The sequence below is a fragment of the Leptodactylus fuscus genome, chromosome 5 (assembly GCF_031893055.1).
Source record: "Leptodactylus fuscus isolate aLepFus1 chromosome 5, aLepFus1.hap2, whole genome shotgun sequence".
NCBI lineage: Eukaryota > Metazoa > Chordata > Amphibia > Anura > Leptodactylidae > Leptodactylus > Leptodactylus fuscus.
In genome coordinates this window covers 152,304,988-152,439,898 of record NC_134269.1, presented here as the reverse complement: position 1 = coordinate 152,439,898, position 134,911 = coordinate 152,304,988, and the positions used below count along the sequence as shown (strand labels likewise).

The window sequence follows — 134,911 nt, the reverse complement described above, 5'->3', positions numbered from 1 at the left end:
GTGGCGTCTTCCGGCTCTGAATTCACTCTGCTAGGCATCGGGCCTGGGCAGAGCCGACTGCGCATGCCCGCACTACAAGAAAATGGCTGCTTACAGTCAAAGCAGCCATTTTCTTGTAGCGCCAGCATGCGCAGTCGGCTCTGCTCAGGCCCGATGCCTGGCAGAGTGAATTCAGAGCCGGAAGACATGGCGGGGAAGCTGCGCGGAGAAGACTTCTAAAGGTAGGAGAAGAACCAGCATTGATTGGCCGACTGTATAGCATTCGGCCAATCAACGCTGGTTCTGCATCGAATTTTTCCATTCAAATAGCGAGTGGTACTCGATCGAGTACGAGTATTTTGAATACCGTAGTATTCGATCAAATACCTACTCAATTGAATACTACTCGCTCATCTCTAATGACTACCTATGAGTTCCCTCTTTCATTCACAAAATTTTCCCCTAAGCATCATATTGCTGTTGGAGGTCTGCAGCTGATCGAGCCGCAATGCTGCACATCTGCTGGAGATGCCCCTTGATAAGTTCTTTTTGGAACGAAATACACAGAATAATCAAACTGGTTACTGGAGTTGAGTGGAAGGATGACCCAGTTTCCTTTTATACTATAATTTCCCCCCCCCCCTGTAAACTTCCTAAACATACACACAAATTGATCGGCTTTCTACTAGTGGCAGTCAGGTCCATCATACCCAGGTTGTGGAAATCCACCTTTCCTCTGACACACTCAGCATGATTCCAAGAGATCCTGTACATATGGCATATAGAGAACCTTGTCGGGGAACTCAGATCAGACGACAGCGCTCAACAAAAAGTGTGGCTTCTTTTCTATTACTCTGTAGCCTCCAAACCCCCTTCCATTCTCCTTCTGCTTAAGCTCCCCTTTCCCCCCCATTTTAGACTACCTCCTCCTCACCACGCTCTGCCACCTGCTGACCCAGGTCCCCATGTGTACCCCACTCCCACACCAGACTCTCTGTTGCACTTGTTTTTCTGAGTGGAGGTACACTCTTTTAGAATTTCACTACCACCTTGTGACCTCTCCTCCATTATCTTGCATTGTATTCAAATTTTATTGCTCTACTGAGCCAGAACTTTTTGCATCCTCCACCCTCCTATTGTGTCACATCCACTCCCCATATAAAGTCATACAACTTTCCCTGCTCCCTCCATCCCCAACCTTGTCGTGAAGCACTTTTTCCTAGTTTTGCTTCTGAATTTTATTGATTGTAAAACATTCAATAAAATTTTTTAATTAACCCATGGACAAGAGCGGTACTATGTCAATACAAAAGTGCACCTTTTTTTTCGGATCCTTTACAACCCCTATATAATTATGACAACCAATTTTGAAATTTTACTTCTGTGTTAAGATTTAATTGCTGAAAGTATAGGTCCAAAGTATTAGAATGCAATACTGTCATAACAATCTTCCATATTTTACATGGTCCCTAGTTCTAAGCAGCCATATTTGTTAAGAAACATTTGTTAATGGTTGACAAGAATTAGCATGTTTAGGCAATCATGTCACAAAATGAATATATGTGTCTTATAAGCTATAAGTATGTAAAAGCTAAATGAAAAGCCATAATAGTTAGGGGGTAGTCACACGGAAGAATTTGGAGTGGCATTAGCTTAATAATATCTGTAAATGAAGAGATAAAGATTTATCCAGCAAAAAAAAAAAAAAAGAAAAAAAGACAGGGAGTGGTTCATCTGCATCTGTCATTTCATGTCCATTGCTCTCCTCCTATGACAGATGACAACAGACATTAAATAACAGGAGTGTGCAACCACCCTTATACTACACTAGCAGTATCCGCGACTCTGTCCGTGGCACCTTCACTCCCTGCGCGACACCTCCCACACGGCCCCACCCTCCCCCGCGCACCCGTCCCCTCCCCCCACATGCGCAGCATATCCGAGCTCGTTTCCCCACAGTGCCGCACCCAAGGCTGCCACTTCTGTCCATGCACAAATGTAAAGCACCATGGAATTAATGGTGCTATATAAATAAACTATAATCATAATAATAATAAATAAACAATAATAATGCACAGTAGCCAGACCCGTCTGTGACACGAAACAACGGCTCCCGCAAGTGCTACATATACAAACTCACCCGGGGGCCCCCCACTACCCAATCCACAAACATCCAAACACACAAACTTTCACATTTATAATATTAGTAAGGAATCACACTTGTGCCTGGTATCCGTCCGCTTGCAAAATATTTAAAAATAAAAAACTGTTTTGGTACATAAAAGGATTCCAAAGAGTTACACAGTGGATACCCAAATTTGTCTTTTCAGACAGATAGTCAATGGGTGTTTGTCAAAAAAATTGGACCATTTGTATCAGTTTGCTGACTCAAATTGAACTTGAATTTGGGGGAAAAAAAATATGAAAAGTGGACAGTAAATTGGAAATGGCTGATTTGGAGCGATGAGCTGAAAGTCAATAGACTGGGCTCTGATGGGTGCAAATGGGTCTGGAAGAAACAAGGGAAAAGTCGCTGATGGTTGGAAAATTGAATCAACTGTCAAGATTGGTGGAGGAAGCTTTATGATATGAGCATGCCCAGAAAGATTCAGGCAGCATTGAATACCAAAGGTGGATTTACAAAATACTAAAAAATTTAATTTAGATTTTTAGGAACAAAACAGAAACAATGCAAGAATATGCATAACTAATCATATGCTCAATGGTTGCAAATCAAATTTAAGTAGGAGATAGCCAAAATGATTATCTATAAAATAATGGTAGTCTCACATTGGAAGCTGGAGTGGATGGTGATATGGAGCCCAAAAGTCAAAAGTTCAAAACATGGTTACCCTTGCTCATGAGTGTAGATCATCAATAAAAGATCAGGGCTCCACTGAGAAGCCTTTTGAAGAGATGCAGGGCCTGTGCATGTTCTATGACCTCTGCTCTGGTTACACTCTATTTGTTTAACTCTTTTCCGACATCCACTGTAATAGTCTGGTGAATGTCTGGTATTTAAAGGGATGCTATCATTCACACACTATTTTTTCTAGGTACCACGTCGGAAAAGCCTTAAGAAAGGCTATTCGTCTCCTACCTTTCGTTGTCTTCTCCATGCTGCCGTTCGCCTAAAATCCTGGTTCTTGTCGGTATGCAAATTAGCTCTCTCGCAGCACTGAAGGCGGGCCCCAGGGCTCAGACAGCACTTCAGCAGCGTCCTTTTCAGCCTCTTCTTCCGGCGGTGACTTGTAACTTCTAGGCCTCAGGCAGAGCAGACTTCGCATATCCACAGGCCACGAGAAAATGGCCGCTTACAATACTGTGCAAGTGGCCATTTTACTCGTGGCCTGTGGGCATGCGCAGTTTGCTCTTCCCAAGGCCCGAAGCCTAGAAGTTACAAGCCACCACCGGAAGAAGAGGCTGAAGATGATGTTGCTGAAGAAGATGGAGGTGGCACTGGAGAGAGTTCTCTCGCAGCATTGGGGCTGCCTCCAGTGCTGTCTGTGCGCTGGGGCATGCCCCCAGTGCTGCGAGAGAGCTAATTTGCATACCAACAAGAACAGGGATTGTAGGTGAACGGCAGTGTGGAGAAGACAATGAAAGGTAGGAGACGAATAGCCTTTCTTAAGGTTATTCCGACGTGGTACCTAGAAAAAAATAGTATGTGAATGGTAGGATCCCTTTAAATATTGTGGCTGCTCAGCAGAGACCCCCCTTTGCATCTTAGTCAAAGAAGATAAGTGATCAGAATCCCACTTTTCCTAGAACACATATAAAAGTACATAAATAAAGTAAAACACATACACATTAGGTATCCTTGTATCCGAAAACACCTGCTCTACACATTTTTAAAAACATCTTTCTCATATGGTGAAGAGCCAAGCCATTTTTTTTCACTGTTTCACCTCCTGTAGAAATTTGGAAAAAAAGTGATCAAAGCAATAGACATTCCTAAAATTGCTATAAATAAAAAGTTCAACTTGCTCCACAAAATAAAAGATTATGCATCCCTGTGCGAAAATGAAAAAGTTATGGCTTTTGGAAAGTGGGAGCCAAAAATGAAAATAGAAAAATGCCAGTGAATGGAAGGGGTTAAAAGCAGCTATGACATATAACTACAGCCTGCTCTAATTCACTTCTATAGGATCAGAATGTAATTACTTAATTACATAATTACTAGAGATGAGCGAACAGTAAAATGTTCGATATTCGATATTTGTTTCGAATAGCCGCTCAATATTCGACTATCGAACCCCATTATAGTCTATGGGAGAAAAATGCTTCGCTACCATTCGACTCAGGAGGGTCACCAAGTCACACCCCAGGAAGTGATGCCAACACCCTGGAAAGCAACTGGGACATCAGGGGAAGCATGTCTGGGGGCATCAAGTACCTTTATTATGTCGAGATCCCTGTCAGCTTGCGATATGCCGGAGCTGACTTTTTCGCATAGGAATGCATTGACCAGCGTTGATTGGCCAGTCTACGGGATTCAGCCGTAAAAATTCAAATCACCCCCCTTTCCCTAGAACACATATAAAAGTAGTTAAATACTGTGAAACACATACATGTTAGGTATCCCCGTGTCCGAAATCGCCCGCTCTACAAATCTATAAAAATATTTTTCCTGTTCGGTAAACGCCGTAGCGGGAAAAATAATCAAAAGTGCCAAACCGCTGTTTTTTCACTTTTGTTTCTGATAAAAATTTGAATAAAAAGTGATCAAAGCAATAACATTTCCTGAAAATGGTAGAACTAAAAATTACACTTGGTCCCGCAAAAATAGACGCCCTATGCATCCCCGTACACGGACGTATAAAAAAGTTACGGCTGTCAGAATATGGTGACTTATGGCTTCTTCTCTTGAAATCCCGCGCCTGCATAGTAGCTTCCCTTCCCTCCCTCATTTTACTTGGCAGTTTGCGAGTGAGCCTGCGCAGTAGCGCTTTGGAGGGAAGCGCTACTACGCAGTCGCGGGATTTGAAGAGAAGAGGCCGGAAGACACGGAACCAGAGGGCGTTACTCCAAGAAGACAGAAGAGGCAGGCGTGCCCGAAGCTGACGTCGCATCGTTTATCCCCGCCCATGGTGCACGTTCGGTAAGATTTGCATATATGTTTTAATGCTTTTATTTAAAAAAGGGACCGGGATTTAATATAAGTTTTACGGTGCCTGAATAGCCTTTTTAAAGGCTATTCACACATATGTGGGGCTCTATTAGCATAATTTTGCTGATAGAGCCCCTTTAAAAATGACCTATCATATGTTATAACTTATAATACACCACTTATAAGTGACATTTTATAAATGCTATATTATATAAGTGACAAAGAGTTATATTATATTACAAATTGCATATTATAAGCTGTAACCATATGTGGTAAAGTGTATAGTAAAATGGTGGACGGGGTGTACAGGTATATCTCACCTGACTTCCTCAGTAGCACAGTAGTAGCACAGTAGTAGCACAGAAGTAGCACAGTAGTAGTAGTAGTAGTAGTAGTAGTAGTAGTAGTAGTAGCAGCAGCACAGTAGCAGAAATTCAGAAGGATATATGTTGCTTTAGCAGTGCGTAGTCTGCTAGGGCTCTTTATTTCAGTTACATGGGCTGGATTTCCTGGACTGGAGGACAGGTTGGTAGCAGAAGCCTTCCAGTCCACACCCCTAATCCACTATGGGTTTACTATGTTTTTTTGCCCCTAGTCTCAGGTGTTCCTGATATTCATTACTAAGGAAGGAAGCCCGAAAACTGCTGACAGTTTTGCAGCCTGATGGAGAGAGCGCCCCTGCGGCAGTTAAAGGGGTATTCCCACCTCACATACTCATCAGTCTTTACTGCTGTAAAATCTTCTTTCTTCCTGGTTTCTTGCATCATTTGGTAGGCGGGGTTTCACATGCAACCTGCCGTTTAGCTCCGCCCCCAAATTTGAGTGTAGCTCCGCCCACCCATATTGGACTATGAAGTACAGGCAGCAGCAACTCCATTCTGTGTTACATACAGAGACTGCCTGTCTCTGCCATAATGAACACAATTGAATTAGCTAGCCTGATAACTGGGAGAACAGAAGAAATGAAAGCAGCTCCTCTCCCCTATCTGCTAACAGGAAGCTAGGTCATATGGTGTAAACACAGGAATAGCTAGATACACAGGCTCGCTCCCTGCACTTAGCCCCTCCTCCCTCCCCCCTGAGGGATACAGCAGATACATCACTTGACTTATGACCAGAGAAGTCAAGGGATGTGCAAAAAAAAAATGAATAAAGTAAGATAGTGGACAAACAAAGCAGTTTTACTGAAGCAATGTATTTAGGAAAAGTCTTACATCCACATTAACCCCTTCCCGACATGCGCCGTAATAGTACGGCGCATGTCGGGTCTGTAACTATGGCGACCGCCCGGGAGCTTTAAGCAGTAGACAACCGGCTCTAATGGCGCCGGAGGCGCCATTTTCCCGGCGGCGCATGGGCGCCGCCATTTTGGCCGGGATCACCGGCTCTTGGAGCATGCTCCAGGGCTGACGTCCCGTTGCCATGACAGCCGGGAGCCTTGTACAGGCTCCCAGGCTTGTCTGCAAAGCCTCTCTTTTGCAGGCTGGTCTATGCAGCGTGCAAAAGAAAGGATGCTTTTTTGCAATGCATTGCAATGCATTAGCATTTTAATGCATTGCATTAGTGATCAGACCCCCTGGGGTTCAACACCCCTAGGAGGTCTAATAAATGCAAAAAAAAAAAATTAAAAAAAAAGTTTAAAAAAAAATATAAAAAAATATAAAAAGAATTAAAAGTTCAAATCACCCCCCTTTCCCTAGAACACATATAAAAGTAGTTAAAAACTGTGAAACATATACATGTTAGGTATCCCCGCGTCCGAAATCGCCCGCTCTACAAATCTATAAAAATATTTTTCCTGTTCGGTAAACGGCGTAGCGGTAAAAATAGTCGAAAGTGCCAAACCGCCGTTTTTTCACTGTTTTGATTCTGATAAAAATTTGAATAAAAAGTGATCAAAGCAATAACATTTCCCAAAAATGGTAGAACTAAAAAGTACACCCGACCCCGCAAAAAAAGATGCCCTATGCATCCCCGTACACTTACGTATAAAAAAGTTACGGCCGTCGGAATATGGCGACTTTTAGAAAAAAAATTTTTTAACACAGTTTTGGAATTTTTTTTAGGGGTCAAAATGTAAATAAAACCATATAAATTTGGTATCCCTGGAACCGTACCGAAACACAGAATATAGGGGACATGTCATTTTGGCTGCACAGTGAACGCCGTAAAACCAAAGCCCGTAAGAAAGTCGCAGAAATGCATTTTTTCTTCAAATCAACCCCATTCTGAATTTTTTTTCCTGCTTCCCAGTACATTATATAGAATAATTAATGGTAGCATCATGAAGAAAAATTTGTCCCGCAAAAATTAAGACCTCATATGGCTCTGGAAGCGGAGAAATAAAAAAGTTATGGGGTTTAGAAGGAGGGGAGTCAAAAACGAAAAACGAAAATAAAAAAATGCCATCGGCGGGAAGGGGTTAAAAAGCAGTATAGATAGGATCCTTGTGATGGGACAACCCCTTTAAGGTCAGTTTTCTACTGTATTTGGTGCCAGTTATTAGACCTGCACTAGATTAGTGAGGCAACCTGCTGTATAGTTAGAACCAGACAGGCTTAGGTTTAGGTTTTATTTTGTTTGCACCGTCTTTTGGGCTGAAGCATCTGAATAAAGCACCCTTGGAGTGCTAACTCACTAACATTATGAACACTGTCATTGTTGACCTTGACCACGTGGGGTGATCCCTACACATATTGCAATTATAATATGCCATAGGTGATCTCTTTTTATACATGTCTGTGACCATGTTTTTAAAAGGTCAGAAATGATGTCATTCTAGCTTTTGAACCAAAGCAGTGCTGTTTAATGTTTCTGTGCAAAAACCATCTCCAAGGAATTTGTATGTTCTCCCCGTGTTTGCATGGATTAGCATCCCATATTCCAAAAAAGACATACTGATAGGGAAAAATGTACATTGTGAGCTCTATGTGGGCTCACAGTCTACATTAAAAAAAAAAAAAAATGTTTCTGTGCAGTACTGCTACTACTAAAAAGTGAATCTAAGGTATCTATATCTAACTAGTCAAAATTGCTAACTATCAGGTATATATTCTGCAATGTCAGAATATCATTTACACTGACCAAAGTTCTTTTTAGAATGGTCCAATGCTACCATCTAGTGGTTATTTATTGGTAATACATTTCTTACGTTTACTTGATTGTACAGATTCATGCTTATTTATGATTTCAGTGTTTCTTTTTTTTTTTATATACTGCTCAAAATTCACAATATATCAGTAGATGTGTCTGCTGTCATAGTGAAAATTACAGTCAAGACAACAGTTACAGTTAAAACAACGGATTGTGGTAGTTGTAATATTTACTGCTGCGTAGATTCATACATACAGGAGGACTGATATTGCGTAGAACAACCATATATATAAAGGAGGAGTGATACTGTGCAGTGTTTGTATATCCATTAGTAGTGATACTATGCAATGGTCATATATACAGAAGAAGTGATACTGTGCGGTTTTGGCAAATCTGGCTGAGTTGTACATCATATTCCATACTGTACTGTTGCTTCCACTGCTGCTGCTAGTACAATCCCTACCTAGCCGGACATCTCCTGTTTTGTCCATCATATTTAATACTTCTTGGCTTCTGGCTTAGGTCTGTTTCACATCTGCGTCGATAATCCGTTTGGGGGAGTCCACTTGGAGGACCCCCTCTCCTGAACGGACTACCGAAAACATTGACAAGCGGTGTGCAGTGAAATCATGTGAACCCTATAGACTATAATGGGGTCCGTGTGCTTTCCGCATGGTCCACGCACGACTCATGTGGACAGGAAACTAGATGGTGAACTACTTTCTTCTCCGCATGACTCGTGCGGAGACTGTGCGAAAAGCACACGGACCCCATTATAGTCTATGGGGTCTGTGTGCTTTCACTGCACACTGCTTGTCAATGCATTTGGTAGTCTGTTCGGGGATCCTTATACCAAGTCCACCTGTAGCAGGAAAATTAAACTAAATACCTTCTTCTCTATGGTGTTTACACAAAAAAATTGCAGAGCTGACCGCGCATGCATCCTGTTTAAAGCCAGAAGAAGCCATCCGAAGAACATTTTGTGAAGAGGGCGTTCCAAAGGAAGAAGAGGCCGTCGCTGGAGATTTCTTTCGCAGCAATGAGGACGCCCCCACTGCTGTTTGAGCTATGGAACAGCGGCGTGGAGAAAACTTCTAAAGATAGGAGAAGAATAGCTTTTCTTAAGGCAATTCCTACATGTTAGTGAGAAAAAAATGCAGTTTTAGTGATAGAATCCCTTTAAGACCAAATTTTAATGTGACTGCTAATAATTCAAAACATATAGCTAATGCAGGGGGTTTTCTGTATCTTTAAGCACAGGGGAAGCATGTTGCCAAAAAACACCACGTTTTGGTCCACAGCATTTTACAGTACCTGCAAAGTGCATGGGATTCTGGATAACCCCTTCCACACATTGCAGAAAAATATCTGCAGCAGAAATGCTGTGATTTAGAAAAAAAAAAGTTGTGCTTTTGTAAATCGCAGCATGTCAATTATGCTTACGGAAATGCTGGGGTTTTCCATATCGGTATAATAGGGACAGATAGTCCACAGAGGAAAACTCTACGAACTTTCTGGGAATAGTGTTGAGAATAAAAACATGATGCATTTCCACCATTGTCTTCTCCTTAGCAGTTTTTGGCTGCAGCTTGCTACATGGGGCCTTAGACTAAAAGGGTTCCCCATCTCTCTGTTTCAGTAGCTTTGCCTCCTTCTCTCTTTCTGTATTCTTCATAGAACGGTCAAAGCCACATCCCTGCAGCTTGCTGAACAGGACAGTATGATGGATCACAACATATTTTGCCTTTACCGTAAGAGAATATTATGATTATTAGAAATCTAATATAAGGCTAAGGCCTCATATTGCAGAAATGCAACTTATTTTGTTGCAGATTTTTTTGTAATTTTTTTTTAACCAAAGCCAAAAGTGGCAACAAAAGGAATGTGAAATGTCTAGGAGGACTCTTTTACTTCTGCCTTTTTCTCAATCCACTCCTGACTTTGGTTAAAAAATCTGGAACAAAAAAAGCTTTGTTTTCACAACGTGGGGTTTATCCTAAATGCAGATCAAATATAAAGCAGGGTAAATGTATATTACATTACACAGGTTTGGAGAGAAAGACAAGCGTATATGTTGCAGAGGAGAGAATGGTGTTATCTTTGTGTTTACACAAAGCGTGTGTGGCTAGTCTTTCCTAATGTCCTGTATGTGACGTAGCAAGGTGTACCTTTACATATCCTGTTTTGGATCTATCATGTGTATACAATGTATGTCTCTTTCTCATTTCCTCCGCACGTGTGTTTTCCATATGACCCTCTGTGATGCCGCAATTCTCTATACTCATATAAAATGGCATCTATCATTCCATACTGACCACCTCTGGACAAAGCTGTTGACGAAATGTGTGTCAAGTGCATCTCCTCTCCATGGTCTGTAAAGGACTATAATGAATAATATTTTTATTTTCCCTTGCTTCTGATTGTATAAAAAAACAATTTGTATTATATCCTTTACTGTTTTATATTCTATCCATCTTGAATAGTTGCTGGTATACTGATATTATTGAAATATATAGCTTTTGTTGGAGTGTTCTTGCACTTGACTGTTTCATATTATTGACTAATGTGACAGCTGCCTAGTTCCTACCACACCTGCCACCACACTGGCAGATAGGTCCGGAAGCCTGATCCACCATTAGTATTTGTTTATGTACATATATATTGTGAGAAGGTGACAGGCAGAGTGCTGGAGTCCTGATATATCAGCCCCAGGTTTCAACATATGTGTGGTCCAGGGCAGCTCTGGAATAGGCCTCAGCCCAGATGTAGATCCTTGGCTCATTACTGACCCATAAAAGGCTGCAGTGCAATTCCATGAAGTGAAAGGAGGTGTAAGGTTCTGTCCTGTAACCCTGAGTCCAGTGAGACAATATTTTGCTTGTTTTGTCTGTGTGGCTGGTAGTAAGCCACACGTATAGTTAGGTTAACAGTTCTGTTTAGTCACTCAGGCGAGCAGGTTTTTTATTACGTTTTTGCCTGAAGTTATGACTGTATTTTGTTTTGCTTATTTTGTTCCTGAAGTCAAGGTTTATTTGTTTTGGAGGTTTTTTTTTTCTAAATCAGCTTGCTGTATATTTTGTGTCCCTGCCTTGACTGTTTGGGTCTATACCACTGCTTCTACAGAGCTAACCTCCCCACAATATGAATCTATTTTTTAAATCATTGTCAGGGTCTGGGGTTGCTAGGTGGGGTGGCATAGACACACAAGTCCAGATTATTAGTCCAAAAAATGGTAGAGTTTTATTTTCACTCTAAGAAAAACAGTGCAGCAACAAAAGAAAACAATACAACAATAAATACCTGCCCGGCTAGGCTCTAACTGAACATAGGATAGGTTACCTCACCTATAATAGCAGAATCAATAACAAGTTGAAATATACAGGACACAGCTCCAATAGTGCGACCTTCCTGCTGGCTCTCCAGCCAAGGTCTGATGCTGGAGCTGACCTCTTAAGCCTCCTTGATAAGGAGAACTCGCAGCAGCTGAGTTGCTGCAGGAACAACCACAAAGTGTGGACTGAAGGGGAGGGGGGGGGGGGCTGGAATTACAGGTACCACTGCCAACCTACCTGCCATTCCTAAAAATCCAGCCCAATACTGAGCATTGTACAAAATGGTCAGCAAGCAAAAGTTGTTTGCCGAGAACAAGTCATTCCTAGACTTTTCTCATCTCGCCTACCTGAGTAGTCTGGGCGAGATGTACACCCCCTCCATTATCTGACCAGCCATCGGCTTACATAATGTATTTTATTGATATGAATTTATTGATTATTTATTTTACATTTTTTCCTGTGGTTTCCTGCAGATCAATGTTATCGGAGAACCAAGTGAACTCGGCAACAACTACAATAAACTAGCAGTGCAGCGCAATTCCACCAAGATGTTTGTACATTGTACAATGATCATGAATATTATATTTTTCATAAACTCTTACTATTGAGTTGCATTCTTTAAAAATATTCAATACCCTAGAAAAGTCATTCTATAACCAAAGAGAGGTTCTTGCTCTACTTTCTCTATGAGAATTTGCAGTCTAAATACAAATCAATCAAATAGGAAAAGGATTCAATTTGACTAATGAATAATAATGTAAAAATGAAACCTTTGTAGAACTGGTTCCTTGATTTAATAGATGCATATTCTGATTAATATTTTAATTATAAATCTTTATGGATAGGACTTCTTTTAAAATATATAAAAATGTGGATTCAAAGAAAGCAATTGCACATGAATGCAATGATCTTGGTCTTTAATCCCTTCCCCACATCCTCTGCACTATTACAGTGGATGTTGGGTATTTAAATATATGGCATTTTGCTCAGATCCTGTGTTGTATAGCAAAGTCCCAACATTGATTTCCACAAACTGTGCCCAGACTGATCATGGGGCTTTAAGGCCCCTGACTCCCTGGACAGTGATGCCAGTCATACAAATTAATGACAAACAAACCTGGGCGCCTTCAATCCGGGCCCAGAGATCCTCCCTAAAATTAGAGGCTCTCATGGTTATCTGGTACTAATTTGTATGACATTTTTTCACTGTTTCGCCTCTGATAAAAATTTGAATAAAAAGTAGTCAAACAATAAACATTTCCTAAAATAGTGTAACTAAAAAGTACACCCGGTCACGTAAAAAAAGACACCCTATTCATCACCTACACATAAATGTAAAAATATTACAAGTGTCAGAATAGCCTTAAGCCTTAAGCCTTAAGAAAGGCTATTCTTCTTTCGTCATCTTCTCCACGCCACCGTTCGCCTGCAATCCCGATTCTTGTCGGTATGCAAATTAGCGCTCTCACAGCACTGGGGGTGTCCCTAATGCTGCGAGAGAACTCTCTCCAGCGACACCGCCTCCATCTTCTTCAGCAGCATCATCTTCAGCTTCTTCTACTGAGGGTGGCTTGTAACTTCTAGGCCTCGGGCCTTGGGCAGAGCAGACTGCGCATGCCCACAGGCCATGAGAAAATGGTGGCTTGCACAGTATTGTAAGCTCTTTTCAGAGCTACACTGCCAGAATAATGTATATACACTGAACCTTCCAAAGTTGCATCAGGGTAGCATAAAGGGATGGGGACGTGGAAATCGAAATCCAGCTGGGGATGCAGGCCACAGTCCAGCTACTGGAGATCCAGGCCACAGTCCAGCTACTGGAGAGGGGCAGCCAGCAGTGCCCCTCGTCATTAGCACAAAGGGACAGAGACGTGGACGTGGAAATCTAGCTGGGGATTCAGGCCGCAGTAGCTTGACTGCGGATCCAATTAGCTACTGGAGAGGGGCAGCCAGCAGTGCCACAATGTCAAGCAGGGTGCAGGGTACCCCGCTGACGAGGCCCAAGCACCAAGAACCTATCTTAGAGTGGATAGCTGATATTGTGGACCCGCATCCAGCATGTCCCGTCAACAGTACTGATGAGACACAATTCCATGTGTCTGTGCCAGGTCACAAGTTCCTCATCCTCCTCCTTGACCACGTCCTCCTCCAACACCACCACCGTTAAAAAAAAATAATTAAAAAAAAACAGTAATGTTTTAGGGCTCACCCCAAGGGCCAAAAACAATGCTGGTCCAAGGCTCTACTCACCCCAAGGGCCAAAAACAATGCTGGTCCAAGGCTTTACTCACCCCAAGGGCCAAAAACACTGCTGGAACAAGGCTCAACTCACCCCAAGGGCCAAAAACACTACTGATACAAGGTTCAACTCACCCCAAGGGCCAAAAGCACTGCTGGTGCAAGGCTCAACCCACCCCAAGGGCCAGAAAATACTGCTGGTACAAAGCTCAACCCACCCCAAGGGCCAAAAACACTTCTGGTACAAGGCTCAACCACCCCAAGGGCCAAAAACACTGTTGATACAAGGTTCAACTCACCCCAAGGGCCAAAAACACTGCTGGTGCAAGGTTCTACTCACCCCAAGGGCCAAAAAACACTGCTGGTACAAGGCTCTACTCACCCCAAGAGCAAAAAACTAAGCTGGTTAGAGGCTAAATCCACCCAAAGGACCAAAAACTAAGCTGGATGGAGGCTCAATCCACCCAAAGGGCATAGCATTCTGCTGGTGCAATGCTCAACTCAATTAAAGGTGCAACATTTAGATGGCTTCTTTCCAAACCAAGGGTGATTCCTTTAGGTAAGATCTGATGGCTGTTTCCTGCCCTGATTATCCTGGTTGATCTCGTTCAGTAATAAGGATCTTGTACGTTAGGTTGTCCATGCCCATTAATGTGCATGAAGACGCGATCACAGTAAATGTTCTTATTTTTCTCCAATTCAATCTCTGAATGAACTGCTCTGAAAGATGGCCTAGGTACTGCTGCAATGACAATCACTGGCTTTTCCTGTTCTGGTTCCAAAGAATCTTGTGTCTTACTTGAAGAAGAGACAATCTTAGACTAACTGCTGGTTGCTTGTGCTGTAGCATTTGGAGTTGGGTCTGTCAGCCTTGTAATGAACTCCTCATTCTGGATCCCATTACTTTCAACAGTCTCAAGTCTTTTGACACTTTGAATTTTGTTCAATTCCAAAGGACTTTAGATTTGGCTCAGTCGCAGCTCCAGGACATGCCTTGGAAGACAAGGTTTCCTTTAGTGGCTCCATCTCAGCAGGATGATGATGATGATGATGATGATGATGAACCTTGGTTAAATCTGGTGTCGGAAGGGAAAGTGCTTTCTGATCTACATCTAAAGTACTGGAGCATGTTGTTTGGACTATAAACATCTGATTAGAACCCTGTAGAGTCCGATATTAGAGGACCATTACCGGTAGTAGTGGTTGCAGCCAATTCTCCACCTTTGTGGTCCTCTAAATAAATGTTACCCCCAGGACTTGATGCCAAAATGTCATCAATGTCACAATCAATATCAAGGTCAATGTCTGGGTCCTCAGTCCAATCCACTGCATCAATCCCATACAATGAGAGTGATGGTTCTGGAACCACCATTTTAGGGGCTAACACTCTGCTGGTGCAAGGCTCAACTCACCTAAAGGGCAAAAAAATCTGCTGGTGCAAGGTGCAACTCACTTAAAGGGCCTAACGCTCCGCTGATGCAAGGCTGAACTAACTTAAAGAGGACCTTCATCAGATTCTGCACAGACAGTTCCATACACTGCTGAAAAGCCGACAGTGCGCTGAATTCAGCGCACTATCGGCTTTTCCGATCTGTGCCCCGGGTAAAGCGCTATCAGTACCGTAGCACTTTACAGTCAGAAGGGCGTTCCTGACAGTCTGTCAAGAACCTCCTTCTCCACAGCAGCACCTATCACACTGTACAGTGTGAGCGGGGAGGAACGCCCCCTCCCTCTGCTCACAGTGCTCGTCTATAGATGAGTATTATCAGGAGGGGAGGGGGCAATCCTCCCTGCTCACACTGTGCTTTGGAGAAGGACATACCTGACAGACTGTCAGGAATGCCCTTCTGACTGTAAAGCGCTACGGTACCGGCACTGATAGCGCTTTACCCGGGGCACAGATCGGGAAAGCCGAATTCAGCGCACTGTCAGATTTTCAGCAGTATATAGAACTGCCTGTGCAGAATCTGATGAAACGTCCTCTTTAAGGGGACTAAAACTATTCTGGTAAAAGGCTCATGTCACTTCAAGGGCCTCAATCTCTGCTGGTAGCTCAGCTTAAGGGACTGTAACTTAATTTGGAAGGGCTCACGTTAAGGGCCAGAAAAGTGAATTTTTGAAGGTCTCACCACATCACACACACACACACAAACACAATGACAGGTAAGGGTGGGGGCTGTTGGAATTCCCATTGCCTATGCAATCTGTGGTTGTCATTGCCAACGTGATTTAAAGGGGTGCATGCTAATGTTTCTTTAGCTTTTAATTTGTGTTTCTGTCCATACTATTGTGGAGGAAAGAAGGTTTCCAAGTATTTTTCAACTTTCATAGAGGTTCTATTGAGTTTGGAAAGTGTCTAGTTGATAGGCTGTGATAGTGGGGTAATCCTGGGACTTGGGCATGTTAGATGCCCCCAGGCATGCTCCCCCTGCTGTCCCAGTTGCATTCCAGAGATGTGGGCATTATTTCCTGGGGTGTTATTGTGGACTTGGTGACTCTCCTTAGTCAAATTGTGGTTTCCCCTGAAACGAGCATTTTTTACCCATAAACGAATATCGAATATTTCACAACTCGCTCATCTCTAGTGACGATCTGTTCCCCGTTTCTGGAAATGGATTGTCACTACAACTCCCCAACCCCTCCAACCCCCCTTCCCCATCCACTCCATCATACTTAACTTCAAAGCTTCTTCCTCTGGGTTGGTTCCTCCTTCCTTTCTGACTGCCGCCACCGCTCTCAGCATTGCTCTGTGGTCTGCTGCTGAAAATCCATCATTACTACGTCTATGCAGTAGAGGTGTATTGTTGTTGCAGAGCAGTGCTGGGAGAAGAGTGTGTGCCTTCAGAATCAGTAAAGAAGGAGTGGCCTTCCCTCAGGAAGAAGCCTGGAGGGAAGAGAGGCAAGTGTATAATGCGGTTTGATAGTAGTAGTGGACGGGATAGCTAGAGAGACAGGGAGGTGATGTATGGGAGGAAGGATAGAGTTAGGAAAGGGGGTCAGTGAGGTGTGAGGGGTTAGTGTGGAAGTTACATAGCAGGAAGCTAAACCATGCACACAAATGAAGGAGATACCAGGAACTCCCAGAGACACCCAGACATCACTTAAAACACGGCTAAAGATATATTGGTGTTTATTAACCCATTCATAGCACTAACAGACACTTAAAAAGCAAAACAATTGCCCGGAAAACCCGTTTTTAAAGTGGTCATCTAGTTTCAGAGCAATATTAAAGGGGCTGTCCCATCTCAAGGATCCTATCTATACTGGTTACTTATGTAAATTGAAGACTTTTCCTAAATCTATTGCTGCCTTGTTTGCCTGTTATGTGACCTTATTCCTACCATTGTTTACAAAAAGTTGCTATAACCATGGACCTGGGAGATAGGACAAGTGAGGTCACTTAATCAGTGTTGGCAGGACAATACATTCAGTTAATTGCAGTTTGCTGAAAAAGCTGAGTCTGTTATCTCTCTATGTAAACACACAGATAACACAGAGTTCTGTACAAGAATCTGTATATTATCTTCTCTTCTTAAGTGTTCTGTGTCCCGTTCAGTAGGAGGGGAGGAGAATACAGGAAGTGAGAAGCAGACACTGCAGGCTGAGATGGGAGAACCCCTTTAAGAGACAAATGTTATTGTTTAATATCCAACAGAGGCCAATAACGAAGCCTATGAGTTAGACGAAATACGCATCATGCATCCACTAGCCCTCTTTACCAAGCCTTAGGATATTTCTGGTACTATGCTGGACTTTCCAAGTCCCATTCCTTTTTTTCTTTCCTTTTTCTTATTTATTCTTTGTTGTGTATATGTTTTATTGCATATTAAGAAATACATTTATACTTTATTAATTTTGTGTGTGTTTCTTCTCTTGTGGTATACTAAATGTTATTAAAAAAATACAATTTCAATACATATATTTTTTTGTATCAATTCCTCATGGTTTTCTAGATATTAACTTGCTGTCATTCTGTTTGGTACCAGTGGTTTAAAAAAAAAAAAAAATCAGTCTGTGGTCATGTGATCTACAGTCCATAGTCTTGTGATGAACAAACAGGTGTCCATCACATGACCTTGGACTGTATATCACATGACCATTGAATTTATATCACATAATCATGGACTGATTTTTATCCATGGAGAGTAAGCAGAATGAATGACAGCAAGCAGAGATCTAAAAAACTGTGAGGAATTCATAGAGAAAGTATTAGAAAATTATCAAACTTTTTATTATGCAAACAATAACATTGGTCTCTCAATATTGGTCTGAAAGTGAACAATTCTTATAAGTATTACATAAGAGTCACCAAAGTATTTTTCTATGTTTTTCACTTGTAACTGCCATTTCATTACAACTGCCCAGTATTGGAATTGCTTAAGGAGTTTCCAGATACACTGAAAAAAAACTGGCAGATCAGAAGAATGAATGTGTCCAAGTTGAGGGTCAAGCCTAGAAGTTCACAGACAAAGCTGCATTATTAAGAAATTAGATAACCAGGAAAACAAGTCAAAGTCCGTCACCAACAATACAACAGATGTGTTCTGAGATAGAAACTTAACTACAATCAATAGCATGCACTTGACAAGGCTCAAGCAAGGTGTAAATCACTTGGCCACCACTCAGAATTGGACAATCAGGTAGAAGAGCACTGAATGTCTGCAGACCAAATCAAAGTTACACTTGTGAGAATAGCAGCCTTAAAGCAACAGTTGTGAGCAGTACTGCACTGAAAAGGATGATGGATGTCATGGTTTTAAAGGATGATATCTTAATGTCTAATATCCTTGGTGGTTTGGGGTAGTGCAAGGCTAATGGTCCTTTAGAATGGTCTCTGTGTTTCTAATACTCGGCTGTAAAGCCTCTATTTATCAGGTAATTGAAGACTTATGTTTGCCTGCAGCTACCACTAGAGGGAGCTCAATGCATAAGAAATATACAGTAACAATTATAGTTAAACTCAGCACAAATACACCACATAAAAAGCAATCCAGGCAAAACTGTAACTGTGTTATACCTAGTGGAGACCATGACTAGTATTCTCTGTTGTTCTTTAAATCATTGTTGAATGCAATGCCCTCTTAGGCCTACATTTAACACAGTACATTCATTTTAGAAAGATTCACTTTTTATATGAGTATTTCTGTATGAGACATGTATGCCATAACAATATTCTGAATATGTAAGATTTACCTCTTTGCAGTTTATTGAAATTGAGGAAAAATTCTATGGAATTTCTAGCACAGTACATTGTAGGAAGACACTTGTAGGGCTGCATTGTCTCTTTCCCATAAGTTAGGAACTAATCTCTAAGTAGGTGGAGGACCCAGTAGTGGACAGACATTTATGGGATATACCTTCCATATAGAATATACTGTATGTCACTGGTAAAAAGTACCCTTTTCAAGTGATTTCCTTAAAAAAAAATAAAAAAAATAAATCTGTTAGAGAGTTAACTGTCAGTGACCGACTGCTTCATCCCAAGTGTGAGAAGGAGCGCTATCGGAGATCCTTCCTCCCAACCACGGTCAGGCTACATAATCTACATCAGGCCAAGTGAAGATCACTTCACAAAGAGAACTAAATGATCCTGAAGTCCTCTTTCTTTTCTTTTTTTTCTTCTTTACCTGCTATGACTCCTTGTATGTTATCTCCTATCTGTTATTATAAGCTTATGTGTGTCTCCTTCTGCAATATATTACTTATAACAGGTGGACCCAGCTTTGCACAGATATATTTCATTTTTTTATGACAAAAAGTGCAAAAAAGTAGAAAAAGGTGGCACTGCTAATTCTCAAACCAAAGGTTCACCATTGTCTGTAATATATCAAACGACAAACCTTAATATGGGACTTGACAATTGTCTTTGCCACTAGTGTGGTGGTGCTCAGCAACCCGAAGTGTAAGTAAACATAGAAAGGAAAAAGAACAAAAATGGAAGGGCACTCATTACATGGCAAAATATCTTCTTAAAAACAAAGTCCTTTATTTAAAGTGCATTAAAAACATCTCCTGGGAGGGAGCGATAGCATTGTAGGCAAAGAGGCAGCAGCCGTTTCAAGCTCTCCAAAGCGCTTTCTCAAGTCTTGTGTGCTTATGTGTCCATAAGTGTCATGTGATCATCAAAGCATCTCCTTTTGTATATCAATGAAAAACCTACGATTGGTTGTTATGGATACCTGGAGTAAAGCTGAGTGAATGTCATCTTGTGTAACAGTGTCATCCTAGGTGCCCTACCCCTTTAAAGCTGACATACCATAGTGAAGAAAAATGGCTGGGTTGCAATGAAATTCTGGAGTAAAGCTCTGAGGTGTGATACTGTGTGCAGAGCCGTTTATCTAATCCTTCTGTGTGTGGTACTGTGTGCTGAGGCGCGTATCTGATCCTCTGGTGTGTGGAACTGTGTGCAGACACGCATATCTATTATTATTATTATTATTATTTATTTATATAGCACCATTAATTCCATGGTGCTTTACATTTGGGGGTTACATACAATACACAGAATATACAGGTAGATATACTCCTAACAATGACCGACTGGCACAGTGGGGTAGAGGGCCCTGCCCGCGAGGGCTTACAATCTATGAGGGAATGCTTCAGTGCATGGTACTATGTGAAGATGCGCATATCTAATCCTCCAGCATGGGGTACTGTGTGCAGAGACATGTATCTAATCCTCCGGCGTGTGGTATTGTATGAAGACGCATGTATATAATCCTCCAGTGTGTGGAACTGCATGCAGATGCACGTATCTAATCTTCCAGCATTTGGTACTGTGTGAAGACGCACATATCGAACTCTCTGACGTGTGATAGTGTGCTTATGCACATATCTAATCTTCTGGCATGTGGAACTGTGTGCAGACACACGTATATCTAATTCTCCGGCGTGTCGTACTATGTGAAGACTCATGTATCTAATCTTTTGGTGTGTGTGGTATTTTGTGAACACGTGCATATCTAATCCTTCATCGTGGTATTGTGTGCAGACGTGCGTATCTAATCCTCCGTCATGTGGAACTAGTGGTGTGCAGACATGAGTATATAATCCTTTTCCACGTGGAACTGTGTGCAGATGCAGATATCTAATCTTCCGGCGTTTGGTACTGTGTGAAGACGCACGTATCCAATCCTCTGGCATGTGATACTGTGTGTTGATCTGCATATCTAATCCTCCGGCTTGTGAAACTAATTGTGTGCAGGTGTAAGTATCTAATCCTCTGCCATGTGGAACTGTGTGTATATGCATGTATCTAATCTTCCAGCATTTGTACTGTGTGAAGATGCACATATCAAACTCTTTGACGTGTGATACAGTGTGCTTATGCACATATCTAATCTTCTGGCATGTGGAACTGTGTGCAGGCACACATATCTAATCCTCCGGCATGTGGAACTGTGTGCAGACGCTCATATCTAATCCTCTGGCCTGTTGAACTGTGTGCAGGTGCGCGTACCTAATCCTCAAGCGTGTGGAACTATGTGCAAATGTGCTTATCTAATCCTTCGGCATGTGGAACAGTGTGCAGATGCACGTATTTAATCATCTGACGTGTGGAACTATGTGCAGACACGCGTATCTAATCCTCCGGCGTGTGGTACTGTGTGTTGAGCCGTGTATCTAATCCTCTGATGCATGTATCTCAGTTTGGATTTCAGTGTTGGATTGTGCATGTGGAGTGACCGTATTAATGGCAGTTGGAATATGAATGATAGACTTGCAGGTTTGCATTTATCAAGAGGGTTCATTGTTTTGGGAATATTGTATCTCAGCAACGTTATGTCTGAGCGAGTTGGGGCTTGGTCTTAAACCTTCCTGGACATCTGAAGCATCTGTGTGCCAAATTTTGGTGAAGATTGGCCAGTCGTTTGTTCGCACATAAAGAACAGACAGACAGACACTAATTTTTATAATATAGAGAGATGGAAGATTTGTGAGAATTAAACTTGTATCTAGAAGAATAGTCAGTACCAGAAGATTATTTCACATGTTAGAAATATGTAGAAAGCTAAAATCAGGCATTCAGAACCAGAAAAGTAACAACCCAGTTCAGCAAATGCACATAATAGGGCAGGTCATAGATCTGTATAAACCTTACTGATCAGGCAACTACTATGTTTTCTAAACATACGTTCTTAATAGGTGCCTCTTTTGCGTCTGATTTCTTTTTTTTTTTTTTTTTTTTTTGAGGTCTTATGCAAATTATGTAAACTATATTTATCATAATTTTACAGTTCCCAGTGAAATCAGATAATGTGATTATATCCGTATTTATATTACTTATTTATATAGCGCCATCATATTCCACAGCACTTTACAAACAGTGTCCACCGCTATGGAGAAAGAGGTATTGTAGATGTGTCTACCTTTAACTTGAATTTAGTTAAGAATTTAAATTTGTCATGAAACCAAATTCAAACAATATTGCAACCAACTAGCAAAGCCCTTGTCAAGGTACAATTCACGGCATAACCATGAAGTGCCTGCACATAGACACATTCATTGTAGCGTATCACTTTATGATATGAGGAACAAAAACAAGGCCTGCACAGTCCTTTCAATGGAAAGATTAAGTTATGACTTTCCAAATATGGTGACACAAAAAAAAGTGTTTTATTGTGAAAAAGTACCTCAACATTTAAAAAAACTTTACATTTGGTATTCCCCATATTACCATATAGAGTCACATTTTAAAGGCAAAAAGTAATTAAGTTATGTTTAGTATTAAGTTATGTTTTCCAAAATGATGCCATTGAAAAATGTAGGTTGTCTTTCAAAAAAAAAAAAAAAAAATCATTCCTTTGGGTAGAGAAGCTGTGCATTATAACACTGTGCAATGTCTCCCTGATCTAAGGAAGATGCATACATAATCTGTATGATGTACTTCCAATATAGGGTTGACATTTAACACAAATTGTACAGCACTGCGGAATATGTTGGCGCTATATAAATAAAATTTATTATTATTATTATTATTATTATTATTATTATAACACATTATTCTGCTGATGTGTATATTAGATATTGAAAGGGAATCTATCATTCAATCACTTTTTTTCCTCCCTAACACGTCGGAATAGCCTTAAGACAGGCTATTCTTCTCCTACCTTTCGTTGTCTTCTCTGTGCCACCATTTGCATAAAATCCCGGTTTTCTCTGTATGTAGATGAGTTCTCTCGCAGCACTGGGGGCATCCCCAATGCTGCCATAGAACTCTCCAGCGCTGCCTCCATCTTCGTCTGGAACAAGGTCTTCACTGCGTCTTCTTCCGGCGGTGTCTTCTAACTTCTAGGCCTCGGGCCTAGGGCAAGCCGACTGTGAATGCCCGTAGGCCATGAGAAAATGGCTGCTTCCAATACTATATAAGCAACCATTTTACTTGTGACCGCGAGCATGCACAGTCGCCTTGCCCTAGGCCTAGAAGTTAGAAGCCGCCACCAGAAGAAGACGCAGCGAAGATCTCGTTCCAGAAGAAGATGGAGGCGGCACTGGAGAGTTCTCTTGCAGCATTGGGGATGCCCCCAGTGCTGTTTGAGCGCTAGGCCCCGACCCCAGTGCTATGAGAGAACTCATTTACATACCAAGAAAAACCAGGATTTTAGGTGAACGGCGGCATGGAGAAGACAATGAAAGGTAGGAGAAGAATAGCCTTTCTGAAGGCTACTCCGACGTGTTAGGGAGAAAAAAAGGGATTGAATGATAGGATCCCTTTAAAGTAGATGCCATGTATTGTGATTTTTTTTTTTTTTTGTATGACTATATTGACTTAAAGATTTTTGGATTTGATTGTGCAAAAAATGAAAGAGGCGGCATCCTTAAGTATCAAACAAGGCTGCATATTTAAGGTGTTAAAAAGTAACATTAAAATGATTCATTGGCTACATATTCCAATAAATAACACACATTAGCATTTCAACCAAAGTTTAATGGATTCAATTGTAACAACTGGTAGTAAAACATAAAATAAAAAGGTTTCATCCACAGTGTTCAATCACAGTGTTTAATCAAGTTTGTCTTGTGCATTAAACTTTTAAGATTATGGTAAAAAATGGGTCAATATAGAAAGAAAATAGAGGTAGTAAAATACTGTACCATAAAGACAAAACAAACATAAATGCAAGACAGATTATAGATGTCCTTCGTGACATTCCCAAAGAGTTAACACATAAAATCTTAAAATAAATAGGCTACAAAAATTACCTTTAGGTTATGGGAAAGTTATGCTTCTGTTTGATATAAAATAGAGGACATTCAAAAACACCAATTGACTTGAATATTGCCTGACAGAAATAGTAAAATAGAAACAGCCTTTTCACATTTAATTTGCCATTTGCATTTCACATATTAGCAAAAAAGAGGAGTCCATAAGTGAAATAGACCAGTTGGCATTCAACTGAAATGTCTTTCTTCCATGAGGAAGGCAGCAAATGAACGTTTCATTGGTTCAATGTCTCAGTAGTCCAGACACTTATGCTTTTAATAATTAGCCATTCGTTTTGATTTTTAGTCACTAAAATCCTAATGCAGTCAATATTAAAAAGAACTTTACGGTCTATATTGTCTATTTCAAAGTTTCCATTTATGAAGTCGCCTAACCTAAGATAAGCCGTACACTTTTTGTTCTTCTTGGTCCCAACTAATTTTTCTCCAACCTCCAGTGTGCCGTGGTGTAGTATATCATTTTGGCGATCTTCCGTTCCTGTGCTGACTTTGATTTTGCTTATTTTTAGGGGTTTCTCAAACACAATGTGATAAAAATCGCCACTAGAAGGCGGTTTGGCCCAGAAATATTCTTCTGCACTACTATAAGCCCTATTAACCTCATAATTTTCAAATGTATTCATATTTGTACTGAGAATGGCAGAGGGGTTATCGGGTATATCAAGAGAGTCCTTTTCAAAGTCATCGTCCTTCAGTTTGTTCTCAGCACCTTTGTACGATGAGTAATATCCCATATGTTGAAAAAGAGATGGCTTAAACCGAATTGCTTCCTTTTGAGCTAACAGGCCTCTAAAATGGATCAGCAACCAATCGCAAGGCATTTCCTGGTAGAACATAAGTAGAAAATGGGCTAGACGTGGTAGGTCATGAGTATGATACAGTTTACCAATATATCCTAGTTTGGAAAACTCCAAGGTTACCCAGTTTGATCCTTTCCGGGAATTGATCACTTTTTTAATCGTTGTTAAGAAATTCTTGGCACATCTAACATCATCTTCAAGCATTAAATAATAATCTGAAAGATTAGCACAAAAATTCAGTAAGAAGGCATAGTCGACATTCTGTTTAGATCTAAATTTCACCCGGGCATCGGGATCATTATAATTTCGTTTCAGGCCTTCTAATACAGGATAGTACTGTACAGGTGTATGAATGATTGCCAGTCTTCCTGCTATAATATGATGGGAGAATTTTCTTGAAATATCTTGTACAATGCTTTCACACCAGGCTAGGTCGAAATCTGCTAAATGGACAACTACAGCTATCTGCTTCAGTTCTTCATAGCTTGACTGTTCAAATACAGACTTGATCGTTTCAAGCAAATAATTTCCTTTCTTCCTTTTCACAGATGATAGGCCAATTGTCAGAAAACCTACACAAAAAAGAAAGTGAGTATTCATACTGTTCTTTTTACTTTTATATGTAACAAAGGAAATCACTGTATTTCACTTGTTATACAAGTGCTTTAGATGGCTGAGACCATGTTCTAAAGATTTAACCTCTTGAGCATGACATATAGTTCATCCAGAGATTCATTATGCACTGCTCTAATTTAATAATCTAGTACTTAGCATCATACGAGGATGGTTTCTAGAGCTGTAATCAGACATGGCAGCCACTAAATCTTAATATTGATTAATTACGATGGACTGTGGGTAGGATTCTAATGTGCTAGTGATATACTGTACTTGCTGGACAGTGGGCAAGGATGAATTGTTCTGTGAGATGAAAATGTTTCTATTTAGTATATCTTTTTAATCTGTTCCCACCTCATTTTTATAGGTTGTGGTTTAGGGAATGGAATTCCCAATTTTTAACTAGGATGCGCGCTTACTTTGCAACATACAAAATTCATTGATAGAAGATGATGCACTTTTCAGGGTTTTTTGGTGCTAAACAGACACCACCCCTTCTCCAAATAGGAGACATCTGTGACTCATTGCTCACATTTCCATCTGAGATGGGAAATGTGAGTGATGAGTCACAGATGTCTCCTATCTGATGAAGGGGTGGTGTCTGTTTAGTACCAAAAAAACACCCGAAACTCAGCATCTTTTACCAATATATTTTGTACGTTGCTATACGTGTATACAATATGTACACTTGTACACTCTTAGGACACAAGAATAATCTATGCGCACATAGGACTTCCACCTTAGAACCAACACTGTTAAAGAGGCATTCATACTTGCGCTTGGTGTCCGCCCTGTGCCATTCCACTGGGTTTCCATTCTCAGCCCAAGAAACTGGACAGGAAATGGCTTCCAGGGGGTCAGTGTTAAAACTCATTCATTTGAATCAGTTTTTAAAGGTAACTGCTGGTGTCTGCCTGCAGTCTCTTCCTGGGGAATTTTTTTTTTCGGCCGGACTTTGTGTCCAGCCGAAAAAAATGGTTTCCCCATGGAGAGGCCGCAGGCACAATGGTACAGGGCAGACATTGAGCGCAAATGTGAACCCACCCTATCTGTGCTTGTAAGTACTGAAAAGACTGAATCACTTACTCAAATGCTGCAGCCTCTTTAAAAAAAACAAACTGATTTGACAGGGATCAGGGTGTTGGACCCCAGATAGTCTATAATTGATGACCTGTCCTAAGAATAGGTCATCAATTATGTTACCTGGAAAACTCCTTTAGCACCCAGAGGAACTGCTACTACTGATGTACGGAGCGATGTAAACCATTAAGAAGCTGCAGTACTCATGGTCCCTTCAATATCGTAATCATGGAAAACCAATTTCAACATAAAATACAAATGGATCAGTAATATCCTGGTCAGAACACATTACTTACGTTTTCTTGCTATTGGTATACCAGCTAATATCTGATATGTGACATTAATAGATGAGGAGAAGTTAGAGAACTCCCTGACTGTATTGCCATATGAATCTGAGCCTAACTGGTGAGTTGAAGCATCTCTAAGTCTTTTATCTTCTTCCTATGACAAAAAAGATAGAATATTGGAAGCCATGTAATCCAAATTATTAGTGATTTATTCAGTGTACAAGTAGTAAATTCAAACATAAATACACAAAACCTTTTTTTAACTCATCATAAAAAATATTACCATGCCTAGGTATCGGCTTTGCATAGAAGTTACAATGTCCCTGGTGTTGTTTTGATTCCCACTCAGAACCTCTAACTGTGGCAATAGCAGTGGTCGCCTATGCTTGGGAAAAATTTTTTTTAGGGGATCTCTGGAATAATTAACCCCCGAGTCCCCCTTCCCCTGAAGACCTCGACCGATCAACCAACTATCTGAACACACTATTATGCCCCATAGTGGCCCCTGAACACAGTGTTATGCCCCTTATGGACCACCCATGTACGTCACTTGAGCCAGGCTTGCATCACAATGCATAAGGACGCAAGCCCCATCCCACGTGATGTCTGGGACATCATCAAGTAGGCCTGAAGCCTTCCAGGAGAGGTAACTGTTTTTTATGTTCTGCATTCCGCTTCAGACACATTTGATTATTGAGGCTTTGATTTCTTTATACAGTTTGTAATTATGCTGGAACTGAGTTCTGGCATGTTCTGGCCCAAGTTAAGCACTGGTCCAAGAGCGCGGATGTACTTCTACACAGTTGATAGTTAGTTTGGCTACTCTGCCTTTGAGCCAATAAGAAAAGAGAGACTAGTAGTGCCTTCTTCTCATCAGTAATTAATACAATGGATGGAAGTTTGCAGCGGGTTTCAAGAGATAATCAGGTAGCCTCATAAGTATATAAGGGCAAGTTCTAAAAAAAAAATATTCAGATTTTACCATATGTAGCAGCTACTAAAATTAATGTCTTAACATATATCCAAACTTATATATGGAACATAGTTGTGTTACAAAGAAGGAGGATTAGTTCACAATGTAATAATATGGTAATACCATACTGTAGTATTGTAATATAGTAATATTCTGTAGTAGTCTATTGTATAGCAATATGGTGATTTTATAAATATCCTTACAAAAGCAAAGCAAACAGCCATTAGCCCTCAACCTCTGAGTTTAAAGATGCTGCCCGAATTGTGATCTCATTGATTTTATACAGTGTTATGTCAACAAGGTTGCTTTATCGCCAAAATCGAAACTCAAGCAGACACAAGAAATCCTTCCCACTGCTACCTAACCTATAGCAACCCACAATATAACAGTGTTTTCAATGTTCTATTTCCAACATACTAACCCTGCTATGCTTTTTCGAAGAGATTAGCTCCACTTCTGACCACCATCTGCGTCTACATGCGGTGGCTTTGTTTAACTACATGTTTCATGGTGCTATACACATCAAATAAGGAGATGTGGTAAGAACAAATCTATCAAAAGGAAATCTACCACGTCCCCTAAGCATATTCATGTCATCCACAGAAGGAAAAAAAAATTCAGAAAAGCTTCTTTCAAAATTGTCTTAACCCCTTCCCGACATGCGCCGTAATAGTACGGCGCGTGTCGGGTCTGTAACTATGGCGACCGCCCGGGAGCCGGGCGGCCGTCATAGCCACCAGGTGTCTACTGCTTTAAGCAGTAGACAACCGGCTCTGATGCCTCCGATCAGTCCCCGGACCGATCGGAGGCATTAACCCCTCCAGCGCTGCTGTCAAAGGCGCCGGAGGCGCCATTTTCCCGGCGGCGCATGGGCGCCGCCATTTTGGCAGGGATCGCCGGCTCCTGGAGCATGCTCCAGGGCCGACCCCCCGTTGCCATGACAGCCGGGAGCCTTGTTAAAGGCTCCCAGCCGGTCTGCAAATTCTCTCTTTTGCAGGCTGGTGTATACAGCCTGCAAAAGAGATGATGATTTTTTGCAATGCATTGCAATGCATTAGCATTGTAATGCATTGCATTAGTGATCAGACCCCCTGGGGTTCAACACCCCTAGGGGGTCTAATAAATGCAAAAAAAAAAAATTAAAAAAAAGTAAAAAAAAATATAAAAAAATATAAAAAGTATTAAAAGTTCAAATCACCCCCCTTTCCCTAGAACAAATATAAAAGTAGTTAAAAACTGTGAAACATATACATGTTAGGTATCCCCGCGTCCGAAATCGCCCGCTCTATAAATCTATACAAATATTTTTCCTGTTCGGTAAACGCCGTAGCAGGAAAAATAGTCAAAAGTGCCAAACCGCCGTTTTTTCACTGTTTTAATTCTGATAAAAATTTGAATAAAAAGTGATCAAAGCAATAACATTTCCCGAAAATGGTAGAACTAAAAAGTACACCCGGCCCCGCAAAAAAAGACGCCCTATACATCCCCGTACACGCACGTATAAAAAAGTTACGGCCGTCGGAATATGGCGACTTTTAGAAAAAAAAAATTTTAACACTGTTTTGGAATTTTTTTTAGGGGTCAAAATGTAAATAAAACCATATAAATTTGGTATCCCTGGAACCGTACCGAAACACAGAATATAGGGGACATGTTATTTTGGCTGCACAGTGAACGCCGTAAAACCAAAGCCCGTAAGAAAGTCGCAGAAATGCATTTTTTCTTCAAATCCACCCCATTCTGAATTTTTTTCCTGCTTCCCAGTACATTATATAGAATAATTAATGGTGGCATCATGAAGAAAAAATTGTCCCGCAAAAATTAAGACCTCATATGACTCTGGGAGCGGAGAAATAAAAAAGTTATGGGGTTTAGAAGGAGGGGAGTCAAAAACGAAAAACAAAAATCAAAAAATGCCATCGGCGGGAAGGGGTTAATATTAGTTGCAGAACCATGAGGTTTTTATTCTCTATGGAAAAAACAAACATGCTTTTACTGTATTACTACATGGGCCATAGCGTTAAACGGAAATAGCTTAATACGATTTGCAAAATTAATTTGTCTTTTTATCTAAGATTAATTGGACTGAAATTGACTGCAAAGGTATTCATTATATTTTACCTAAAATGATAACCAAAATATACAAGTAGGGTCACCCCAATTACAGCAGTTAGAAAAATATGAGCTACATTACTTACCACAACATATTCGTCCTCAATGTACAAGTTCATGAACATCAGGCAAAAGATTAGAACCCCAAGGACTGGTAGTGCTGAGCGTTTTCGAAAACATCTCATTTTATCCAGATATTTGGATTCAGTCCTTGTATGAATAAATACATATATTTCCTAATGAAAGACATGGGAAATGGAAAGTTAGCACATCAATCTGCCATATCACTTGTTATGCTAGTAAGATATGTAATCATTATTGGCAATGGCAAGATGAATTTTCAAGATAAGTGTATCAAGATCGTCATAACGTTAGCGTATATGGTACATGAAGTACTGCATTAGATAGAGTAGGACCGGCATTCTGCACTATATGTGGTACATGACAAACATTATAAAATAGATAATATAGAGGTTTTTTTTTTATTATTATAAAAATATAGAAAATAGCATAAAATCTCCAGATAATTTTTATAACTGGCATAGACTTGGTTATTTATTATATAGTTTGCAAAAAGTTATTTTAAGAAGCAGCCACTCTGCCACCAACCTGCGATCACCATGTCTGATATGTTGTATTGACATGCTCTAAGTGTCTTAGAATACAGAGTGACACACTCGTATGTCTCTCTATCCATGCAGCTGTAACACACTGAATTTCCCCATGGTTGGACTATTAAAAGATTATCTTTAGAGATGAGCGAACACTAAAATGTTCGGGGTTCGAAATCCGATTCGAACAGCCGCTCACTGTTCGACTGTTCGAACGGGTTTCGAACCCCATTATAGTCTATGGGGGGAAATGCTCGTTTCAGGGGTACGCAACATTCGATCAAATTCTACTTACCAAGTCCATGAGTGAGGGTCGGGCTGAGGGTCGGGCTGGATTCTTCTCCCTGCGCAGCGTCCCTGCGTCCTCTTCCGGCCTTGAATTCACTCTGCTAGGCATCGGGCCTGGGCAAAGCCGACTGCACATGCCCGCACTACAAGCGGACATGCGCAGTCTGCTCTGCCCAGGCCCGATGCCTGGCAGAGTGAATTCAGAGCCGGAAGAGGACGCGGGGACGCTGCGCAGGGAGAAGACTTCTAAAGGTAAGAGAAGAACCAGCGTTGATTGGCAATGTATAGCATTCTGCCAATCAATGCTGGTTCTGCATCGAATCTTAACTTCGAACAGCTAGTAGTACTTGATCGAGTACGAGTATTTCGAATACAGTAGTATTCGATCGAACACCTACTCGATCGAGTACCACTCGCTCATCTCTAATTATCTTATCTTATCGACTTCAACCACTGCTACTCCAGTACTTAAAAGGAAGCAAGATGGATTAATACCAGAAATCCTACACTGTCTTTTTCCCCAAACATATAAACTAAAGTTATTCCGATTAAATTATATTAATCTTCTATACTGTAATCTCCCTCATCCCATAATTATCCTACTTTGGCTGATCTCTTAACCATCTGCTCCACTTTAGCTATGTACAACTTATATAGACCAGTGCCCAAAAATATGGTTTGACAGGTGCATCAATTGCGTCTTTTTGAACATAACATTACTAAGTGGAATACAGAAATTTAATCCTGTCCAAAACTATGTAAAAGGATGGTTGAAGCCAGAAGGTCCCATAACATGGTGGCTAAAATCCATCCAAACATCCCTGATATTTATTAGAGATGTGATCAACTGTCTGTTTTTCAGATTTGGTGGGAATGCCTAAAAATGTTCCAAAACTCATACTTGTGAACCTCTCCTCACCAGACTGAGGAATTTGATGGAGAAACCAGATCACTAAGTAGATTATAGAAGCTAAGCTGTTGATCCCCCTTTCAAGGTTTAAAAGAGAAATCTGTAGAACTTTTGCAACCTTGGGTGGACTGGTTGATGCCTCACTCCCTGTAAGCCCCATTTGTCATTGTACGCCATATGTCAGTCTACATTCACACAACAGTGAAAATTGGCTGTTCACCAATACTCTCAAGAGTCTCAGTAGTAGCAACAGTTTATTAAATACATCTTTTTTTTTTTTTTTCTCAACCAATGTGCATAGTATTATATTTATCTACATTACATGTAATTTGCTGCTTTAAAGGGTCTGTCCCATGATGATACATTAAGGCTGGGGCCCCACGTGGCGGAAACACAGTTTTATTATTGCAGATTATGGGTTTTTTTGTTGCCAAAGCCAGGAGTGGATTGAGCAGAAGGTAGAAATATAAAAGCTTCCTATATAGTTCCCATTCCTTTGGCTTTGACTCAAAAAACACAACAACGCATAGTGTCTCAGCCAGAATTAGTTGTCTAGATTTAGCAAATAGGAGTTATTCATTCATTGTTTAATTCCAATGGATAAGTCTCAGTTTATGGTCTATGTGATGGACATAGAAGAACACAAAACAGACACACAATGTACAGTTGTTACCAGACACTTGTCTGTTTACTGTGCTGTGACTGTAATGAGCTGTGTACCTGTGTGTCCATCATGACCATGGACTGTCCATCATATGATCTTGGACAGATTTCAATCCACTGGAAGTAAACAATGGATGACAGTATGCAGAGATATAGAAAACTTTGAGGCATTGATCCAGAAAGTATATTGGAAAATTGTATAATGTTTTATTTTCTAAACAATAACATTTATTTGTTGAAACTGGGCAACCCCTTTAATCTCTGTTATCGTTCAAACAACAATAATAATTCTTCAATTACTTTCAAGTCAATTAGATGCAATTGCACACCTGTTTACAGTTACCCAATTACACGGGTGAAACATAGTGTATCCTATGTTGCATAGGTGATCGGGTTTTCCTAAAATTTGAACCACATCCTGGCATCTGGAAATTAGTAATAAATATTATTGTAAAAATTTATAAACAGGTTAATCATTTACAAAGCTGTTTATATATTTTGTAAATATTCCATCTTATACATTCTTCATTAATTATTAAACTTCATCTCCGCAAAAAAGAAATTCCTCACAATTTAAAAGAAAAGTATATTTTAGAACCACTAGAGGGCACCATACTCAAGCCATTAGAGGATTTGCTTTTAATCTAGTCCTGTTATCAGATTCCAACACACGTTTTAAATATCTAGCTTTAAACTATATAGATTATACAAGTGGTATGAGTATATCTAATTAAAAAAAAAAATAATCAAGCCTGTGATACACACGATGACGTGTTAGGCTGTCTCAGCGTTTTTACTGTTGCAGAAATATCGTGGAAAAAAATGTAAAGTGGATGAGATTCTGGCTAATCTCATCCACATATTGCAGACAAAAATTCCTCCCCGTTCCTCCCCGCTCCACAGCACAGCGCGATTGGCGCCGCGAGGCAGAAGGACGTCTCTGGCTAATGGTCAGAAACGCCCTTCTGACCATAGAGCACTACGGTAAAGGCACCGTAAGCTCTGTACACCGGGCACAGATCGGGAAAGCCGACAGTGCGCTGAATTCAGCGCACTGTCGGCTTTCTGGCAGTATATAACACTGCATGTGCCCAAAAGTGGTGAAAGGTCCTCTTTAAAGTAGCTTAAACTTAGTTAAAAGCGTTGTCAGGTTACAGACAAATATTGAAAGACAAATGTTATTGTTTGTATTATGTACAATTTTCCAATATACTTTCTGTATCAATTCCTTACGGTTTTCGAGATCTCTGCTTGCTGTCATTCATTCTGCTTATTTCCAGGTGATAAAAATCAGTCCATGGTCACATGATGAACACATAGCTTGTTATAGTCATAGCACAGTAATCAGATATCTGCCATGGAATGAATTCTGCATCTGTTTGTCCATCATGTGATTATGGACTCGGAACCTATGCACCCTATGGAACCACTGAGGCCAATCAGCAGCCTCAGTGGTCTCTGGAGAGGGACTGGTGACATAACTAGTCCCTCTCCAAGGAACATCTAATTGACCTCAGCAGTCACATGGGGTGCAGGGGGAGTGAGACACGGTGTGCGATGGAGTGCGCTGCGGTGTCAGACACTGGAATGCTGGGGACAAGTGAATTCAGTTTTTTTTTTCTTAATCTTAATCCACTTTAAGAATTATATCCCATAGTGCACACAGTATAATGTCTCACAGAAGCCCCTGTACACAGTATAATGTCCTATAATGTCCATAGTGGCCATAGCACACACTAAACTGGCCTATTATGGCCCCTCCACTTAGTTTAAAGAGGACCTTTCATGTCCTCAGGTACACACGATATTAGAAAGCCAACAGTGCCCTCAGCGTCATGGCTGGGTGTTAAAGAATGCCCCCTCTGAGAGTAGAGAGCTACAGACAGTTCTGTCAGGGGGGAACGTTCCTCACAAGCTGGCTAGACTGTCAGAAACACCCATTTGACAGTGAAGAGCTATAGTAAAAAGTGCCATAGTGGCCCCTCCAAAACCAAAATTTAGGGGGGTCTGCTACCCATACTCTGTGGTCTTTTCAAACCGCAGTTTATAATGACTGGAAGCCCCTGGGAGATAATTAAAGATGATAAACAGTGTTACTCACCAAACCTGGCTCCAGCACCCATCTTCCAGCGTCTTCATGTCATAGTGAAGTTATGAATGACGTCAAAGCCAGCCTAGTAGTGTCATGTATGACGTACCTAAGACCAGAAGAGGCCAAAAGACCCGCATAGGCACCCAGGAAAGGTGAGGCACACAGTTCATTATGTTTGTCATTTCTCCTGGGCCTCAGCATATTATATTCTGATATTGAAGAGACCCTAGAGTATAATGGCAGCTTTGGTAAGGACCTGTGCAGCCCAAGCAAAGTGGCTGGGCGAACCTCACCCAATGAATCTGAAGGTATAGAACTAGAGTAGCCGGGCTGCACTCTGCAGAGATATACATGGCCAATCTCTCCATGGTATGCAAGACAATGACCCTAAATATACAACCAGAGATACCATGTAATGTTTTAGATCAAAGAATATTCATGTGTAGAGATGAGAGAATAATATTCGATAAAATACTAAGGTATTCAAGATATTTGAATGAAATCGAATACCACGCGGTAAACGCAGTAAAATTTGATTCACCTCCCACCCTCCCTGGCCCTTTTTTGCACCAATCACTGTGAAAAAAAAAATAGGAAAAAGTCATTGGCTGGCTAAATCAGGTGACCTCCACTTTATAAGAATAGTGTCTGTCAGATTCGTGTTAGATGCAGCTTGGATTTAGAGAGGGAGAGACGTCTGCTCAGGGTTAGCTAGCAATTAGCTTCTGTTAGGCAGGAAATATCAAACCAACAGCTCTTTTAAGAGCTAAACTGCTCGAGGAGTGTATATACACCTCCAGTATATACACTCATCCTGCAAAAAAATTTCACAAAAGCCCTTTTTAGGGCTCAAATTCCCTACCACCTTTAATCCTATATGAGTGTATACTTCCCACAGAGTATATACCTCATTTGCTCTGCGCACTAACTATATACCGTCTGTGTATACTTGCAAAACTCTAGTCTTGTATACATCTCGAAATGCGTAAGCATAGCGCAATGGTGCAAGGATGAGGACGAGAGCGTGGAAATCCAGCTGGGGGCCCAGGCTGCTGTCAAGCTACTGCGGATCCAACTACTGGTGAGGGGCAGCCAGCACTGTGCTCATCCACAATCCCTGGCTCGATGGTAATGTTAAGCAGGGTGCAGAGTACAACGCTGACGAGGCCTGAGCACCAGGACCAGGTGATACAATGGCTAGTGGGTAATGCTTCCAGCGACATTTGCACCAGCCAGTCAGCCACTACCTCAGTCGTGTTCCTAACCAAGAGTCTGCCTCTCCTGGCGATTTAGTGTTTGTGGATCCTCAACCAGCATGTCCCATCCTCAGTGATGCTGTCGAGACACAGTTCCAGGTTTCTGTTCCAGCTCACAAGTTCATCCTCTTTCTCCACCACCATCACCGTTAAAAACCACATTTAAAACCACCCCATTAAGGCTTACCTCAAGGGCCTAATATTATGCTCCTAAAAGGCTCAATTCATCCCGTAGGGGCCTAACACTCTGCTCCTACAATTCTCAATTCATTCCAAGAGCCTAACACGCTGCTCCTACAAGTCTTGATTCATTTAAAGGGCCTAACACTCTACTGGTACAAGGCTCAACTCACGTCAATGGCCTAATAATCTGCTGGTGCAAGGCTCAACTCACAAAGCCAAAAACTCTGCTGGTACTAGGCTCAACTCACGTCAAGGGCCTAATACTCTGCTGGTGCAAGGCTCAACTCACTTAAAGGGCCAAAAACTTTGCTGGTACAAGGCTTAACATGCATCAAAGGGAAAAAAAGTAAATTTTGGAGGTCTCACCACATCACAAATACATACACAATGACAGTTAAGGGTGGTTGCTGTTGGATTTCCCATTGCCTATGTCATCTGGGGTTGTCATGGGCAAAGTGATTTAAAGGGGTGCATGCTAATGTTTCTTTAGCTTAAAATTTGTGTTTCTGTCCATACTAATGTAGAGGAAAGAAGGTTTTCCAAGTATTTTTCCACTTTCATAGAGGTTCTATTGAGTTTGGAAAGTGTCTAGCTGGTAGGCTGGGTAATACTAGTGGGGATAGTGGGGTAATACTGGGACTTTGGTGTGTTAGATGCCCCCAGGCATACTTCCCCTGTTGTCCCAGTTGCATTCCAGAGGTGTTGGCATCATTTCCTGAGGTGTCATAGTGGAGTTGGTGACTATCCCTAGTCGAATTATGGTTTCCCCTTAAACAAACATATTTTCCCCATAGACTATAATGGGATTCGATATTCGATCGAATAGTTGAATATTGAGGGACTATTTGAATCGAATAACGAATATCGAATATTTCACTATTCGCTCATCTCTATTCATGTGTTATAATGACTCTAAGTCCAGATATAAATCCTATTGAGCATCTGTGGTAAGACAAGAAAATTGCTGTTCACAGACGCTCTCCATCCATTCTGGCTGAGCTTGAGCTATTTTGTAAAGAAGAATGGGCAAAAATCTCAGTCTCTAGATGCGCAAAGCCGATCGAGACATATCCCAAAAGACTTGCAGCTGTAATTGCAGTGAAAGGTGGCTCTACAAAGTATTGATATAGGGGGCTGAATACTTTGGCACATCACACTTTTTATATTTTTATTTGATTAAAATGTTGAAAACCATGTATCATTTTCATTCCACTTCACAATTATCTACTACTTTGTGTTGGTCGATCACCTACAATCCATTTAAGTTTGTGGTTGTAAGTTGAGAAAATGTGAAAAAGTTATAGGGTTATGAATAGAGATGAGCGAACAGTAAAATGTTCGATATTCGTTTTGACTAGTCCCTCAATATTCGACTACTCGAATCGAATATCGAATCCTATTATACTCTATGGGGGAAAAATGCTCGTTTCAGGGGTAGGCAACATTCGATCAAATTGAACTTACCAAGTCCACGAGTGAGGGTCGGACTGGATCCTCCGAGAAGTCTTCTCCGTGCAGCGTCCCCGTGGCGTCTTCCGGCTCTGAATTCACTCTGCCAGGCATCGGGCCTGGGCAGAGCCGACTGCGCGTGCCCGCACTACAAGAAAATGGCCGCTTACAGTCAAAGTGGCCATTTTCTTGTAGCGCAGGCATGCGCAGTCGGCTCTGCCTAGGCCCGATGCCTGGCAGAGTGAATTCAGAGCAGGAAGATGCCGCGGGGACGCTGCACGGAGAAGACTTCTAAAGGGAATGAGAAGAACCAGCGTTGATTGGCCGACTGTATAGCATTCGGCCAATCAACGCTGGTTCTGCATCAAATTTTTCCATTCGAATAGCGAGTAGTATTCGATCGAGTCCGAGTATTTAGAATACCGTAGTATTCGATCGAATACTACGCACTCATCTCTAGTTATGAATACGTTTCCAAGGCACTGTATGTGAGGCCTTAGCCTAAAAGAGTTTATCATAGTTTGTCTTTCCTCCCATAGAGGATCCAATTCTTACTATGCATATTGCTAATGCTCAGTATTGCAGTAAAAGTACAACATAAACAATTTAACACTTTACCCATCATTGGCCAGAAAAGATTTTAGCAGTCTGAAAGGAGTTCTAGTGAACAAAGTCCTCATAGGAACAATTCTTCAGTCATTACAAGGTTAACTATTTTGTATTGTTCTCCATGATATAGTATGGTAAGTGGGGGCAGCGACCTGAAGCTTTTGCTTGGGAGTTATCTACACACACAGAATAATTTAGTTATTCAGCAAGTAAGCTTCTCTCATTTGGCTTTGTTCACTGTTGTAGTAGGCTAGTTCTGAATAGCTTAGCCTCGGCCTAAAGGAAAACCTCCGGTGGCCAATGGCAAATATCTCAAAACCAAAACCAAGGAGGCTCAATCTTTCAGGGTGCCTTAGAAAAATGTCAGGTGTTCTCTCTCTAGCAGTGCACCTCAAATGAAAATAATGGAGCCTCACTCTCTCTTCCTCTTCTTGTGTACTTCAGATGACATGACGGATATTTTAGTCTTTGACAGTTCAAATATACTTTGGCTCTCAGGGATATCTCAGATTACATGGAGTCTAGAAGCTGATCTGACCAAAGTATATTGTCGTTTTTCTCTAAGAATTCTTATGACAGGACTAACACTACAGTATTCTCTCCCTTCTTCATTCTGTTTAGCTATCTGCACACCCTATTCCCTACACAAGTATGTGTAACCCTGAATGTGACCATAAAGGGGGACTAGACCTCCACAGCCACCCATCACACTAGGCTACACAGGAAGGAAGCAACCTCACATCTGTATATCTGACACTTTATGGTAGGCAAGGAGGCAATATAACCAGACCACTCACAACTGGACCTTTAGCACCCAATATCACACTAAAATAGAATATTAATAAAACATCTTCAAAGTATATGACACCTGGGTATCCGGACCACCCTTTTTAAGGACCTTCAACCTCAGCCCCCTTTCTGGAACCTTTCATCCATGATTGGGTCTGCCTAATTACTTGCATTAAAGGGGTATTCCCATCTACATAATAATTTTTTAATTTTTAGATGATTAAAAGTTAAACATTTTTGCAAATGTGAGTAATTAAAAATTCTGCAGAGTTTTAAAGATTTTCTCTAACTTTCTTAGTGGTGACAGTCTGTCCTTATTGCAGCCGGGATATCTTCTGATACATGTAGTGTCCCAGCCTGATAACCCAGCTACAATAAGAAAATCATAGTTGGGTTCCTGACAAGTCCCAGACCATAGAAAGTTTCTGCATTGGTAGTCGTTACAGCCGGCTCCCGAATTTGTGCAGCTGCTGAGTTCTGCTTGGACATACCGGTACGTCCTGTCAGAACAAGGCAACCACTGTCCGGACATATATAGTCTATGGGCTGTCCAGAAGTGATTAAACTTATGGTTTATATCCACTGCTTCAAATCCGTTTTTCCATAGCCATACATGTCACTTTCCCTTTGACATAACTTTGGCTGTGTTTTCCTTATAAAGCTAGAAATTAGAGTATTATACATTAAAACTGTTTTAAACCAGTTTAAGTTGTGGTTCATACTGAACTTGTTTGACCTGAAGCAAATCTGAGACCCAAGCCACCCAAATCCAGAAACAAAGTAATCTTGAGAGGTTAGCCCATCTATATTACGGAGACTGTACTGTCCTCTTCATTATTACTGTGTGTCAGGAGCCTGTCCAGTCATCAGCAGCAGTGAGTTGGTGTTCTCCTTGTTGAAATATTGTGTGGTACAGTCCATGAAATTTCATCACACAGGAAGTTTTTATGAGGCTTTTGGAAAGAACCTGAAGGTCACAAGTGAGCCCACATGATCCATCTGATGACAAGCATCCCATTAAGTTTTTGAGAACAAATGGAATAATAAAACAAAGCATTGCTGGCTGTAATAGCATGTAAGATATTTATATTGGTTTACATGATAAAATAAAATAATGAGATTTGTTTAAAGTTCACCACTTCATCTCAGCTAATTGAGTGAAATCTTATCCTTAATCTAACCCAGTTTACCACTATTTATCCTGGTTCCATACCCAATCGGACATATTTTAATGTACAATGGATGCCTTTTATGGAGAAGAGGCACATATACAATGCTATTTTAATTATGGCTATTTATTTTCATTTAGGAAATTAATTTCTTTAAAATATATTCTATACATTATTCTGTAACATTCAGAGTAATACTATATATAGCTTGGTGGATTAATGAATACTTGTATAGACCCCTGTGACATTTGCAGATACTGATTTCTATGAGATACTGTATGTAGAAAATTATCTTTATAATTATGGTTCCCAGTACATGAAACAAAGCTTATCATAACGCTTTTATTACAGGCACTGAAAAGGTTTCAACACTTTTATCCACAGATATTTGATAGATTTTGTAGCGAAATGTTATAAAAAGCACTATATATATTTCAATTTTAGTTCATTTATTTTCTGAAGCTTGATACCACAGCTCTTTGTGGCCAGAGATGATAGCCAGGAGTATTGCGAAGAAAATCTTTTTCTGTGCTACATATAATTGCAATATCTGGTGTTCACACGGCAAAACATGCTTTCTTATAGTTGTGGATAGAGGGCAAAGGTCATCTAGACCTCCATGAAAAAATAGGGTAATTGGCTTCCTTTGGACAATATTTACTATGAAAGCCAACAGCTTTCACAGATTTTATGAATTCATTATTAGAGATAAGCGAGTAGTATTTGATCGAGTAGGTATTCGATCGAATACTACGGCATTTGAAATATTCATACTCTATCGAATACTACTAGCTCGATCGAATACTACGGCATTTGAAATATTCATACTCTATCGAATACTACTAGCTATTCACAATAAATATTTGATTCAAAACCAGCATTGATTTGCCGAATGCTATACAGTATACAGCATTCGGCAAATCAATGTTTGTTCTGAAGCAGGCTCGTCCTTGCTAGTCAGGAGAGCTGGCAGCTTGCTGTTGCGAGGGAGCTTATTTTTTTCGCATAGGATTGAATTGACCAGCGTTGATTGGCCAGTGTATAGCATTCGGCCAATCAACGCTGTTCTGCCGGAGGCTCGTCTGTAAGGAGGCGGAGTCTAAGATCGGACCATAGCAGTCTCCATTGTGGTCCGACTGCTGTACACTGGCCAATCAACGCTGGTCAATGCATTCCTATGAGAAAAAGTCAGCTCCCTCGTAACAGCAAGCTGCCAGCTCTCCTGACTAGCAAGGACGAGCCTGCTGCAGAACAAACATTGATTTGCCGCAGGCTCGTCTTTGCTAGTCGGGAGAGCTGGCAGCTTGCGGTTATGAGGGAGCCTACTTTTTAACAGCGCAACTGCAAGCGCTGTGCAGTTAAAGCGCATGGACCCCATAGACTATAATGGGGTCCGTGCGCTTTAACTGCACAGCGCTCCTCCTAAACACTCTCCTTCTGCTACTCATGGACTTGGTGACTCCCCTTTAGTCGAATAGTGGATTCCCCTGAAACAAGCATTTTTTCCCATAGACTATAATGGGATTCGATATTCGATCGAGCAGTCGAATATTGAGGCTCTACTCTAAACGAATATCGAATCTCGAATATTTCACTATTTGCTCATCACTGTTCATTATCTAACCAATAGGATGATTTGTATAAGAAGTATATTGTGTAATTTAAAGGATCCTTTATTTCTGATAAAGTTGCCATTTCTATCTTATTGTTTTGACTGTATCTAGCTTATTAATAATAAAAAAAAAAACATGCTTTTTCAGCGGCATTTACACAGCAGCAAAATCTTCAACAAAAAAGCAGCTCCTCCTCAACAGAGGATTAGCCTGACTCATGGTCCACATTAGTGTTTGGATTCCATCCGGGGAAGTCCGCATGAGGACCCCCCCCCCCCCCCTTCCCAGACAGAATGCAATCGCAATTGCAAGTGCTGTGCTGTAAAAGCACACAAATCCCATAGGCTATAATGGGCTCTGTGTGTTTACTGCGCACTGCCAACATAAATGATTTGTGTGTGGAAAGTACATGGACCCCATTGTAGTCTATGGGGTCCATGTGTTTCTACAGCACAGCGCTTGCAATTGCGATTGTATTCTCTCCGGGGGGTCTCCATGCGGACTCTAACTGGACAGAATACCTATGCTAATGTGAACTGACCCTTACAGCAATTTTCTACTGAACAGATACAACCAAAATTGTTCCCTTTATATGCAGGAGTGATCTACGCAGTCTAGAAGCCACAAGGAATTCAGATTCCCTGTGGATTACCTGCAGCTTGTAAGCAAATACAGATTTAGAGACAACATCCTTTGCTTGTTTTGCTGTGGGCAAAAATCCAGCTGCTGTATGCAGTGGCCTAAATTCTTGCTGACAGTTTTGCAATGTACTTGAGTGACCCCAAGGGTCATTATGGGATACAGTAATACCCTACAATCCATGCATAGTACCATAATACAAGTTGATTTACAACTGTAAAAATTCAGTATTTCAGTTAAGCATTTATAACGCAAACCACCTATGTCTTATAACTATTTATACTATAGTAAATTATTTTCTTGAAATCAAAATGACTCAACCGATTAACCATAAAGCTGGAATAATTTCATCTGACTTTCACTAACATACACCCAGTGCCGCACCTCCCATGAGGCGACCTGAAGCGAGCGCTTCAGGCGGCACTATGCCAGGGCCTCAGGGAGGGCGGCATTTTTGCTAACCTAAGCCAGTCCAGGATAAGCTGTCCTGGACTGGCTTATCACCGAGCGGTGGTTTGGGGAGGCCACTGGAGCAGTGCTGCTCCAGCAGCCTCCCCTCACGCTCAGGCAGAGAGCAGGCAGCCTCCGGGCCTACTCTCTGCCGGCGAACGGGGCTAAGCCCCGCCCCCTTCACTCGGCCACGCCTCCGACCCGCCCGTCCACGGCCCCGACCCGCCCCCTCCTCCGGCGGGGGCGCTTTCTGCAGTTAGTCTCGGGCGGCGAAAGGAGCAGGCTCACCCCTGCATACACCAATACTTTTTTAGGGTTGTGGCGTCTGCTGTGGCCCCTTTAAGTCTGTCGGGTCCACAGAGATGAATTCCCTTTAAAGGGGTTGTCCCATCACAAGGATCCTATCTATACTGCTTGTTAATGTGAATGCAAGACTTTTCCTAAATACATTGCTTCAGCAAAACTGCTTTGTTTGTCCACTATCTTACTTTATTCATTTTTTTTTTTTTTTTTACATATCCCTTGACTTATCTGGTCATAAGTCAAGTGATGTATCTGCTGCTCTGAGGGGGGAGGGAGGAGGGGCTAAGTGCACGGGAGCGAGCCTGGAGGGGTGTGTGGGGGGGTAGTTTACCCTTTGGGGGGAAGGGGCCGCCAATACAGACCCGGCATCCACTGTAATAGACAGGTGGATGCCGGGGACGGTTAGACGCCAGCACAGATGCCTGCAGCATCGCTATGCTCCTGCCCTGCATGAAGCCAGCAGCAGCAGGAGCAATGCTGCTATTCCGGAGGGGGACGGGGGGCGGAGGAGCGGAATGACAGCATCACTTCTGCCGCTGCTGGCTTCATGCAGGGCAGGAGCATAGCGATGTTGCAGGCATCTGTGCCGGCGTCTACACTCCCCGGCATCCGCCTCTCTATTACAGCGGATGCCGGGTCTGTATTCACATATGCAAAGCCAAGCAGCGAGATGCCGCTGGCCCTGCATGCACGCTCATAGATGGTGAGATCAGTTTAGCCTTCACAATGCCAATACAGACCCGGTATCCGCTGTAATAGAGAGAGGTGGATGCCGGGTCTGTATTCGCATTGTGAAGGCTAGACTGTTCTATGAGCATGCACGCAGGGCCAGCGGCATCTCGCCGCTTGGCTTTGCATATGTAACCCCGCCCACCAATGACGCAACAAAGCCGGAAGACGGAAGAATTTACAGCAACGAAGACTGGTGAGTCTTCGACATGGGAATATCCCTTTAAGAAGATGTCCTATAATTTATGTGCTGGTCTGAGTCTTTATAATCCCCTGCATTTCTCTCTTTCATGCCGGCTATTGGTTTCACCCTGGTTTTGACTCCCATCCCTGTTTCTTCCTGTTCCTGATTGCTGTTTGTGTTTCTCTGGCTCTGACCATCAGATTGTGTACCTGGACTACTCTTTGGATTACTGAATTTACCCTCTCTGGCATTTTGACTCTGGATACATACCTCCACCTCTCCTTCAATCACTTGCTACTGTACTTCGCTGCTATCTTCTCTGCTGACTCTGCTCTGTCATTTACTCCGTGTCTGGTGAGTTGCTTGTGATTCTGCTCTCTGACTACTGCTCACGGTTATCAATTTGTAACACATTCCTTTTTGTTGTCAACTCTGGTCTGGGATTCTACCAAATCCATTTCCACTACTAGAAGCTCTGGTGAAAATGTCCTGAGTTTAGTTTTGGCTCATACTGAGTGTGTTGCACTTTGGTTATGGTTTCACCGCTAGTGGTTGTAGGATCAGTTCTGCTGCATTTCTCTATTCTGACTCTTTTGGACTCTGTACCTGCATATGAGCGCCAAACAACTGAAGAAGTTAAAGGGGCTTCCCAGTCCCAAGTAATTTTTTTATACAGGATAAGTCATCAGTAGGTGATGCATTGGGGTCTGCACAGATCACCTGTTGTAGCAGCCTTTAAGGTACCAGAAACTGCTTGTGGACAGGTAGAAGATACAACTTTGTTCCTATTCAAGTAAAATTTGATTACCTGTCCAGTAGCTTCATGCACCCAGAAGCTGCTGTAACAGTTGATCTGTGCAGAATCTTGGTATTGGACCCTGACAGAACATATTCTAATAACCATCAGCATGAAAACATGATCTGGGGCTGGAAAATACCTTTAGCTAAAATAGTCTGGTAGGGAAGTATACATGTAGATTCACAAATGGTCTCATCCCATATATAGCTTACAAAATCGAGCAAAAAGGAATGTTGTAGTAAAACAGAACTATTATACTTTAACCCCTTAAGGACACAGCGCAAAAGTGTCTTAAGGATCAGGCCTCATTTTCTCATTTTTCAAAACTTACAAGTCATTTTATATGGCAATAACTTTCTGACACTAACTTAGACAAGTGATTTTGAGATTTTTTTTTTCTGTGATGTATTGTATTTCATGTGAGTGGTAAACACTAAGCAATGTTTTTGTATTTATTTATAAAAAAAAAATGGACATTTGATTAAAAAAAAAAACTCACAATTTTCAAAATGTGAAATGCTCTGCTTTTCAAACAGCTATGGCGATAACATCTATGCTTAGGGAGAGACCACCTTTTCAGGTGTGTGGAGAGTTAAACAGCCATAGTTGCTCCACTGCAAGGGAACATGGGAGGAATATGCAAATCTGTCTCCCAAGATGTAAACCGGGAGACAGTGCCTCTGTTATGCTGCCCTCTATGGGAAGCACCCTGAACATCATGCCCGACTTTCCCAGAAGTCTTTACTGCATAATGTGGGGTTATAACAAAATCTTGGTCCTCATGAATCAGTCTCGGGATAAAGGGTCTCAGGTGAAGGGCCATAATTTTTGCCCAAATTTTGAGATCTATGTTTAGTAGGGAGATAGGACAGTATCTCCTGCATTTTCTGGTTCAGAAAAATAGAACTAAGATGATACGACCAAAACGGATTTGGCAGTGAAGAGTTTTTGGGAGACAATCTGTGCGTTTTATTGATACTGTTTTGGGGTACATGTGACAAGCAAGATGGTGAAAAATCAGTATTTCTTTGTTTAATTTCTTTTTTCTTACAGTCGGCTCTGCCCAGGCCGGATGCCTGGCAGAGTGAATGAAGAGCCAGAAGACGCCGTGGGGAAGCTGCACAGAGAAGACTTCTAAAGGTAGGAGAAGAACCAGCATTGATTGGCTGACTGTATAACATTCGGCCAATCAATGCTGGTTCTGCATCGAACTTTTACATTCGAATAGCGAGTGGTACTCGATCGAGTACGAGTATTTCGAATACCGTAGTATTCGATCGAATACCTACTCAATCGAGTACTACTCGCTCATCTCTATTAAGGACCAATTACAAATTTTCCATAGAGTTATGCCATTTTACAATGGTTTCAACTTGCAGTGGTCATTCTAGAACCAATTAATATTGTAACATAATGGACCACAAGACTTCTAGCTGGGTGACAGTAAACAGAGGCTCAGTCACGGATTTGTATAGGAATCCAGTAGAAGTAGAATAAGATGTTTCAGCAATACAGAAATTTGTGACGAATGGGCAAACTTTATTCATCCATATTTATTTACCCAACTGATGGTGATTTGCCAAGCTCTATATTTTGTAGACCTCACATGATTGTGATTCAGATTCTCCAAATTTTTGGCTTTCACTAATCTTTATTGTCCTGTATATTGGGCCTATTGGGCCCCTAATTTTGGGAAAATACCCTAAATGAGTGTTTCTTAATGTGTGCTGTGCTTACCACAAAGAGTAGTCAACATAGGTACATTGTAATCATGAACAATACCATGTACCTTCATTGATATAATATTTAAAAGAGCTCTCCTAGACTATAATGTTGGCGGCCTATTATGAGTATGGTGTCCTCCTCATTGTTTATGTATTTCGGGCACCAGTGCCTTATCTGAACAAGCACCTGGTACTGCAGCTTCTTCCATTCATCCCATTTCTAACTAATATTTTCCATTAGGGTATTCAGTTGGAATATCCATGACTAGGGGGTACTTGGTTTTAGAAGGTTGAGAAACCCTATTTTGTTTTTGGCATGCATCTCATGTGGTTGTGATGTAGGCATCAATAAATAAAGAGTTTTAAGAAATACTTTATTGAAATTATGAAAACGGCTTTCAAAACGTAATGTTACAAGGATAATTTTATAGCAATGAAATCCAAGATACATAAAGTCTCAATAAACCAATATATTAATAATTTATAATAATATGGGAGAGGGAACAATGGTTTTAAAAATATACTATAATACTTAAACCAGATTAAAATATTTATGTCTACAACATCTTAAAGAATCATTTTCATAATGTTCAAGGTAGTGGCTGTATTTTTGTTGTAAATCGGGAAATCCACTGTAGTAACATTTTATTTATAGCGAGCATAAGGCATTTATAAGATATCCCGGGGGAGATGCAAACTGTCCAAGCTGTTTTTTAAAAGACATTTTACATTTATGACATAAAATTAATCACCTCTCTTGTCTTATTGTACTTTAGAAATGACGTTTTAAAACTGTGTATATTGCAGAAAAAATACTGGAGGTTTTTACAAATTCCCTTTTGATTTATTTTTTCTTGAATTAATTCCTTTATTGATCAAGACACTGTAGCTGAGGTGCTCAATGGCAAACTTTGATGAAAAACTCATTTTAGAAAGAGATTAATAATGTGGCTAGTAAAAACCAATTTTCTCACATTTAATCTCCTAATCTATTTTACATTATTTCCCTGGGGTATTCTGAACTTCACAGATACATGGTTCTGTGCAAATAATCAATTATACTGGAAGAAGCTCGTAAAGGTGTTGCTTGATATATATGAAACCTCAAGCTTTCTAAATAGATTTTCTACAGCTCTGAAATATATGATATAGAAAAAAATATATATAAACTCTGTCTTTTTAAATAAAAAAACATTTTTTGAACATATTTGTGATTGGTACTGCATAGTCTTTTGCTACAGTATAGTCTTAGTAAATGTCTGGGCTTTAGTTTGCACAGACAGTTGTAGTTTTATAAAATTCTATGGGAAATTTATTGAGGTTTTTTTTAATTAGATCCTTAACGGCCTATGGCATACATGTATGTTATAATGATACACAGGGGTATGCTAACAGCCATGACTGGCACCTGCAATGATCATGGCTGTTATCTCTTTAAAGAGGACCTTTCATGTCCTCATGAAAATGCAGTTTTATCTACCCCTAGAGACCCAACAGTGCACTGAATTCAGCACACTGTATGCTTTCCCGGTGTGTGCCCCGGTGCTGGAGATATCAGTGCCGTTAGTTTCAGCACCAAAATCTCCCCAAAGTCACAAGGGCATTCACTGGGTTGCAAAGAACACCCCCTCTCCCCATGATAATACTCATCAATGGACTGGGGGATGTTCCTCACCGTTAGTGTCAACACTGGGTGGTAAGAACCACCCTTCCTGGCAGTACAAAGCTCTTTTAGAGTACTGCACTGGGGGGCATTCCTCACAACCCAGTGATGACGCTGAGCTAAGAGATACGCCTTTCTGATAGTGGGGAGATTTCAGTGCTGAAACTACTCGACTGATCGTCTTTCTAGCTGTATATAAAACCACATTTTCCTGAGAACTTGAATGGTCTTCTTTAATTTTAATTGTGGCATCTATATAGTGTTGGCAAATGGCTATCCTCATATTGGAACAGATTGCTGCTCCCCAAACTGTCATCAGGGTATCAGGGAGTTCTGATCTATTGCTATGACATTTGGAAGTCTATTGAATGCTTTAAGGACTGTCATTAAAAAATGATTAGATGAAAGTAGATGAAAGGGTTATTGTCTGTCATTAATATGTAATGTTCATTGAATGACACAGAATGTAACCTTCATTTCTGCATGTATTAAAAGATTTCTGCATGCATTAAATAATTAATCTGAAGACATTTATGGCATATTAATAAGACTGTCCAGCTGTTTCCATAATGTTAATAGAATAGAAACAGGGTAGCTCAGAGATATGCTGTTTACGTACAACATGACCATAGCTGAAAGTCTTCTAAGCAATTTTATGGCCAGGTGAGTAGTAGGGTGCAGGGACAAGGGGGCTCATTTTAGAGATGGGTGCGGGAACATTTCCTGTTGACATACCATAGATATCTTTTGTGGGAAAATCCCTTTAACCACTTCCATACCAGATCCTTTACCCCCCTTCCAGACCAGGCACATTTTCAGGTTTTAGCCATGTTCCAGTTTAACTGCAAATTGTTTTTCTATTACTTTGCCAACCTATATGTATTTGGTCTCCTTTTTCTCGAAACATAATGGGCTTTCACGTTTTATAACAAAATAAGTGATAAATTTAATCTTTTAGAAAAAAAATTGAGGGAAAAGGGTAAAAAAATGTGTAAAAAAAATGCTTTTTCCTACATTTATACACATTAGCCTAAAAAAAAAAAAAAAAAAAAAAAAAAAAAAAAAAATGCAATAAATATATAGGTTCTAAAATATATTTTCTTATTTCTGCTGTTTGTATTAATACCACATTTGAGTATTTTATCCATTATTTGGGCCTACAGAAGAGCCTGCAATGAATGGTGTGCAAACCGCTGTGTTTCTGCACCCTGAGGCCAGGGCGTTGCACAGTGTTGGCGGCGTAGTACAGTGCTGGCAAAGTGGATGGGATTCATGCGAATCCCATGCCCACTTTGCGGAAAAGATCGCAGCGCGGACACGCCGCGATTTGCAAATCTGTTGCGGTTTTGGAAATCGCAGCATGTCAATTATATGTAAGGAAACGCCGGCTGCTTTCCCGTAGATATAATGGGAAGAGAAAGTCCGCAGAGGAAAACTCTGTGAACTTTCTCTTCAAATCGCTGCGGGAAGAACCACAATGCGTTCACGCAGCGATTCTTCCTGCAGCGCTTCAGTGCTGCGTATAGGGCCCGTGGGGCTTTAGCCTCAAAGTGTAATAATAATCTTTATTTATGGGTCACAAAAAATATGAATTTATGTATAAAAATAGAGAGATAGATAAAAAATCATAGATAGATAGATAGATAGAATAGAGTGGGGGGCACTAAAGGGTGGGGGGAGTGTATGTATGTGTAGTGATTTTTATTTACCAATCTCCCTCTCTGTCAGGATCTGAGGAGAGGGAGATTGGTAGCCACTTTATATACTTTTATTACTTTATGTGAGCAGTGTGGCAGGCTGTCACAGTGCTCACATGCCCCAGAGACCACTATGCCCTTTCAGGGTGGTCTCTGGGCAAAACTCTGTGATCATAGCTGTCTTCTGAAAGCTGACCATGGAGCATTGCTGGGGGTGGAGGCAGAAGTGCTGATCTCCCTCTCTGATAAGCTAAAGGAGAGGGAGATCAGCGTTCAGCCATTGAAGTTTGTCTCTGTGACAAACTTCCTTGTGATCGCTGTGATTGGCTGTCACAGCTATCACACACCCACACAGGCTGGTCTCCGGTTAAGCTCTGAAGTCTCCGCTGTTCAGTGGAGACTTCGGAGCTGTGTGTAAGGGGGGTGGAGGGAAGGGGGGTGGAGGGAAGGAGGGGGGAGGTTCAGAGGAGCATATTCTGCTCATGCACCATACGATCTGATCGCTGTGACAGGCTGTCACAGCGATCGTATGCCTAGAAACCACAGAACCTGGTCTCTGGGCAAAGCTATGAGGTTTCCACTGTCAATAGACAGCAGGACCTCATAGCAAAGTACAGGAGGGGGGTGGAGACACAGCGGAGCAATCTGCTGATGTGCCGACTGTCGTTGTGATCTCTGTGACGGTGTGTCACAGGGATCACGTACCTGGAGACCACACAGAGTGGTCCCTGGGTGAAGCTCTGAGGTCTCCACTGTCTATTGACAGCGGGACCTCAAAGCTCAGTACGATGGGGGAGGCGCAGTAGAGCAAGTTCTGCTGGACGTACAGGTACGTCCTGGCAGAACTAGGCAACCACCTTCCGGACGTATATAGTCTATGGGCGGTCCGGAAGTGGTTAATAATTGATATTATTTGGGTTGTTCTTATTCAAGAGAGATTAAACTGGTGTATGGAGATTTATCAACAGGAAATGATCCATAGGACCGTTTACTTCATGGTCATTTTAACCTATTGGTGGGCCCTGTGCAAAGATTTCAGAAGTGGGGCCCCCCCATCACCATCACCTAGAAATACTTAACCAACACAAACTATAATGCTCCTTCAATGGCCCCCACATAGTATAACAGTACTTAATGGCTCTCACACAGTATATTGGCTCCCTAGTGGCCTCATACAATGTGCTCCTTATAATGTCTCTGTCCCGGTTGCACCCACAAATTCATGTCTCCCACCCTTCTAGTTGCCCCCACCATGTCACCCCCCCCCCCCCAAGTTGCCCTCCTCAGTTTGCCCTCACAGTATCATGTTCCCCTACACTGACATGTCCCACTCAGGTTGTCCCCACATTATCATGTCCTCCCATCCCCCAGGTTGTTCCCATAGTGTCATTCTCCCTCTAGTATCATGTGCTCTCTCATGTACACAGTATCGTGACCCCCCACAAAGACATGCCCCCCTCAGGTTGTTCCCACAGTATCATGTCCCCACCCCAGGTTGCCTCCACAGTTTTGTGTCCGCCACTATATATATATATATATATATATATATATATATATATACACCCTTAATACTCACCTTTCTCCGTTCCCCCGTTCACTGCTCTCTCTGATCCCAGAGTCTTCTAGAAGCAACAGGCGTGATGCTCATAGAACACAGGGAGCAAAGAAAGTGGCTGGATGATAAAGCAGGGAGCAGAGGGTTCCCTAATTCATCACTGGCTTCAACTTATTGGTGCCCAGAGGATGCCGATGAGTTGAGGTAGCTCAGACCCACTGCCCTGCACAGCAGGACAGCAAATGTAGGACTGTCCCACTAAACAAAGGAGACCCCCGCTACCTTAGGGTCTGGTGCAAGTGCATTGTTGGCCCTATGGTTAAGCAGCCCTGGGTTTGGTATAGAAGCTCAGTAAAGCCCCATTCACTCCATGCTTTTACTTTCTGTAGAAAAATAATGGTTTTCCCAAGATTTGAAAAAAAGTACCTTTAAAACAGCATGCCTGTCCTATTGTATCCTGTTGCCCTTAACTTCAGTTTCAGAAAAAAAAAAACTGAATTTTTTTTGTTTTGAAAAGAACAGAAAAAAAGAAACATGTCTGTGTTCAGTTTCAAATTGTTTTAATGATAAATTTTCATTTGATTTGCCTTCACACAGAGTTACGCTCCGTGCATTTTGTCCATCTTGCACGTATAAAATGTAGTAAGCCATTGACTTCAATGGCTTTTTTTTAACACGCATATTTTTGCATCTGCAACAATACGCGTGCAAAAATACGGGCGTAAGTAATTGAACTCAATGGCTTACTACATTTACACGTGTATTTTTACACGTGTAAAATGGACAAAATGCACGGAGCATAACTCTGTGTGAAGGCACCCTAAGGCCCCACATAGCAAGCCACAGCCAAAAAGTGCCATGGAAAAGACCGCAGTAGAAATGCATCACATATTTTTCTGCAGTACTTTTCACAAAAAGTCCACAGAGATTTTCTTTGTGGATTTTCTGCTTGTATTATACCTGAAAAAAAAACACCAGCATTTCCATAGGTATAATTGGCATGCTGTGATTTTTAAAATCTCAGCATTTCCACTGTGGATGTTTTTCTGTAAGATGGGCTTAAAGGGGTATTCCCACGTCGCATACTCACCAGTTTTCGTTGTTGTAAAATCTTCTGTCTTCTGGCTTTGTTGCGTCATTGGTGGGCGGGGTCACATATGCAAAGCCAAGCGGCGAGATGCCACTGGCCCTGTGTGCATGCTCATAGACCAGTCTAGCCTTCACAATGCGAATACAGACCCGGCATCCGCCTCTCTCTATTACAGCGGATGTCGGGTCTGTATTCACATTGTGAAGGCTAAACTGGTCTATGAGCGTGCACACAGGGCCAGCGGCATCTCACCGCTTGGCTTTGCATATGTGAATACAGACCCGGCATCCGCTGTAATATAGAGGCGGATGCCGGGGGAGTGTAGATGCCGGCACAGATGCTCAGATGCCGGCACAGATGCACAGATGCCAGCAATATCGCTATGCTTCTGCCCTGCATGAAGCCAGCAGCGGCAGAAGCAATGCTGTTATTCTGCTCCTCCGCCCCCCCCCCCGGAATAGCAGCATCGCTCCATAGCGATATTGCTGGCATCTGTGCTGGCGTCTACACTCCCTGGCATCCGCCTCTCTATTACAGCGGATGCCAGGTCTGTATTGGCGGCCCCTTCCCCCCAAAGGGTAAACTACCCCCCCCTCCAGGCTCGCTCCCGTGCACTTAGCCCCTCCTCCCTCCCCCCCCTCAGAGCAGCAGATACATCACTTGACTTATGACCAGATACCGTAAGTCAAGGGATGTGTCCCAAAAAAATGAATAAAGATAGTGGACAAACAAAGCAGTTTTGCTGAAGCAATGTATTTAGGAAAAGTCTTACATTCACATTAACAAACAGTATAGATAGGATCCTTGTGATGGGACAACCCCTTTAACCAGTGTCCCATCCACTTTGCAGGTAATGTAAAACACCATTTTTTTTTTTTTTTTTTATTTTTTATGCAGCAGTATTTCAATCAAGGCCAAATCACAGTGTTCTGTGGCAGAAACACAGCTTTTTTTTGTTACAGATTTTGTTGCGTTTTTTTTTAGCCAAAACCAGGAGTGGATTGAGCAGAAGGTAGAAGTACAATTACTTTTTTTTATAGATTTACCATTTCATTTGTAGACATTCTTGGCTATGGCTCAAAAAAACGCAACAAAATCTGCAACAAAAAAAGTTGTTTCCACAACGTGGGGCCTTAGCCTAAAACTGAAACAAATACTGCATACAGGAATCAAGTGATATGTAGGAGTGGAATCATAAAGGGGGCGTTCACACTAGCATTGGTGATCATTAGTAGTGTCCGCTGATAGTGACCGTTACAATGGACACTAGCGGAACTGTCATAAATTCCATTAAAAATCGCTTTGATTTCAATGAGATTTTATTTCTTTTCCTTTAGTAATCGTGTGTCCGTTTACACCAGATTCGTCACGTCAGTTAGTTTTCACGGACACAAAAATTTGATGTGCAGTTCTTTGGTGTCCATGAAAAATAACGCTTCTATGACAGACGTCAAGTGTCAAGTTTAACATTCATTTTTATGGGTAAGGGACAGTCATGGATGGATGTCTGTTATTCTTTACATTATTACTGTCTGTTTCTTTTTTCTGTACATGCTCAAAAAGCAGAAAAACTAACAGTATAAAAACTGACACTAACGAACACTGACTGATTAAATGGATGAGTTAAAAAACAGACATAGTAACATCAGTTAGTGATCATTAATGTCTGTTATGATAGGTAGGTGTATGTTTTTTTGTTTTTGGTTTTTTTTTTACATTATCAGAATGGACATCCAACAATAGTGTGTAGAACTCTCACAACTGAGCACTTGTGTTCCCACTTCCAATCCTTTCCCTTTTACTTCAATTTTATTTGCAAATCTGGAGATTATAATTTGGTTATGTCCTAAATCATATGTATGATGATAAAAAAAAAAAAAAATCCTATTGAGGTGGACAGTAGTAAATTACTACGATCCTGTATTTTAGGCCAGTAATACAGTATATTCATAAACTTAAAAGTTGTTTGACACCAAGTCTTACAATTATAGTTTTATTTACCAGTCTGTTATGTAAAACAGACACATTAAATGATTTTTTTGAATTACCAGAATGTGTCATTTTCATTTTCTTTTTCTTTAAAGTAAAATTTGTAAATTTGCAGTATGTGATGAGAGATTTACTTTTCGCTACGGTGTAATGATCGTAGCTGATTAGCTTCTTTCTAACACAGATCCAAGCTCATAACTGTTAAAAGCGCATAAATGTTGGCTATAAAAATAATGTAGATTAGTATGAAACTATCATTTCACGATTTGCCTGAATAATGAGTAATGTTTCATTTTTATTTTCTTATCAACTAACAACTAAAACTTACTACGGATCAATAAACACTAGCACTATTTTATTTTGTAATTTTCTACTAAAATTTTTTCAAAAGACAGACTCTTATTTAATTTGCTTCAGTTCTTATTGTTATATACGTCTCATCAACTCAACCACTACTGATTAATACAATATACAATGGGTCCTACTGTATTAGACGGTGTGTCACGTATCGCATATTTGTATGTGAATAATTCATATACATATATGCCAAATCATGTTTTGTTGTATTTAAACAAGCTAAACTATGGTATCAATGAGTTAACAGTTAAAATATTACAAGGATGCTGTACTGTATGTAATTTTTTTAAAATGCCCCTCTTACTGTGGAACCAGATATGTTCCTAATAACAGCGGACGTAGAATCCCTATAGACGTCCATCACATATCTTTTGGGAATTTGAGCGGTCAAATTTTATCTTATGGAGAATGGGATGGATATTGGACTCCTAGTCAAGGACCGCTTTTTTCTCAAGACCCGAAGAGTGGCAATGGGGGCAGCCTGTGCCATCAATATGCCATTTTATTCCTTGGGTTCTGGGAGAGAGAGGCAGTCAATCATACTCACCAACAGGGTGGGCAGATATTATCTAGGATGAGATTCATCGACAATGTTATGTTTGTTTGGCAGGGTTCTCGTCTACATCTGGATGCCTTTCTTGCGCAGTTGAATGACAATTGAATTTTTGGATCTGAAGATTTCTGTGGATGATGTTGGAGGACTCCATACCACCATATTCCGTAAGGAAACAAGTGTGAATTAATTTTTACATGCTACATCAGCCCATCTGACACATGTAATCAGAGCCATACCGACAGGACAATTTCTATGGGCAAAACACATATGCAATAAATCTCAGGAATTTGAAAAAGAATCCAATTTGTTGTGTCAATGATTCCTTTCATGGGGATACAAGTCTAGTGATAATGAATGTGGGTATATTCGAGCAAAATCAGAACCCAGATCTAACCTTCTGGTGTTCAAAAACCCCTAAAAGAAGAAGAACAAGTTTAACTTATTATGAATAGAGATGAGCGAACACTAAAATGTTCGAGGTTCGAAATTCGAATCGAACAGCCGCTCACTGTTCGTGTGTTCGAACGGGTTTCGAACCCCATTATAGTCTATGGGGAACATATACTCGTTAAGGGGGAAACCCAAATCCGTGTCTGGAGGGTCACCAAGTCCACTATGACACCCCAGGAAATGATGCCAACACCTCTGGAATGACACTGGGACAGCAGGGGAAGCATGTCTGGGGGCATCTAACACACCAAAGACCCTCTATTACCCCAACATCACAGCCTAACAACTACACACTTTACACACTCAATACCACCTCTCTGACAGTAGGAAAACACCTTGAAAAATGTGTATTTGGCACTTGCAGTGAGGAGAGCTTGTCACCAGCAGTGAATTTGGCCCTTGTAGTAAGTTGAGGTTGGCACCAACATTTGTTTTGAAAATCAGGGTGGATTGAGCCTCTAACCAGCAGAGTTTGGGCAAATTCATGGTGGAGGGAGCCTCTAAAAACCCCAGTTTGGACCAATTCATGGTGGAGGGAGCCTCTAAAAACCCCAGTTTGGACCAATTCATGGTGGAGGGAGCCTCTAAAAAACCCAGTTTGGACCAATTCATGGTGGAGGGAGCCTCTAAACAGCCCAGTTTGGACCAATTCATGGTGGAGGGAGCCTCTAAACAGCCCAGTTTGGGCAAATTCATGGTGGAGGGAGCCTCTAACCAGCCCAGTTTGGGCAAATTCATGGTGGAGGGAGCCTCTAAAAACCCCCGTTTGGACCAATTCATGGTGGAGGGAGCCTCTAAACAGCCCAGTTTGGGCAAATTCATGGTGGAGGGAGCCTCTAACCAGCCCAGTTTGGACCAATTCATGGTGGAGGGAGCCTCTAAAAACCCCAGTTTGGACCAATTCATGGTGGAGGGAGCCTCTAAAAACCCCAGTTTGGACCAATTCATGGTGGAGGGAGCCTCTAAAAACCCCAGTTTGGACCAATTCATGCTGGAGGGAGCCTCTAAACAGCCCAGTTTGGGCAAATTCATGGTGGAGGGAGCCTCTAAAAACCCCAGTTTGGACCAATTCATGGTGGAGGGAGCCTCTAAAAACCCCAATTTGGACCAATTCATGGTGGAGGGAGCCTCTAAACAGCCCAGTTTGGGCAAATTCATGGTGGAGGGAGCCTCTAAAAACCCCAGTTTGGACCAATTCATGGTGGAGGGAGCCTCTAAAAACCCCAGTTTGGACCAATTCATGGTGGAGGGAGCCTCTAAAAAACCCAGTTTGGACCAATTCATGGTGGAGGGAGCCTCTAAACAGCCCAGTTTGGGCAAATTCATGGTGGAGGGAGCCTCTAAAAACCCCAGTTTGGACCAATTCATGGTGGAGGGAGCCTCTAAAAACCCCAGTTTGGACCAATTCATGGTGGAGGGAGCCTCTAAAAACCCCAGTTTGGACCAATTCATGGTGGAGGGAGCCTCTAAAAAACCCAGTTTGGACCAATTCATGGTGGAGGGAGCCTCTAACCAGCCCAGTTTGGACCAATTCATGGTGGAGGGAGCCTCTAAAAACCCCAGTTTGGACCAATTCATGGTGGAGGGAGCCTCTAAACAGCCCAGTTTGGACCAATTCATGGTGGAGGGAGCCTCTAAAAACCCCAATTTGGACCAATTCATGGTGGAGGGAGCCTCTAACCAGCCCAGTTTGGACCAATTCATGGTGGAGGGAGCCTCTAACCAGCCCAGTTTGGGCAAATTCATGGTGGAGGGAGCCTCTAAAAACCCCAATTTGGACCAATTCATGGTGGAGGGAGCCTCTAAACAGCCCAGTTTGGGCAAATTCATGGTGGAGGGAGCCTCTAAAAACCCCAGTTTGGACCAATTCATGGTGGAGGGAGCCTCTAAAAAACCCAGTTTGGACCAATTCATGGTGGAGGGAGCCTCTAACCAGCCCAGTTTGGACCAATTCATGGTGGAGGGAGCCTCTAAAAACCCCAGTTTGGACCAATTCATGGTGGAGGGAGCCTCTAACCAGCAGAGTTGTGGGAAAGCAGGGTGGAGGGAGCCTCTAACCAGCAGAGTTGGTGGAAATCAGGGTGGAGGGAGCCTCTAATCAGCAGAGTTGGGGGAAATCATGTTGGAGGGAGCCTAGTATTAGCAGAATTGTGCAACGCTTATGGTGGATGAGTATGAGGATGCGGAGGAATTGGAGAGGTTGAGTACAGACATGGAGTTTCATGTTGGGGTGCTTTACACAGGTGGGCACAAAAATGAAGGCTCTATCCAGTGGTGGTTCATTTTTATCAAAGTGAGCCGGTCGGCACTCTCAGCTGACAGACGGGTGCGCTTGTCAGTGATGATGCCACCGGCTGCACTGAACACCCTCTCAGATAGGACGCTGGCGGCAGGACAGGACAGCACCTCCAAGGCATATAGGGCAAGTTCAAGCCACAGGTCCAACTTCGACACCCAATACGTGTAGGGCGCAGAGGGGTCGGAGAGGACAGGGCTGTGGTCGGAAAGGTATTCCCGCAACATGCGCCTATACTTCTCACGCCTGGTGACACTAGGACCCTCTGTGGCGGCACTTTGGCGAGGGGGTGCCATCAAGGTGTCCCAGACCTTAGACAGTGTGCCCCTCGTTTGTGTGGACCGGTGAGAACTTGGTCGCCTACTGGAGGAACTGTCCTCCCTGCCGCCAACGTCACATGCTGGAAACATCTCCATCATATTCTGCACCAATTGCCTGTGGCAAGCATTGATGCGATTGGCCCTCCCCTCTACCGGAATAAAAGACGAGATGTTGTTTTTATACCGGGGGTCAAGGATAGCAAAGATCCAGTACTGGTTGTCCTCCATGATTTTGACAATACGCTTGTCGGTTGTAAAGCACCCCAACATGAACTCAGCCATGTCTGCCACAGTGTTAGTTGGCATGACTCCTCTGGCCCCACCGGAAAGTTCAATCTCCATTTCCTCCTCATCCTCCATGTCTACCCATCCGCGCTGCAACAATGGGACGATTCGAAGTTGCCCGGAAGCCTCCTGTATCACCATCACATCATCGGACAACTCTTCTTCCTCCTCCTCCTCCTCCTCCATTAAACGCGATGAAGCGGACAGATGTGTGGACCTACTCTCCAGCTGTGACGGATCGGATGCTATCCCTGACTCCTCTGTGTGATCTGAGTTATCCCTGATGTCAATCAGGGATTCTCTCAGAACACACAAGAGCGGGATTGTAAGGCTCACCATCGCATCCTCAGAGCTCACCCTCCTTGTGGACTCCTCAAACACCCGTAGGATGTCACAAAGGTCTCTCATCCATGGCCACTCATGGATGAGAAACTGAGGCAGCTGACTTTGTGGCACCCTAGGGTTTTGTAGCTGGTATTCCATCAAAGGTCTCTGCTGCTCAACCACTCTATTCAACATCTGAAACGTTGAGTTCCAGCGTGTGGGGACGTCGCACAAAAGCCGGTGTTGTGGCACATGCAGGCGTTGCTGGAGAGATTTTAAGCTAGCAGCGGCTACTGTCGACTTGAGAAAGTGGGCGCACATGCGCCGCACTTTCACCAGTAGCTCTGGAACATTGGGGTAGCTCTTTAGGAAACGTTGCACCACTAGGTTGAAGACGTGGGCCAGGCATGGAACATGTTGGAGTCCGGCAAGCTCCAGAGCTGCTACCAGGTTCCAGCCGTTATCACAAACGACCATGCCTGGGCCCAGGTGCAGCGGCTCAAACCATATTGCCGTCTCATCGAGGAGGGCATCCCTCACCTCGGAGGCAGTGTGCTGTCTGTCCCCCAAGCTGATCAGCTTCAGCACAGCCTGCTGACGTCTACCAACGCCAGTGCTGCAACGTTTCCAACTCGTAGCTGGGGTCAATCTAACAGCGGAGGAGGAGGCGGTGGCGGAGGAGGAGGTGGTGGCGGAGGAGGAGGCGGTGGCGGAGGAGGAGGCGGTAGAGGAGGAGGAGGAGGGGGGTGTTCTTCTCGTGTCCCTGCCAGGAATGTTAGGCGGGGAGACGAGGTACACCGGGCCAGTTTGGGAAGCAGTCCCAGCCTCAACTACATTCACCCAGTGTGCCGTCAGTGAAATGTAGCGTCCCTGTCCGCATGCACTTGTCCATGCGTCGGTGGTCAAGTGGACCTTTGTGCAAAGCGCGGAACTAAGGGCCCGCCTGATGTTGAGTGACACGTGCTGGTGCAAGGCGGGGACGGCACACCGGGAGAAGTAGTGACGGCTAGGGACGGCATAGCGAGGTGCCGCAGTTGCCACCAGGTCCAGGAAGGCGGGAGTTTCAACAAGCCGGAACGCCAACATCTCCTGGGCCAGCAGTTTAGCGATGTTGGCGTTCAAGGCTTGCGCGTGTGGGTGGTTAGCAGTGTATTTCTGCCGCCGCTCCAATGTCTGAGAGATGGTGGGTTGTTGTAAAGAAGCGCCTGATGGTGCCTTTGATGGTGCAGGAGAAGGAGATAAGACAGGAACAGGGGAGGATGAGGGAGAAGTCAACAAAGTGGCGGAGGCAGATGAAGTGGTGTCCTGGCTCGTCCTCTGGAGTGCATCGCCAGCACAGTCAGCAGTGGCAGTGGCAGAGGCAGAGGCAGTGGCAGAGGCAGTGGCAGTGGCGTGAACGGCAGGCGGCCTTTGTCCTGCCGTTGCTGCCTGCCACTGATTCCAGTGCTTGGATTCCAAATGACGGCGCATTGAAGTGGTGAACAGGTTGCTCTTCTCAGAGCCCCTAATCAATTTCGAGAGGCAAATTGTGCAGACAACACTATATCTGTCCTCGGCGCATTCCTTGAAAAAACTCCACACCTTCGAGAAACGTGCCCTCGAGGTGGGAGTTTTTCGGGGCTGGGTACGAACTGGAACATCTTGGGAGATTCCGGGTGTGGCCTGGCTTCGCCTAAGCTGCTGACCTCTGCCTCTGCCTCTAGCTACCCTTTTTGGTGCTGCACTTGCCTCAACATCCACACTACTTTCCCCGCTTGACATCCCCCCTGTCCAGGTCGGGTCAGTGTCCTCATCATCCACCACTTCCTCTTCCAACTCCTGTCTCATCTCCTCCTCCCGCACAATGCGCCGGTCAACTGGATGCCCTGACGGCAACTGCGTCACATCATCGTCGATGAGGGTGGGTTGCTGGTCATCCACCACCAAATCGAACGGAGATGGAGGAGACTCTAGTGTTTGAGCATCTGGACACAGATGCTCCTCTGTTAGGTTCGTGGAATCGTGACGTGGAGAGGCAGGTTGAGGGACAATGAAAGGAGCGGAGAACAGCTCTGGGGAGCGGGGACAGTTGGGGTTATTGTTCTGTGAAGCTTGGGAATTTTGGGAGGAAGGAGGACAAGACTGTTGGGTAATAGGAGGAGAGGAGGCAGAGTCTGACTGGCTGCTGGACAATGTGCTGTAAGCGTTCTCTGACAGCCATTGCAAGACCTGTTCCTGGTTCTCGGGCCTACTAAGGTTTGTACCCTGCAGTTTAGTTAATGTGGCAAGCAACCCTGGCACTGTGGAGTGGCACAATGCTTGCTGCCCCACAGGAGTAGGCACGGGACGCCCTGTGGCTTCACTGCTACCTTGCTCCCCAGAACCATTCCCCGACCTCGCCCACGGCCTCGTCCACGTCCCTTTCCGGGAGCCTTGCGCATTTTGAATTCCCAGTTAGAAATTGGCACTATATACCAGTAGCAAAAATTGTGGGTGCACGTAACCCCAATATATTCTTTGAATTCCCAGTCAGACAATGGCACTATATACCAGTAGCAAGAAATGAGGGTATTTATAACCCCAATATATTCTTTGAATTACCAGTCAGAAACTGGCACTATATGGCAGTAGCAAGAAATGAGGGTATTTGTAACCCCAATATATTCTTTGAATTCCCAGTCAGAAACTGGCACTGTATACCAGTAGTAAAAATTGTGGGTGCACGTAACCCCAATATATTCTTTGAATTACCAGTCAGAAACTGGCACTATATGGCAGTAGCAAGAAATGAGGGTATTTGTAACCCCAATATATTCTTTGAATTCCCAGTCAGAAACTGGCACTGTATACCAGTAGTAAAAATTGTGGGTGCACGTAACCCCAATATATTCTTTGAATTACCAGTCAGAAACTGGCACTATATGGCAGTAGCAAGAAATGAGGGTATTTGTAACTCCAATATATTCTTTGAATTCCCAGTCAGAAACTGGCACTGTATACCAGTAGTAAAAATTGTGGGTGCACGTAACCCCAATATATTCTTTGAATTCCCAGTCAGACAATGGCACTATATACCAGTAGCAAGAAATGAGGGTATTTATAACCCCAATATATTCTTTGAATTACCAGTCAGAAACTGGCACTATATGGCAGTAGCAAGAAATGAGGGTATTTGTAACCCCAATATATTCTTTGAATTCCCAGTCAGAAACTGGCACTGTATACCAGTAGTAAAAATTGTGGGTGCACGTAACCCCAATATATTCTTTGAATTACCAGTCAGAAACTGGCACTATATGGCAGTAGCAAGAAATGAGGGTATTTGTAACCCCAATATATTCTTTGAATTCCCAGTCAGAAACTGGCACTGTATACCAGTAGTAAAAATTGTGGGTGCACGTAACCCCAATATATTCTTTGAATTCCCAGTCAGACAATGGCACTATATACCAGTAGCAAGAAATGAGGGTATTTATAACCCCAATATATTCTTTGAATTACCAGTCAGAAACTGGCACTATATGGCAGTAGCAAGAAATGAGGGTATTTGTAACCCCAATATATTCTTTGAATTCCCAGTCAGAAACTGGCACTGTATACCAGTAGTAAAAATTGTGGGTGCACGTAACCCCAATATATTCTTTGAATTCCCAGTCAGACAATGGCACTATATACCAGTAGTAAAAATTGTGGGTGCACGTAACCCCAATATATTCTTTGAATTCCCAGTCAGAAACTGGCACTATATGGCAGTAGCAAGAAATGAGGGTATTTATAACCCCAATATATTCTTTGAATTCCCAGTCAGACAATGGCACTGTATACCAGTAGTAAAAATTGTGGGTGCACGTAACCCCAATATATTCTTTGAATTACCAGTCAGAAACTGGCACTATATGGCAGTAGCAAGAAATGAGGGTATTTGTAACCCCAATATATTCTTTGAATTCCCAGTCAGAAACTGGCACTGTATACCAGTAGTAAAAATTGTGGATGCACGTAACCCCAATATATTCTTTGAATTCCAAGTCAGACAATGGCACTATATACCAGTAGCAAGAAATGAGGGTATTTATAACCCCAATATATTCTTTGAATTACCAGTCAGAAACTGGCACTATATGGCAGTAGCAAGAAATGAGGGTATTTGTAACCCCAATATATTCTTTGAATTCCCAGTCAGAAACTGGCACTGTATACCAGTAGTAAAAATTGTGGGTGCACGTAACCCCAATATATTCTTTGAATTACCAGTCAGAAACTGGCACTATATGGCAGTAGCAAGAAATGAGGGTATTTGTAACCCCAATATATTCTTTGAATTCCCAGTCAGAAACTGGCACTGTATACCAGTAGTAAAAATTGTGGGTGCACGTAACCCCAATATATTCTTTGAATTACCAGTCAGAAACTGGCACTATATGGCAGTAGCAAGAAATGAGGGTATTTGTAACTCCAATATATTCTTTGAATTCCCAGTCAGAAACTGGCACTGTATACCAGTAGTAAATATTGTGGGTGCACGTAACCCCAATATATTCTTTGAATTCCCAGTCAGACAATGGCACTATATACCAGTAGCAAGAAATGAGGGTATTTATAACCCCAATATATTCTTTGAATTACCAGTCAGAAACTGGCACTATATGGCAGTAGCAAGAAATGAGGGTATTTGTAACCCCAATATATTCTTTGAATTCCCAGTCAGAAACTGGCACTGTATACCAGTAGTAAAAATTGTGGGTGCACGTAACCCCAATATATTCTTTGAATTACCAGTCAGAAACTGGCACTATATGGCAGTAGCAAGAAATGAGGGTATTTGTAACCCCAATATATTCTTTGAATTCCCAGTCAGAAACTGGCACTGTATACCAGTAGTAAAAATTGTGGGTGCACGTAACCCCAATATATTCTTTGAATTCCCAGTCAGACAATGGCACTATATACCAGTAGCAAGAAATGAGGGTATTTATAACCCCAATATATTCTTTGAATTACCAGTCAGAAACTGGCACTATATGGCAGTAGCAAGAAATGAGGGTATTTGTAACCCCAATATATTCTTTGAATTCCCAGTCAGAAACTGGCACTGTATACCAGTAGTAAAAATTGTGGGTGCACGTAACCCCAATATATTCTTTGAATTCCCAGTCAGACAATGGCACTATATACCAGTAGCAAGAAATGAGGGTATTTATAACCCCAATATATTCTTTGAATTCCCAGTCAGACAATGGCACTGTATACCAGTAGTAAAAATTGTGGGTGCACGTAACCCCAATATATTCTTTGAATTCCCAGTCAGAAACTGGCACTATATGGCAGTAGCAAGAAATGAGGGTATTTATAACCCCAATATATTCTTTGAATTCCCAGTCAGACAATGGCACTGTATACCAGTAGTAAAAATTGTGGGTGCACGTAACCCCAATATATTCTTTGAATTACCAGTCAGAAACTGGCACTATATGGCAGTAGCAAGAAATGAGGGTATTTGTAACCCCAATATATTCTTTGAATTCCCAGTCAGAAACTGGCACTGTATACCAGTAGTAAAAATTGTGGATGCACGTAACCCCAATATATTCTTTGAATTCCCAGTCAGACAATGGCACTATATACCAGTAGCAAGAAATGAGGGTATTTATAACCCCAATATATTCTTTGAATTACCAGTCAGAAACTGGCACTATATGGCAGTAGCAAGAAATGAGGGTATTTATAACCCCAATATATTCTTTGAATTCCCAGTCAGACAATGGCACTGTATACCAGTAGTAAAAATTGTGGGTGCACGTAACCCCAATATATTCTTTGAATTACCAGTCAGAAACTGGCACTATATGGCAGTAGCAAGAAATGAGGGTATTTGTAACCCCAATATATTCTTTGAATTCCCAGTCAGAAACTGGCACTGTATACCAGTAGTAAAAATTGTGGGTGCACGTAACCCCAATATATTCTTTGAATTCCCAGTCAGACAATGGCACTATATACCAGTAGCAAGAAATGAGGGTATTTATAACCCCAATATATTCTTTGAATTACCAGTCAGAAACTGGCACTATATGGCAGTAGCAAGAAATGAGGGTATTTGTAACCCCAATATATTCTTTGAATTCCCAGTCAGAAACTGGCACTGTATACCAGTAGTAAAAATTGTGGGTGCACGTAACCCCAATATATTCTTTGAATTACCAGTCAGAAACTGGCACTATATGGCAGTAGCAAGAAATGAGGGTATTTGTAACCCCAATATATTCTTTGAATTCCCAGTCAGAAACTGGCACTGTATACCAGTAGTAAAAATTGTGGGTGCACGTAACCCCAATATATTCTTTGAATTACCAGTCAGAAACTGGCACTATATGGCAGTAGCAAGAAATGAGGGTATTTGTAACTCCAATATATTCTTTGAATTCCCAGTCAGAAACTGGCACTGTATACCAGTAGTAAAAATTGTGGGTGCACGTAACCCCAATATATTCTTTGAATTCCCAGTCAGACAATGGCACTATATACCAGTAGCAAGAAATGAGGGTATTTATAACCCCAATATATTCTTTGAATTCCCAGTCAGACAATGGCACTGTATACCAGTAGTAAAAATTGTGGGTGCACGTAACCCCAATATATTCTTTGAATTCCCAGTCAGAAACTGGCACTATATGGCAGTAGCAAGAAATGAGGGTATTTATAACCCCAATATATTCTTTGAATTCCCAGTCAGACAATGGCACTGTATAACAGTAGTAAAAATTGTGGGTGCACGTAACCCCAATATATTCTTTGAATTACCAGTCAGAAACTGGCACTATATGGCAGTAGCAAGAAATGAGGGTATTTGTAACCCCAATATATTCTTTGAATTCCCAGTCAGAAACTGGCACTGTATACCAGTAGTAAAAATTGTGGGTGCACGTAACCCCAATATATTCTTTGAATTACCAGTCAGAAACTGGCACTATATGGCAGTAGCAAGAAATGAGGGTATTTGTAACCCCAATATATTCTTTGAATTCCCAGTCAGAAACTGGCACTGTATACCAGTAGTAAAAATTGTGGGTGCACGTAACCCCAATATATTCTTTGAATTACCAGTCAGAAACTGGCACTATATGGCAGTAGCAAGAAATGAGGGTATTTGTAACCCCAATATATTCTTTGAATTCCCAGTCAGAAACTGGCACTGTATACCAGTAGTAAAAATTGTGGGTGCACGTAACCCCAATATATTCTTTGAATTACCAGTCAGAAACTGGCACTATATGGCAGTAGCAAGAAATGAGGGTATTTGTAACCCCAATATATTCTTTGAATTCCCAGTCAGACAATGGCACTATATACCAGTAGCAAGAAATGAGGGTATTTATAACCCCAATATATTCTTTGAATTCCCAGTCAGACAATGGCACTGTATACCAGTAGTAAAAATTGTGGGTGCACGTAACCCCAATATATTCTTTGAATTCCCAGTCAGAAACTGGCACTATATGGCAGTAGCAAGAAATGAGGGTATTTATAACCCCAATATATTCTTTGAATTCCCAGTCAGACAATGGCACTGTATACCAGTAGTAAAAATTGTGGGTGCACGTAACCCCAATATATTCTTTGAATTACCAGTCAGAAACTGGCACTATATGGCAGTAGCAAGAAATGAGGGTATTTGTAACCCCAATATATTCTTTGAATTCCCAGTCAGAAACTGGCACTGTATACCAGTAGTAAAAATTGTGGGTGCACGTAACCCCAATATATTCTTTGAATTCCCAGTCAGACAATGGCACTATATACCAGTAGCAAGAAATGAGGGTATTTATAACCCCAATATATTCTTTGAATTACCAGTCAGAAACTGGCACTATATGGCAGTAGCAAGAAATGAGGGTATTTATAACCCCAATATATTCTTTGAATTCCCAGTCAGAAACTGGCACTATATGGCAGTAGCAAGAAATGAGGGTATTTATAACCCCAATATATTCTTTGAATTCCCAGTGAGACAATGGCACTGTATACCAGTAGTAAAAATTGTGGGTGCACGTAACCCCAATATATTCTTTGAATTCCCAGTCAGACAATGGCACTATATGGCAGTAGCAAAAATAGTGGGTGTATATAGCCCCAATTCTATTGCTAGGGGACTTGCAGGGTATTTCTGGGGTGAAGGTGGGGGGGCACACCGTTGGAACGGGTATCGGGGGTATATATCGGGTATACGGGAATACACTGACAGTGTATTCCATTCAGGATCCTGGGAAAGCTGGGTTGCGGCGATTGAGCCCGTCAGTGCCACGTTACACTGACAAGCTTCTCCCTGGAATTTAGCTCTTACAAGAGCTGTTGGTTGTCTTCTCCTTCCTATCCTAGCCTGTCCCTGCCTACCCAGAATCTAACCCCTAGCTAACTGGACGGAAACCTCCGTCCTCGGTGAATTGCAAGCTCAGAATGACGCGAACCTGGGCGGCGCTGTTCTTTTAAATTAGAGGTCACATGTTTTCGGCAGCCAATGGGTTTTGCCTACTTTTCTCAACGTCACCGGTGTCGTAGTTCCTGTCCCACCTACCCTGCGCTGTTATTGGAGCAAAAAAGGCGCCAGGGAAGGTGGGAGGGGAATCGAGTAATGGCGCACTTTACCACGCGGTGTTCGATTCGATTCGAACATGCCGAACAGCCTAATATCCGATCGAACATGAGTTCGATAGAACACTGTTCGCTCATCTCTAATTATGAATTATAACAGCAGATGGAATGAATTGAATTTGGTTATATCTAGGTTCTGGAATATTCTTAGACAGGACAAGGAATTACATAAGGGGTTACCATCGGAACCCCGAAGTAAAACCTTGGGTGAGCATCTAGTTAGGAGTCACGAGACATGTTGCCCTATGAACCCATTACCCATTTTGGTGTGTTTTTGTGTCTGACTGTTGGAGAGACGTGTGTATATGTTGCTGAGGTTTGCGATGAGCCGTCAAGTCAGTGGTGGTGGCAGAGTGTACTTGAGGTGTATGGACTGTGTTGAGGTGCGATCAGTTTGAAACCTGAGTGGAAGGTGAATGCAAGATTGAGTGAATGGAGTGAGTTGATCCCTGACAGCCGCACCTGTGTCATGTATTAGGATGGCCCGTACGTGACAGTTAGGAAATGCGGACAGATTCTTTTATTTTATTTGATATAGGCTAGGTTTTAAATAATTTACCCTATATATTGTACAATTCTGTAGGCAAAATAAAAATAGTAATGTTTAATTAAGTCTATTGTACAGTTTAAGAAATAATGTTTTAGAACTAATCATAAAGGGAAACCTCTTTGGAGAGAATTAGAATGTGAACATTCTGGAAAAATGTACAGATTTTTTTTATGTGTACAGAAACAATAGTGTGATAGTTAAGGCAAATCTTCATCTTTATTTCTTTATATACAGTAATTATGATTTCAATTATTCTAATATGAACTAAAATCTCTTCATGTAAGTAGTTCTGAAATACACAATGTAACTTTCTTCAAGTCTGAGTGTGCACACTTTAGACTCACATATCATATGTAACAGTTACACAAACTGATTTGGTACCTGCGGTGACAGGTGAGCTGGGAAGGAAGTTTTGACAGTAGTGATCATATTGTATGCTGCATAGTAACATTCAGAAGCTAGAGAAATTTAAGGATGTGCTGAATGAGTAATCTCACTATTCATTCTACTACTGTATGCCCTGTACTAAAGGGCTGGAATATGGCTTTGAGGAATAGACACTGCTACTAAATTATGCCAGGTTTATACCAACCTTTTCTAACACCTATGTTATATACCTATGTCATATATGATATCCTGCTTAGTGACCTCCTTTATAGAGGACCTTTTACCATCTTCACTAACTCAAGATCTTAGCATTTGCTTATAGATATTTCCCGATGGATTCCAGCACAGTTGGAATATTTTTCTCTAGCCACCACCATTCTGGAGCAATCAGTGCAGTTAGTTTGGTGCCTAACATGCTAAATAGGCCTGTACAATCAGGTGGGTGGTATTGGGCAAGAGGAAAAAGGGGGCATGATACTGAGCTCCAATCAGATGTGAACAGTGTCAAAGCTCACAATCATATCACTCCACCTGCTCTTACCTTACACTGCCCACTTGACAGTGGAGAACCTAAATAGTTTATCAGGCACCAAACTCATAGCACTGATTTCTTAGAAGTTGAGAGCTAGACAAAAATATCCAATTGGATGGATTCAGTGCCTATTAAATGATGAAAAGAGCGGGACCTAAAGATTTCTTTACATATGCTTGCATATTTAACATATGAAAACCAATGCTTAAACTTAAGTGCACAATGCTAAGGTAAGTGTGTTCTTCTAAAATAATTTTTAGATTTATTTATGGATTTAAGTATTGGTTGTAGAAAATGCTGCTAAATTAACTTCTATTGAATGATATATTATCTTTAAGGTTTATCATGGAGGTTTCTGCACAATTCTGACAATATAGTCCCAGCCATAAAGATTATTATTACTGTTTAATGCTTAGGTTATTGGTCTTACACAATGTACAGACTGACTACATGCACTTATCTGTATGATCGCATCTCTTACATCATGCCAATTATGACGTGCAGTATATAATTGGGATTATTATTGCTTGTTTATTATGGGGATTACAGAAAACCAGAATATCTCTTCAGGTTGTCACCGAGTACAGTAGGAAACTAAATCATTATGGATTTCCAAAATCCACTAAAATGTCACTTGTAAATGTCATGTCACACACTTGTAATCCTATTATCAAGGACTAATGAATTAATTAGCAGTGAAAACGCTTTATAATGGCAAAAAGGATGGGAGGAAATGCCTGCAGCAAAGGTTTTGTAAAATAAAATCTAATATTCACTCCTTTCTATTGGCAAATTTTAACAAAAATGACAGTACAAGAATATATTCTGAGATCAATATCATAGCCTTGGACAGAGGACATTGTTGATGACTGAATAGAGCTCACATGGCTGCTGGAGATGAAATCAGCTTCACGGTATATTGTGTAACTGAACAATCACAATGACATTTAGTTCACCTATCTCCATGATTCATTCATCAACTGAACATTCATTGCATTATAATGTGAAACTGAAACAAAATGAAGCATTTCAACTGTTAAAAATAAATTTCAGAAAACTAGGTATAATGTATTTATAACTAAATCCAAATAGAAATTGAAGGGGTAATCCGATAGTAACAAGTTATGCCCTCTCCATTGGATAGGAGATTGGGTGTCCGACCACATCCCCACTGATCATGAGAAGGAGATTCCAATTTCCCCAGTTTGCATGGAACAACGTTCACACGTTTATGGTGTCACTTTGTTACTCTGTAATGGACAAAGCTAAATACAGGGAAAATTCTAAAAATTCTTAAATTTAACGTAAAACATGATATAAACTGTATATCGCTTTTGACAACACCTTTTCTGTAAATGAATCTTTCAATATTTTGTTGAGCTGTTAATAGTTCTTTCCTCTAAAAGAATAGGTTGCAGCAGAGGCGCATACAAGTGGGATGACAATTAAAACGGCCCCCTTGCTGACTCTAGCCGGCTCCACTCTCCAGGATGATGATTCAGATGAGTGTTGGCCTGTTAATCAGTGAGCACTTCTATCAGTAATGATGGAAATACTCATTACAGTGCATATTACTTTTCTTTATTTAATTGGCTATTACCTATTGGATTAGTCGAACAGGTAACAGTTCATATTTCTCACTTCTGATCCCTGCTTTTCCTCAGTCTTTCTTCTGCTTCATCAACCAATCACACATTACATTCTGATGCTTAACAACGTACAGACGTCATGTCTGTTGTTCAGCATCTGGATGTAGTATGCATCGGCAGGATGGAGGTAAAGTAGAGGCAGGCCTAAACAAGGGCAAGGATTAGTGAGTAATAAATATGGGCCATTACCTGTTAGAATATTTCAATAATTAGTGGCCTAATGGGGCCAGTATACGGTGTATGGGCCAATATACTGTTCAGGGGCTAAATAAATAGGCATTTTACTGGATGGAGGTCAATAAAAGGGGCAGTGTAATGTGTGGGCACAATTAAAAGGAGCAATATACTGTGTGGCGACCTGTAAAGGGGGAATTTATACTGCATGGGGCCAGTAGCAGGGGCAATATACTTTGTAGGGGCCAATATAAGGGATCATGTATTACATGGGGGCCAGTAAAGGGGCAACATGCTGTATGGGGCCAGTAAAGAGTGTGTTATTCTGTGTAGGGAGAAGTAAAGGGGATGTTTTACTGTTTTACATGCCTCCCTGCAATGTGCCCCAAAAACCCTCCCCAGCAAATTCTGTGTATACCCCTGGCTTGCAGAAACAGTTGGTAATGCCTAAATTGAAACTCTAGCCAACCCTCAGCTTGAAAGGCTTATAGGAATGTCTTTTGTAATCATGAAGGGTTCTTGTAGTGTATTGGGCTATGGAAACTGTCTAGGATATTTGAAGCCGAGACTGGCCCTGGGGCCTACTGTAGACAGTTTTTTTATGCAAAAAACACTTTACCACATTAAAATGGGGTTCAAATGTATGTTCAGTTCAGCACCCTATATTCTATATTGTCGTATGTACACACGGATTAATTGGAAGTTCTCTGACAAAGTTGAAACTATTTTCTTTTCAGTTTTTCATGTACAGATAGTCCCAATACATGATAACTCACTCACTCACTCACTCACTCACTCACTCACTCATTATTCATTCTGGGTGCAAATTAAGCGTAAATCATACCCTAACATAGTTCAAACACCTCAAAAACACATTTCCACCACTAACTTTGATGGGTCTAGTAGGAAGCCTTCTCACATATACACACATCTCGCTAACACTCAGACTCAGACACTTTGAAAAGGTATTGGGTACATAGAACACACGCAATCTAATAAATTTATTACAACTCTGCCCAGTTTTACTGGAAATCTACAGCAGTTCCTAATTGATGCATACTGAGCATAAATCGAACCCCAACATAGCCCGTGCACCTCAAATACACGCTGACCGCTATGGTCAGGCTCAGCAGAAAGCATATTTACATTTGCATGCATCAGACAAAAGCACACTTTATAAAGGTAAAGGGTTTATAGAGCAAACAAAATACTATTGAATTAAAAATTTTAATACCCAAAGCGTTCAGTGCTGCACATGAGTAGGACAAATAAGAGATGACAAGAAAAGCAAACAGTTTTTTTTAAATAAAAGGAGTAAAAAACCCCAAAAAAACTGATAACTAGAGCCATCTTGTTTCTTTAGAGCTTGAGAAATCTCTCAGCTGGCACACCCCGCTGTTTGCTGGTTTCCAAGATGTGCTAAAATTCTGATGACTTGACAATGTTTTATAATGCAACGTTCCTGGTTTGTGCCTAACCATGCCTCCTGCCAGGGTGCCCATCTCCTCCCTCTTTGCACATCACGGAAAGCTAAAAAATGACTGGTTTCATCCATGCCTTCAAAAAATAGGTACTCCACATGTCTACATCTATCATACATTTTACATATAAGGTACCTGATACCTTAGCATGTTTAATAAGGTGACTCAATTAATCATATGGGATGTCTGTTATGACCCGGTGTCAGCAGTCTCGGCCTGTTAGGTTCAGGCGCAGAGTGTCCGGACGGCATTCAGCGCATGAATCACCTGATGCACGGCAGGGGAATGTTCACACCAGACATGCTGTTTCTGCTCTGGCACTCGGGCGTGGATCACGTGGTGAGTGGCCTGGTGGATCAGTGCCAGGTGTGTCCTGGCCTCTGAAGGGGTTAAGTTCTCTGCAGTGCTGAATACTTTACAGGCCATGGGCGAGGCCTTCTCTTTACTATATAAGGCTGTTGTGCATGCTACCTGATGCCGGTCTTAAATGTCTGTTCCTGTTCTCAGTAATGGTCTGTTGTCTGAAGCTGCTACCATCTGCATCCTGGCCCATCCAGTTCTTGCTCCTGTTCACACAGGACTGGTTCGTTAAGTATTGAGCTTGTATCCAGACATAGTGTTCCGGGCGCAGCGAGCCCTAGGTATTTTTCTGTTTGGAATTTTGGTAAGGGTTTTTTTGTGTGTGATCCTAAGTTCTGTTTTTTCCTATCCCTTGCTTAGTTCAGTTATTCTGTGTTTCACGTTTATTCTCTTCCTATGCTTTTGTGTTCTCATGTTCACCGTTAGTCCGCGTCTGGACATCCGTGGGGGGCTTGTTCTGTATCTGCCTCTCCTTCGTAAACATGAAGCTAGACATGGGCTCTATTTCCCTTGGTAGGTTAGCTACTTCTCCGGCTGTGTTCGTGCCCATTCAGGCAAGTTAGTCGGGCCCACGGCTACTTCTAGTTGTGCGAGGCAGGGTGTAGGAGGATCCACACTAGAAGTCCAAACTGCTCATACTTCTGATTTTGTTTTCTTTTGGTGTGTTTTTCCTGTACTGTACTGAGAAGTTATCAGTCAGGGGCCAGTCCGTGGTCAAGGATCCCCAGACCATAACAATGTCTTAGTCAGTCTATGTCTTATTTATGCATATAATGGTTTTATAATAAATATAAGAACAAACAAAAAGAAAAAACCTGGTGGCGCACACCAAAAAACGTATATATTTTTGAATTTATTAGGATAACGCGTTTCGGGGCTATACCCCTTCGTCAGATCTAATCCAAAGACACCAACAACAAAAAAACATCTTATGTTTGAGCATAAAATCAATTACAAGAAATACAATTAAAAAAACAATTTTTATAAAAAAGATTTAAATTTTTTTATAAAAATTGTTTTTTAATTGTATTTCTGTTAATTGATTTTATGCTCAAACATAAGACTTTTTTTGTTGTTTGTGTCTTTGGATTAGATCTGACGAAGGGGTATAACCCTGAAACGTGTTATCCTAATAAATTCAAAAATATATACAACGTTTTTTGGTGTGCGCCACCAGGTTTTTTCTTTTCATTTGTTCTTTTAGTCTCCCACCGATTGTACGTTTCCAGCCAGTCGGTCAACTAGGGTGTGCAGCCATCTTCTATACTTACCATTATAAAGCCATTTGGCTTATGACGATTTTACTATTGTTAAACTTTTTTTTTTTTTTTGGTTTTGGATCATGGGGAGCGCATTAATCTGAATTTTGTTTTTTTTTTGCTAAATACTGGTTTTATAATAAATATATAATTGCATTTGGTAGTTTGAACCTTAACTTGTGAAAACATTGTTAAAATGGCAATTTATCTTCTAATATATTGTCATATTTTCATATATTTCATGGTTTTGACATTTGTTTTTCACTGCTTTGATCATAATATGATTGTATTCTTCAGTATTAATGTCATGAAATAGCCACTTTTAGGTTACATTAGGAAGACTGCCTTAAGAATGTTTGTAAGAAGAACTTAAACCAAATATCAACAAATAACCCCCAAAATGCCCTATGGTGCAAAAAATTAAAAGCAGGAATGGGGTGGGGGAAGGGGTAAACAGCTTTTTTTTCAAGGCTCCAGGCTTTAATAAATAACTTCAAACGCATATAAAATGGCAACTCAAGCAAAAAAAAAATAGATAAATATATATATATATATATATATATATATATATATATATATATATATTATTGCAAAAAGCCTAAAGCAACTCTAATTTCATGAAATAAAAAATTAGTAAGTTAAAACAAGTGAGAAGTCTAGGCAGGAAGACAAGTTAAATATAAAGTAAAATATTCAGCATCAGCAGGAACAAAGTTTAATGCTCACTGACAGATAAAAATATATCTACAATGCAAATTGAAAACAAAATTTATCAGTCGCCTGGTTTGGATATCCACTATTCTGAATCAATGAATAGTCCAGAGTCACGTGCTTACTGAAGCATTGTGCAACACTCTCAAAGCAATAGGCACTGATGCATTGTATTCATAGTCATGGATAACTCTTGAGAATGAGATTTAGGTTATTTTAGGTTTAGCTAATGCAATAGAATACCTAAAACAAAGAAATAACATTTTACTGTTTTAGACATTAGGCATGAAGGATAACATGTGGCATTCCTCAGCAATTGATACATTTTAATTTAATCATTAATAGTAGAGTTGAGCGAACAGTAAAATATTCGATATTCATTTCGAATAGCCACTCAATATTCGACTATTTGAAAGAATAACAAACCATATTATAGTCTATGGGGAAAAATGCTTTGTTTCAGGGGAACCCACCATTCGACTCAGGAGAGTCACCAAGTCTACAATGACACCCCAGGAAATGATGCCAACACCTCTGCAATGCAACTGGGACAGCAGGGGGAGCATGCCTGGGGGCATCTAACCAGCCCAAGTCACAGTTTTACCCCATCATCACAGCCTATCAACTACACATTTTCCACATTCAAAAAAACCTGTAAACCTTCTTTCCTCCCCAATTGGATGGACACTAACCCAAATTTAAAGTTAAAGAAACATTAACAAGAACCCATTTAAATCACATTGCCCATGACAACCACAGATGGAATAGGCAATGGGAAATCCAAAAGCCCTCACCTTTAACTGTCATTGTGGATGTGTGTGTGTGTAATGTGGTAAGACCTTCCATTATTTACTTTTCTGGTCCTTAACATCAGCCCTTCCAAATTAAGTTACAGGCCCTTAAGCTGAGCTACCAGCAGAGTTTTAGGCCCTTTAACTTAGTTCAGCCTTGCACCAGCAGATTTTTTTGCCCATTGGTTAAGTTGAGCCTTGCACCAGCAGTGTTAGCCCCTTTAAAATTGTTAGCCCCTAAAACGGTGGTTCCAGAACCATCTCTCTCATTGTGTGGGATTGATGCAGTGGATTGGACTGAGGACTCAGACATTGATTTTGATTAATGATTTTGATGAAATTAATAACATTTTGGCATCAAGTCCTGGGGGTAAGTTTTATTTAGAGGACCGCGAAGGTGGAGAATTGGCTGCAACCACTACTACCGGTAATGGTCCATTAATATCGGACTCTACATTACCTCTACATGGTTCTGATCAGGTGTTAATAGTCCAAACAGCATGCTCCAGTACTTTAGATGTAGATCAGAAACCGCCTCCTCCTCCTCCGCTGTTAAATCGACCCCAGCTATGAGCTGAAAACGCTGTAACACTGGCGTGGGGAGATGTCAGCAGGCCGTGCTGAAGCTCATCAGCTTGGGGGACAGACAGCACACTGCCTCCGAGGTCAGGGATGCCATCCTGGATGAGATGGTAATGTTTTTTGCCCCGCTGCACCTGGGCCAAGGCAGGTTGGCGTATGTGATAATGGCCGGAACCTGGTAGCAGATTCGAGCTTGCCAGATTCAAACACGGTCTACACATGGCCCACGTTTTCAAATTATTAGTGCAACAGTTTCTAACAACTTCCCCCAATTTGCACAAGCTACTGGTTAAAGTGCAGCGCTTGTGCTCCCATTTTGGCAAGTCTACAGTACCTGGTGCTAGCCTCAATACACTCCAGCAACACCTACATCTGCCTGAAGCACCGGCTGTTGTGCGAGGTCATATGGTATCTAGGGTTTCAGCATGTGGTGACCTCGCACAACAGCCGGTGCTTCCACCTGCAGGGTGTGTGAGCAGTAGAGACTTTTGATGCAGTTCCATCTACAAAACCCAAGGGTTCATCAAAGTCAGCTCCCTCAGTTTCTGCACCATGAGTTTCCATGGGTGGCAGACTTATGTGAAATCCTATCCCATCCTTTCCACTGGACAAGAAGCATTAGCATGCGCTCATCACAATTCCTGATATGACAAGCTGTTGCAGGGTGCAGGGTACAAAGCAGACCAGGCCCGAGCACCAGGAACAAGTGTTACAATGGCTAGCGGATAATGCTTCCAGCTGCTTTTCCACCAGCCAGTCAGCCACTACCTGCAGTCTTGTTCATACCCAAGAGTCTGCCCCTCCTTCCTGCGTATGTGATAATGGCCGGAACCTGCTAGCAGATCTGGATTGTACAAAAATTTGATTGATCTTATATAGCGTGACTGAATTGCTGTGTATCACACATAGCTTTTGTTGGGGTAGACCCTTAAAAATTGAATTGATCTGATATAGCCTGATTGAATTGCTGTGTCTCCCACTTAGCTTCGGTGGGTACAGCATTAAAAACAGGTTTGACCATACATGGACTGACTGAATGAACGGCTGTGTCTCCCACTTAGCTTTGGGGGTTAGAGCCTAAAATTGGATTGACATGATATAGCCTGATTGAATTGCTGTGTATCCCACTTAGCTTCAGGGGGTAAAGCATTAAAAACAGGTTTGAGCCTACTTGGCCTGACTGAATAAACGACTGTCTCCCACTTAGCATTGGGGGGTACAGCATGTGGAAAGCTCGATGTCTCGTAAATAGACTGACTATATGGCCTTATTTATTATTTCCATACTGGTGTGCTTTTCAACTTGGAACATATGTGTTAATAACCATATGACCTGGTAGTGTGATATTTAATACTTCGCATTAGGGACAATGTAGTTGCTGCAAGCGGATCTTATGTGGGAATGTTCCTGTATTGTGTTTTCTCTTGTGATAGTTGTATGTAATGTATTAAATAAAAAATATTTTTATACTTTTTTCTATATGCTGAGTGTACTGTCAACCTTGTTTCTTTCTTTCTTTGCTGTATAAATTGTGAGAGGTAGAGACACGCAACTTAAGGGGTATAAAAAAGTTACAAGAGGGCCCTTTAACATTTTATTACCATATATCCCTCTGTGTACAGTTTACTGCTATGTTTTTGTTTCTTATTGAACGTACATAGCCTGACTGAATTTCTGTCTCTCCCACCTAGGTTTTGGGGGGTACACACCCTGGATATCTGGATTGAGCGGACATAACCTGATTGAATTTTGGTGTCTCCCACCTAGGTTTTGGGGGTACACACCCTGGATATCTGGTTTGAGAATACATAGCCTGATTGAATTTCGGTGTCACCCACCTAGGTTTTGGGGGTACACACCCCAGATATCTGGATTGAGCGTACATAGCCAGATGTAATTGCTCTGTATCCCTGTTTTGGGGCTACACACTGCCTGAACAGCACTGAATTGCTCTGTATCCCTGTTTTGGGGTTACACACTGCCTGAAAAGCTGGGTTCAGCCTATATGGGTGGACTGAATTGCTCTGTATCCCTGTTAGGTGTTTGTGGGGGACACTGCCTGCAAAGCTGGGTTCAGCGTATCTAGATGGACTGAATTGCTCAGTGTCCCTGATTTGGGGAGACACCCCATTGAAATCTTGACTCCTCTCCCTGCAGTGTATAGCTCTGAAAAGAGCTGTTGTTTTTCTTCGGTTTTTCCCTGCCTACTATAAGCTAATACCTATCTAGCCCTCAGCAGATCTCTCTCTCCCTATTTCTAACCGCAAATGACACGAAGATGGCACTGGCTATTCTTATAAATGGGAGGTCACATGTTTTCAGCAGCCAATGGGTTTTTCAATTTTTTTTCGATGCCTCCGTTGTCGTAGTTCTTGTCCCACCTCCCCTTCACAGTTATGGGTGCAAAAAAAGCACCAGTGAAGGTGGGAGGAGATACTAAGTTTTACTGCGTATGCCGCGTGGTATTCGATTGTAAACGAATACCTTGAACGGCCTGATATTTGATCAAATACCTATTTGAACGGTGTTCGTTCATCTCTAATTATTAGGTATCAACTACAGTACTGAAAACTGTGTAGGATGGAATAAATTTACCAATAGTTTACTGGTCTCCAGGCTCTGTGCACTATGTAGAGGAAATGAATTGAATTAACAAGTATTTTTTCATTCTTCACTATGCGCAAATTGTTTTTTTAAGTAAATTTTACACAGAATATTAACATACAAGTGAATGATGTACTGATGGAAATCACAACTATTAATTTTCAGTTTACCATATTATACTCTAATACTCTAATTGAAAAAGATGTGCATCGGTATACCATCAACAATTAGCTGTTTGGAGCACAGTTCACAAATCCAGAAGTAGATGGCTCCATAAACTGTGGAGCTGTAGTGGCTGTGCTGCTCAATTGCAATTCATCTCTCTCCTAATAGCTGCGTACTAGCTGTAATTGTTAGTGAACAGTGCTGTCTGCTTTTGACATCATACACTGTACTCAGAACAGCTCATTGATGAGGGTGCCAGGTCATGGACTCCTACTAACAGGGGTGTAAATTCAGAGGGTGTAGTTGCATCGGAGCCCAAGAGCCTTATTGGGCCCATAAGCACTGGCATCAGTATTGAGATAGCAGCTTCCATCTGGCCCATAGGCCAAGGAGACCCACAAATTACCATAACCACACTAAGGTGGATTAAACTCCTTAACACCTATAATCATCACTATCAAGAATTTGCTGTGGGAATGAGGTAGAGGGCCCTGGACAAAAGATTGCACCGGGGCCCACAAGACTTTAAGTCACTGCCTACCAATCTTTTATTGATGACCTATCCTGAGGATAAGCCATCAATTTTAACACATGGACAATTAATTATTTGCATAGTGGCTGCTGTATGTAATAGCCTTTGAAATCTGAATTGAAATCCTAACTTGGTTGTCAGTCTTTTGAAAAATAACCTGTTTTAGAGTTATAGACTGGGATGACACCGGAAAGCAACTGTACTGAAGTTCTGCTCTGTGAATTCAACAGATTGTTTTCCTGAAAAGTACATGTTACAAACAGCATAAACTGACATGGTGCCGGTTTTAGTTGCAGCTTGTGGATGAGATATTATTCTAAAAACTTCAATCCACTACCTGTATGCCATATGTACATGTATACCACATGACCCCCAACCTTACTGCAAATAAGTGTATTTGAGATTCTGCAGTAAAATATAATATGATCACCAAAATATTAAATTAGCTGAAAATGTAGACGATATGTCTTAAATATTAGAGATGAGCGAACAGTGAAATATTCGAAATTCGGTATTCGTTTGGAGTAGAGCCTCAATATTCGACTACTCGATCGAATATCGAATCCCATTATAGTCTATGAGAAAAAAATGCTTGTTTCAGGTGAAACCACTATTCGACTAAAGGAGAGTCACCAAGTCCATGAGTAGCAGGAGGAGAATATTTAGGATGAGTGCTGTGCAGTTAAAGCGCACGAACCCCATTATAGTCTATGGGGTCTGTGCGCTTTAACTGCACAGTGCTTGCAGGTGCGCTGATAAAAAGTAAGCTCCCTCGTAAACACAAGCTGACAGCTCTCCCAACTAGCAAAGACGAGCCTGTGGCAAATCAACGCTGGTTCTGCAGAATGCTCGTCCTTGCTAGTCGGGAGAGCTGGCAGGTTGCTGTTACGAAGGAGCTGACTTTTTTTTGTCATAGGAATGCATTGTCCAGCGTTGATTGGCCAGTGTACAGCATTCGGCCAATCAACGATGGTTCTACCGGAGACTCATCTGTGAGGAGGCGGAGTCTAAGATCGGACCACAATGGAGACTGCTGTGGTCCGATCTTAGACTCCGCCTCCTCACAGACGAGCCTCCGGCAGAACCAGCGTTAATTGGCTGAATGCTGTACACTGGCCGATCAACACTGATCAATGCATTCCTATAAGAAAGTCAGCTCCCTCGTAACAGCAAGCTGACAGCTCTCCCGACTAGCAAGGACGAGCCTGCTGCAGAACCAGCGTTCATTTGCCAAATTCTATACACTGTATAGCATTCGGCCTATCAACGCTGGTTCTGAATTGAATATCTACCGCGAATAGCTAGTAGTATTCGATCAAGTACAAATATTTTGAATACCTACTCAATCGAATACTACTCGCTCATCTCTATTAGATATCACTATATCCAAATTGCAGTCTTTATCCCCAAGAATAATTCTAAGTGTCCCTGTATGAATAACATCACATTTCCAAAGCAAACAAATGTAAACCATTTATATTTCTGACATGTTGAAAGCCCGATATCATATGCCCAAGGTGTCTTTTCAGACTGGAATCCTGGAGACTAGGGTTGAGCCAATCTTGATGTTTCAGGATCGATTTTAAAATCCGATTTCTGATCATTTTCCAGGCGACCCCGATCGCAATAGTGAAATTTGCTTGATCGGGATCCGATCTCTCCCGATTGCTCAAGCCTAGTCAATGCTTCTCTATAGGAAAAGTCACTTTTGGGGTTGAGCCAATCGTGAGATTCCAAAATCTGTTTTCCGACCATTTTCCAGGTGATCGCGAAATTTGCTCAATCGCCAATCGGGATCCGATCCTTCCCAATCTCGATCGCTCAACCCTAATGGAGACACATTGGTCAGCATAAGAGCTGTTGGCAAAAAATTAGTACTTTAAGTTTTTAGTTAAGACTATAAAGATTTTTATGCATTCTAGGTGCACTAGAGCAATAAAAGATTGTTGCAGAGGGGCACGTAACTTGAAGTTGATGTCACTTTCGGAATGTAAAAGAGATGGTTCATACAGTGTATATAGCCAGAAAGTATTATGTTGCCAGATGCAAGAAGTATACTTGTAACCTCTACAGACTTATAGCAAGGCTTGTTGTGTTGCTCAGTTAGAACAGTTCAGTGCTCACACTCCTGGTTCTTAAATCATTACAACAGCTGAATATCACGACCAGTTTTGTTGTGTTCTTTCCAAAGCAGTTAAATTATTTTTCAACTCAAGTTTCAGTCTTCGGAGAATATGTTTCTGTAGTGAAAGCTTCTTGCAAAGCTTAAAGTATTCATTATAGAGCGAGTGATTTAATTTAAGCTGAAGTAAGTGAGCATTTTGCAGCTGATAACATTAGTAACTGTCTGCTCAGAAGTATATATTATGAGCAATATTTCTTGCACAGTCCTATGGAAATTCAACTTTATTTGATTTCCTATCATTATTCTAAAGATAACTGTGAGACAAAGAATCCTCATGGAGCTGTTTCTTACAGCAAACAGACTATCTAAAGCTCTCATTAGAAAACATCTGAATTCTGAGCTGGACGGATGTAATTAAGTCATTTTCCACAGGGACAAAGGAGGTTGATAAGTTGTTCAAGTAGCACTTGCTTAGCAGTAAAGACACTTTAATTAGAATTTTAGTAAAATTGAGGGCAGTAAGTTACTATCTAGCATCTGTCTTAATACAATCCCTTCAAAATTAAGATGAATTAGGCTTACATGTTATGTATTAAATACTATACATAATTTTTAATTTTTCCCAAGCAAACATACTTTACCAACTGTTATATTATATAATTAATTTAATTTAAATAGCTCTATATACAGAATATTGTTGAGAATAAGAAAGTATGGGTTTGTAGTCAAGAACTCACTATGGCTATGATCATATTTGCGTTTGTAGGAGACTCTGCCACAGAGTCTTCCTAAAATCCTAGGACTTTTCTTCCACCAGTGGTAACCCAGCAGACCTCATTATGGATTATGCGGTATAGAGTCTATGGGGTCCACAGGTAACTGCTTTTTAAGCAGACAGGCTCTCAATCTTTCGGTTCTGATGGAGAGCTGAATGATAGTGTGAACCTAGAGTGAGTTATATAATTCAGCTTCTGAAGTAGTTCAATTACAGTTTTTGGCGAAAGCTCCACATTGCAAAAACGCTGCGTGCATGCCGCTGCAGAAACACCGTGGGGAAAAAAACACTTATAATACCTGCAAAGTAAATGAGATAGTGGCTAATCCCATCCACACATTGCAGAAAAAAAATCAGCTGTGGAAAAACTGTGTTTTCAAAATCACAATAGGTCAGTTATACCAATGGAAATGCTCACGTTTTCCCTATAAGTATAATAAGGGAAGAAAAACTAAGTAAAAACACAATAAAAAGTGCTGTGAAAGTGCTGTGTTTCTGCTGCATTTTTTTTTAGCTGCATTTTGCTACATGTGGTCTTAGTCTTAAAGAAGACCTTTCATGTCCTCAGGAACACGTGGTTTTATATACCGTTAGAAAGTCAACATTTTGCTGAATTCTTGTGCCAGAGGACATGAACGATCCGCTTTAATTGTTGTGAGCATCTTTCTAATGTAATGCTAAAAACTGACCACTCTACAATGAAGCTTTGTGTTAATAGATTCTCCAAAAATGTAAAAAAATGTGACAGCAGGAAAAATGATGAAATAATTAACCACTACTCCCTTATTAACTACCCCGCTACTTTAGCGCCACCACTCACTTGACTTTGCTGCAGCGACATGCCCACCTACCCAGTCACTAGCCTCAGCACTTGTGTGACACCAGTGATTTGGCTATAATAGTCACCAGAGTAGACAGTCATGATATTGCTATAGCAAAGTATACAAAGACTGGTGTATGGATTGTAGTGGCAGGACTGTAATGACAGGGCATTTAAAGGGGTTAGTATTGCTTATTTGTGCATTTTGTATACGTTCTTAGAAAGTTGCTTTAGCTATGTTATCCCAGTATTGTGCCCTTTTATAGTGGGCAGCAAATTATATTAATACATCCACCTGGCTAGTATGCTAACTGGAAAATAATATGTCCACTGTATTCATGCAGAAAAATCTTCCCTACCAATTCCTACGGACTTATCCACACTAATGCTTTACAGCTGGTACTATAATATGCAGTATCTGCCAGTACATACAGCAGCTGTCAATGCAGACTGAATTTAAGAATGTGAAATCACCTTTCTCCTCTCCCGACACTAAAATGCCGGTTCAACTTTCAGAGGCACATCTCTGTCACTCAAGACTGTGGATACATTGCCTAAAAATCCAAGCCATTCAGGCTAACTGGTTGCTAGGAATGTGACCTGGGGTTGACAGTCTGAGGTTTTAGTTCAATGTAGAAAAGTATCTAAACTGAAGGAAGTTCTTTTTACTACTTATGCCAAGTCAATAATACAGTATTAATGAAAGTATATATTATGGGCAAGTGTGTTTATTATAGTAAAATTAAATAAAAATTGATTTGATTTATCTTACGGTATCTTTAAAAAAGTTTGAAGAAAAAATGGTGGCGATTCTAAGGAATATGTTCTGATACTAAATGGTTTCAATGAATCATCTTGAATGAGAACTATTCTGCTGTCAGACTAACAGAAAGGCGTCCTTTACAGGGGATTTTGTTCTATGACAGTTATATATATACAGGTATTCTAGTAGAAAATATGGCCAATGGTAATTCTAGTGAGTCAACTTCTTTAGCTCATTTTGAAAAAAGAAAAAGCATATTTTTAAAAAGTAAGAGTATAAAAATTAAAAGGTTTCCACCAAATATAATGACTTCTAATTCTGTTTTTATAAGATAAGATAATCCTTTAATAGTCCCACATTGGGGAAATTTCAGTATGTTACAGCAGCATAGTAATACAGGTACAGGATAATACACAGTAATATATTACAGACGTAGACACACATAAGCTGAGAAGAGAAGATATAATAGGAGTCCGAAGCAGCTAAGGAAAAACAGAAGAGAAAGAGGAAGACCTCATGGTCATCGTCATAATCATTAGTTCTCTGTGCGGAGTGATCTTCGCTTGGTCTGATGTAGATTATACAGCCTGGTCATGGTTGGAAGGAAGGACCTGCGATAGCGCTCCTTCTCACACTTGGGGTGAAGCAGATGGTCACTTACAGCGCTGCCAAGTCCCATCAGGCTCCCATACATGGGGTGGGATTTGTTCTCCCACATGGAGGTCACCACAGACAGTATCCTTCTGTCACCCACCACCTGTACTGGGTCCAAGGGGCTCCCCAGGACAGAGCTGGCCCTTCTGATCAGCCTGTCAAGTCTATTTCTGTCCCTGGTTGATATACTGCTCCTCCAGCTATTAGTGCTATTTTTTACAAACCTTACCTAATTCTTACCTTATTACTCACTCCTGTTTTGTTGAATATCAGCTTTGGTTGTTTTTCATACTCCTGCATTCATCCTAAAATACAGAAATACAACACAATTCATATGAGAAAACAACTAATATACTGTGGGTAACTCTGTTCTGAGGATTCCTCAGCTTTCTACAGTTTGTCAGAATATGTTTGCAGAAACATTAGTGACAATGTAAATGTAAGTTACCATTTTTTTTACTATACAAAATTACAATTTGTTATTACTGAATGTACTACAACCATGAGACAAAGATATATAGTAGTTAAAGCATATGTACACAGTACAGTACCTTCTTCTGTCTGACTATCTTCATATGCCCCCAGGTCAACAGTGACCCCAGGACATGTGACATCAAGCAAAGGCCAAAAGAGGTCTGAAAAGGATGTTGGGGGACTGCTGGATGCCCAGAAAAGGGAGGCAAGGTGAGTACAACTCTTATTTTTACTCACTTCACCTGGGTCTCCGCTTATTATATTCTGGGGATTGAGAAGACCCCAGAGTATAATAAGGTTTCATGGTTTTCATGGGAAGTGCCAAATGTTTTGGTATGGTCAAACCCAAACTCTTTAAACAGCTGATCGACCAAGGGCCTGTGTGTCAGACCCTAAGGATAACTTGTCAATTAATAAGTCACAACGTGGAGCTTTAGCCTTAATATCCAACATCAGTTATACATGTATAGCTGATGTCTGTAAATAGGTTAAAAGCCATTAAAACGTTCTACTTTGTGGTAACGCTTTAACTCATTAAGTATTGAATTTACTTTTACTACATTAATATGTACTATGTTCTGTGAAATGAATTAGGAATCTGCAATATAAATATCTGACATGTTCTGTAATGTTATGTTGGGAAGGGGTTAATTTAAATCACAAATAACTGTGTTAACATTTTGTCGTTAATGTTTTCAAGGATTTTACTTGTAATAATACTATGGACAGATCATCAATATCAGATCAGGAGTTTAAAAATGCTCCAGCACACAGACCAGCACTGTAGCCTGTTCACTACATATGAAGCACAGAGCCATATGTATAGATGTAGCAGTCGTTGATATTACCTATGATGCTAACTCACACTGCCAAGCAATTCATTTGAATTGATGAGTGAGTCCACTAGATTGTTACTGTGTGCACCATTCTGCCTTATCAGTATTCACATACAAATCCATCTCCAATGAGAAGGAAAACAAAGAGAGTTTTCTTAATTTATTCACTGATGTGTGTGAAAAACCTACTGGCTTCTTAATAATGCTTCCACATGTAGGTGCATCTGAACACAAACCTATATCTATCTGGAACTGGGGCGGGTTTGTGGAGTAACTCACTCCAGTTTCCTGGCAGGTGTTATCGTAAATCTGTCAGACTGGGCGTTCGCACCTTGGCCACCCAGATTCCCACCCAGGTCAACACACAGTCTAAAAAGGAGCTGAGATTAGCCATCATGTGACAAAAATACACCAAGCTGAGGCACAATTTTGAACTCCTATCTAGGTTCACCCCAGATAGCAGATCTGGACCAGATTATGCAGAATTAGGGTGCATTCACTTATTTTCACAGTGAGTGAAAACATGGCAACATGGCTGAGTATTACAAAGCGTGTTCATGAGGAACAAAATGCTTCCCTTAAGACTCAAATATTAATTCATTAATCCAAACAGAAATAAATTACTAGTGCCATCTCCTAATGCACATTAATCACATGGAAATTGCAGGCCATATTTCTTCTATTGTTGAAAATCCATGATTGATAAGATAGCTAAAATTGTCTCAAAAGGATATACATCTTAGCATTACACTCTAGGCAGTGCTTGCTACTTCTGTTTTATTGTTTCCTCATATACCAAATTCACATGTAGAGCTCTTAATGAGAATATCAGTGAACACAAAGATTTATTAAGTGTTGTTAGCTAAAGAATATCTAATGTTTGATATAATTATTATAATTAATAATAGAGTATTGCTCCTGTCTTCACTGTGCTTTCTGCTAATAGTAGTTTGGTTACTTTACCTTGTACATCACTATATAATAATTAGAGATGAGCAAGTAGTATTCGATCGAATACTACGGTATTCTAAATACTCATACTCGATCGAGTACCACTCGCTATTCGAATGGAAAAGTTCGATGCAGAACCAGCATTGATTGGCCGAATGCTATACAGTCGGCCAATCAACGCTGGTTCTTCTCCTACCTTTAGAAGTCTTCTCCGCGCAGCTTCCCCGCGGCGTCTTCCGGCTCTGAATTCACTCTGCCAGGCATTGGGCCTGGGCAGAGCCGACTGTGCATGTCCGCTTGTAGTGCAGGCATACGCAGTCGGCTCTGCCCAGGCCCAATGCCTGGCAGAGTGAAATCGCAGCCGGAAGATGCCGTGGGGACGATGCACGGAGAAGACTTCTCGGAGGATCCAGCCCGACCTTCACTCATGGACTTGGTAAGTATGATTTGATCAAACGTTGCCTACCCCTGAAACGAGCATTTTCCCCCCATAGAGTATAATAGGGTTCGATATTCGATTCGAGTAGTCGAATATTGAAGGGCTACTCGAAACGAATATCGAATCTCGAACATTTTACTGTTCGCTCATCTCTAATAATAATCTGTTTGTGAACTGGGGACCACTAAAGGGGACATTATGCTGTGTTGAGTCCATTAAAGGAGACTTTGTACTGTGTGGGAGCCAGTAAAATGTGTCGTATACGGTGTGAGGACCAGTAAAGAGGGATTTATACTCTGTGGGGCAGTCCTGTGTAAAATATAGAGAGGTGCAGTATAGGGAGCCTGGCATTTTACCAGACCAGATACCACAGCATGTTGTACTATTTTGGCCACATTTTTTAAATATGTATATGGAAGGGGGAGGGGGGTATGGAAAAAGATGGCATGTGGCCAAAAAATAACCTGACTTGGCTGGTGGGTGCAAATCCTAAAGGTCCAGCATATGATTGAAGGTAAGTAATGCAAAAAATGGACAGCACTTCAAAAATGTGAATCAAATAGGTGAAGATTTTTTCCATCTTCACCCATTTGATTCACATTTTTGGAGTGCTGTCCATTTTTTTGCATTCGATAGAAGGATGAGGGTCACACTTAAAGGATTTGCATTCATCTGCTAATTTTTGAACTCGCATACAAGTAAGTGGAGAGAGGGCGACCCTTGCAAAGAGCTTGAGATGGAAATAATTCTTTAAGGTCATACTCTGTTTGTCTACTTTTTTTGTATTAGTAACTTAAATTCCCTTAGCTTGTGTGTAGAATTTTGAACTGGTATACTAGATATTGGTATCTTCTTATGTATCAGAGATGCCTTTATGCCTCCTTCAACATCAGGACGCAGAGAGTGCTTTGTATATTCTAAGGTTAGAATTCGTACAAGAAAGCCCTACTGCATATAGGAGGCCAGCAATGTAAAACACACCCTGTTGGGTTTTAATGGCACTTATCAGTTGGAACAAAATAGTTATACAATTTACTTAGCTAGTTCCTCTAAAAATACGGTGTGTTTTAATCCTGTCTCCATTAAACTGTCAATCAACTGGATTTTCGGGTCAAGCGCAGTATCTTCCTTGGGTTCACCTTTATTATTATAGAGGGCCCTATTGGTCTGTTTCAAGTACAAAAGTATATTGTCATACCAATCTCTCTACAGAAATTACAGTATCACACAATAATTGTGCCACACAAATAGTTTCCCAACATAAATGTGTCCCATTTACAGTAACGCAGTTACAAAAATTAGTGTGCCAACTGATAATATCCCTGACAGTTATAATGCTCAGATACTAAACTAAATATTAATTATGTCAGGGAAATAGTGCTCCTGGCAGTAATAGTGTCCACACATTTCCTTCTGAATAATTCTGTATAATGTGCATTGACACCAACAATAATTTTGCAAACACATAGGAATCAAAAAACAGTTGTTACTCATATAAATATACAGTGCCTCTAACAGTAATATTACCCACATAGTACATCCCAAAGAAATGGTTCTTAAAGGGAGTTTATCATTTGAAAAACTCATTTTCATCTAAAGGCACATTGGCACAGCCTTTAAAAAGGCTATTCTACTCCACCTTTACTTCTTTGATTCTCTCCACTGTTTCTTCAAAATTTGGTTTCTTCTGGTATGCTAATGAGGATCACAAAGCATCACAGACATTCCCCCAGTGCTCCAAGCAACCCTCACATCATACATATCCACTGCCACTTTCATGCTTGTGCTCGCCTCCTCTTCTCTGGAACTTGTGCTTTGCACAGGCCTCTGATGCTGCACTGTACATATCTAAAATTTTGCATATGCACAATCGGCTTAGCCACACTGAGTTTGGGCACATCCAATTGCGCATGCTCAAACGGCCATTTTGTGGTGGTCTGCTACACGAGCGTACTGTGCCTACCCAGGAAGCTCATGTAGTCCTCTGGAGAACTGAGTATACTGAGCATACTCAGTAGCTCAGTACCTCCCTACACCCAGAAGTGAAGCCATCCTGGCTTCACTGGGAGTAGTTGTGCATATGTAGTTGTGCCATATATATGAGCGGCCATGTAGCAGACCACCTCAAAATGGCTGATCGGGCATGCACAGTTGGTGCTCCATGGTCCTCATTAGCATACCAGAAGAAACCATATTTTGAAGAAACGGCAGGGAGAATCAAAGAAGTGAAAGTAGGAGTAGAATATCCTTTTTAAAATAATTAGCCCATAATTAATAAGACCACTCATTACCATCAAAAATAACTGTGTGGAGTGCCTAACATTTATAGGACTCCTTCACAGAAAACTCAAAAGTAACTGCTCAACAAAATGCCCCCAACAGTGATAGTGGAGTATCTAAAATATACAGTTCTGCTTCCGTTTTAGCTTCTTTTGGTCTACGGACTGATTTGCTGCCTGGTTCACACAAACACACACTCTATAGCCCCTGCCACTATTATAGAACTTAAGTCTCCTGTTGCCTATGAGTGTGGTAGGTACATATTGTTCCTATATGTCACTGTAGTATTCAACTGTGGATCTTGCATGGAGATATGTTGAAAATTGCAAAAAAATCTGAGTTACAATATCTGTCATGGATGTTAGAAACTCGAAAATTTACTGCATTTGAAATATTTTTCTTATATGGCTAAACTACAATTCTAGCCTTTACAGTGTATGGAATTTCTTCTGCAATCTTGAGATGGCTTATATTCTAAGACTTGATCAAGCAAAGATTGTTCCAAAGTAGCTTAAATGGTTTTTCCCAACAAATATATATATATATATTTTTGTAAACTTGATCAACCATATGGATCAACCATTTGCACTGTAAATCTAGCTTTACCCATCTCCTATGTGCCCTCTCTTCCAAGATCTGGACAATGGAGACAATGGACATAAATATAGTCAATGGCGTCCCTTGGGCTCCATTATTTGTGCAGTTAATTTTTCTGTTATGGTTCTTCGATAGACCAGAAGAATGGGTTTTCAGCACATGCTAAGATGGCACATGCGTGTTTATGTAACCCTGAGCTAATAAATAGCTATAGGGAGGAAAAAATAGAAGCTGAGCATGATTGACCTGGATGAAGATGGACTATGGGACTTATTTATTAGCAACAATACGCAAATTGTGGTAGGAAAGCAGGATTTCATTGGGCTATTCTTGGTGACATATATAATTTAACTAAATAATATCAATGGGTAACAATAATTTTTTTAAAATGTATTTTAAATAACTGCATGTGCTAGTACTGGACATGTAAAAGATTTACGCATCTTGTACAACATTATTTTGTACGTTATGATTATTATTCTTATCCATTGTATGTATATAGCTCTCCAAGTCTCTGCGAATACTCGTGCACATGTGCAAAAGAAAAGCAAGAAAAATCAGTATTAGCCTCCTGGAAAAAGCAAAGGAGATGGATGGATGGATGGATGGATAGATAGATAGATAGATAGATAGATAGATAGATAGATAGATAGATAGATAGATAGATAGATAGATAGATAGATATGTGAAAGAAATGTCACTTAAATCTAGTAACTATCCTGATCCTAAGTAAAAGATAAAGAGGCTAGTAGATGGACATGTTGATAAAAACTAGAGATGAGCGAACAGTGTTCTATCGAACACATGTTCGATCGGATATCAGGGTGTTCGCCATGTTCGAATCGAATCGAACACCACGTGGTAAAGTGCGCCAAAATTCGATTCCCCTCCCACCTTCCCTGGCGCCTTTTTTGCACCAATAACAGCGCAGGGGAGGTGGGACAGGAACTACGACACTGGGGGCATTGAAAAAAATTGGAAAAAGTCATTGGCTGCCGAAATCAGGTGACCTCCATTTTAGACGAATAGTGGATTTCAAATCCGGGTCATATGAGAATGTGAACTTTGTGACTATGAGACAGGGATAGCTGTACAGGCAGGGATAGCTAGGGATAACCTTTATTTAGGGGGGAATGTTATTAAAAATAACTTTTTGGGGCTCTATCGGGTGTGTAATTGTGATTTTTGTGAGATAAACTTTTTCCCATAGGGATGCATTGGCCAGCGCTGATTGGCCGAATTCCGTACTCTGGCCAATCAGTGCTGGCCAATGCATTCTATTAGCTTGATGAAGCAGAGTGTGCACAAGGGTTCAAGCGCACCCTCGGCTCTGATGTAGCAGAGCCGAGGCTGCACAAGGGTTCAAGCGCACCCTCGGCTCTGATGTAGGAGAGCCGAGGGTGCACTTGAACCCTTGTGCACCCTCAGCTCTGCTACATCAGAGCCGAGGGTGCGCTTGAACCCTTGTGCACACTCTGCTTCATCAAGCTAATAGAATGCATTGGCCAGCGCTGATTGGCCAATGTATTCTATTAGCCTGATGAAGTAGAGCTGAATGTGTGTGCTAAGCACACACATTCAGCTCTACTTCATCGGGCTAATAGAATGCATTGGCCAGCGCTGATTGGCCAGAGTACGGAACTCGACCAATCAGCGCTGGCTCTGCTGGAGGAGGCGGAGTCTAAGATCGCTCCACACCAGTCTCCATTCAGGTCCGACCTTAGACTCCGCCTCCTCCGGCAGAGCCAGCGCTGATTGGCCGAAGGCTGGCCAATGCATTCCTATGCGAATGCAGAGACTTAGCAGTGCTGAGTCAGTTTTGCTCAACTACACATCTGATGCACACTCGGCACTGCTACATCAGATGTAGCAATCTGATGTAGCAGAGCCGAGGGTGCACTAGAACCCCTGTGCAAACTCAGTTCACGCTAATAGAATGCATTGGCCAGCGCTGATTGGCCAATGCATTCTATTAGCCCGATGAAGTAGAGCTGAATGTGTGTGCTAAGCACACACATTCAGCACTGCTTCATCACGCCAATACAATGCATTAGCCAGTGCTGATTGGCCAGAGTACGGAATTCGGCCAATCAGCGCTGGCTCTGCTGGAGGAGGCAGAGTCTAAGGTCGGACCTGAATGGAGACTGGTGTGGAGCGATCTTAGACTCCGCCTCCTCCAGCAGAGCCAGCGCTGATTGGCCGAATTCCGTACTCTGGCCAATCAGCACTGGCTAATGCATTGTATTGGCTTGATGAAGCAGTGCTGAATGTGTGTGCTTAGCACACACATTCAGCTCTACTTCATCGGGCTAATAGAATGCATTGGCCAGCGCTGATTGGCCGAATTCCGTACTCTGGCCAATCAGCACTGGCTAATGCATTGTATTGGCTTGATGAAGCAGTGCTGAATGTGTGTGCTTAGCACACACATTCAGCTCTACTTCATCGGGCTAATAGAATGCATTGGCCAATCAGCGCTGGCCAATGCATTCTATTAGCGTGAACTGAGTTTGCACAGGGGTTCTAGTGCACCCTCGGCTCTGCTACATCAGATTGCTACATCTGATGTAGCAGTGCCGAGTGTGCATCAGATGTGTAGTTGAGCAAAACTGACTCAGCACTGCTAAGTCTGCATTCGCATAGGAATGCATTGGCCAGCCTTCGGCCAATCAGCGCTGGCTCTGCCAGAGGAGGCGGAGTCTAAGGTCGGACCTGAATGGAGACTGGTGTGGAGCTATCTTAGACTCCGCCTCCTCCAGCAGAGCCAGCGCTGATTGGTCGAGTTCCGTACTCTGGCCAATCAGCACTGGCCAATGCATTTCTATGGGGAAAAGTTAGCTTGCGAAAATCGCAAACTGACAGGGATTTCCATGAAATAAAGTGACTTTTATGCCCCCAGACATGCTTCCCCTGCTGTCCCAGTGTCATTCCAGGGTGTTGGTATCATTTCCTGGGGTGTCATAGTGGACTTGGTGACCCTCCAGACACGAATTTGGGTTTCCCCCTTAACGAGTTTATGTTCCCCATAGACTATAATGGGGTTCGAAACCCATTCGAACACTCGAACAGTGAGCGGCTGTTCGAATCGAATTTCGAACCTCGAACATTTTAGTGTTCGCTCATCTCTAATAAAAACCCATTCATTTGTGTACTAACTTGACTTCAATGTGCGCACTATACACCCAAGCTTTAAGACAGTTGACATGGCTTGTAGCAAAGCACTCTACCACCATGTGGAGTTCAAATATAAATAATGAATGTCTCAAAGGTATAAAATTGTTTGCTTTTATTGATCGCTTAGCTTTACAGTCTTTAGGATAGCCCTTCCAATGCTGTATTGAAATTCCATTCAGTGAAGAGAAAATAAATTGAAATGCCTTAGGCAGGCATTGTGATGAATAAAACAAAAGCACCACAGGCACCTTCTATGTGAATTAAAATTTTCACATATTCTCCTTTGGGGTACTGCATATTGTAAATTTGACTTGCATCACCTTTTTTTTATTTTTGGCTTGAATTGACTTAAATCTATAAGTCAACTTTGCTTTGTTGATCAAGTCCATTCAGTACATCCGGCACTATATTTCATAAGATTATTTAACACCATTACAAATATCATACATGGGAAAATATATATGTATGTTCTTCTATAGGTGAGTAGAGATAGGAGGGATGCTTTGTTTTGGATTTGGTTGGCACGGATTCCTGATTTCGGGTTCAAGTTCAGTAGAAACCAAACCTTAAATTGGCTTAAAACATAGTGTACACTACTGTCAGGGCTCCTATTAACTTATCTATCCAATTTCTAGCTTCTCTAAGGCATGTCAAAGTAACATGGGGCACCACGGTGGCTCAGTGGTTAGCACTGCTGCCTTGCAGTGCTGGAGTCCTGGTTTGGAATCCTGCCAGGAACAACATCTGCAAGGAGTTTGTATGTTCTCCCCGTGTTTGCATGGATTTCCTCCCACACTCCAAAGGCATACTGATAGAGAAAAATGTTCATTGAGAGGCCTATATGGCCTGTATGTCTATGGAAAAATGGATTGTAAGTAGAGATGAGCAAGTAGTGTTTGATCGAGTAGGTATTCGATCAAATACTACAGTATTCGAAATACTCGTACTCGATCGAACACTACTAGCTGTTCGAAGTTAGGATTCGATGCAGAACCAGCGTTGATTGGTAGAATGCTATACATTGCCAATCAACGCTGGTTCTTCTCTTACCTTTAGAAGTCTTCTCCCTGCGCAGTGTTCCCACGTCCTCTTCCAGCTCTGAATTCACTCTGCTTAGGCATCGGGCTTGGGCAGAGCCGACTGCGCATGCCCGTGCATGCGCAGTCGGCTCTGCCTAGGCCCGATGCCTAGCAGAGTGAATTCAAGGCCGGAAGAGAACGCGGGGACGCTGCCCAGGGAGAAAAATCCAGCCCGACCCTCACTCATAGACTTGGTAAGTAGAATTTGATCGAATGTTCCGTACCCCTGAAACGAGCATTTCCCTCCCTAGACTATAATGGGGTTCGAAACCCGTTCAGACAGTCGAACAGTGTGCGGCTGTTCGAATCGGATTTTGAACCTCGAACATTTTAGTGTTCGCTCATCTCTAATTGTAAGCAGTAAATATAAACTCTTTAGAACCATATACTGCACTGGCATTCAGTTTTATGGATTTTAACATTTAAAATGCTGAAAAAAATTACCCTTTTTGGGGGGGAACAGGTGCTTGCCTGTGTGTGTTTTTTTTTTTTAGATACTTATATAATTATATTGCAAAAAGCAATGTTTTGTAGAAAAATTTGTTAGTTTTGATGAGTTGTAAGTGCTACAGGCTTGTTTTTATTTGAGAGATGAATTTTTGGCTGTCAGCCACATAAAAAATGAATTGGTTTGTCAGAAAAAAAAAAAAAAAAAAAAATTATCCCTTTATGAGAGCAGAATTCCACTCATATTGCATTGGTATTGAAAGAAGCAATGGTTGGGTTGTTTCTTTTCTTTTCTTTCTTATTGTGCCAACAGTGGCTGTGACAAGTGACAACTCTACAAAAACATACTAATAGCATGACTCGCCTGCCAGCAGAAAAAGCTAGACATGAAATGGACAACACTTGAGAGGCATCAAAGAACATGGATTATCCTTATCTAGATATGGGACCCAATGCTACATCAACATTGTCTTGTTATAATGACAGTTTACTGATGAAGATGAATGAAAAGAGATGATCTGCGGACACTCCTCGAGCCTTAAAACATTCGTAGCTTTATTCCATATAAGTTAAAAAATAGTATACACAAGGTGTCCAAAGGAAAATACACACAGTGCGTTAAAAGAAGATGCTTACGCGTTTCGGGGTTGCCCCCTTAATCATAGCATGTTCACTTTACAAAATCTTCGGACTTATAAATATAGTACACAGGTGTGATGCTTAATTGCCCTGTCACATGACAAAGTGTGATATATCGGAGTACAATAAAGTTATAATATTCAAACCATAGAGCTTTTACAGAGTGTTTATATTAAACTGCAACGCAAGTTTGTCTGATAATAAATTTTTAATTCTATTAAGACTACTGTAGTTGTAAATAAAATGATTGACTACAGTGTCTAAAATCTGAATATATAATAATAGAAATAAATAAATCTTTTATAAATAAGTAGAAAATAAAATAGAGCCTATTATGACACTCTTTTTGTGGTCATAACGAGGTTTTATTTATTATCAGACAAACTTGCGTTGCAGTTTAATATAAACACTCTGTAAAAGCTCTATGGTTTGAATATTATAACTTTATTGTACTCCGATATATCACACTTTGTCATGTGACAGGGCAATTAAGCATCACACCTATGTACTATATTTATAAGTCCAAAGATTTTGTAAAGTGAACATGCTATGATTAAGGGGGCAACCCCGAAACGCGTAAGCATCTTCTTTTAACGCACTGTGTGTATTTTCCTTTGGACACCTTGTGTATACTATTTTTTAACTTATATGGAATAAAGCTACGAATGTTTTAAGGCTCGAGGAGTGTCCGCAGATCATCTCTTTTCATTCATCTTCATCAGCTGATTTCCTCTCCGGTCCGGAGGCAAGATCTTGCACCTCCACAGAAGCCACAGATAGTGGTAAGACGCAGCTCCTTCACTTCATAAATGACAGTTTACAAAATATAATAAAAAGATTTTTGGGAACACTATCAGCGTGCCTGGCCTGCCTGTTGAAAAAGCTGGGCTATCTTCCAAAACTGCTCATCATGATTGAGGTAGAAACCATTATTGAGGTAGCAATCCTATACTGATACTCCAGCATATACAACAATGCTGGTTTGGCCTGGTGAGTGGTGAAGTTAAGGGTGGGAAATGGTCAAGTGTGGAGGAACTGGGGAAGTGAATGGGTCCCGTCTGGTGTTGAAACTGTGCCTGTCCTGCATCCATGAGGTTATGCCAGGGCTTGTTCACATCTGCGCCCGGTCCCGTTCTGCAGGTTTCCATTTCCTGCACAAAACAGAGGCAGGAGATGGAAACCTGCCGGCATGTTTCAAGCCCATTCATTTGAATGGGTTTGAAAGATGTTCGGCCATGAACGGCGGTGAGTGTTTTATGCTCTCCGCCGCGAAACCGTTTTCTTTAAATCTGATACAGAGTCGGACATGCAGTACTCTGTGCCCATTTTTTAAAAAAACGGTTTTGCGGCGGAGAGCATAAAACGCTCACCACCGCTCACGGCCGGACCCGGTCTGACAGGTTTCTGTCTTCTACATGCAGAAGACGGAAACCACAGAACAGACTGCTGAATGCCAGTGTGAACCTAGCGTTAGTAGCACTACTAGAAAGCAACAGGACTTGCTGTGTTTCTAGTCTGTGGCACAGTGCGCCATGACAACTATATATGGTCTCTGTCTATATGTGCTTCTCCACGTACTGACAGTGGCATGCACCTTTCCTAATATGGACATTTAAAAAAAGAGTATTAGATGGCGATATCAAGCAAGGAAAACTTCAATATCAGATAAAGACAACCTGAGTGAATACAAAATGCAGTTTTTCAATAAAGATTTAATTTATTAAGATAAAAAAAACCTATCCAAACCAACCTGGCCCTATGTGAAAAAGTAATTGCCCTTAAATTGCAATCAAGCATTTGAGATAACTGCCAATGAGTCTTCCACGTCTCTGCGGAGGATTTTGGCTTACTCTTCTTTTCAGAATTTTAATTCAGTGACATCGAAGGGTCTTCAAGCACGAACGATCTGTTTAAGGTCATGCTATGGCATCTCAATCGGATTTGACTAGACCAAATCATTAATTTCCTTAATTTTGTTTTTTTTCCAGCCATTCAAAGGTGGACTTGATGGTATGCTTCGGATCACTGACCTGCTGCAGAACCCAAGCATGCTTGAGCTTAAGGTCAAAACATTCTCTTTCAGGATTTTATGGTAAAAAGCAAAAAATCATGATTTCATTAATTACAGCCAGTTGTCCAGGACATGAAGCAGAAAAACAGCCCCACACCATCACTTTATCCCCACCACATTTGTCGGTATGATGCTCTTTTTATGAAATGCTGTTAGTCTTATTTCAGATGTAGCAGGAGGCAAAGCCCTGGATTTCGCAATAAAAAAAACCTTGGGGCTTTATAATTAACACCCAAAGCAAATTATAACCATTAGTTTTCTTTGCAGGTATGGCAGAATATACAAAGTACAAATGTTTATATAGCAAAACATAGTGCCAGAAGGCAACAATGTTAAGCATGATATAGACTACATTGGATGGCCAGGATGTGCAAACATTTAAACTGCAGTATGGACATAGACCATAAAGAAGAAGATGATTATAAAATAGAAGGGTGTGAAAGTCACAGTAAAAAAAATGGACAATTGTAAGACGACGTTGCAAAATTTGACAGGTGCTCATTGATGTTTCATAGAATTTTAGCCTATGCCAAACAAACGGCGTTACAAACAGAGAACCAATTGAAAGAATGGCAGGCATTTCTACAAGGACTTTGTGAAAGCCCCAAGCACCATATAGGCAGGTTATTAGTGTAGAGAACTCTGTATTGTCCTATTGTAAAGAGCTTTTTTTGTTCTTTGAAAGCAAGAGTTAACTTTATTGTATACTGTAGACCTTTTCTATATTGTCCTTTCATAGCAGGTCAGCAGTGTAGCCACTGTTTGTATACTGGTTACCATGGCTACCTTCGAGCAATTGTATATATTTTAATTGTTATTTTTACTATTATCTAAAGATATAAACATGACCATGACAGCAACGACATGGGGTTTTGTGCTACTAATGTTGGTCTTTAGAGGAAAGGGAAAACTGTAATGTGGGCAGATGAGTCACAATTGTATTTCTAGAGATGCAAGGCAACAGGTCTACTAGAGGTCTTATGATGTGCTTCATACATATGTTGCCTATGACATGGTGCAGGCAGTATGTGAATAATTCTGTATATACAGAGCATTGGGATGGTAGGAAGGTTTAATAGCATAGCTCACATCTGCAGGAAAAGATCATAAAATTCAGTCAGCAATAAATGGTGAAGTACAGTAAAAGATAATGGTTTGCTAAGGGTTATTATAGCATAATATGATACTAGAAAATACAAACTGCCACTATTCTTTAGTTTGCTCTATATAAATATACATTTGTTTTTATGCTTTTTGATGTTTGGCAGTATTTTTAATCCTCACCTTCTTGCTACTTGTCACTGTAGAAATAAAACACATTTAGATTGTATGTGCAATGTGTACAAACAGAATTTACAGACAAATAACTAACTAAATGCATCTGCTGCACTGTGGCTCAGTGTATAGCTTAGCACTGTTACCCTGAATTGCCTGGGTTATGGGCTTAAATCTACATGGAGTTTTTAGGTCTCCTCCTGGAGCTCCGATTACCTCCCACACTCCCTCACTCAATAGCAAACCCTTAAAATACTGTCTGTGATTAGCATGGGCTTTAATCCGGAACTTGCAACCTGGATGGAGGCTGTGGCAGACTTGGTAGCTGAGTTGGCTAACAAGGTTCACACCCTTACCCTTAACCAACTGCTGTGCTTTCTACTCCCAGGCTTAAGATGTTACTCCCAGATCGTTTTTCAGGGGACCGAGAAAAATTTGACAATCAAAGTACCAATGGGAATTAGGGTGACGCACTCTGGTCGAGGAGGACGAGCAACGTTGGAGAAATTGTATGCTTTATTCAACAAAGGAACATGGGAAGAATATGCAAATCTGTCTCCCAAGATGTAAACAGGGAGACAGTGCCTCTGTTTGCTGCCCTCTATAGCAAGCAACCCTGAACAACTTGCCCGACTTCCCAGAAGCCTTTGCTGCATGATGCGAGGTTATAACCAAACCTTGCAGCAAAGGCTTCTGGGAAGTCGGGCATGTTGTTCAGGGTTGCTTGCTATAGAGGGCAGCAAACAGAGGCACTGTCTCCCTGTTTACATCTTGGGAGACAGATTTGCATATTCTTCCCATGTTCCTTTGCAGTGGAGCAACTATGGCTTTAAGTCTCCACACACCTGAGAAGGTGGTCTCTCCCTAAGGAGAGACGTTATCCCCACAATCTTATTCAACAAAGGCACTTTGAACTGGGCTTGGCTTGTTCCCATTCACGGTCCAGTGTCCCATGTCATTAGTGGTGTTTTCTGCCTCCTCCGCCTGGATCTATACATGCTTTTATATGTGGTTGTATCATTGTCACAACCACTACAAATGAGAGGACAACTGGTCTGATCTTTGCATATGTACATAGCTGTGTGTTTATAAGACATCTACACTATTTTTTCCAAGTCTCTGGGCACTATTTGTACTGAGATTAATTGCTCTGAGTTTTGTAAATTTAGCATAAAAAACAGATTAATATGAGTCAGCTTTGAGGGCTCTTTTTAAACAGGGACTTAATGATTCAGTTAAGGATGTTTGGGTGGGTCAGCCAGATCATCCTACATAGAGCAGGCCATGGCCTTAACTGTTACCCAGTACGGACACAAGGAGAGAAAGTGGGGATGATTCATCTCAATTCTCTCTGTCCTTCTCTCTCTCATACGAAGTCTGTTTTTCCTCCTACCACCACCAGTGATGAACCTATGCAACTGGGAGCGCTGGATGAAAATACCATCTTCAGAGTAACCTCTGCCTGTAGACTGCTCTTTAAAACTCAGAACACCTGCAGAAACACTTCAGTGCCTGAGTGGTATTCGGAAGACCCACTCAGGCAATCAGGTACCTTTTGAAAATTACCATAAGATATTGCTACCATTACCTCTGTCCTATGAAGACAAGTCTGTGTCTGGCCAGGCTTTTGTATATTTGGTAGCTGTGGCTAGTTTTGTTAATTTCTCGTTTGTTTTTGTCTCGGGTTTATCTGTTATTGTTAGATGCTCCATTGTCAGTACCTGGAGCAGATTCTACCCCATTCTTCAAGTAGGCTTCAGATATGATTTTGCACAGAAAAAGCAATTTGCCTTTCAAAGTGCCAAAAAGAGTTTCTAATATGTGATTCCCAGTAAAAATACTGGCTGATATGCCATACTAACACCATGTATAGAAGAAAATTGATGTAAAAACATTTTGTATCAGATATGATTTTGGACCTTCCCTGGTTAGTCCTCCATAACCCCATTTTTGATTAGTCTTGGAGTGAGTTGTGAAATGGGGAGACCAGTGTTCTTCCCATTGTATATAGCCTAGTATATATCGGATCAAAAAATCTGCTGACAGTTTACACCCGCATAGACCTAATAAATGTGGTATTGATCTCCTTCCTGATTCCAAATGTCCCAGGGGAAGGATCTTCAATCTCACAGTTCCTGAACGTTTGACTATGTGGGCGTATATCATGACAGTCTTTTGAAAGGGTATATCCAGACATCTAATCCTCCCATAGGAGCTGGATTAATTTTTATTGATAAAAAAGATGGGTGTTTGTGGTCGTACATTGATTACTGTGAACAAAATGAGATCACTGTCAGGAACCATTACCCTCTTCCATTGATTACTGATCTCTTCAATCAGTGCAGATATTTGTCTTGTCTGCACTCTGTGTTATCATGTATATCTAGAAAGGGTTCTGTTGTCAAGTTGTCCCCTGCCACTGTCAGGCAATTAGGCAGCGGGGGTAAGGGGGGTGGAGTGCATAGGGCTTACTATCTTGTTATGTCCCTCCCACTCTATTGCCATTAATGTTCCTTGCTCTCATCTTATGATAGATGAGACCAGAGGACATCTATAATGGCAGTGTAATCACCCCCTTACTAAAGCAGTACTCCCCCCATTAATTGACACTATATAGTGTATATATAGTACCTGTTGCCCAGAAGATCTCTGATTTATGGTTTAAAAATAACCAGGGAAAAGCTCCAACTCTGCAAACAGCTTGCAGCTAAATTTCAGCAAATGCATGTATATATGGAAGATATCATCTTTAGTATTTTAATGTTAATCCTTGATTTTATGCAGTTATTCATTGCTGGGAACATTCTAATCAGCTTTCAGGAGCGAGACCTAAAATCTGTATTCAAGGATAGAGTTTCAGAGTAGGAGATGCAGTTATCTCCTTTATTAAATTCTTCATATATGCTAATCATCGAGGTGTGAGCGTGTTTGTCCCTTTGTCACTGCATAGACAGTTGATATTGGAAATAGCTCATTTAAATATCAATGCAGCACATAAAATGTAGTTGGAATAATTATTAGAAATTGAACAGGATATCAGACCCATACTTAGCATTTAAAGGCAAAGTATTAAGGGTGTCTACTCTTCATTTACAAGTATACAGTATCTACCATCTAAAATCAATATATTTAATTGCCAGGAATCTACTTACATATATAGCAGGTTTTTAGATTATGAAAACATGATGGACCTCAATTACGTGTTAAGTCCAAGGGAAGGATATGTAAAAAAAAAATATTTTCAGGTTTTGGAAAATAAGTACCGACGGAGGCATTTAATTCAATTTATTTTGCAACTGAGTAGCATGGCAGACTTTTTGTTTCAATGATGTATTTTAAGCTGTTGTATGAGCTTTTGCTTCAGTTATGCTCTTAGTTTCCAGGTGGGTGGTCCTAGTATTTCTAACCCAGCCCAGAACAACCCATCTATAGTAAAGAGCAATAGCTGCACTCAAACTGCTCAGTGCTGCTCAGTGCTCCGGAACAGTGAGGACTATAAAAAAAAATTAAAAATTCAACTGATCTGGGATCAATGTAGTGGAACCTATTGAAGGATGTGATGAGCTGGAGTTAATGTCAATATAATATATAGCCAAGCAAATATAGATACATATTGACCAAACTTGTTCATCATCATTTTTTTTACTCCATTTTTCCTTTCCTCTCATACTATTTCACATAGTTCTGGTTCACATCTGTGTTCAGGTTTCCGTTCAGGGAGTCCACTTGCAGGACTTTTCTCTCCACATGTTTCGTGCGGAAACCACACAAACCCCATTATAGTCTATGAGAGCCGCAGGTTTCTCAGGTAACCGCTTTTTTATGTGGACTCCCCGAATGGAAATCCGAACGCAGATGTGAACCGGACCTCAGAGACAGACATACTACATTTATATTCCATTACTCCCAACCATAGTGTTTCCCAAAATATACATGGTAAACCTGAGTGAATGGGGCAACCCTGAGTCATCACCACTGGGTGATAATGTGGTGTTTCTAAAAGTCTAGTCTACTACTATTAGCAAATTATCTTAAGTCCTAAATGCTTTTTTCTTATACCTCTTCACTTTTATATGCAGAGAAATGTGAAATATTTAGTGCAATTAAATTCCTTTGAGGTTTTCTTGATCATGTTATAAGTATACTTGAAGACAAAAAAGAGTTGTAATAAGAAGAGCACCTAAGCACAGCACTCCTGCTATACTGTAACCACTATTACTTTGAATGCATAATACAAGGATCAACACAATGACATAAAAGAAACATGTAAATTATGATATAATGAGTCGTGGGTTATTTACTATGGGTACGCTTTGTGCTTGCATATTTAGTAATCAAAGCTCTTCTAAAATGAGATACATATGTAAAAACATTGTTATGCAAATAATTACCTTGTCAGTGCCATAAAAATGCCATATTGTCAAAAAAGTGTAATCTCTGTGTAAGTATTACATATAAAACCCAGAAGAAAGTCAGATCAGCTTTTGTATACCAGCTGATAAATGACCCATTGGGTCTCATTACAATGAAAAGGTTTTTGTTTTGTGCATGGTTCCAATATTTCAACTGCATCTTTAGAGTCAGTAGTCTGTAATTGCCAGTTGCTGGCAGTATACATTTGTGTAACTATATAATATATACAGTGGTCAGTCAAGATACAATATTAATTTGCTCTGTAAAGACCATTATCATCCACAACACTTTGACATGAGACTGTAACACTATATTGCCATATATTGGTACCAAAGTCCCAAAATATCTTCCCAAAATATTTTTTTTTAAACAAATAAACATGCAGTTAATCCCAATAAAGCAATCCCTTAGGCTTGTTCCCTTTTTTTGCCTTTCTTTCTTTGTTTGCACAAAGAAAGCACATCAAGTTATGATTTTTTTCCAGCAATGAAAACAACTCAGAGAAAGCCCTTCCGTTTTTAAAAGTGCACTCAATGATAATAAAATAATAGAAAGTGTTGCATTTGTATCCTTCAATCTGACAGTTTTAACACCTTTTTGACTTCCCCTAACAGTATGATGGATATTAGGTCTTTATATAAGGCAGATGTATAACTACTCTGAAGCTGAGCAGACACCGTAACCGCCGGATCTCCACTGTTGCACATAGCAGGGATCCAGTAGTAATGCCTGTGGTTAAAATCATCTGTTTGTCAGCATTGACCCTTAATTCATGGCTTATTTCTTCATTCCTTTCCACCCCCAAATTTCATACCAGCCCCAAATTTCAGTGCTGGCACAGTCCCATCTTCCGAAAAGCTCCCAGGCTGCCATATTAATATAACCAGTGATCGAACTGTGACCTTGTTCCTTATGAAAGGTGAGAATTTTAAAACTTCAGTTCTACTGTACTGCGTTTTAACTAGTGATATCTGTTTTTCTAGAGCTGCAATTTCAGCTTTCATTTGATACCAGAACCATTTTTCTAGGTGGTATAAAACTAGAGATACAGCCATTTGATGTGACCATCCTCTATGTTGTAAATTCTACAGCTCTACATACTGCATTGAACTTTGCATTCTGTTTTGTATTAAAAGTAGAAAGGGTTATAATAATATAATGATACAATTTATTTATATAGCGCCAACATAGTCTGCACCACTTTATACATTTAAATTCAGTATTAAAAAAAAAAAAGCTACTTACACTTTATTGTATAGCATTCTTATTAATCAAGTATATATTGTGATATATTGTGAACATATCACGATAAAGGAAACTTAGGATCTAAAGGACTAAACAAAGGCCAGGTGAATAGGCAATCTTTTTTTACAAATGAAGTCTCACTCAAACGCAATAGATTTTTAGCAAAAATTTATGCGAATGACAAATCTGTTCCAGGCTGTACATTGAATGGGGCTGTTTCTTCAGCATACGTATAGATTTCTGCAAGCCTCATTTAAAAGAATGGGAGAAATGTCTGCTACAAATCTGCTGCGTGTGACAATAATTTTAAAAGACCGTAAAATCATTATATCTTTTTTCATCCGATCTGTTAAACTAGTGACACTTCATAAATATACCATGTAGCAATGGCCACAACTGGGTCCACTAAAACAAGATTCTTTGAATGACTGATCCTTAAAATGATGATATATCTCTAGGTAGTGCAAGACTTATTATGCATTCACATGGGTGAAACAGAATTAATTCTTGTTAGGATCAGCAAAGTCAAACTAGACAAACACAGTCTGTTGACTGACTATGTCTAATCCTCAGGGAACTGTCCTCAGCAAGCTAGTGAATGTTATCAGCGATTATCAAAGCCACTGTCAAGAAAATGTGAACTTGTGGTTTTTGTGTCTGGGGGGATCATGTCATGCATACAGAGTTGGAAAGGAATAATTAACCAAATGCCCTTCTCAAGAAGTGTACTTTACAGACCCGAGACATTTACACATTCTCTTTATTTATATTTAAAATGAACAGTCTTGCTGTGAGTAAATGAGGACATGTGTAAAGCTAATGGACCTCTAGCTCTATCTGTCTGTCTGTCTGTCTGTCTGTCTGTCTGTCTGTCTGTGTCTGTCTGTCTGTCTGTCTATCTGTCTATCTATCCTTCTATCCTTCTATCTGTCTGTCTATCCTTCTATCTATCTATCTATCTATCTATCTATCTATCTATCATTTAACTAAATTGTGGTATAAATAATATTTGGAAATAAATAGGACAAAATAATTATCTTTACCATTTCATATTGTTGAAAACGGAAACTTAAAGCATTATACCAGTAATAGTAATATATCTCCTATCTACAGCATAATGGATATACTGTAACTGTCTGATTTGTGGGGAGTCAACCACTAAGGCAAACAGGAGCCTCGTTCTCATGACTGATTTAAACAGTTAAAACAGGGACACAAAATATGCAGCAAACAGGTTTATTTACAAAAACAGGAACATAAATAAACCTTGACTTCAGGTACAAGTGAGCAAAACAAAATACAGCCTTAACTTCAGACAAAAATAAAACAAATTCCTGCTTGTTTGAGCGACAAACTAAACAGAAGTAATAACCCAACTATACGTGTAGCTTACTACCAGCCACACGAAAAAAAAACAAGCACAAATTGGTCTCACCAGACTCAGGGTTACAGGACAGACCCATCCCCTTCCTGACTTCCTGGATCTGCCCAGAAGGAAGTTTAAAGGAAAACTCTTCTCACACTCTTTAAAGGAAAACTAAACCTGGAAATGTCAGAAATGTGAAGGCAGTATATAATCTTGCATACAATATTTGCCAGCCAGTAACATTTTTTATATGTTCCTGAAACAAACAGGAAATTTTGCAAAGTGCAACATTTTATATCTTGCTGATCTGTTTGCTATTTTGGCCAGTGAATGAGTGGTGCATCTTAGCCGATGGAGTTGGACTTAACCATCTGTGTAGGAGGGGGGATACTTATTCACTCTGTTGTCTTACAGCCAGTTGTAGGGCAATGAAAAGAAGAGAAAAAGGATGAATGGTTGATCCTTTGGGACACAAGGAGAAAAATTATTTATATATTAGTTGAGAATGCAATATGAACTAAAATTGTGAAAATAGGGTGGATATGGAAAAAGTAGGATTGCTGTAGCTATTTATTCTCTTTAAAAAATATATAAAAATAAATGGTATTCATCTAAAGTGTACCTCCAGCCAAAGATATTACCTGTATACTTTCTCTGTAATTCTTATGTGCACTTCATCTGCTGTATGTACACTATCTTCCATTTCTCTCCTGCTTTTTGCCTTTGAAACAAGAAGTTGTCTGACTGTTACAATAGTCAGCCATATGTTCTCATTGTGCTTTCTGTCACCTAGTTACCCATAGTATCATCCAACTTCTCTTTCTCAAGTCTCTTTGAAAGACTGTCAGGTCTTTACCACAGTGCTTAAAATAGTTCTCTCTTTTTTGCTCACTGTACAGAAATGTATAAACTGTAAATCTGTGAAACGTGATCTAGTATAAATGTCCGTAATATTAGATAAGCAGTTCCCTTGTGATCCGTGATGATTGTTCATTCTCTTAAAGGTGGCTATGGGTTACGAATTTTTGATGACTAAAAGGTCAGTTTAAATAATTTTCGGACCACAAATGGCAGATATTTCTCGAAAGGTTGACCTGTCATACTGGATTTTTTTATTTTTTTTTTGTCTATTTTGGGTGCTTAGACATTCATGCTAAATTACTGTTCTGCTTCACATTATTGGGATCCCGCCCTAGTCCACTGATTCAGGCAGAGATTAGTTCAAGACAACAACCTTTACAGACCATCCATGAATGCTAGTCATTCAGAAAATAGCCATCTGAAATCTCTAATCTATGCTTAATGGTGCATGTTTGTAAATAATTTATATATCTCATATCACATTAAAAGAGCTGCACAAGGTTTATTTAATTTTTAGTTTTAGCTAATACTTCCTAGAGGGTTTGGGGGGGCTTACATAATGATGACTAATCCTTGAGATAGGTCATCAATATGTGATCGGTGTGAGTTGGACACCCGGGCCACCAAGAGATCAGCTGATTACAATGTTGCAGTATTCATGTGAGCACTGTGGCCTCTTCACTGAATACCAAGCTCTGCGCCATATATTGTGTAGGGGTACAGAGAAGAAGGGACCATAAACACAGCAGCCTATTCAAACAGATTATCTCTAGACTTACCACTAAGTCTTACTTATGACACTTACTAAGTGTCATATCCTCCAAGGATAGTTCATCAATATGTCCCATAAATAACCTCTAACAAGAACCTTATTTTTTAAACTGCAGTACATTTTCAATGTTGATACTGGCCCAGTTATATTAAAATCCCTCTCACAGGCCCACAAAAAACCCACAATGCTATTTAATATTATATTTTTTGTTATGTGCTAAAGTTCAACAATCTATACAGATTGAGCTGGATAAGCTTGGAAGTATCACAAAAATCTGTTTTCTTAGATTCTAGTCATTATATTAATTGCATTGTTTTCTCAAAGTGTAAAACCATAAAAGACTCCATAAGGCATGCCTCATGTTTGTTTTAGTTGGCAGTTTTACCAGAATAATGAAGCATGCTCAAATTTGACGAAACAAATAAGTAAAATAATTAACAAACCATAAGGGGACAAATTTCAAGCAAATTGCCTATAAAATTTGTAAATAACAATAGATTTAGGAAAAATAAAACAAAGTAAGCTAGCCTACAGAAAATAATGAGAAGATTGAGAAGTTAGTAATCACAGCTGTCCTCTTTGGCTGAGATCCCAGAGGTCCTCCTTTAGTGTCTACCCTTTGTGTACTTACAATACTTATGCTAGGTTCACACCAAATTTCCATTGTTCAGGTCAGTCAAACAACAGAGAGGTGGACAGTTAACGTAGCGGCTACACATAGAGTCTGGCGGACCCCATTGCCTACAATGTTTTTCAACTGAAACGAGTGTTGGAGAAAGTTCTACGGGCAGGACTTTTTCCTCTGCCGATTTTTTTTTTTTTTTTTTTTTTTTTTTTAAGCCGGAGGCTGCATGTCACCCATTTCGAAGAATCAGTATAAGAAAGAGTAGCTTGTTGGAACATACAGGCCCTGCATGAACCCTCATTTACAGGGGCATACCTTGAGGGGCTGCAGTTGCCCCAGGAGCCTTAGGGGTCCCACAAGTACTGGCATCAGTATTGAGATTGCAGCTTCCATCTGGCCCATAAGCCAAGGAAACCCACAGATTACCCTAACCATACTAAGGCGGATTAAACTCCTCAGCACCTGTAACCATCACTATCAAGAATTCACTGTAGGGATGAGGTAGGGGGCCCTGGACAAAAGATTGCACCAGGCCCAAAATACTTTAGTTACGCCAGTCACTGGATGACCAATTTCTTGTCCCACTTACAGTAAGAAGAGTAGTTATACTACTGTAACAATTAAACTACAATGTAAACCTTGAAAGATGGACAATTATAAACACATATGATTAAAATATACATGATGTGATAAAATAATCACAGGTAAAGTAATAAGAGCAGTGAAAGTACGAGGTCTCTAGTACAAAAGTATTCTCTTCTTAGATATTTTTGGCATATTTATAGGCTACATGTGCAAGTTTGCTTGGCTGGTTTTCGAACTCCCTTAAAAGTTAATAGAGAAAGCTGTGTATATGACATCTAGGCCTTATTTCAGTGTTTTATTGCTGTTACATAAAATCATGTCAATAAAACTTTAAAGGGAACTTGTCACTGTGAACAAAATAGTTTGATATGCAGGCAGCACGTCATAGAGCAGGAGGAGCTGAGTAGGTTGATATAAGATTAAATATGTTTTTTGGACTAAGAACGTTGATGAACTATTGTAAGGGTAGGCTATCAATATCAGATTGGTGGGGGTCTGGTACATGGAGAATGAAGAATGAAGCTGACAGCTTCATTTTCTATGTAGTCACCAGGCCAGATTACTGCAGATCAGCTCCATTCACTTGAGTACAGTCACTACACAGAGTCCTGAATCCAGCAGGAGTCCTATGCATTGACTAAGCCTTCATTCCTGCCTTCCTTGTATGAGTGTACATGCATGTAATTCAGTATGACAACCACCTAAGCCCAGAAAGAGCAGGGATTCAAATGGAACTTTTTTTGGTACTATTCCGTTATCGGGCCAGCAGCAGCGCATTTCAGCACCAGCTTTCGGGACAGCAGTTCAGTTCAGCAGCGGGAATTACAATGACATCCGAGGACTGCTGGCCCGATGCTTGTGCCCAGTAGCCAGTACATCAATGACCCCCCCTCCATCTCCTCCTCCTTCCAGTGCTGCCCCCCAGCTCTCCTTACATCTACCCCGTACCCTCTCCCCGCCACATGACTAAGCCGATGCTGGCCCGATGATAGAGGCCGTGCTTGTGTGTAGTAGGCAGTACATCGATCGATGCCCTCATCCTCCTCTTCCTTCCAGTGCTGCCCCCCAGCTCTTCTTACATCTGCCCCGTACCCTCTCCCTGTAATAGGCCTCACCGTAAATCTTGAGCAATGAATGCTACTAGATAGCCGCCGGACGCTGCAGAAAGTTTGTCCCTCCGGCTCGCTGTAGCTCACCGTTCCTATAGTCGGCGTGTTTCTTGTCAGGGCCTGGATTGAGCCCCGGTGTCTTTCCTTTCGGTCTCGGTACTAGCGCTGAGGTGAGGCCTAGTCGTGTGGCGGGGAGAGGGTACGGGGAAGATGTAAGGAGAGCTGGGGGGCAGCACTGGCAGGAGGAGAAGGATGGGGGAGGGGGGTCATCGATGTACTGGTTACTGGGCACAAGCATCGGGCCAGCAGTCCTCGGATGTCATTGTAATTCCCGCTGCTGAACTGCTGTCCCGAAAGCTGCTGCTGAACTGCGCTGCTGCTGGCCCGATAACGGAATAGTACCCTTTTTTTATAGCAATCTCTTCCTGCTCTATAATATGCTCTTTGCAGATTGGACTATGTGTAAGCTTGCTTTAACATGCTGTTTTATATACCACTAGAAAGCTGACAGTGCGCTGAATTCAGCATACTGTCGGCTTTCCTGTTATGTGCCCCGGGGAAGAGCTATCCAGGCATTTACCAATAGCTTTTCACTGTCAGAAGGTCATTCCTGACAGTCTAGCTGGGAACGCCCCTCCTAACAGTCTGTCCATAGCGCTGTACTGTGAGAGGGTATGTTCCTTACCGCCCAGTCATGAAGCTGAGCGGTGAGGAACACCCCCCTCCTGAGAGTACTCACTAGACTAGTACTGGGGGGCCATTCCTCACAGTTCAGCATCATGTTTGGACAAAAAAGAACGCCCCCTCACAGTGAAGTGCTACAGACAGACTGTCAGGAGGGGCGTTACCAGATAGACTGTCAGGAACGCCCTTCTGACAGTGAAGAGCTATCGATAAATGTACCGATATCTCATATATATATATATATATATATATATATATATATATATATATATATATATAGTTCTAAATATTTTGGTGTTTGCAGCAGCCATTTCAGTTTGATATATCTAATAACTGATGGACACAGTAATATTTCAGGATTGAAATGAGGTTTATTGTACTAACAGAAAATTCGCAATATGCATTAAACCAAAATTTGACCGGTGCAAAAGTATGGGCACCGCAACAGAAAAGTGACATTAATATTTAGTAGATCCTCCTTTTGCAGAGATAACAGCCTCTAGTTGCTTCCTGTAGCTTTTAATCAGTTCCTGGATGAAGGTATTTTGGACCATTTCTTTCTACAAAACAATTCAAGTTCAGGTAAGTTTGATGGTCGCCGAACATGGACAGCCCGCTCTCAAATGATCTGAAAACAAAGATTGTTCAACATAGTTGTTCAGGGGAAGGATACAAAAAGTTGTCTCAGAGATTTAACCTGTCAGTTTCCACTGTGAGGAACATAGTAAGGAAATGGAAGACCACAGGGACAGTTCTTGTTAAGCCCAGAAGTGGCAGGCCAAGAAAAATATCATAAAGGCAGAGAAGAAGAATGGTGAGAACAGTCAAGGACAATCCACAGACCACCTCCAAAGAGCTGCAGCATCATCTTGCTGCAGATGGTGTCACTGTGCATCAGTCAGCAATACAGTGCACTTTGCACAAGGAGAAGCTGTCAGGGAGAGTGATGAGAAAGAAGCCGTTTCTGCACGTACGCCACAAATAGAGTTGCCTGAGGTATGCAAAAGCACATTTGGAGATGCCAACTTCATTTTGGAAACAAAGATTGAGTTGTTTGGTTATAAAAAAAAGGCGTTATGCATGGCGTCCAAAAAGAAACAACATTCCAAGAAAAACACTTGCTACCCACTGTAAAATTTGGTGGAGGTTCCATCATGCTTTGGGGCTGTGTGGCCAATGCCGGCACCGGGAATCTTGTTAAAGTTGAGGGTCGCATGGATTCCACTCAGTATCAGCAGATTCTTGAGAATAATGTTCAAGAATCAGTGACGAAGTTGAAGTTACGCCGGGGATGGATATTTCAGCAAGACAATGATCCAAAACACCGCTCCAAATCAACTCAGGCATTCATGCAGGGGAACAATTACAATGTTCTGGAATGGCCATCCCAGTCCCCAGACCTGAATATCATTGAACATCTGTGGGATGATTTGAAGCGGGCTGTCCATGCTCGGCGACCATCTAACTTAACTGAACTTGAATTGTTTGTCCAAAATACCTTCATCCAGGATCCAGGAACTGATTAAAAGCTACAGGAAGCGACTAGAGGCTGTTATCTTTGCAAAAGGAGGATCTACTAAATATTAATGTCACTTTTCTGTTGAGGTGCCCATACTTTTGCACCGGTCAAATTTTGGTTTAATGCATATTGCGCATTTTCTGTTAGTACAATAAACCTCATTTCAATCCTGAAATATTACTGTGTCCATCAGTTATTAGATATATCAAACTGAAATGGCTGTTATAAACACCAAAATATTTAGAACTAAAAATGATTAAGATTAATAGGGGTGCCCAAACTTTTTCATAGGACTGTATGTATATATATATATATATATATTTAGATATCTTCCTACCATGTGTACATTTATGTAACTGTAAATGTAAAAGCCATAACACTACTATGCTACTATAGGACTAATAGGCAGATGGGATCAGCTCAAGAATATTGACACAGACCCTCAAATATCAAAATTGTCAGAAAAACTGACCTTGTTCCCTAAAGCAACAATTCGTAATGTGGCTGTAAATTTTCCTTAGCAGGTTAAAAATAAAAGCTGAGTTGTGATGGCTACTGTGAGCAACAATGCACTTTTTTTCAGATTTTTTCCTTCATAAATAAGGTGACATCTGTCTATCTCTACTATGTGAATTCTTCCTTGGGCACATTATCTGGTACATGACAATACTATATCTCTTGGTTGCTAGAAATAGCTTTACCTTTCCACCATGTGTTGTCTAATTATCTATTTCTAGAGTTACTGCAGTCCAACAAACATTCAGTGTCATTTGGAATAGGGAAAACACAGGGAAAATTATATAATAACATAATGAAATACTATATGTAAGAAAATGATCTAAATCTAGGTAATGATTGGTACAATATTGTTGGTAGTTTCATTACCATAGGCATAAACACTGGGCATTTTGTTTAACTCTTATGGACTTTGCATGAAAAGCAAAAATAAATCTTATCACGAAAAAGCAAGACATACAGTACAAGCAAGAAGCCATGTGTGATGCTGGCTATTCGTATGGTTGGTGTTGAGTGAGTGTTTGGCAATTGTCAATATCTATAAAGGGGTCCCTTTCTACTTTATGCCATTTAGAATTGTAATATATTTTATTTGTCAAAAGGACACTTGGAACCTCTTCATGGTCTAGTGCCCTGTACAAACTGATACCACTGAACTCCTTATAGCTATGTCCCTGGATACAGGGACTGTGTCTATTCTATCACTAGTGGATGCGACCCTTCATTCACAGCTGCATTTGGTATTCGGGGAGCCCACATAGGGACCCCCTGAACAGAATACCGAACGCAACTGCAAGCAGTGTGCAGTGAAAGCACATGGATCCCATAGACTATAGATTGTGAACTACTTTCCAGTCTGCATGATCCCTGCGGAGATCTGATGGCAAGCACATGGACCCCATTATAGTCTATGGGGTCCGTGTGCTTTCACTGGCACACCGCTTGCAGTTGCATTCGGTATTCTGTTTGGGGGGTCCTCATGCGGATTCCCGAAACAGAATACCTAACGCAGATGTGAATGAGGCCTTAGCTGTGATAAATCAGATGGTTAACTCCTCAAATACCACAACCAGTAACAACCATATCACTTAATTGTCTTTTCTTTTACACCCATCGCCCCTGATGGGCTAAGGCACCATGTAGCAGCAAGAAAGCGATGAGGGAAAGACCATAGTGGAAACACAGTGCATTTTTTTTTTCTGCAGCACTTTTCATAGAAAGTCCCTATTATACCTATGCAGAAAATACCTTTGTTTCCATATGTATAATTGACATAGTGCAATTTACAAAAATATCACATTATTTTAAATTGCAGCATTTCCACTGTAGATGTTTTCTGCAATGTGTGGATAGGATTAGCCAGAATCCCATCCACTTTGCAGGTACTGTAGAACGCCACCATTTTTGCAACGTGGGGTCCTGGTCATAGGCTTTATAAAGGCCCCAGGCCTTCCATGGCTATGTACCTACTAGTCTGATTGAGGCATAGACTTCACAATACCTCTGACATTAAGATGTTAGCAGCACATCCCTCAGATTCTCAATAGGTTGGCATCTATGGAATTTAGAGGCCAAGACCTTGAACTTTTTGTCATGTTCTTTAAACCATATAGTACTGCAATATATTACTGAAGTGATCACAGGTTCTCAGATTCAGCAACCCTACTGGGACTAAAATATAAAAAAAATGTTCAACTTATTCCTACAATATATAGGAAGACAATATCACTTCAATTTCCTTGTTTCTGACCTCTTGTCTCCTTCCTAAGATAAAGGGAAAGAATCAAAGGCAAGTTTCATCTGTGAAATGTACTACATATGATATTGGAATGGTTTTATATGGTATTTCTTTCTCTGTCCTGATAGAATGTCATGTTGACAAGGGGAAACTTACAGGATGTTTGATCTAACATGTAACACACATTTAATGTTAATTATATACAATAAGTTAAATAAGAGAAAAAACAATGCAAACAAAGGCACAAATACTGAATTTCAACTAGTGCAAAAAATAATGTAAAAAAACCAAATTCATAAATGAACGACGTTTATTAGAAGTAATTAATAAAAATAAGGAAACAAAGTAACAAAATGAGTACAAATAAATTACATATAAGACAGGGGAACCAAAACTACCTGAAAAACAATGTGGAAGGTATATGGATCATACTGGTGCGGGGCATAAATAAACATACAATGCTGTTCTAAGTTATTCAAGAGACAATGTCTCAATGTAGCATGATTGTAAAAATAAACCATAAACCCCTCAACTAAAACCATATAATAGGGGTGCAGGGTCTACAATGTAACAGGTACATATATAATAGATATATAGAACATCGGACTTTCTGAAACAGCAGTAAAGAAAAGTGACCAAGTGTGTGCATAGTAATGAACAAGGCAAAGTCTAATAGTAAAGCACAAGAAAACCTGGTCAAGTTCCAAACATCACCAAAGTAGACTCACAGGAAAAAAGCACCTTTAGTTAAATCATAGACCTTACCACAAATGTACGCGCGTACATTTCTATGAGCCAATACACATGACCGTGAATTTATGTGGTCCCTTGTGTGGGTCGACAGTCCGGGCAGCAAAATATGGAGCATGTCCTATTCCTGTCCAATTTTGCCACCATGCTTCTGTGGCTCCTATTCATTTAATGAAAGGCCCGCAGAAGCACAGCTGGTGTTCAGGTGCACATGAGTGACATCTGTGTTGCGCCCAAGTGCCGGTTGTTCACAGTCGCTGGTTAGCCCACATTGTGAAAATACAGCATTTGTAGATGTTGCAGAAACACTGCAGAAAAAGAAACTGCTGTGTTGTACACTCAGCAAAGCGAATGTGAATTTGTGCAATCTCATCCACACATGGTTGAAATAAATAAAATCTCCCATACACTCAGGCTAAGGCCCAACGTTGCAGAAATGCAGCTTTTAGTTGCAGATTTTGCTGTGTTTTTTTAAGCCAAAGCCAAGAATGGCTGCAAAGGGAATGGGAAATATATAGAAAGTTCTTATACTTCTACCTTCAGCTCTATCCATTCCTGGCTTTGGTTAAAAAAACCACAACAAAATCTGCAACAAAAAAAGCTGTGTTTCCGTAAAACTGAAAAAAAAAAACAACAAAAAAAAAAACGCTTAAAAGCAGTGAAGAATGGAAATATTTTTGCTGGATTTTTTCTGCTGCGTTTATTTTCTGCATTATTCTAAGCTGCCTTTCCACAATATGTAGCCTTAGAGAGGATAGGAACCATACTTTATAAAGTGGAATTGATGGTAAGTGTGTTGTTTATCTCACATGCAAAGGACAAAAAAATAAGAAATCAGTATCTTGAACTCAGTAGAGTCTTCTCTTTCGAGATTCAGAGAGTAAAATATCTGTGCTGTTTTCATTGTATATACTGTGGGATTCATACATTGGGTCTTTGCAGTGTGCGATCGCTTATAAAATGCTTTATGGCTTTATAAAACGTATATATGCTTTTATACGAAGTAGATTTTTCTGGCTTGTGAAGCATGTTGTTGAGTTGTCCGTATAATACTGTATGAAAATATTAAAATGCACATTAGTCAGTGACTATAAACAGTTAAAGTCAGTCCTGTTTAGATGACTGTGACCTGTCATATGCCAAAACAATCTGCATGCAATATAAGCAGACTGAAGAGAGTAAAGTAAAGCCTGCAGCAGTGACAGTCTTGAATCCTGCAGACTAAGAGGAGCTTTGAACTCGGCATTACAATATTTCAAGCGCCGCTTTTTAATAATCTGTAATGGGTCTTTTGCATATAATTAACAAACTTCTGCTCAAGAAATAACCAGAACTATTAGCATGCAGCATGAGACTGGCCAGAGCTCAACAATACACATCTTAGAGACATGCCACCAATTGCAGATTTCTAGACATAAAGAAAATGTGTGCTGTGTAAGTAGGTTATATGAAGTTAAGAAAAGCAACCGTACCACGTCCACTTGCAGCGTCAGCCAATATAACATGTACTAATGTGTTATGTATCAGAAGCCCCCGGATGAAATGCTTCATTTAGTTCCCAGGCAATTAACCTGCTGTCTGTTGAACAGTCTAATTGGCAAGAAAAATGTAATATACATAGAGGGCACACCGATCTGATGTCATGCCATTTTGAAATGGGGCACAGAGACTACCTCATTCCAATTTGAAAATGCCCTTTAACCTCTTTTAAAATGTTAGAATTAAAATAACTGCTCCTATTAATGGCACATTAGAATCCTATTGGTGCTATGACAAACAAACAACTCCATTCACTTTGGCCCCAGATTCGGCTCTGTTGAGTTTCCATTGCTGTTTGATAGTAAGAATAGAGTATTCTGCAGCACTGTTCTTACTTTAAAACAAAATCTATCAAAAAATCTGATAGACCTTAGGTCAACAGGTCCCATCAGGAAACATTTGTATAAACATTTGGATCCATGCTTATGAGTACAGAGTAGGTGCTTAGATGTTGTTTTTGATGGCAATACTAGTAAAATGTTACCTATCTCATACATACATATATATATATATATATATATATATTTGAGCTTCTGTCTGTCCTCTATGTGCAGACCAATCTTCACCAAATTTGGCACACAGACACATCCGGTGTCCAGGAGGGTTTTAGACTGGGCTTCAACTCTCTCTGACATACAGTGTTCAAAAACAATTACCTGTATTAGCCAATACAAACCTGCAAGTGTTTCACTCATATTCCAACTTCCATACACACGGTCACTCCACATGCATAATCCAACACTGTTATCAAAACTGAAATACACATATCAAAGGATTAGATACATAGCTCAGCACAGTGTCACATCAGAGGATTAGATACACAACTGAGGACAGTATCACACATCACAGATTAGATACACAGGTCAGCACATTATCACACATCAGGGTATTAGATACACAGGTCAGCACACATCAGAGGATTAGATACACAGCTCAGCACACAGTATCACACATCAGAAGATTAGATACACAGCTCAGCGCACAGTATCACACATCAGAAGATTACACAGCTCAGCACACAGTATCACACATCAGAGGATTAGATACACAACGCTAGTATGAAGCTAGCCTTAAGCAAACAATATATAATTCCAAATGATTATAATATCTGTCACCCAAAATAAGGATTAAGAATATTAAGAATTATTTGTACTGAAACAAAACAAAAGTCAAGGTTGCCAAATAACTGCAATCATAGTTGACTATTATGGTATAACAGTTGCCAAAGATCATGCAATGAATCTGTTTGAGCAAATTAAAGAATACAGAGACTTAAAAATAGTTCAATGTAAGGAGAAATTACAAGAAAGAAAAAACACACTTACATGGTCTTATGGGCATCCTCAAAATGCTGTGTTTGCTGTAGAGTGTAATTTGATTTGTACCATTGAAACACTAAGAAAGGAAGTCTCAAACTGAGGAGCATAGATTTATTGCTAGGTCTTCTCCTCGTAACCTTGAGCAACGCACATTATCTCCTAGTGCCTCAAGCACTAAATATTTTATTATGAATTCAGCACAGGGCACAGATTGATTTAAAGAACGTGTGGCTTAACCGTCTGTAGGGTAAACTGTAAGTGCTAAAGATTTGAGATTATTATTATTATTATTATTATTATTATTTACCTCTGTGCTGTAATTTTAAGATCTCGAAAATAAAATAATTTATCTTTCCATGATTGAAATCAAAGAACTGAGCAGATGAATGTTTCCAAACATTTTATCACAAGAAGCTGGCAGGTGGCAGTGTTGTGACATGGATATCCATAGATAATGTCTTCAGTATCTTGAAAATAACAATAAAAATATTTTGAATGCTTACATTTGTACAGAACATAACTTATTTGTATGCTGACCTGGGGATAAAGCCTTTAATAATTTCAGCTGTGTCACATGCCGTATATAGTGTAGGAATGCTTATATGTTTATTCAATGCGCACTGCAGTAGGATGTTTAGAAATCAATGAAACATTTATTCATTATTTTATTCTTTACTGCAATGAATTATGATTCCAGCATTTATATATAGGAATTAATAATAAAATACACTGTATGATAATATACAGATACTTCACTTAATTTGATATTCAAGGAGTGATGGTTACCGTGGCAGTAAGGGCGTGTTTTATGCAGTGTGGATTTTTATTAGTGCAAAGTGATACATACTGTATAGAAGACAATAGATTGCATAAACGGGTCCATCATGATCTGCAAAAAATCTTGTGAGGATATGCTTTAAGAAATGGAAAGTAGAAAGGTTTGGAGTTACCAAGACTCTATGTTTTTGTGGCTCATTGTCAAGACTGACTTCCCAGATGCTCCAGACCTAAAGACTGGGAGATCAGAGACAGATTGTCTGCTAGGAATATATTGCCTTACATCACCAATACAAGGCTGTGGTTGTTAGGCATTGTATTCCTAGCAACCAGTCTTCCTGTTCAGCTCAGTGCAAAAGACACAATTGTAATAAGTTATAGAAGGTAAAAAGCTCTTTGGCATCAGTAAAGCTTGGGGTTTTGACCTGATATTTTTAAACTAAATTTTGCCGATGCAAAATGTAGATCTATATGATTTAGCTTATGCTTGAATGTAAATAATTAAATAGAATTTTCAGTAATTTTTTAATATATTAATGCTGAATAAATTATATTAGAGGTTCATGAGGAAAAGTAATAAAAACATAACTGGTTAGTTACAATAAATCCAAATATAGAGCTTGTATTTTTACTGTTAACACAATTTTAGAAATGTAAGAGGTTTGTTAAATAAGAGAAACTATTTTTAGAGAGATAGCAGCCACCAAATGAATATTCATTGCAATAACACATATTTGGGGGGATTATACCAGCAACACAATTGATATAGCACAACCACTTTCCTTTTAAAGTGAATTAAACCAACACCATACACATTATGTAAGCACAATATGATTGTTCATTTGGCAGCTGTTACATTTGTATAGTAGTAAAGGTAGATAAGGCGTATACATCGCTCATATTACTCAATGTGACAAATTCATCAGCTTTACAGTTATAAAAACAAAAAAAATCAACCATCCAATACTCTCAGTGGCCACGTTACAAGGCACCTGATCTAGCACCAGTTATGCCTTTCTTTGCCTTGCACAGTCTGAATTCTTTGTTGGATGGAATCCACAAGATGCTGGAAACATTCCTTGGAGATTCTGCTTAGTTACTTTATAATTCAGTTATTACATATTTGTCTAATGGTTTGCTATCAGACTATTTAGTGGATATATACAATATTAAAACATCAGCAAAAAGTAATATTTTTTGGAAATCAAGAAAAAAATGTAACTTTTTAAACACTCAACAGTATAAAATACATTCAGAGGCATGTGTATAAGGATACAGAGGAAGTTAAAGTAACTACTTCATTTAACGGCAGTTATTAAAAGTAACATGTTTTCCATATATTTAATGCATAATTGGTTGTCCAACCCTTCTTCCTCCAGCTCTTGGGAACACTATACCAAGTGCTCTATATCCCATTACAATATAGTTGGCATCACTTTACTTTGTAAATCAAAAGCCTGCTGTAAAAGCTTTTAGAGCACTATGGTACTGCTTGCTGTGCATTTTTCCTGCATATATGCGCGATCTGGAGAGGAATATACTTAATGTAAGCTGTTTTAAATCCTATAAGCAAATTTGTGGGTCATTACATGACTTGATTATAAAATAAATAGAAGGTAAATGGTGTTTTGTACATTACAAGACTAATTGGCGGCTATTAAAGAGTTTTTCTTATATTAATAGGCATATTTGCAATTTTGTCTCTAAAAGCAACATTCAGGGCACAAAGATGCTTCTATTTGTTTCAATGGAATGTATTAATGAGGGCTGAGAGCTCATTGAAAACCCTTCTTAGACATCTTTTCTGCATGTCTGTAACTGCAGTTTCCTAATGCAGATCTCAAGGACTACATTATTACACAAGGTTTTCTCCCAGAGTATGGGCACGAGATAGTCTTCCTTAAATACACTGTAATGAGCGGCATGTTGCAGTTCAATATATCCACCCTTGAATTTGGTTAAGGCTTCAAATTTCTCATGAGACCAATTCAATGAAACATCACCATATCATAACAAAACCAAACATAAGCATGTGAAAAGTATTGTGAAATCATGTTGTTTTGAAAGACTGATCATCTCATAACATTTCAATCTCTACATGTCTGGGCATGATGAATGGTAAGGAAGGACTTATCTGTAAATATGATTATATCTCTCTCTCTTTGTATGTATTCATAGAATGAATCGGTTTTATGAGAGACTCCTGAACAAAATTGAAGATCAATTAAGTGTAGATAGATCTGCAAAACCCTATAATCTGTAATGTAATTCTGCAATCATTTTCTTCTTGAAAAAGTCTAAACAGACAATAATGAGAGAGAAAAACATAAAATCTATTACACAGATGCCACATTGATAATCTTTACACCACTAGATTTAAATATGGGTACTAAAAAAAGTCTTTGAGTTAATGGATATTATGAATATTATTTTTATTACTAAAAACTGTACACAGTACATATTGTAATAGAACAAAATAAAAAATAGGTACAGATTTGCCCTTGCTTAGGCAATCTCTTGTTTAGACATGTCAAGATAAGTTTATCACAAGTTAAGCAGCTTTTCTAATGCAACATAATTTTATAGTAAATTGTCACAATCTGATATGTTAACCATATTATCAGTGTCTATGTGTATGTGCACCTATCGGGGGAGGATGAATTGCAACCGTTCAAGACTATTGTTAGCATGCTGGGATATTGTGTTGAATTGACTTCATGAAAAAGGGTCCCTAATAGAGATGAGCGAGTAGTACTCGATCGAGTAGGTATTCGATCGAATACTACGGTATTCGAAATACTCGTACTCAATCGAGTACCACTCGCCGTTCGAATGTAAAAGTTCGATGCAGAACCAGCATTGATTGGCCGAATGCTATACAGTCGGCCAATCAATGCTGGTTCTTCTCCTACCTTTAGAAGTCTTCTCCGTGCAGCTTCCCCGCGGCGTCTTCCATCTCTTCATTCACTCTGCCAGGCATCAGGCCTGGGCAGAGCCGACTGCACATGTCTGCTTGTAGTGCGGGCATGCGCAGTCGGCTCTGCCCAGGCCCGATGCCTGGCAGAGTGAATGAAGAGCCGGAAGACGCCGCGGGGATGCTGCGAGGAGAAGACTGCATGGAGGATCCAGCCCGACCCTCACTCGTGGACTTGGTAAGTATAATTTGATCAAACGTTGCCTACCCCTGAAACGAGCATTTTCCCCGCATAGACTATAATAGGGTTCGATATTCGATTCGAGTAGTCGAATATTGAGGGGCTACTCGAAACGAAAATCGAACTTCGAACATTTTACTGTTCGCTCATCTCTACTCCCTAACCTAATTGAAGATAAGGTAAGTGTGGACACAACTGTAAGCATCTATAAACAAATGATCTAAGATAATCCTTCTATCATTTGCTTCTTATAAAAAGTCTAAACAGGCAATGCTAAGAAATGAAAAATATAAAATCTACTGATTATTTCTAAACTATACTAACCAAGAATACTATTTTCTAGTGTTCAGGATTAAACAGAAACACAATAGGGTAAGTATTACAATTTTTGAGCAGGTCCTTAGGGCCACTACTTTCTGTATCAATGAATTGCAAATATTTCTTTTTGACAGGTTACGCTGGGTTCACAACAGTGTTCGATCTCTATTCTGAGGTTTCCATCTTCTGCATGCAGAAGACGGAAACCTGTCAGACCGGGTCCAGCCGTGAGTGCCGGTGAGTTTTATGCTCTCTGCGGCAAAACCGTTTTTTTTAAACCGGACACAAAGTCCTGCATGTCCGACTCTGTGTCCACTTAAAAAAAACAAACGGATTTGCAGCTAAGCGCATAAATTGTTCACCGGCGCTCAAGGCCGGACACTTTTCAAACCCATTCAAATGAATGGGTTTGAAAAATGACTGCAGGTTTCTGTCTCCTGCCCAGTTTCCGGTAGGAAATGGAAATCTGCAGAACGGAGATCAAGTGCAGATGTGAACGAGCCTTAACTGAAACTGAGTAGAAACTGAGACCAGTTTTAGGTTATTGGTCATAGCTACAGAATATGGAGTACAAAAGCAGAACAGTGTTGTTGACTTGCAGGCCTTTCAATAATGAGTTCAGCAAGTGCACAATCATTTCGGACTATAGCATGTACTTTCTTATCATGTCCAGCATCTCCCCAGTCATACGCTCCAAATTTATCAAGATATTCCTTCTATTTTATATTTCAGAAACAAGAATAATGAATAATATGCTTCATTTGATTGGACCAAACTGGTTTAATTAGTTTTCTATATTTAGATATGCAACTGGCTTGTATCACATCTCTACTGACTCTTTGAATATGCATATGATTGATTGTTATATTATTCATTTATCCACATAGATCTTTGCAAAATCTAACATGAATATAATACTAATAAAGCTGTGATTCCCAACTGATTGCATATTCCAGTGTACGTGCTATGCGTCCTTCTCCCTGTAGAGGGCAACTGGTTAGAGTGAAGAGGAAAGAAGTAAAAAGTGGAAATGTTACTACTTCCTCTGACACAGTTGGAGGTTACTGATTGGTAAAGGAGAGTAGCCTCCTGTTATGGAGGACAAAGTAGTCAGGATACGTAGAAAATAGAATGTGGAAGTGCTGTCATATACTCTGCTTTATGGATAATCTTTGGACTTCACTGTTATATAGAAACATATATATGAGGCCATCTTTAACTTGAATATGAATATTCGCTGCACCCTTACAACCCACAACAAAGGCATTGAAAGCAATGGAAAAAAGTTGAGTAGGGTATGTTCACATGGCAAAAATGGAAGAGGAATTTGCAGTGGGCTTCAGTTTGTTTAGATAGTCTATTTTCCTTCTTTCCCCCCCCCCCCAAAACAAGGAAAGTTCAGAAAAAAAGTGGAATCAATGCAAAACAAAAGTAGTATGTGTACATGTATGCCCAAAACAATGTTTGACATATTAGTTATTATACTGGATGTTAATTACTCTAAACACCTCTTAGTGAATTCTGTCTGTAGAATACTATTATATAGACTTTTTCTGAAGGAAAGAGCATACATATGTACTTATTACGTATGATAAATAAATGACTTGGACTACATCTATTTATGATATACTTTCAGTACAGAAGTCATATATTTCATTTTAAATAACATGGATTATATAGAAGAAAACTTAAAGGGGCTGGCCACTTTCAGACCAATATTGAGAGACAGATGTCATTGTTTGTATAATAAAAAGTTGTACAATTTTCCAATATACTTTCTGTATCAATTCCTCACGGTTTTCTAGATTTCGGCTTGCTGTCATTCATTCTGTTACTTCTAGAGGATAAAACTCTGACCATGGTCATGTGATATACGGTCCATGGTCATGTGATGTACACAGAGGTGCACAGCTCGTTACCAGGCAGCTGTCTGATTATTGTGCTGTGACTATAACGTGCGGCACGTGTTACCATCACATGACCTTGGATTGTGTATCACATGACCATGGTCAGAGTTTCATCTACTAGAGGTAAGCAGAATGAATGACAGCAAGCAGAGATTTAGAAAACTGTGAGGAATTGATACAGAAAGTATATTGGAAAATTGTACAACTATTTATTATACAAATAATATTTGCCTCTCAATATTGGTCTGAGAGTGGACAACTCCTTTAATGTTTGCATGAAATTCATTTTTTAGTCTACGGGGTGGGGTGGGGGTATTATTTCCTCTGCACCATTGTTGTGATGTATAAAAAAGGTTCAAACCGGAAGTTTATGACTTTTTAAATGCTACTTATGATAAAAATTATCCTTGCCATTTACAGAAAAGGGATTGTGGTAAGGGCTTGATATGGGTGATCAGGGATAGGGAACGTTCAGCACTCCAGCTGCTGTGAAACTACAACTCCCATGCATGCTGGGAATTGTAGTTTTGCAACAGCTGGAGAGCCGTACGTTCCCTGCCCCAGATGATGCTGGAAATCTATGCCAGTTACTAAGTACCAAGTCCACCGGAGGAAGAGCCTGATGTATGAAGAGACATGCACCTTATCCAAAATTATTCCAATTCTCCAGTGGTGCACGTTTGTCAAGGTTTGCATAAAAAATGCAGGTTTAATAAATCCCCTCAATATATGTTCATGGTATGGTATCACAAAGTAATATTCTATGTGTCTATGTGTGGCTGTGAAGTGCAACATTTGAGTTTTGCTAGCATGCCATGATATTGAGTTTAATTGGTTATGTGAGAAATTGGAGTTCTTAAATGATGTAAAGTAAGGATTGACACGTATATAATTGTATATTATATGGCTTTGTATCTTATTGTAAGAGCATGAGTCCCTCCTAAAACATCCCCACAAGACTTTCTTATATGTTTGTCCACCTGTATTGACTGAGAAGAAACTTGTGAAGCAGTGGACAGGACAATTGCCACCTCTACAGCACCCATCCAGTACTATTACCTGGCATGCGTGCAACATTCTAATATATGCAGAATCCCCAATTTGGCATATAAGCAGAGAGATCTTTGAGTTTAAGGGGTAATTTTACATAGACTGTACCCCAATCAGATATGTTGCTGAAAAGGTGCTTCTTCTATACCATAGCCCGAATGTTAGGGCCAAGTATACCCTGATCTGCAAGAGTCCCATGCTCCAAGATATCTACCTAAGGGTCAGTGCACACAGTTTTTTGGCACTGATTTTGCCGTTGAATCCATCTCAAAATCTGCCTTCAGTAAAAGCCTCCCAATAGAGTTCTATTGGGAGGCTTTATGGAGGCTGATTTTGAGGCGGATTCAGCATCAAAATCAACGCCAAAAAACTCCGTTTGCACTGACCCTAAAGCAGAATGCAATATAATGAAATATTTCCCCCATCCAATGCCATCCTCTTTGGTTTCAGATGTATCCTTCTCTACCTTTCCTCTTCAGTCAGCATACTGCATCTTGAGATGTATAGCAAATGATGACCAGCTTTATAAACATGATTTTGCTATATTTGACAACCAAGATGTTTATTATATATATGTTTAGATGTGATCAGTGGCTGCATTGTGAACACACGATTGAGACCTAAGCAAATTCAAGGGTGGACATATACAGTACAAGTAATTCCTAGTAATTAGTGACACAAATCCTCTTGAAATCTCTGAAAGAACTACATTATAAGACTTCTTTTAATCTAGTCTGTCAGACACTATGCTCAATATGCTCAGTAAAGTTGTTAGGAGTGAAGTAGCTCCAAACCCTCATACTAGTTATTATTTTGAGGTTAGAGATATATGTAACTCCAAAGTGTATTGTGTGTATTGAAAGCATAGCTTTGTGGCTGGATCTTTTAGATCTTTTAGATCATGTTCTACAAGCAAACACATAGGTAACAAGATGCCATTAAGTGTGTAAACCCATTAAAGCGAAGCATGCCATAAGGATAGACTTTGATTGCCAGCTAATGCATAATATGATTTCATACTACATTAGTTTCTGATGCATATACTGTAATTTTTAACTCATACTTTAGAGAGTTCAATATATCTTCTGTACAACATAAACAAGTACATGCCAGGCTCAGTTTCTTTTCCAAGAGGTATAATGCCAAATTTGGAAATAAGCTTAAACATGAGACCAATGAGTCCCACCAAGACGATACACAAATATATAAAAATAGATATAAATGTTGTTTGATATGATCATAAACAACTTTAAATTCCATTGGTTATACATATTCTATTCTGAAATCTGTACGCTAAAGGTCCCAGCAAAGAAAACAGAATGACCCAATTTTAACATCTAAAGTATACCACCTGCCTTGTTTCTATTTATTAAAAAAAATGTAATTGAATTGCCTTGGAAGTAAAGCTATCAACTCACACAGAGTAGTTAAGGCAAGTCTCAATTCTGTAAAGCACTTCCTAGAATAAGCATTGTTAAAATGCCATCAGTACACCTGACACATAATAAGACTGTCAAGAAACAATTGGCATCCACATAAATAAGAGTTATTATTCCGGGATATTGAATAGCTCCAGAAAATAAGAAAAATCTAATATTTGCAAAGGTTGGATGTCAGCAGTGCTGGCTTTTTATAGATGTCATCAATGTAATTGTTGCATTGTGCCACATACTGCTAACAGGTGAATACTTTGTTTACAGAGCCATGCCATTCTCATTATTATCATTGCTTTCCAAATACACAAATCATACAAAGTACAGAATAATCATCTCTCCCCAGTGCTGTTAATGATAGTCACCTTTGTAAGGTGTAAGAAATGTTTCATTCATTATACTCAGGTTCTGTTCCAGTTCCAGTGATTATTGGATTCTTCATCCAGCATCGAGTGTACTCACTCAGTCAATTAAATCTCTTATTGTATCTGATTTGTCAGTGTCAATGTCACTGTTAATCTCTTAAATCCACATCAACTCAGAAGCCTTTAAAATTGCTTTTTTTTCTTCTTTCCATAAGAAGCACTAGCTGGAAATGTCACTAGAAACCTATTATATCAAACCTGCAGATGATCCAGGCAAGCGGTGGAACAATATACATTCTGCATTATTAAATAATATCCATATGTTTAATACAAAAGCCCCTGTATAAAACACAGCTATTGCCATGAAATGTTAGCGTGCAGTTTCTGCATTGTTGCTTATGTTCATCTACTGGATTCCTCGAAAGGTGAACAAGGCTACCGCAACTTGTCTGAGAACTTGAATAACTTATTACCCTGTAAATGTCAAATTATCACCACTGCAGGGAGTATATCTCATCCAAGGCTCATGTAATACACTATATCACACCACACATAACGTAATATTTGCCTTCACCCATGGTCATTCAATAACATAACGAAATTGAGAATTGTCCCCTAATCTTACAGATAGCTGAATTAAAATATTGGCAAATGAAGTGAACATAAAAAGGATTATAGTTGCATGCATATCAAGCCTGTCCAAATCAACAGCACAAAATGCTCTAGCTAAGTCTTCCAATACTAAAGCACAGGGTTGTGCCAGCATTCTCCTCTGCACGATACACACACATCAGCTAGAATATCTAAGAGAAGACAAAAAGAAAAGCCTCTCTTACCATGCACAGAGGAAAGCTATTCGTTCAGCTAGATCCAAGACTGCTGTATCCAGACGGGCAGCATGAGTGATCCTTGGGCCTCACACAAAAGCGAGATAATTGGCTCTCAATGAAGAGATGTAAACATCCATCATAATAGCAATGGTGCTGAAGCTGAAAGCTACCTCAGCTGTTCTAGCTACTCTGTGAGATGATGTCACAAACATCATCTTGGTGTACTCTCATTGGCTTTTGTTACCTGGAATAATATCTTAACCCTAAGCTTGCAGCACCATTTGAAAGGCGGATCACTGCTACATTGCTTGCATACAGTATCTGGAATGAGGAGAAGATCAGCCCTGAAAGAAATGTGAAGATACAGATCACTGAAACTACCACTTAAAAATACCAGATTCTCCCTGCATAACTCTCTACAAAAAGCTGCAATTCCTTATTAAATATACCATAATTTTTTTTTTATTGCATACAAAATATCCCCACACATTTCTGCTTTTTTGTTACTCATTTATAGAAAAATGATGTTTATATAAATTAATACATGAGCTTCTGTGTCCCACATTTCTCATAATAGCTCAGACAGTGACAATAAATAGAATTTTGTCAATGAAAAAATAGCAAAAATAACAAGAATTCCACTTTATAGTATATTAGAGGCTAAATGAGATCTATGCATTATTGTCATTTATCTGAAGCCTGTTTTGCATTCATGTACAGTATATCTTAGTACTACAGCATGTGGACAAGGACACAGTACTGAGTATATTCTCACAGTGCTTGAGGGATGTTTGCATACATTTACTCTCTAACTTTCAATTTTCCACATATTTTATCCTAGTATATATGTGTTTTCTGAGCCTTCTACCTTTCTGCTGCCTGAAGGTGGTACCCCTGCTCTCATGAAGCCTATGGAAATTCAATAGAGGTAACCGATATTTGGTCAGCCAGATCCATATACCATGAACAAGAGCCCTTAACGTAGTTTGTATTTTATGCAGATGAAACCATCCATTTTTGTGTATCCTACATGTATATAGACAAATGAGATGCACTTCTCTAAAATGTCTCCTAAAGTAGTGATGTAAGTATTAATAAACTATGTGAATTCATTGGAAGTCTACTTTCCAAGGGTTGAAGAAGCTTAAATTTGACCCAATGCACACACGTATGCTTTGTCACAGTTAGCCCACTAACCTATTATATTCTAATGGCCCTATACACACCTATCATATCATGGGTCTGTGTATGGGGTTGTAAGCCTGGGGCAAAACTCAGGACAGGTTTTACTCCTGTCCTTTTTGCAGTTCGGGCTCACTAAAGGAAATTGGGTCAGTGAACACTTAGGTAGTGCTCGGATATCATTCTTGTGCCATTCATGCTGTTTTGTCACAACCTGAAGACTTGTATAAAAATTGTGTGTTTTTCTGGTGGGGTTTGGTCGGGGTTTTGATCTGGTGGTCTGGGGGTTTCCTTGCCATTAGGACATCTGTTTGGGCATTGAGTATTGGCCTTCAGAATTTACTTGAGGTTCTTTGGATCGAACCTCAGGTGTTGGTTGTTACCATTATCCTATGGGACGATTCTGGGGCCTTTATTAGGAGGAGGGCTGGCTTCACTAGTTGCCGGTTTTCGTTGTTACCAACTGGAATTTGTGGCTCTGGGAGGAGTATTGCTCTATGGAATTACAACTGACTAGGAAGTGGCGAGAGTGTTGCCTTGTGTGTGAGTCTGGTTTGTCCCTCCACACTTCTACTCAACCCTGTCCTTCAGTTCTGTTTGCCTGGCACTATCTTGTTGTTTGAGTTCCAGTTTGTTTTGCCCCAGTCTTGTGTTAACCCTTTCCTCACCTCTCCACTGTCCTTCTTCTCATTCTCTTGTTACGTATTGTGTTGTGCTGCATATCTGTTGTCCAGCACATCCCATCCTGTTTGTTTTGTCTGCAGCTGCACCTTGGTTTCTGTTGGGGTGACCACCTTAGTATCCCCAGTCCTTAACTCTCTTGTAGCTCTCACCCTATCTGTCGGCTAGGCCTTCGTGTTAGAGAGCCAGGAGTTGTCGGGCCGAGGCTAGCTTGGGAACAGCTGACCACCACCCGCAGGCAGGGCCTAGCTAGACGCCGTAGCGTCAGGGATAGTCTCCTTCCCCTGTTCCATTAGCGGTGCAAATGCACATATTTGGGTGCATGTGGCCTTACACAAAGAGCTCTAGCCGATTTAGTTAATAGTAACACAAAGTGATTTAGTTTTTCCTAGGAAGTATTCCATGATAACTTGAAGAACAGAGTGACATCTTAGATATAATGTCTGTATATAAAATCTGACCCTGCAATGAGACATTATCATGGACATCCATGCTCACCGGAGAGTAAATCACTGAGTGTATGGTAATAGCTTCAACTCTCAATTAGTTTTACCGTGCTGCAAAGCTCACATATACCTGCACCACTACTAGAACAACAAGAGTTTTGCAAATGTTCCCTAGCATCAGCTATCCCTCCCAGCACATTCCTAGTCTATTACAGATCAGACATTTCTCCAGTTTAAGGCATATTTGATGCTGATCTGTAGGGTAATGCGTAGAGATGAGCGAACAATAAAATGTTCGAGGTTCGATATTCGTTTCGAGTAGCCCCTCAATATTCAACTACTCGAATCGAATATCGAACCCTATTATAGTCTATGGGGGTAAAATGCTCGTTTCAGGGGTAGCCAACGCTCAATCAAATTATACTTACCAAGTCCATGAGTGAGGGTTGGGCTGGATCCTCCGAGCAGTCTTCTCCTTGCAGCGTCCCCGCGGCGTCTTCCGGCTCTTCATTCACTCTGCCAGGCATTGGGCCTGGGCAGAGCCGACTGCGCATGCCCGCACTACAAGCAGACATGTGCAGTCGGCTCTGCCTGGCAGAGTGAATGAAGAGCCGGAAGATGCCGTGGGGAAGCTTCACGAAGAAGACTTCTAAAGGTAGGAGAAGAACCAGCATTGATTGGCCGACTGTATAGCATTCGGCCAATCAATGCTGGTTCTGCATCGAACTTTTACATTCGAACAGCGAGTGGTACTCGATCGAGTACAAGTATTTCGAATACCGTAGTATTTGATCGAATACCTACTTGATCGAGTACTACTCGCTCATCTCTAGTAATGCGTTTTGAAGGGAATTCAACTAATCTCAATTTCCTATATTTCATATTTAGACACTGCTAAATATCATGGATAGTGAAGTCCAGTTCTCATGTCTAGTATCCAGTCAGTGTTGTTACAGCAAGATCTCTGAATTTTAATAATTATTGTAGTTTACGTAATATAAAATAACATAGGATAAATTTGTAGTAGAAAAAAGGAAGAGTATTTCGCAAAGACTCAGAAATGGTTAAAAAGTAAGGGGGTCTGACCTTACCAGGATATTTGGCCTAATGAGTGTTTGAACTGGATGGTGCAGTAAGTCAAGCAGTGAACTTAATGTTTACAGAGACAAACCTGAAACAACTAGCTTAGTGGTTACAGAGTCTCTCAGTGAGGGCACACATTATATGAACAAAATATTCTTTTTGTAGATCTACGAGGGTAGTCTGAAAAGTTTCTGACCTCCACATGTAGATGGCAACACTTGTCAACCAAACTTGGGGAATGTTTTCGCGCATGCGTTGGAATGTACTCACAAAAATTTAAGCCATTTTGCACCAGCATTTTTTCTTTGACAGTCATTGTAGTGAGTCGATGCGAGTAATTTTGTGAAAATGGATAAAATCGAATATCGAGCTGTCGTTAGATATTTATTTTTGAAAGGCAATACACCTCTGCAAATTAAAGATGAGTTGGAGCCTCTGCTATCTCCTTAACCTTCATTCGTCGATTCTCTAGCACCATTTAGTGAACTTGAGCAATGTTTTCGTTCGTGGTTGCAGTTTTTGGCCGTCCCGAATATTCATCATCAACCAAGCTGGTACGGCCACATTTAAATCATCTGCCCAAAATTTGATGGTGGTGCATGATGGTGCAGCGTCCCCGTACACAGCGCCTAATCGTCTTTAATTTGCAAAGGTGTATTGCCTTTCAAAAAAATCTAACGACAGCTCGATATTCGATTTTATCCGTTTTCACAAAATCACTCGCATCGACTCACTACAACGACTGTCAAAGAAAAAACACTGGTGCAAAATGGCTGAAATTTTTGTGAGTACTTTCCAACGCATGCGCAAACACATTCCCTAACTTTGGTTGACGAGTGTTGCCATCTACATGTGGAGGTCAGAAACTTTTCAGACTACCCTCGTATGATCCAATGGGCTGTTGTCTGTAACTTGCTATATAAATAAAACATTACAATAGCCAATGGCTGGGAGATGCTAAGGGACTGTCTGTCACCACCAGACGCATCAAAGATGACCAAGAGAGGTGAGCCAAAGTGAAAAACAAACTTTTTATCATGTTGCTGCACCCCCCCTGGGCCTTCACGTATTATACTCTGAGGCCTATAATAATTATACCATTTCCATTTCATGCTGTACATGTGCGGCTTGAAATGAACTGGATGGCCAGACCTCATAAATAAAACAAATCTTGTGAGGTTCACCCATCTCTACGTGTCAGTAACGCCAAAGTCTACTTCAGTCTAGAAATAGCCCCTCTGTGTAAGCACTGAACCAGAGCACGCAATGTCACAGAAAATCACCAGGCGCTGGCTCTGGCGTTCTTCTGAGACATCACAGACATGGAGAAGGAAGAAACAGACTTAGGCCTACAGTCATGGCCAAAAGTTTTGAGAATGACACAAATATTATATTTTCACATGATCTGCTGCCCTCTGGTTTTTATGTGTGTTTGTCAGATGTTTTTATCACATACAGAAATATAATTGCAATCATATTATGAGTAACAAAAGCTTATATTGACAGTTAGAATGAGTTAATGCAGCAAGTCAATATTTGCAGTGTTGACCCTTCTTCTTCAGGACCTCTGCAATTCTCCCTGGCATGCTCTCAATCAACTTCTGGACCAAATCCTGACTGACAGCAGTCCATTCTTGCATAATCAATGCTTGCATTTTGTCAGAATTTGTAGGTTTTTGTTTGTCCACCCGTCTCTTGATGATTGACCACAAGTTCTCAATGGGATTAAGATCTGGGGAGTTTCCAGGCCATGGACCCAAAATCTCTGTTTTGTTCCCTGAGCTATTTAGTTATCACCTTTGCTTTATGGCAAGGTGCTCCATCATGCTGGAAAAGGCATTGTTGACCGCCAAACTGCTCTTGGACGGTTGGGAGAAGTTGATCTTGGAGGACATTCTGGTACCATTCTTTATTCATGGCTGTGTTTTTAGGCAAGACTGTGAGAGAACCGATTCCCTTTACCCCAGTCCTCAGCAGTCCACTCCCTGTACCTTTTGCAGAATATCAGTCTGTCCCTGATGTTTTTTCTGGAGAGAAGTGGCTTCTTTGCTGCCCTCCTTGAGACCAGGCCTTGCTCCAAGAGTCTCCGCCTCACAGTGCGTGCAGATGCACTCACACCTGCCTGTTGCCATTCCTGAGCAAGCTCTGCACTGCTGGTAGCCTGATTCCGCAGCTGAAACACTTTAAAGAGACGGTCCTGGCGCTTGCTGGTCTTTCTTGGGCGCCCTGGTACCTTTTTGCCAACAATGGAATTGAAGTTCTTGATGATGCGATAGATTGTTGACTGAGGTGCAATCTTTCTAGCTGCGATTCTCTTCCCTGTTAGGCCATTTTTGTGCAGTGCAATGATGACTGCACGTATTTCTTTAGAGATAACTATGGTTAACAGAAGAGAAACAATGATGCCAAGCACCAGCCTCCTTTTAAAGTGTCCAGTGGTGTCATTGTTACTTAATCATGACAGATTGATCTCCAGCCCTGTCCTCATCAACACCCACACCTGTGTTAATGGAGCAATCACTGAAACGATGTTAGCTGGTCCTTTTAAGGCAGGGCTGCAATGATGTTGAAATGTGTTTTGGGGGATAAAGTTCATTTTCTAGGCAAATATTGACTTTGCAAGTAATTGCTGTTAAGCTGATCACTCTTTATAACATTCTGGAGTATATGCAAATTGCCATTAGAACAACTGAAGCAGTAGACTTTGTAAAAATTTATATTTTTTATCATTCTCAAAACTTTTGGCCATGACTGTACTCCTGTTATACTCTTTGGTCTGAAAAGATGCCAGAGTATAACAATTTCATGTCTGGTTCTTTCTCTGTTCAAGCAATCTCAAAACCTCATCGTAACAGGGAACTGTTCTCATGAATGACCAGGCCAATAGTCACTTCATTGGACTGGGATACTGCAGTCCCTGAAGTTCCAAGGCCACAGCCAGCACGTCTCAAGTGCAAGTTCCATCACCCTTTTGAGTCTGTAAAGGCTAGTAGTCTTCCAGGTATGCGACACTGAGCAACCTCTAAAACAGTGGTGTGCAATCCCTGCACTATAGTATTTGCTACTAGTACTTCCTCTAGCTGCTGCCACATGGTGTACTGTTATACACCAATAGACTATATAACCAGAAACTCCAGGATTGGAGTGTGCTGCATCTGACCTTGACAAGCCCCGCCCTACAGTCTATGACTAGAGATGAGCGAACACTAAAATGTTCGAGGTTCGAAATTCGATTCGAACAGCCGCTCAATGTTCGTGTGTTCGAACGGGTTTCGAACCCCATTATAGTCTATGGGGAACAGATACTCGTTAAGGGGGAAACCCAAATCCGTGTCTGGAGGGTCACCAAGTCCACTATGACACCCCAGGAAATGATGCCAACACCTCTGGAATGACACTGGGACAGCAGGGGAAGCATGTCTGGGGGCATCTAACACACCAAAGACCCTCTATTACCCCAACATCACTGCCTAACAAGTACACACTTTCCACATTCAAAAAAACCTCTATCAAAGTGGGAAAATACCTGGAAACCTTCTTTACTCCCCAAATGGATGGACACAAACCCCAATTTAAGCTCAACAAACAGTAACAACCACCCCTTTAAATCACGTTCCCCATGACAACCACAAATGGAATAGGCAATGGGAATTCCAAAAGCCCTCACCCTTAACTGTCATTTTGAGTGTGTGTGTGTGTGTGTGTGTGTGTGTGTGATGTGGTAAGACCTTCCAAAATTCACTTTTCTAGCCCTTAACATGAGCCCTTCCAAACAAAGTTACAGGACCTTAAGCTGAGCTACCAGCAGAGATTGAGGCCCTTGGCATGAGTAGAGCCTTGCACCAGCAGTGTTTTTGGCACTTATTGTGAGTTGAGCCTTGTACCAGCGTGTGTCCCTTAACATCAGGCGGGCCCTAAGTTCTGCACTTTGCACAAAAGTTCCACATTAACTAG

The 134,911-nt window shown here is 40.7% G+C and overlaps 1 protein-coding gene across 1 annotated transcript; it reads right to left on the bottom strand.

The window, feature by feature from the left end:
• Nucleotides 1–23,706: 23,706 nt before the first annotated feature.
• MGAT4C (MGAT4 family member C) lies at nucleotides 23,707–127,867 on the bottom strand. Its single transcript, XM_075274532.1, has 4 exons — nucleotides 127,572–127,867; nucleotides 29,930–30,079; nucleotides 26,768–26,912; nucleotides 23,707–25,348 (listed from the first exon to the last, which is right to left on the bottom strand). The coding sequence occupies exons 1-4, from the start codon at nucleotides 127,572–127,574 to the stop codon at nucleotides 24,192–24,194; spliced, it is 1,455 nt and encodes a 484-aa protein (XP_075130633.1). The 5' UTR covers nucleotides 127,575–127,867; the 3' UTR covers nucleotides 23,707–24,191.
• Between the last annotated feature and the right edge of the window lie 7,044 nt (nucleotides 127,868–134,911).

Bases quoted from the DNA above. Each gene is read 5' to 3' on its own strand.
- MGAT4C (XM_075274532.1), bottom strand. The intron at 26,913-29,929 runs GTAAGTAATGTA...TTTTTGTCATAG, and splicing joins TTGAGGACGAATATGTTGTG to GAAGAAGATAAAAGACTTAG. The intron at 25,349-26,767 runs GTAAGTAATGTG...TTTTTTGTGTAG, and splicing joins TATACCAATAGCAAGAAAAC to GTTTTCTGACAATTGGCCTA.